The 116,836-nt window shown below is 47.5% G+C and overlaps 2 protein-coding genes, 1 non-coding gene and 1 pseudogene across 8 annotated transcripts; 2 read left to right on the forward strand and 2 right to left on the reverse strand.

Moving 5' to 3' along the window:
• Positions 1 to 266: 266 nt before the first annotated feature.
• On the forward strand, positions 267 to 111,499 carry CLTCL1 (clathrin heavy chain like 1). 5 transcript variants are annotated; one of them, XM_024239974.3, is made up of 33 exons: positions 267 to 394; positions 16,012 to 16,219; positions 37,474 to 37,742; positions 47,519 to 47,680; positions 51,039 to 51,152; positions 54,618 to 54,791; positions 55,775 to 55,972; positions 56,856 to 57,056; positions 57,159 to 57,311; positions 57,876 to 57,998; positions 60,506 to 60,643; positions 64,152 to 64,316; positions 64,899 to 65,079; positions 66,473 to 66,636; positions 67,742 to 67,867; positions 68,458 to 68,600; positions 68,937 to 69,171; positions 70,534 to 70,656; positions 74,235 to 74,380; positions 80,189 to 80,372; positions 81,582 to 81,774; positions 82,385 to 82,542; positions 89,104 to 89,268; positions 90,911 to 91,018; positions 94,087 to 94,254; positions 94,328 to 94,477; positions 99,337 to 99,468; positions 102,677 to 102,787; positions 103,042 to 103,212; positions 107,174 to 107,395; positions 109,977 to 110,052; positions 110,549 to 110,588; positions 110,818 to 111,025. In XM_024239974.3, the coding sequence occupies exons 1-32, from the start codon at positions 353 to 355 to the stop codon at positions 110,566 to 110,568; spliced, it is 4,923 nt and encodes a 1,640-aa protein (XP_024095742.3). In that variant the 5' UTR covers positions 267 to 352; the 3' UTR covers positions 110,569 to 110,588; positions 110,818 to 111,025. The 5 variants fall into 5 exon arrangements, with proteins under 5 accessions (XP_024095742.3, XP_054399077.2, XP_054399078.2 ...); XM_054543102.2 differs by lacking the exon at positions 110,549 to 110,588 and adding an exon at positions 34,048 to 34,110 and having other exon boundaries at positions 271 to 394; positions 110,818 to 111,499; XM_054543103.2 differs by lacking the exon at positions 110,549 to 110,588 and having other exon boundaries at positions 271 to 394; positions 110,818 to 111,499.
• On the reverse strand, positions 32,901 to 35,270 carry LOC129052543 (keratin, type I cytoskeletal 18-like; annotated as a pseudogene).
• LOC112130696 (small nucleolar RNA SNORA15) lies at positions 41,759 to 41,881 on the reverse strand. Its single transcript, XR_002912928.2, has one exon. It is a non-coding gene; the product is annotated as a small nucleolar RNA SNORA15 (small nucleolar RNA).
• A 499-nt stretch (positions 111,500 to 111,998) lies between the features above and the next one.
• SLC25A1 (solute carrier family 25 member 1) lies at positions 111,999 to 115,264 on the forward strand. Of its 2 annotated transcripts, none has more exons than XM_024239975.3 (9): positions 111,999 to 112,227; positions 112,565 to 112,672; positions 112,764 to 112,863; positions 112,940 to 113,078; positions 113,607 to 113,691; positions 113,861 to 113,965; positions 114,116 to 114,231; positions 114,315 to 114,388; positions 114,565 to 115,264. In XM_024239975.3, exons 1-9 carry the CDS (start codon positions 112,134 to 112,136, stop codon positions 114,677 to 114,679), a joined length of 936 nt encoding a protein of 311 aa, XP_024095743.1. In that variant the 5' UTR covers positions 111,999 to 112,133; the 3' UTR covers positions 114,680 to 115,264. The 2 variants fall into 2 exon arrangements, with proteins under 2 accessions (XP_024095743.1, XP_024095744.2); XM_024239976.3 differs by having other exon boundaries at positions 112,003 to 112,419.
• Positions 115,265 to 116,836: the final 1,572 nt, after the last annotated feature.

A 116,836-nucleotide genomic window follows, 5' to 3' on the forward strand; every position in this document is an offset into this window, starting at 1 on the left:
GTTAATCCCCCGAAAACCTTTCACTCGGGTAGCTGGCACACACCGCGTCAGGGCGGAGGGCGCGCAGGACTACTTTCCGCGGACCCTCGGAGCGGGCGGAGGGATCCGCGCAGGCAGGGACGGGGAAGGGGGAAGGGGGAAGGGGCGGGGGAGGAGGGAAGGGGCGGGGGAGGAGGGGTGCGGGCCGGGGCGCGGTCAGGGAGGAGGGCGGGGGCTGGGACCAGGGGGCCGGGACCAGGAGCCCGGGGCACTGCGCCTGCGCCGTCGCCAGCGGTTAGCCCGCGCGAGGGTCGGCGGTCATCGCCGCCGCCGCCGCCGCCGCCGCCGCCGCTGCCGCCGTCGCGCACCAGCCATGGCGCAAATCCTCCCTATTCGCTTTCAGGAGCACTTCCAGGTGAGGCCCGGCGGGCCGGGGGGCCGCCCTGTCAGCCGCGCCTCCACCGGGCCGGCCTCCCAGGCTTGACCCCGCGCCCCTAGCCCCGCTAAGCCGCTACCCAGCTGGCGGCGCCGATTTCCGACCTCCCACCTGGGCTGGGGCTGCGGGGTCCCGGGCGCGGCGGCCGCTCGTGAAGACCCGCTCGGGTGCCGTCGCCGAAGCCCGTTACCGGCGGGGCCGGCTGGGGAACGGTAGGGGTGGAAGCGAACGCCCCCTGGGACGCCCCGCTCCGTGCCCGCGAGGAGGCACACAGATTCCCGCTGCAGGCAGGGCAACCCGAGGGCCGCGCCGATCCCACAGCTCCACGCCCCACCTTGGCGTCCTGCGGTCCTTATTTGCCCCTGAGTTTGCCTGTGTGCTCGGTTTTCGTCCCCAGGGCGGCTTCGCCTGGGAGGACCGTGAACATGCGTGACTCAAGAGAAAAATTTCTCAGGGCTAAGCCTAAATAGGGCTTTTCAATGCAGTAACACCCCCAAAGCCTGCCTTTTTAATAAGGTCCCAGTTTGTTCTCCATTTGTTTGTGTTCAGAAATATAAGGACGGGCCCCCTGCTTTGAGCAAAGGCTCAGGTCCGGCGTCGTGCGGGCCGCTCGCGGGTCTGCCCGGGAGCGATGCTGGTCCCCACGTTTACCCGGGGAGGTGCGGCAGAGGAGGGATCGCCAGCGGCTCCTCCCTGAGTGCTCTGTGTTAAATCACGTTCCCATTCGTTGCAATTCGCTTACTCTTTTCTAAATGAGGAAACCGAGTCTCAAAAGTGTTAAAGAACTCATCTTCATTCAATAAGAACAGGATTCAGACTCAAGTCTTTTTAACTACAAAGTAGTACATCGAGGAACGTGCTTGCTTGAAAGTTCCTATTTTCACAGTGCAGAGCACTGTTAGCCCTAGATGCAGACGGGAAAGGCCTTGGGAACTGTGTAGTGCAGTCCAGTCCCCTCATTCTGCAGACTGGAAACTTGATATCCAGAGGATCCTGCCAGGGTCACTTGGTTAGTGACACAGTGGAAGTTGTATGGAGGTGGGAGTACCCTGACATCTGTCCGGGCTTCATTCTGCCACTAAGCTAAGCCAGTGCCAGTCATGTTGAGGTAGCAAAATACTGCTGCTGCTCATAGTAGTGATGATGATGTAGTTATCATTTACTGAGCCGTTTCTCTTGCCACTCACTAGACTATTGTATTTTATAAATGTCTTTAATTTAATCTTCATGATAACTGAGGCAGATAGTAATATCCTGTTTTCTACCATGGGTCACTGAGGTTAATATTATAATTCATTCAGCTAAAGTTACATAGCTAGTAAGTGACAAAGCTTGAGTTCTAACCCAGGTCTGACTCCAATGCCTGTTATTAAACACTATCTAAATATGTTCTTTTCAAAGGGCAAGAAAGCAACAAGGCATTTTAGGTGTCCATCAGAGTTTCTAATGTCCATCAGGATTTGTAATGTCCGTCAGAGCTGATATGTTCCATTATCTGGAAAATGCTTGTGGCTTGTGGTGGGCAGCCACGTGAATGAAAGTCTGGTTTGTGGTCTCCAACACTGACTGGGTCTTCGAGGCTCCTCTGCATTCTGTAGAGCACACACTGAGTCAGCACACACTGCCTTCACTACAGACATTTCAAAACTTCAGCCTGTTCCTTAAATCCCTGATCCTGCCACTCCTGCCTTGTAACCAGCAGATGACTTGGAGAAAACTGAAGCCATAACTGGGATGTTTCTCACCTTTATGGCTGCAGACTTAGATGTTTGTCTGCAGCCACCCTTTCCTGCCTTCCTGTTACCTCAAAAGTAGGTGTCCTTTCTTGTCTATGCTCTGGATCTGGTATCCTTCTTCCCTATAAGGGAGCCTTGTTCAGTCATAGCCTCCCTTTCCTGTATTTTCATCCTTTCCTGTTTGTGTTGGGCAATGCTCACCTGTCTTCCATGTGTACAACCAGCAAACTTCTTCCCCCACTCTTGTCACCACGAAGCTCTTGTCTCATAGCCGGATGTCATGAAAGAGCTGCTTTAGTGCTTCATTATTTTTATGTTCCCCAGTAACCTGCAGTCTGGCTTTTGTCCCCATTTTTTCCCCTGAATCTGTTTTTGCCAAGGTTACAAGTCATCCTGCAGGCTTTTTTTTGTAAGGGCCACATTCTGTCTCTGTCCCATATTCTTACATTTTTTAACCTTCTAAAAATATGAAAACGATTTTTAATTTAGCCATACAAAAGCAGGCTGCAGTTGGCTAATCTTTGCTGTAAAAAATAAAATCAGGCCGAGCATGGTGGCTCATACCTGTAATCCCACCACGCTGGGAGGCCGAGGCGGGTGGATCATCTGAGATCAGGAGTTCAAGACCAGCCTGGCCAACATGGTGAAACCTCGTCTCTACTAAAAATACAGTATTAGCCGGGCGTGTTGGTACGCACCTGTAGTCCTAGCTACTCAGGAGGCTGAGGGGGGAGAATCTCTTGAACCCAGGAGGCAGAGGTTGCAGTGAGCCAAAATCATGTCACTGCACTCCAGCCTGGGTAACAGACCGAGACTCTGTCTCAAAAAATAAGATGCGATGAGCTAGGTGAGATAAAGCCCATCACACCACACGCATCTTCTGTGATGTCCAGCCGCATTTGATGCTGCACTTTACTGCCTCCTGAGGGTCCTTTCTCTACTGTTTTTGGTCCCCCAGTTTCCCAGGGTTTCTCCTTCCTCTCTGCCCACACCCACTGCCCCATGGGCGGCTCTTGTGCATGGGCATGGAATCTGTCTTGAGCCCCTCTACTTTTTCATTCAGGACACGCTGCTGGTGATTTTATGTATTCCCGTAAGCTTGATGATCCCAAGCCATCCGAGTGTTTTCGTAGTTTCACTGCTGTGTGCGTGAGAGGCAGTAGCAGGTCCTGGTTAAGAGCACAAACAGGCCAAACTGAAGGCACTGAATGTGGACTCAGGTACTTACTGGCTGTGTGATTTAGGGCAATGTTTGTAGCTTTTTTGTGCTTCTATATCTTCATCTATAAAATAAGGATAAAAGGTATACTTCTTATCTGACAAGGTAGTTGTGAGGTTTTTGAGTTAATAAATGTAAAGCATTAAACAATAACTGGTACTTAATACAGTAGTCCCGATTTACCCATGGGGAATATGTTCTAAGACCCCCAGAGGATGCCTGAAACTGCAGATTGTTCTGAACCTTTTATACACTTTTTTTTTCCTATGCATACATATGTATGATAAAGCTGAATTTATATTAAGCACAGTAAGAGATTAACAATGATAACTAATAATAAAACAGAACAATAATAACAATATGCCAGCATCACTACTGTTGGACTTTGGGGTCATTATTAAGTAAATTAAGGGTTACTTGAACACAAACTCTGTGATGCTGCAACAGTCAACCTGGTAACTGACAGCTACTAAGTGACTAATGGGCTGGCAGTGTGTGCAGCGTGGATATGCTGGGCGGAGGGATAATTCACGTCCTGGGTGGGCTGGTGCAAGATTTCATCACTCTGCAGAATGGCATGCAATTTAAAACTTATGAATTATTTATTTCTGGGGTCTTACATTTAATATTTTCAGACTATAAGTAACAAAGTGTGAAAAAAACCACGGATAAGAGGGGACTATTGTAAAGCACTGTGTCCTTGTGAGCTGTTGCTGCCACTGTGACAGCTGCCTACTGAAGAAGGCCAGGGAATGGTCAGCAGGTTCCTCAAACACAGTGTTCAGAAATGGGGTTCCCTTTCTCCCCAGATATGTATCTTGTCCAGTGTCCAGCCAGGAGCCTGGGATGTGTTTTCCCCATCCTGTTGTCCCTTTCTCCGGTTTACTTTTGGCATCGTTCTGCCACTGTCATCATGACTACCATTTCCCTAAACTATGCCATCCTTCCCCACCTTGATGGTCATGCTAGCTTTGTCCTTCTACTTCTAGTCTTGCCCTCCTGCGATCCATTCTCCAGCACACAGGCAACATGATCTTCTCCAGGGATGAGCATCTGCTTCATGTCCTTCAGGGAGTGGTTTCATGTTTCCTCTGGCATGAAAAGACTGATCCCCACGTGCTCCTTCCTGTTCTTCCCAGCCCAACACCTGCTCAACTCTGCTGCCACTCCCTTTGTGTCCTTGCCAGAACACATTCTCCTCTCACCCCTCTTTACTCACTGACTCCTACTGAGCCTTCTGGTATCTGTGGAAATGACGCTGTCTCTGGAAGCTCTCCCTGATTTGTCAGTTAGGAGTTCTTCCTCTGTGCCTCTTTGGGGTTCCTCTTATAATGCCCTCTTCCCAGGGTACTGTAGCTGTTCATTTTCTCTACTGGATTGTGAGCTCAGGGAGCTACTATTTGAACTTTTTAGAAATATTCAAGTATCAGAGTTGGAAGGGTATTGCTGTTTGTAATATCTGAGGATGGGCTGAGAACTTAAGACATCTTGATTCAGAAGAGGAATGGCTGAATAGTTTGGTGACATAAAAATTTTCTTGAGCCCTAAGTAATTCCCCCCAGCTATATCAAAAAAGCAACTCCAAGTTTGTAAGCTGTGAAGTGTGTCATAGCTCAATACACAGAAAACGTAAACATGTTCCCTCAAGGTGTCTCTGAGGCGGTGTTGGAAACAGGTATAGAGACCTTGAGCATTAGGATTGTAGGAGAAAGAGGGTCAAGATCTTAATCAGTGCTTCTCCACCAGGCTGCATGTGAGAAGGGCCTGCAGCTTTAAACAGATTTCTGCTGGATGCTAAATCCAAAGCTCTGAGTGGTGGAGATGGAGCTTTGGTATTCCTTCCCAGGTGAGTCTCACACACAGCCCAGGTGAAACAGCCTTCTACATGTTAGTCAATATTAATCATTAAGGAAAGAAGGGGAAAGTAAAACTGTGAAGGTGTAGATTGAGCTTGAACTGAAAACAGTTCCCATCCGTGTGTGTCTGGAGAGGCTTCTGGGGGTCATGCTCCAAAAGGGGACACGTACCCATAGTAGTCCAGTCCATATTTGGTTTATGTTGCCATTATGTAGCTATCTCATTTTGTGAAGTGGTTTTTGAGGTACTAAGACAGCAGTTCGCTCATTGCGTCCTAAAATTATTGCATCCCAGTGTAAAATGTCATTTTAAGATACCATGTAAACTGTTAAATTTTGCCTATTGGCCTACCACTGCTCCTGGTATTGGAAATACATACTGGCCAGTTAGTTACTTTCTGACTTGTTTATTTACAAAGCAAGGAGAGTAACCTGCCTCAGCCAGGGTGTCTGGGAGGGTGAGCCGTGTGGGAGTGCCTACTGCTGTGGCATTGTGGGTGACCAAAGAGTAAATGAATTTGAATGGGGTCTCTTTGGAAAAACAGATCCTCACCATAGAACATTTAAATGTTCAGAATGCCTAAGCTGCACAAACCAGCACTTTTTCAGTTGGTTGGGTTGAAAGAGTTAAGTCCTAGGAGGATCTGAGTCAAGGTTCCTCTCCGCTCAGATATTTCTGTTGCAGGGGCAAGTCTGATGGGAATTAAAATCTTTCAGTTCAGCCTCTGGCTGTCTCTCCCCAGGGGAAACCACTATAAACGAAGCCACCATATCCTTCCAAAAATGTTCAAAAGAATCCTGCTTTAAATATGCTTCTGCCCTTTGCTTTTGTAACTTAACACACTGAAGATCCTCCCATAGGATCATAGACAGATCACTGCATCTATCTGACATGTTGTTTATCAGTATTCCCTAGGGTAGTAGTTGCTGGCACCCTGTCACCCCCTTCTCTAAGTGGGAATCTTTCTGCAATCTGTCTGATTTTTCCTTCCTTTGCTTCTTCACTGAGACTTTACTGAGTTTGCAGTCTCTTCTCCCACATTTTCTTCTGCTTCTCTTGAGGCCTGCTGCTGGCCTCCATGCCAGGGAGATGACCATTGCTCTTGGCAGGCTGAAGAAGGGTGCCACAAAGCTGGGATAGCAAAGTTCAGTGACGAAATTAGAATCGGATAGATCTTGACAGGCCGGAATCCAGCTAGTTGACATTTAACTGGGATAAATATAGAGTCTTGTGCACTGGTGTTAAAATAAAGAAAACCTGTAATAGTGTAATTTGAGAGAAGTTCTGTAAAGCATTATATAAATGTAGTTAACTATCCCTGAACTAACCTATTCCTAGAATGTAAGTTCTGGAAGAGACCTTAGTGTCAACATTCTTCATAGGCCTCATTTACAGAGCTCCCTCTTAAGGCTAGGAAAGGCTCTTTGGTAAGTTTCTTTTTTTTTTTTTGAGACGGAGTCTCGTTCTGTTGCCCAGGCTAGAGGGCAGCGGCACAATCTTGGCATTCTCCTGCCTCAGCCTCCCGAGTAGCTGGGACTACAGGCACCCACCACCATGCCCGGCTAATTTTTTATATTTTTAGGAGAGATCGGGTTTCACCATGTTAGCCAGGATGGTCTCGATCTCCTGACCTTGTGATCTGCCTGCCTCGGCCTCCCAAAGTGCTGGGATTACAGGCGTGAGCTACCGCGCCTGGCGTAAGTTGAAAATATAAAATATGTTTTTTATTTTATTTTCTTGATACAGAGTCTCGCTCTGTCCACCAGGCTGGAGTGCAGTGGCACGATCTCAGCTCACTGCAGCCTCCGCCTCCCCGGTTCGAGCGATTCTCCTGGCATCAGCCTCCCGAGTAGCTGGGACTACAGGTGCGTGCCACCATGCCTGGCTAATTTTTGTATTTTTAGTAGAGATGGGGTTTCACCATGTTGGCCAGGATGGTCTTGATCTCTTGACCTCATGATCCGCCCACCTCAGCCTCCCAAAGTGCTGGGATTACAGGTGTGAGCCACTGCACCCGGCCCATTTATTTTTTTGAAACAGAGTTTCACTCTTGTTGCCCAGGCTGGAATGCAATGGCGTGGTCTTGGCTCACTGCAGCCTCCGCCTCCTGTGTTCAAGAGATTCTCCTGTTTCATCCTCCCAAGTAGCTGGGATTATAGGTGCCCGCCACCACACCCGGCTGATTTTTGTAATTTTATAGAGATGGGGTTTCATTATGTTGGCCAGGCTGGTCTCCAACTCCTGACCTCAGGTGATCCACCCGCCTTGGCCTCCCAAAGTGCTGCGATTACAGGCATGAGCTGCCGTGCCTGGCCCTCAAAATATGTTTTAAAAACTGTAGATGGACTAAATTTTACTGCCCTGAAACAAGTAATTTGTTTTACTCCTTGTTTACCATCCATATGCTAGGCACAAGGATAAAGCAGCGAGTGACACCGGGAAGGAGACAGATACAGAAAGAAAAAATATTGGTGTCCAGAGAGGTGTGAAAACATGGGGATGTTCAGTGCAACTTAAGCATTCTGGCTTCACTGATGTAGGCAGTTGATGTTCTCACTAATACTCTTGTATGAACACAGCTGTAGTCCTCCCAGGTAGACATCTTCCTTAAGCCCCTTATACATAGAAACCACGGGACTATCGGATGAGTAATTTCTTTTTGCATATTCCCAGTGTCAGATTTTTTTTTTTTTTTTTTTTTTTTTTTTTTTGAGACAGGGTCTGTCTGTCACCCAGGCTGGAGTGCGGTGGCACAATCTTGGCTCACTCCAGCCTCTGCCTCCCGGGTTCAAGCGATTCTGGTTCCTCAGCCTCCTGAGTAGCTGGGACCACAGGCGTGTGCCACCATGCTCAGCTAAGTTTTGTATTTTTAGTAGAGACAGGGCTTCACCATGTTGACCAGGCTGGTCTCGAATTCCTGACCTCCAGTGATCTACCCACCTTGGCCTCCCAAAGTGCTGGGGTTACAGGCATGAGCCACCATCTCTGGCCCCCAGTGTCAGATTTGAATTTTGATTGATTTAATTGCGGGCTTTGAGAACTGAAAAGGATCATTAGACAGCATCTTCTTTACCTTTCTTTAGTTAGCTCTTATATATGCCATTTAAAATGTGTAGCTAAGGTCCAGTGCAGTGGTGCATGCCTGTAATCCCAGAACTTTGGGAGGCCGAGGAAGGTGGATCACTTGAGACCAGGAGTTCAAGACCAGCCTGGCCAACGTGGCAAAACCCTGTCTCTACTAAAAATACAAAAGTTAGCCAGGTGCAGTGGCGGACACCTGTGTTCCCAGCTACTAGGAAGGCTGAGGCATGAGAATCGCTTGAGTGTGGGAGGCAGACTTTGCAGTAAGCCAAGATTGCACCACTGCACTCCAGCCTTGGCGACAGAGCGAGACTCTGTCTCAAAAGAAAGAAAATTTTTAAAAAAATGTGTAGCTAGGTTACCTATCAGAATAATATACTAGGGATCAGGAATCCTTGATTATTTCTACTAACTAGTGAAAAAAAAAACAAAAAAACCTGGGCCAAGCGCTGTGGCTCACGCCTATAATCCCAACACTTTGGGAGGCCGAGGCGGGTGGATCACTTGAAGTCAGGAGTTTGAGACCAGTCTGGCCAATGTGGCAAAACCCCGTCTCTACTGAAAATATGAAAATTAGCCAGGCGTGGTAGCGGGCACCTGTAGTCCCAGCTACTTGGGAGGCTGAGGCTGGAGAATCACTTGAACCCGGGAGGCAGAGGTTGCAGTGAGCCGAGATATCGTGCCACTGCACTCCAGCCGGGTGACAGAGTGAGACTCTGTCTAAAAAAAAAAAGAAAGAAAGAAAGAAAAAACCTGGCTTTTCAGCACATCACTTTTCTGGGACTTAGTTCCTGCATATGGAGAAAAACTCACAGTAGTATCTGGCATCTTAGATGGAAAAGTTATTTTTGTGGGATTGTCCTGTATTGAGCATTCCTGGCTAAATGAGTAGAGAATGAGTTCCCCACTCATTGTACTATTAAAACTACCCTTGCCCATTTCTTTTTTTCTTTTTCTTCTTTTTTTTTTTTTTTGAGACAGAGTCTCGCTCTGTCGCCCAGGCTGGAGTGCAGTGGAGTGATCCTGGCTTGCTGCAGCCTCCACCTCCCGGGTTCTCCTGCCTCAGCCTCCTGAGTAGCTGGGATTACAGGCGCTTGCCACCAGGCCCAGCTAATTTTTGTATTTTTAGTGGAGACGGGGTTTCACCATGTTGGCCAGGCTGGTCTTGAACTCCTGATCTCAAGTGATCCACCTGCCTTGGCCTCCCAAAGTGCTGGGATTACAGGCGTGAGCCACTGCGCCCGAACCCGTTGCCTATTTCTTTTCTTTTTTTTTTGGACAGAGTCTTGGCTCTGTCGCCAGGCTGGAGTGCAGTGGCGCGATCTTGGCTTACTGCAGCCTCCGCCTCCTGGGTTGAAGCAATTCTCCTGCCTCAGCCTCCTGAGTAGCTGAGACTATAGGTGCACGCCACCATGCCTGGCTAATTTTTGTATTTTTAATAGAGACGGGGTTTCACCATATTGGCCAGGATGGTCTCCATCTCTTGACCTTATGATCTGCCCACCTTGACCTCCCAAAGTGCTAGGATTACAGGCATGAGCCACCGTGCCCAGCCGCCCCTTTCCCATTTCTGAAGAATGCAGAATAGCACTCCTGGTTGAGAACTACTGTCTTAATTTAATCTGATTCTAATAGTCTACCTTATTTTTGGATCCACTCTTCTCAGTTGTTAAAACACTGTCTTATTTGTGAGAGACTTTTACCTTTTTCAAATGCCATACATGTGTATGTATGCTCTTAGATAAGGAACTTGACTCAACTACTATTATTTAAGAACCCACTATGCTCAAGAGATTGGATACAAATTATTCAGGGTTACCAATTCTTGGTATTTGGAGTTGAAATCAGAATGTCACCGTATTAACCCAACATTGATCCCCAAACTGAGAACAAAATGACAATTTAGAAAACCCAGGCCCACTTAAGTGCACTGCTCTGTCTGGAGAGCATCCAGTCCTATTCTGCTAAAGCCGGAAAATCCGGATAGGTCGACAAGTCCAAGAATGATTGCTTACCAATGCGTGGCCAGCTTTGTTTTACTTACGTCTCCGAACACTGCCAAATTTTATTGAGGCCAATTCCAGACATCTTGTTTTATCCTTAAACACTTTAGGATGTGTCTCTAAGAGATAGCTCTTTGTTATTTTTTTCCAAGTTTTAAAATTGTGGTAAAATATACATAACATAAAATTTATCATCTTAACCATTTTTAGGTGTACACTTTAACGATATTAAGTACATTCAAATTGTTGTGCAGCCATCACCACCATCCATCTCCAAAACTCTTTTCTTTTTTTTTTTTTTTTGAGACGGGGTCTCGCTCTGTTGCCCAGGCTGGAGTGCAGTGGTGCAATCTTGGCTCACTGCAAGCTCCGCCTTCCGGGTTCACGCCATTCTCCTGCCTCAGCCTCCTGAGTAGCTGGGACTACAGGTGCCCGCCCCCATGCCTGGCTAATTTTTTTGTATTTCTTTTTAGTAGAGACGGGGTTTCACTGTGTTAGCCAGGATGGTCTCGATCTCCTGACCTCATGATCCACCCGCCTCGGCCTCCCAGAGTGCTGGGATTACAGGTGTGAGCCACCGTGCCCAGCCCAAAACTCTTTTCATCTTGTAAAATGGGTGCTCCATACCTGCTAAGAAATGACTCCCCATTCACACTCCTCCCCCCAACCCCGTCTACTTTTTGTCCCTATAGATTTGACTATTCTACATACTGGATATAAATGGAATCATACAATATTTGTCTTTTTGTGTGACTGTCTTTTTTTTTGAGATGGAGTCTCGCTCTGTTGCCCAGGCTGGAGTGCAGTGGCACAATCTCAGCACACTGCAACCTCCACCTCCTGGGTTCAGGTGATTCTCCTGCCTCCGCCTCCCAAGTAGCTGGGATTACAGGCGCCCGCCACTATGCCTGGCTAATTTTTGTATTTTTGGTAGAGACAGGGTTTCATCGTGTTGGCCAGGCTGGTCTCGATCTTCTGACGTCAAGCGACCCACCCACCTCAGCCTCCCAAAGTGCTGGGATTACAGGCATGAGCCACCTCACCAGACCTTGGGTTTTTTTTACTTAGCATAATGACCTCAAGGTTCATTCATGTTGTAGCATGTGTGAGAATTTCCTTCCTTTTTAAGGCTGAATAATAATCCTATTGCATGTGTATAACACATTTTGCTTATCTATTCGTCCATTGATATACACTAAGAATTCTTTATTTTTTAACTCTAATAACATCACACCTAAAAAAAAAAAGCAGTAGTTTCTCAGTATCATCCAGTATCTTGTCAGTGTTGTTTCTCTATTTGTCTCAAATGCTTTATACATTAGGTTTATTTGAATCAGCATGCAAAGAAGGCCTATGCATTGCATTTGGTTGACATTTTATGTATTAGAGCTGCTTTTTGAAGCAAGCTTTGATCTTATTTTTTTATACTTAACACAAATGTAGTATTTTATTTGTGTACATTTATCTTTTTAATTTCATAGTCCTTTCAAATCTGTTAAGATTCTGATTGTTACTCTAGAATATTGACAGTCTCAAAGCATACCCTTAGCCGATAAAACAGTCCCTGTATATGACTTTGGTTAGAGTCATTATTCAGAATATTGACTAGCAGATGATTAAGGTCAGAGCTCTGGGCCCTGGCAGCAGACAGACAGAGATCCATGTGTCAAGAGTCTTTTGTTTCATACATTGTTTGGGCTTTCATGTGCTAAATGTTTTGATGGATTCAAAATGAATTTGACTCTGAGAAGAAACAAGAGATTAAGTAAATATGAATAACTGACACAAAGCAAAGCTCTCTATTCTATAAGCATGCCACAGATAAAAGGCTTGGGGTAGGGGACTGATTATCCGTGAAAGTTACTTTGGCTACCTCAGCAGAGGTAAGCCAGATACTTTACTGAAAAGAAGATTTATTCTATCACATTTACTTGGCTTCAAGAAAATTAGATTGGTTTGGCATGATTTCTTAGTGAGCCCATATTGATTGCAGGTATTCATGTTTTTCTTTTCAAAGGGCTCACAAATCTGATGGCTAATGTTGTAGAATTTGGAGGGGGAACCTCAAATGCAGCAGTCTTATCTTCTGGAATCCCACTGTCCTCTGTTTTGTTAATAAATATTGTAAATCCTAGCACTTTGGGAGGCCGAGGCAGGCAAATTACTTGAGGTCAGGAGTTCAAGATCAGCCTAGCCAATATGGTGAAACACCGTCTCTACTAAAAATTACAAAAATTAGCCAAGTGTGGTGGTGCATGCCTGTAGTCCCAGCTACTCGGGAGGGTGAGGCAGGAGAATTGCTTGAACTCGGGAAGCGGAGGTTGCAGTGAACCAAGATTGTGCCATTGCACTCCAGCATGGGCATCGCAGCGAGACTGTCTGAAATAAATAAATAAATACATAAATACTGTAACTTCTAGGGCATTTGTATTATTCTATTTTTCAGGATTTTTCTATTAATTGCAGACAGAGTAAATAACACTAATCTGTCCAGTTGTGGTGGCTCAATCCTGTAATCCCAGCACTTTGGGAGGCCAAGGCAGGTGGATCACCACAGGTCAGGAGTTCAAGACCAGCCTGGCCAACATGGTGAAACCCCGTCTCTACTAAAAATACAAAAAATAGCTGGGCGTGGTGGTGAGTGCCTGTAATCCCAGCTACCCAGGAGGCTGAGGCTGGAGAATTGCTTGAACCCGGGAGGCGGATGTTGCAGTGAGCCAAGACCACGCCACTGCACTCCAGCCTGGGGGACAGAGCTAGACTCTGTCTCAAAAACAAAACAAAACAAAAACCCCACTAATCTGATCTATGTCCTCCAGGAATTTATGACCTTGGATGTTGTTGTATAAGCCAGCAGGGAACTAAACTAGGAGAGGATGATGGAATTTGAACATGGCTCATTTGTGAGAAAGGTGGTGAGACTGGGAGGTTTTCTTTGGTTGTGATAATGTGGTTTCCTGGTTTACTAAGTATCAGTGGTTGCGTCGTGGGGCTTCTGTTATCTTTTATTCTTGGTTTACTTAAATATGTTAACTTTACTTAAGTAAATTATGTCCATCTTCATGGGCTGCTCCTCTGCCTCCCTTCTAAGCCTTGGTGTGTCCTGAGGCTCTGTGCCCTGGGCTCCCAGGCCATTCTCTCACTTTTCACGGTCTCTCTTGGTGCTTCCATCCAGTCTCATGACTTCGCCTGCCACAAATGACCCCCATATTCTTATTTTGGGGCTTGAATTTTTTTTTAGACTTACAAAATGTTAAGCAATATAATACCTAAGAAAATTCCAAAAGTAACAAGTGCTGAGGACGGCAGGCCCTACCAGATGTTACAAAACCTCCATAAATAAAATAGTGTGATGCTGATGTGTAGATAGATGTCGGGAGCTCCATGATAGCTGAACACATGGAGGTCCCTGAAGAGCTGTGTGCTGGAAAAGGCAAGGACACCCCTCTCGCCTCTCTCTATGCGCCTCTTCCATCTGGCGGTTCGTCAGTATCCTTTGTAATATCCTTTGTAATAAATGAGAAACGTGTTTCTTTGAGTTCTGTTAGCCACTCCAACAAATTAGTCAAACCCAGGAAGAAGGTCATGGGAACCTTGCTTTATAGCTGGATGGTCAGAAGTACAGGCCACAGCCTGGGGCTTGCGATTAGTGTCTGAAGTGGAGTCAGTCTTATGGGACTGAGCCCTCAACCTGCGGGATCTGATACTATTTCCAGGTAGATATTGTCAGAATTGAATAAAATTGTGGGATATCTAGGTGGTGTCTGCTGGAGAAACCCCCCCCCACATCTGGCGTTGGCAGTCTTGTGTTGAGTGGTGTGTGAGAACAGGAAAAATGCTTTGGTTTTTCCTATGCTTAATAAACCACTCCTAGCATTATTTTCTTTGCTATAACCCAAGGTTGGAACATGAAGGGACTTTCTTGTAATAATGGCAATATCAATTGGCAAGTTCTATTTTTTAAAAAATTATTTCACTACAGTTATGAAGTAATGTTTTGGTTTTTTGCTGTTATATGTGTTTTTTGTTTGTTTTGGTGGACTCATTTGGGAACATAATCACCACTTAGTTTATCTTTTCTGTGTTAAAATGGAATATGAATTTCAAACAACTCAGTATTGTGGTCAGAACACAGGCTTTATTATACCTGGCTCCATCATTAATCAGCTTTGTAATTTCTGAAAGATTTCTTAACCCCAACACTTTGTTTTTCCCAAGTGTAAAGTGTGTGTGAGATGCTTGTCTTAGTGGGTTAACAGGAAGATGAGATGAGGTGACTTGTTGTCCTGTAGCCTGCTCCACTCAGCAGCTGGAACATCCAGTATGTGCTAGACTCTGCTACAAAAGACAAACAAGGCACCGTCCTGAATTATACTCTCAGTATGAACAGTCTCACTTGTGTTCCTTCCAAAGGGTAGTGTGGTTTTAACGCAGCGGTCCATGATCTTTGTTGCTAGTGTAAGCCTCTTCAAGGTTACACAAGGTAACAGATGTTAAATGGTCCAATCAGTAGCAATAGAATTGGGGCTGAACAGAACAGTGTTTAAAAATAAAGGTGTCGGCCAGATGCGGTGGCTCACGCCTGTAATCCCAGCACTTTGGGAGGCCGAGGCGGGCGGATCACGAGGTCAGGAGATCGAGACCATCCTGGCTAACACAGTGAAACCCCGTCTCTACTAAAAAAATACAAAAAATAGCCGGGCGTGGTGGCGGGTGCCTGTAGTCCCAGCTACTTGGGAGTCTGAGACAGGAGAATGGCGTGAACCCGGGAGGCGGAGCTTGCAGTGAGCCGAGATTGCACCACTGCACTCCAGCCTGGGCAACAGAGCGAGACTCCATCCCAAAAAATAAATAAATAAATAAATAAATAAATAAATAAAGATGTCTTGTAGGTAGGTCAGAGCAGAGAAATTTATAGAAATAAGCTTGGTGCTTTATGGGAGTGATAAACATTTATTGAGTATGTGTTTTCCCAGAGTTTTTCATTGAAGCTTATCCCATTAACAGGTCTTGATTTAGCCCAGGCACTGCGTATAAGATGGCCTTTGGAGAAAGGTGCTTGGTTTCAGTTTACACAGTAGTAGCAATCCATCGGCCCTGGAAGATGTGCCAAACCTGCTGACTTTCTTATTAACCCCAGACTCTCCAGGAAGTATTCACACTGACTTGGAAATTCATTCAAGTCAGATTTAGACAGATTTGATGATATCTAGGGAAATATTTAAGCAAAAACTTTTGGCCAGTTCTTTTTTCTTGCCTTTTGGAGAAATCAGGTTTTGTATTTCCTCCCTTTTTCACTTCCACTTCCCTCGCCTTCACCTCTCCAAGACCTCCTTCCTCCCAAAGCTCTCCTCAGTGGTGGGCTTATCTGTGACACCTTATCTGGTAGTTTTCTTTGGGAGTTCACCCCCAACTCATCTCCTCCTGTCTGTATCACTTGTGGCATCCTTGACACTGCCTAGTGTCATCCTGCACATGTCTTATCTCCACTGTGGGTTGGTAATCCCCTTGAGAGTTGATTCACAGGCTTGGGTGGATCTATTACAGGTGTAGAAAAGCAAGCTAATGTTTCCTTCAAGTGTTTACCTAATGTTAACTTTTTTCTAAATTTTATTTAACTTCTCCTCCTCTTTTGCTTTTGGCTAGAGTCAATCCATTTCAGAGGAAAAAAATTTAATCAAATGCTTTTTTTCTGTTTAGCTCCAAAACCTTGGAATTAATCCAGCTAACGTTGGATTCAGCACACTGACCATGGAATCTGACAAGTTCATATGTATCCGAGAGAAAGTTGGTGAGCAGGCACAGGTCACGATCATTGACATGAGTGACCCAATGGCTCCGATCCGACGGCCTATCTCTGCAGAGAGTGCCATCATGAATCCAGCCTCTAAGGTGATAGCTCTGAAAGGTAAACCCGATGGGATTGTTAGAAAGGAATCTTACCTCATTTTAACTGCTTTGTTACCTTAAATATTGAACAAGTGTCACTAAGCTCATGGCAAAGTGTTCATCAATAGTATTCAACTTAATTCCAAAAGTTTTAGCAAAAGTTATGTTTAGTGTGCCCTAGTAAGAGGCCCCTGAGCACCAGAGCTTCTTGGTAACATCACCCACAGCGCCAGACACACCGAGAGGAAGAAAATGCCCAGGCCTTTGTCTTCATGTGACGAGGAACGCACAACAGCACTGTGCATGTTTCCCAGGAAGGCTGTGTGGCCCCCTTGCCTGAGGGCCTGCTGCAGTGGTGCTTCCAGTCATCCGACGATACAGGCTCTGGGGTTTTCCTCCTGTGAAACACATCAATGATAGAGGAGCTGATAATTAATAGAATTTCACTTCCTTGAAATCAGGGAGTCTTGGGTGCTTAAAGCCTTCTAGTTATCTTGAAAAATATAGAATCTTCTTATATTTTCTTCATTTGGCAAATAAAAGGATTATGTATGCAGTAGACTTAATGATTTGTGTGAAATGCAGTGTCACTTACTTTGAAAAGCAAAAACTGGGCTGGGCGCAGTGGCTCATGTCTGTAATCCCAGCACTTTGGGAGGCCAAGGCAGGCAGATACCTGAGGTTGGGAGTTCGAAGACTAGCCTGACCAACATGGAGAAACTCCATCTCTATTAAAAATACAAAAAATTAGCCGGGCGTGGTGGCGCATGCCTGTAATCCCAGCTCCTCAGGAAGGCTGAGGCAGGAGAATCTCTTGAACCGGGGAGGTGGAGGTTGCGGTGAGCAGAGATCGTGCCATTGCACTCCAGCCTGGACAACAAGAGCAAAAATCGGTCTCAAAAAAAAAAAGAAAAGCAAAAACTGTTTCTGGACCTAAAATTTGTGAATGCCAAATATTAGCTTCGCCTAGGCTTCTATTTTGTTACAGAAATAGTGTCTACTTGGTCATTTCAGTAGGTAGAAGGACATCTGAAAGTTAAGACCTTTCTATTTGAAAAGAAATAACTGAAATTCTTTTATTTGAAAGGTTCTTTGTTCTATTACCAACCCTACCTTTTCCCTTGTAATCTTGTCAAAGTAATTATTTGAACATATAGTGTAAGCAGTATAAACTATTTGGTTAGAAATTATTACAATTATGGGATATTAATGATGCTTTTATCTTTCTGTTACTTTGTCACTTACCCCTTGGCTCTTTTTGATGGAATATTTGCCTTGTAGTGTCACCCTTTTCTGCATTTTATGTTGTTGTAGTACTTAAAAAAATATTTGTAGAGAAGGGGGTCTCACCATGTTGTTCAGGCTGGTCTTGAGCTCTTGGCCTCAAGTGATCCTCCTGCCTTGGCCTCTCAAAGTGCTTGGATTATAGGCATGAGCCACTGTACCCAGCCTTGTTATAGTACTTTTGAGAGGCCTTATTTAGCATGTTGTTGGTGGTTTTGTTTGCTGTTTAGTGTTCTCAGCAGGTCTCAGAAATGATCTGCATTTTAGTCTTCCTGGTTTTCTGGTACAGTTCTCTTTAACAATGTGCAGTGCGGAGCTCCTAGGGGGTGTGTGTGTGTGTTGTGGTGTGGAGTTGGGGAGTAAAGAGAATGCAATAGTTAGATATTGTCAATCCCTTCCAGCCAAAGACCACCAGGAACACACTTGCAGTTGAACAAGGTGGGTTTATTGTTGCAGTGGGAGAGAACACACGCTATGGGGAACTGGGGAGTGTCTCAGTTAGAGCCTTTCATAGGATTTGGGCTTTGGTTGGATGATTTAGGGGGTAGTCTAAGGAAGCAGGGGTTTGCTGTAGATTGGATGTTGGCAGCAAGTGGGGGTAATTTTTATGATTGCATATCTCAATAAATTTCATCTATTAGGGAGGGAAGACTAGAGTGAGATTAAAGCTATAATGGGTAAAGAAGTAGCAGTCACTCATTTTAGCTGAAAGAGAGGCATGTTGGTATTTTGTGAGTTGTGCAGTAACCTTATTTTTTCTGTGCTTGCTGTGTCTCACTTGATCGTGGTCTCAGAGGGCCCTTGCCTGAGGCTGGTGTTCTCCAAGGTGGTTTATGTCCATCAGGAGAGCAGCGTGGCTTTGCTGTGATTGCCAGGCCAGCTTCCGGGTGGCAGGGGCTGCTGCTTCTTATTTTCATTCTTAATGGTCATATAAATCACTTCAACTATAACATGTTGAGTCTTGTTTTCTTTTCTGTAGGGAAGTGTAAGACTCTGGAACCAAAAAGGGACATAATTTTAAGGCTTTATCTAATTTTTACTGCTAATTCTGTAGCAGTAAAATCTTGGATCATTGTAATACAAATCATTGACAAGTGGAGGATGTACAGTGTGTTTTCAGGGCCCTACACCAAAATGAGCAAACTGTCTTTGAAGAAAGAGTTGTTTGTATAGTGATTGGTTGATGGAGATGATTGATTTGTAAGTGAGCTCCGCAGAGTCCTCTGCCATATCACACACCTTGACTAGCTTCTAGGATCCAGTGCAGAAATACAGGGTGTGGGGGGGCCTCACCTTGTATCTCACAGATTTTTCCCATTTTGGCTGGTGAAGTTTTGTGATTGGAAAGGGGTTCCTGAAGCAGCTCTCAGACCTCCTTTTACAAAAAGGGATAGGCCAGGTGGCTCATGTCTGTAATCCCAGTGCTTTGGGAGGCCAAGGCTGGAGAATTACTTGATCCCAGGAGTTGGAATTTGTAGTGAGCTATTATCGCCCCACTGCATTCCAGCCTGGGTGACAGAGCAAGACCCTGTCCCTAAAAATAATATTAAATTAAATTAAGGCTGGGCGCAGTGGCTCACGCCTGTAATCCCAGCACTTTGGGAGGCCGAGGCAGGCAGATCACCTGGAGGTCAGAAGTTCAAGACCAGCCTGACCAACGTGGAGTAACCTCCTCTCTACTAAAAATACAAAAATTAGCTGGGCGTGGTGGCATGCACCTGTAATCTCAGTTACTTGGGAGGCTGAGGCGGGAGAATCACTTGAACCCGGGAGGCGGAGGTTGCAGTGAGCCAAGATCATGCCATTGCACTCTAGCCTGGGCAACAAGAGCGAAACTCTGTCTCAAACAAACAAACAAAAAAGAGTGAAACTCTGTCTCAAAAAAAAAATTAAAAGGGACACCATTGCAGCCTGTCCTCATGCCTGGCCGTGAACTCCCAAGGTGTTCAGAGATACTCAGCCCACGTCGTTGCCTGGCTTTCTGGAGAAACCTGGAGCAGATTCACTTACCCAGTACCCAGTCTCTGTTCATACTTTCTTTGCTGATGGATTTGTGGTGAATTCTTTAAAACCAGATACATTTTGCCTTTGACTTAAAGAGCATCAAGTGGTGGCAGAATTACTCATCTGTTGCTTATGATTTTAGTGGAACACCTTAACTGAGGGATTGGCCAGTGGTCTGCTTTTTGCTCCTGAACTAGGAATGTTTTTTATTTGTTTGTTTTAAGATCAGGTCTCTCTCTGTCACCCAGGCAGGAATGCAGTGATGTGATCATGGCTCACTGCAGCCTTGAACTCCTGGGCTCAAACGATCCTCCTGCCTCAGCCTCCGAAGTAGCTAGGACTACAGGCACGTGCCACCATGCCCAGCTAATGTTTAAACATTTTTTGTAGAGATGGTATCTGACTATGTTGCCCAGGCTGATCTCAAACTCCTGGCCTAAAATGATCCTCTCACCTCAGCCTTCCGAAGTCCTGAGACTACTGATGTGAGCCACCTCACTTGGCCAAGAATGGTTTTTATGAGGAGTTGTAAAAACAAAACAAAACAAAACAGACAGAGGTCTTTTATGTCCTTTTATAGGGAAAGTTGGCAGATACCTTGCATTACTGGCCCAGGTGTGATATTCTCAATTTTATTATGAAGCATTGTGTGTTAGTCCGTTCTCACACCGCTATAAAGAACTACCTGAGACAGGATAATTTATGAAGAAAAGAGGTTGAATTGACTCACAGTTCCATAGGCTATATAGGAAGCTTGGCTAGGAGGCCTTAGGAAACTTATAATCATGGCAGAAGGTGAAGGGGAAGCAAGCATGTCTTACTGTAGCGGAGCAGTAGAGAGAGAACAAAAGGGGGAGTGCCATACACACATACTTTTTTTTAACTGCTCCTTGCAGAGCAGGGCTAACCCATAGGCAGTGTGTCCAGAGTAGCCACACACACACTTATACCCATCAGATCTCATGAGAACTCACTCCCTATCACCAGAACAGCAAGGGAGAAATCTGCCTCCATGATCCAATCACCTCCCACCAGGTCCCTCTCCAACACTGGGAACTACAACTTGAGATGAGATTTGAGTGGGGACACAGAGCCAAACCATATCACATTACCTTTTCAGTATTTATATGTATCTCTTTTTACAAACTTTACCTTTTTTCTCTTAATTTTTAGAAGTAGATGGAGTATAGGCTAATCTAGTACCTGTGCGGCAGAGTTGGCACTGAGCTCAGTGGGGGATAGAAGAAGGGGAATGGCACCCCCTGGAGGCCCCCTCCTCACCTTGACTACTTAAGTCTGACCAAGTGTTTCCCAAAGAAGGCCGGTCCTTTTTTGGTCCTTTTAGTGATGCTGAATATTTTGTGCCTCATAAACACATGTTCATTTAAAACAGGCTAAGGACAACTTGACAAGTTTTCAAGCTAGAGGAAATTTCCTCTGTGATCTAAGGCTGCTTGACACTAAAAGGTACCCCCATCCTGACAGTGTACCACCAAGAATTTTTGGTCCAGATTTTTTTTTTTTATATCTTTCTTTGTCTGCTTTTTTCAAGTATAATTTACATACCATAACATTCACTTATTCTTTTTTTTTTTTTTTTTTTTTTTTGAGATGGAGTCTCGCTCTGTTGCCCAGGCTGGAGTGCAGTGGCGTGGTCTTGGCTCACTGCAACCTCTGCCTCCCAGGTTCACACCATTCTCCTGCCTCAGCCTCCCGAGTAGCTGGGACTACAGGCGCCCGCCATCACGCCCAGCTAATTTTTTGTATTTTTAGTAGAGACGGGGTTTTACCATGTTAGCCAGGATGGTCTTGATCTCCTGACCTCGTGATCCACCTGCCTCAGCCTCCCAAAGTGCTGGGATTACAGGCATGAGCCACTGTGCCCAACCAACATTCACTCCTTCTCGGTGATTTTTAGTGAATTCATAGAATTGTGGAATCATCTCTACAATATAGTTTTGGAACATGTCTGCAACCCCAGAAAGTTTCCTCATGCCTGTTTGGAACCATTCCCACTCCTACTCCCGGCCCGAGGCAGCAACTCATCTGCTTTCTTCCTCAACAGATTTTCTTGTAGACAATTCAAATAAATGGAATCATACAATATGTAGTCTTTTACATCTGGCTTCCTTTACCTAGCATAGTGTTTTTGAGGTCCATCCATGTTATAACATGTATCAGTAATTTGTTCCTTTTTATTGTCTAATAGTATTTCATTGTGTGGATATGCCACATTTTGTTTTTCCATTCACTAGTTGATGGACATTTGGATTGTTTCCAGTTTTTAGCTATTAAGAATATTGCTGCTATCAACGCTCACTGAGAAGTCTTTGTGTGGACATATTTTCTTTGTTGTTGTTGTTCTGCAATTTCTTTTTTTTATTTTATTTTACTTTAAGTTCCAGGATACATGTGCAGAACATGCAGGTTTATTACATAGGTATACATGTGCCATGGTGGTTTGCTTCCCCTATCAACCCATCCTCTAGGTTTTAAGCCCTGCATGCATTAACTTTGTCCTGGTGCTCTCCCTTTCCTTGCCCCCCACTCCCCTGACAGGCCTGGTGTGTGTTGTTCCCCTCGCTGTGTCCATGTGTTCCTTGTTCAACTCCCACTTATGAGTGAGAACATGCAGTGTTTGGTTTTCTGTTCCTGTGTTAGTTTGCTGAGGATGATGGCTTCCAGCTTCATCTATGTCCCTGCAAAGGACATGATCTCATTTCTTTTTGTGGCTGCATAGTATTCCATGGTGTATATGTACCACATTTTCCAGTCCATCACTGATGGGCATTTGGGTTGGTTCCATGTCTTTGCTATTGTAAATAGTGCTGCAATAAACATATGTGTGCATGTGGACATATATTTTCATTTCTCTTGGGTGGAGTAGAATTGCTGGATCATATGGTAAATTTGTTTAGCTTTTTTTTTTTTTTTTTTTTTTTTTTTTTGAGATGGAGTCTCACTCTATCGCCCATCCAGGCTGGCGTGCAGTGGCGTGATCTTGGCTCACTGTAACCTCTGCTGCCCAAGTTCAAGTGATTCTCCTGCCTCAGCCTCCCAAGCAACTGGGATTACAGGCACCTGCTGTTGCGCCTGGCTAATTTTTGTGTTTTTTGTAGAGACGGGGTTTCACCATCTCAGCCATGCTGGTCTTGAAGTCCTGACCTCATGATCCATCCACTTGGCCTCCCAAAGTGCTGGGATTACAGGCGTGAGCCACCACTACCGGCCTGTTTAGCTTTTTTTTTTTGAGGAGTCTTGATCTGTCACCTAGGCTGGAGTGCGGTGGCGCTATTGCGGCTCACTGCAGCCTCCACCTCCCGGGTTCAAGCAATTCTCCTGCCTCAGCCTCCTGAGTAGCTGGGACTACAGGTATGTGCCGCCACGCCCGGCTAATTTTTGTATTTTTAGTAGAGATGAGGTTTCACCATGTTGGCCAGGATGGTCTTGATCTCCTGACCTTGTGATCCGCCCGCGTTGGCCTCCCAAAGTGCTGGAATTACCGGCGTGAGCCACTGCGCCTGGCCCTGTTTAGCTTTTTAAGAAACTGCCCAACGGTTTTCCAAAGTGACTGTCTCATTTTATGTACCCATCAGCAATGTGTGAGGATGCCAGTTTCTCCACACATCCATGCCAACACTTGATACTATCTTATTATAGCAATTCCAGTGGTTGTGTACTAGCATTTTGCAGTTTTAATTTGTATTTCTCTAATGCCTAATTATGTTAAATATCTTTTATTTTTAAATATGATTATTAACCATTTATATATATTTTCTGAGAAATGTCTATTTAAATCTTTTGCCCAGTTCTTAAATGGGTTGTCCATCTTATTATTGAATTATAAGAAGTTCTTTATATATTCTGGACATACATAATTTATCAGCTATGTGATTTACATGTATTTTCTCCCAGTCTGTTCCTTGCCTTTTCATTCTCCTAATGACATCTTGTCTTAGTCTGTTTGTGCTGCTATAATGAAATGGCTGACACTGGGAAATCTATAAAGAATAGAAATTTATTTCTTATAGTTCTGGAGGCTGGGAGGTCCAAGATTAAGGTGCTACCAGATAGTGTGTCTGTTAAGGGCTCACTCTCCACTTCCAAGATGGCCCCTGTTGCTGCATCCTCTGGAGGGGAGGAACACTGTGACAGAAGGGCAAAAAGAAACCTAACTCCCTCCATCAAGCTCTTTTGTGAGAACATGAGGGCTTGCCTCCCAAAAGGCTCCATCTCCCAACACTTGGGGATTAAGTTTCAGCATGCATTTTGGAGAGAACAAAAGACATTCAAACCATAGGATATGTTTTGAAGGGCAAAACTTACTAATTTTGATGAAGCCCAACTTACCTATTTTTTTTTCTTTAATGGATCATGCTTTTGGAGTCATAGCTAAGAGTGCTTAGCCTATGGTTTTGTACTTTTAGTTCTTTTTTTTTTTTTGAGACAGAGTCTTGCTCTTCTCACCCAGCCTGGAGTGCAGGGGTGCAATCTTGGCTCACTGCAACCTCTGCCTCCTGGGTTCAAGCGATTCTCCTGCCTCAGCCTCCCAAGTAGCTGGGATTACAGGTGCCTGCCACCACGCCTGGCTAGTTTTTTGTATGCTTAGTAGAGATGGGGTTTCTCCACGTTGGCCAGGCTGGTCTTGAACTCCTGACCTCAGGTAATCCACCTGCCTCAGCCTCCCAAAGGTTGGGATTATAGGTGTGAGCCACTGTGCCTGGCCCAGATCTATGCCCATTCTTGTACTGATTACTTGATAGTTGTAGCTTTATGGTAAGTTGGAAGTCAGGTAGCGTTGGTACTCCAACTTAGTGTTTTTCAAAATAGTTTTGAAACTCTTTGAAACGAGATCCTTTGAAAATTGCCACATAAATTTTGGGTTTAGTTTGTGAATTCCTACAAAAATCCTTCTGGGGCTTTGATAGAGATTACATTGAATTTATCAATTTGGTAAGAATTGCTGTCTTGACAATATTAAGTCTTCTAGTCATTTTAATGTCTCTGTTTATTTAGATCTTTAATTTCTTTCAGTGATGTTTGCATATTCAGTGAGCAAATCCTATACTTCTTTGTTAAATTTGTTCCCAAGTATTTTATTCTTTTTTTTATGTTATTATATACAGACTTATTTTCTTAGTTTTATTTTTGGATTGTTTCTTGCTAGCATATAGAAATAAAATAATTTTTGTATATTTTTCTGTATCCTATATACTTATTAAACTTATTCTTGTAGTTTTTAGTGGATTCCTTGGCATTTTCTACATACCGTATCATGTTATCTGTGAATAGACAGTTTTACATCTTCCTTTCTAATCCAGATTCTGTTTGTTTCAACATTTTCTCAGCTAGAATACCCAGTGCAGTATTAAACAGAAGTGACAAGAACAGAAATTGTTGAATTATTTCTGACCTTAGGGGGGAATTTTTAGCCTTTTACAATTAAATATGATGTTGGCTGTGGATTTGGGGTAGATAAATCCTTTATCAAGTTGGAGAAGTTCCCTTCTATTTTCTGTGTCTACTGAGATGATCACATGGTTTGTGTCCTTTATTAGTGTGGTGTATTACATAAATTAATTATTGGGTATTAAGCCAACCTTGCATTCCTGTGGTAACTCTCTTTTGGTCATGGTGTATGGTGGTTTTTTTATGTTGTTGGATTTTGTTCACTAATATTCTAAGGGTTTTCTGTTATTTTTATAATTGGTCTATAGTTTTCTTTTCTTGTGATGTCCTTTTGTGACTTTGTAATTAGGCAAATGTTGGCCTTAGAGAATGAGGTCCTTCTTCCTCTATATTCTGAAAGAATCTGTGAAGGACTTATTTCTGTCTTCTTTGAGTATTTGATAGAATTCAACAGTGAAAGCCTTCTGGTCCTGGGGTTTTCTTTGTGGGAAGATTTTAAATTTCGAATTCAACTTCCTTACTTGCTGTGAATCTGTTCAGATTTTCTGTTTTCTTGTGTCAGTTTTGGTAATGTGTGTCTTTCTAGGAATTTATCCAGGTTATCTAAGTCTTCTAGTATGTTGACATAAAATTGTTCATAATATTCCCTTTTTTAAATTTCTTTGGAGTTGGCAGTGATGCCCTCTTTCATTCTTAATTTTGATAATTTGTGCCTTCTCTTTTTTTCTTGATCATTAACTAAGGTTTGGGTCGGGCCTGGTGGCTCATACCTGTAATCCCAGCACTTTGGGAGGCTGAGGTGACAGGATCACTTGAGACCAGAAGTTCAAGACCAGCCTGGGCAACATAGGAGACTCCATCTCTACAAATTAAAAAAAAAAAAACAAAAAAAAAACTACCCAGTGTGGTAGTACATGTCTGTGGTTCCAGCCACTCAGAAGTCTGAGGCTGGAGGATCATCCTGAGCGCATTATGTCAAGGCTACAGTGAGCTGGGATAGTGCCATTGCACTCTAGCCTAGGTAACAGAGTGAGACCCTGTCTGTAAAAATAAATAAATAAGATTTGTTAGTTTTCTTGATTGTTTTGAAAAACCCTACTTCTGGCAAGGTGTATATAGGCTGCTCCAGGAACATGTGCACAGCTGCCTACCCTGTGCCTTTCTTGTTAAAATGTAGCATACCATTTTAATTCTTCTGAATTTTTCTTTTTACTATTTTGTGTGTGTGTGTGTGTGTGTGTGTGTATGTTTATAGTGGTTGCTGTAGGGTTTATAAAATGCATCCTAACTTATCACAAATGATTTCAGATTATTAATATTAACTTCTATTAAAATGAAGAAATTTCACTCCAGCATAGCTTCATTTCCTATTCCCTCTGTTGTGCTATTTTTATCATTCATATATATGAATATATAAAATATATTAAAAAAGAGAAAATAAGATGCATATATGCATCTATATATGTTATAAACCCAACAACCTATAGTTTTATTGTGGTTTTAAATGATATTATTTAATGAAATTAAAAGAAATCTTTATACTAACCAACATATTTATCATATCCAGTGCTCTTTATTTCTTTTTGTGGATTTGCACTCCCATGTTAGTTCAGTCTGATTAGAAGTCATTTACCATAAGCTGTTAGTGCCTGAAGACAGTGAGGGTTTAACATTTACCATTTTGACTAGACAGCAAAACTACATCACACCTAAATTATGTCCAAAAGCAGTTGTTTTATAAATTTATATAGTTTAAACTTAAGTTGATAATATAGTTATAGCTAACTTTAGAACTGTTTTAAGGCAGCAAGCCTTTATCTTACTGATCATGTGTTTTGGATATAAATTGCATCAAATTTCGGCCGGGCACGGTGGCTCACACCTGTAATCCCAGCACTTTGGGAGCATAAGGCAGGTGGATCACCTGAGGTCAGGAGTTTGAGACAAGCCTGGCCAACATGGTGAAACCCTGTCTCTACTAAAAATACAAAAATGTGCTGGGCATGTTGGTGTATGCCTATAATCCCAGCTACTTGGGACGCTGAAGGAGGAGAATCTCTTGAACCCAGGAGGCGGAGGTTGCAGTGAGCCTAGATCGCCCCATTGCACTCCAGCTTGGGCCCCAAAAGCGAAACTCCGTCTCAAAAAAAAAAAATTGCATGAAATTTCACCATTGAGTTGCCCCTTTTCGTGAATTCGAGAAGTCATGTTAATTATTGCCCAGGTATATCATGACATCATTAAAGACTTTCTGTTAGCAACAGCAGCCTTATTTCTCAAATTGTGGTTAAAAACCAGTTTTGCTAATTGATGATAATATTGTAATAATATGAGTTGTTGCGTAGCTTGGCTGACTAACTGGATAGTCAGATTAACTCATTTTTTCTAGCTGTGTAGCTCACAGATAGTACCTCAAAAAAAGCTAGATCTGTGAATAATTCCGCTATTAACATGAGTGTACAGATGTCTTTTTGGGAACCTGTTTTTAATCCTTTTGATTCTATACCCACAAGTAATTGACTGGATCATATCATTATTCATTTTTAATTTTTTTGAGGAACTGCCATCTCTTTTCTATAGTGGTTGCACTATTTTACATTCTCAGTAGTGCACAGGGTTCCAATTTTTTCACATTATTGCTAACACTTGTTATTTGTATTATTTTCTTTTTAATGGTAGCCATTCTTTTTTTTTCTTTTTTTTTTTTTTTAAGAGACTGTAACTTCAAACTCCTGGACTCAAGCTATCCTCCTACCTCAGCTTCCCAAGTAGCTAGGACTGTAGGCATGCACCACCACAACCAGCTAATTAAAAACATTTTTTCTTTGTAGAGACAGGGTCTTGCCATGTTGCCCAGGCTATCTTAAACTCCTGACCTCACATGATCATCCTGTCTCAGCTTCCCAAAGTGCTAGGATTACAGGCGTGAACCACTCCACGCGGGTCATTTTTTAATTGGACTATTTGTGTTTTTTGTTGTTGAGTTGTAGGCATTCTTTATATATTCTGGATATTAACCCCTTGTCAGATATATGATTTCCATATACAGGCATACCTTGAAGATATTTTGGGTTCAATTCCAAACTACCACAATAAAAAGAATATTACAATAGTGAGTCACATGAATTTTTTGGTTTCCCAGTGCATATAAAATTATGTTTATACTATGCTGTAATCTATTAAGTGTAAAATAGCATTATGTCTAAAAAAATGGATTATCTTAATTAAAAAATAATTTGTCTCGGTGCGGTGGCTCATGCCTGTAATCCCAGCACTTTGGGAGGCTGAGGCGGGCGAATCACAAGGTCAGGAGATCAAGACCGTCCTGGCTAACACAGTGAAACTCCGTCTCTACCAAAAATACAAAAACCAAAAATTAGCAGGCCGTGGTGGCGGGTGCCTGTAGTCCCAGCCAGTCAAGAGGCTGAGGCGGAGACTGGCGTGAACCCGGGAGGCGGAGATTGCAGTGAGCCAAGATTGTGCCACTGCACTCCAGCCTAGGTGACAGAGCAAGACTCCATCTCAAAAAATAAAAATAAAAATAAAAATAAATAATTATTTATGGCCAGGCATGGTGGCACATACCTCTAATCCTAGCACTTTCAGAGGCCAAGGTGGGAAGATAACTTGAGCCTAAGAGTTCAAGAGCAGCATGGCAAAGAATACAGTGAGACCTTAGCTCAAAAAAAAAAAAAAAAAAAAAATTCTGGGTGTGGTGGCGCACGCCTGTAGTCTCACCTACTCAAGGAGGCTGAGATGGGAGAATAGCTTGAGCCCAGGAGTCTGATGACTGCATGTCAGCCTGGGTGACAGAGAGAGACTCTGTCTCAAAATAAATAAATAAATAAATGAATAATCTATTTATTTATTCCTAAAAATTGCTTACCATTATCAGCCTTCAGTGAGTTGTAATCTTTTTTTTTTTTTTAAAGATGGAGTCTCTCTCTGTCACCCAGGCTGGAGTGCAGTGGCGTTATCTCAACTCTCTGCAACTTCTGTCTACCAGGTTTAAGGGATCCTCCTGCCTCATCCTCCCGAGTAGGTGAGATTACAAGCACATGCCACCATGCCCAGCTAATTTTTGTATTTTTAGTAGAGATGGGGTTTCACCATGTTGGCCAGGCTGATCTCGAACTCGTGACCTCAAGTGATCTGCCGGCCGCAGCCTCCCAAAGTGCTGGGATTACAGGCATGAGCCACTGTACCCAGCTGTGAGTTGTAATCTTTTTACTGGTGCAGGGTCTTGCCTTGATGCCAATGGCTGCTGATTGATCACAGTGGTGGTTGCTGAAGGCCGGAGTGGCTGTGGCAATTTTTTTTTTTTTTTTTGAGATGGAGTCTTGCCCTGTTGCCCAGGTTGGAGTGCAGTGGCGCGATCGTGGCTCCCTGTAAGCTCCGCCTCCCGGGTTCACGCCATTCTCCTGCCTCAGCCTCCCAAGTATGTGGGACCACAGGCACCCGCTACCACACCCGGCCAATTTTTTGTATTTTTAGTAGAGATGGGGTTTCACCACATTAGCCAGGATGGTCTCGATCTCCTGACCTCGTGATCCACCTGCCTCAGCCTCACAAAGTGCTGGGACTACAGGCATGAGCCACCGCGCCTGGCTGGCAATTTCTTAAAATAATACATCAGGCTGGGTGCAGTGGCTTATGCCTGTAATCCCAGCACTTTGGGAGGCTGAGGCAGGCAGATCATGAGGTCAAGAGATCGAGACCATCCTGGCCAACATGGTGAAACCCCGTCTCTACTAAAAATACAAAAAAATTAGCTGGGCCTGGTGGCACGCTCCTGTAGTCCCAGCTACTTGGGAGGCTGAGGCAGGAGAATCGCTTGAATCCGGGAGGTGGAGGTTGCAGTGAGCCAAGATTGCGTCACTGCACTCCAGCCTGGCAACAGAGTGAGACTCCATCTCAAAAAATAAATAAATAAATAAATAATAATTTTAAAAAAAGACATCAATGAGATTTCCGCAGGGATTGACTCTTCCTTTAATGAAAGATTGCTCTGTAGCGTGCAATGCTGTTTGCTAACATTTTACTCACAGTAGACTTCTTCCAGAATTGGAGTCAGTCTTTTTAAAGTCTGGTGCTGCTTTATGTTTATGTACTATTCTAAATTTATGTACTAAGTTTATGTACTATTCTAAATTCTTGTAGTCATTTCAACAGTGTTCACAGCATCTTCACTGGGAGTAGATTCCATCGGAAGAAACCACTTTCTTTGGTCATCCCTAAGAAGCAGCTCCTCATCTGTTCAAGTTTGATCCTGAGATTGCAACAATTCAGTCCCATCTTCAGGCTCCACTTCTAATTCTCTTGCTGTTTCTACCACATCTGCAATGACTTCCTCCACTGAAGTCCTGAACCTCACAAAGTCATTCATGAGGGTTGGAATACACTTCTTCCACATTCCTGTTAATATTGATATTTTCACCTCATCTCGTGAATCACAAATGTTCTTAGTTGCATCTAGAATGGTGAATCCTTTCCAGGAGGTTATCAATTTACTTCGCCTAGATCCATCAAAGGAGACATATTTATGGCAGCTGTAGCCTTTAAAAATGTATTTCTTAGGCTGGGCACAGTGGCTTACGCCTGTAATCCCAGCACTGTGGGAGGCTGAAGCGGGCGGATCACAAGGTCAGGAGATCGAGGCCATCCTGGCTAACATGGTGAAACCCCATTTCTATTAAAAATACAAAACATTAGCTGGGCATGGTGGTGGGCGCCTGTAGTCCCAGCTACTGGGGAGGCTGAGGCAGGAGAATGGCGTGAACCCGGGAGGCAGAGCTTGCAGTGAGCCGAGATCACACCACTGCACTCCAGCCTGGGCAACAGAGCGAGACTGCGTCTCCAAAAAAAAAAAAAAATGTATTTCTTAAATAATAAGACTTGAAAGCTGAAATTACTCTTTGAGCCATGGATTGCAGAATTGATGTTAGCAGGCATGAAAACAGCTTTCATCTCCTTGTATATCTCCATCAGAGCTCTTAGGTGACCAGGTGCCTTGTCAATGAGCAGTAATCTTTTGAAAGGAACCTTTTTTTTTTCCTGATCAGTAGATCTGAACAGTGAGTTTTAAATATTCAGTAAACCATGCTGTAAACAGATGTACTATCATCCCGACTCTTGTTTTTCCATTCATAGAACACAGGCAGAGGAGATTTAGCATAATTCTTTTTTTTTTTTTTTTTGAGACAGAGTTTCACTCTTGTTGCCCAGGCTGGAGTGCAATGGCACGATATTGGCTCACCGCAACCTCCAGCTCCCGAGTTCAAGGGATTCTCCTGCCTCAGCCTCCCAAGTAGCTGGAATTACAGGCATGCACCACCATGCCCAGCTAATTTTTTGTATTTTTAGTAGAGATGGGGTTTCTCTCCACGTTGGTCAGGCTGATCTTGAACTCCTGACCTCAAGTGATCTGCCCGCCTCAGCCTCCCAAAGTGCTGGGATTACAGGTGTGAGCCTCTGCGCCCGGCCGATTTAGCATAATTCTTAAGGGCCTTAGGATTTTTGGAGTGGTCGGTGAGCATTCCTTCGGATTTTTGGAGTGGTCGGTGAGCATTCCTTCCATTTAAAGTTACCAGCTGCATTATCCCCTAACAAGAGAGTTAACCTGTCTTCTGAAGCTTTGAAGCCAGGCATTGACTTCTCTCTCGCTTGAGTCCTAAATGGCATCTTTTTCCAGTAGGAGGTTGTTTCTTCTCCATTGAAAATTTGTTCATCTATGATCTTAGCTAGGTCTTCTGGAGAACTTGACACAGCTTCTGCATCAGAACTTGCTGCTTCACCTTGCCGTTTTATGCTATGGAGATGGCTTCTTTCATTAAACCTCATGAATCAACCTCTGCTAGCTTCAGACTTCTGCAACTTCTTCACCTCTCTCAGCCTTCACGGAATTGCAGAGAGTTAGGGCCTTGCTGTGGATTAGTCTTTGGCTTAAGGGATCGTTTGGCTGCTTAGATCTTCTATCCAGGCCACTACAACTTTCTCCATATTAGCAATAAGGCTGTTTGTTTTCTTATCATCAATGTGTTCACTGAAATAGCACTTTTAATTTCCTTAAATAACTTTTCCTTTGTGTTCACAAGTTGGCTAACTGGTGCAAGAGACCTAACCTTCAGTCTGCCTTGGCTTTTGACATGCCTTCCTCACCAAGCCTAATCATTCCTAACTTTTGACTTAAAGTGAGAGACGTGGGACTCTTCCTTTCACTTTCACTTTCCTTTAGCAAGGAAGGTTGTTAAGGTTGTTAAATGGCCTAATTTCAATATTGTTGTGTCTCAGAGAATAAGGAGGCCTGAAGAGAGGAAGAGGGACTAGGGCATGGCCAGTCAGTGGAGCAGTTAGAACGCACACATTTATTAAGTCCACTATCTTATATGTGTGTGGTTCATGTTGCCACAAAACAATTACTGTAATAACATGAAAGATCACTGATCACAGAGCAGCATAACAAATATAATAATGAAAAAGTTTGAAATATCATGAGAATTACCAAATTGTGACCCAGAGACAGGAAGTGAGCACATGCTGTTGGAAAAATGATACCAATAGACTTGCTTGATGGAAGATTGCCACAAACCTTTGATTTTTTTTTGTTGTTGTTCACAAAACAAAAAAAAAAACGCCTGTAATCCCAGCACTTTGGGAGGCCAAGGCGGGCAGATCACCTGAGGTCAGGAGTTCGAGACCAGCCTGGCCAACATGGTGAAACCCCGTCTCTACTAAAAATACAAAAATTAGTTGGGCATGGTGGTGGGTGCCTGTAATCCCAACTACTACGGAGGCTGAGGCAGGAGAATCTCTTGAACCTGAGAGGCAGAGGTGGCAGTGAGCCGAGATCATGCCATTGCACTCCAGCCTAGGCAACAAGAGTGAAACGCTGTCTCAAACAAAACAAAACAACAAAACAAATGCAATATCTTCAAGACACAATAAAACAAAGTGTAATAAGGTGAGGTATGCCTATATTTTCTCTTATTCTGTGGATTGCCTTTTCTCTCTTTTGTGACCTCTGATGCTGTCCAATTCATTTTTTTTCTTTTATTATCATATCCAAAAAAATCATTGCAAGATCCAGTGTCATCAAGCTTTCCCCTATGTTTGCTCTAAACATTTTATGATTTTAATTGTTGGGTTTTTTTTTTAACCTGTGAACTTTTTACTGGCCTCCTGCTCCTCAAGGGGTACCCTGCTTCTGCTGGCTCAATTCCTCAGAACTTTGGTGTCGTTGGTCTCAAACACCACTTTGCCGTCCACTGTCCTGCAGGTGGTGGTCTTTTGGATGGTTTGTATGGAGTTGCTGCTGTCTAGGGCCTCACCAAGATTGAAGTCCTCCCCATCTTCCAGCACGCGGTGGTAGGTGGTGATCTCAGCCTCCAGATTGACCTGGATGTTCCAGGCTTCATACTTCTGGGCCTGGCGCTGTCTCTCTGCCCAGGTCTGTGCCAGCTCCGACTCCAGGTACAGTAGGACCCTGCTGAGCTGCTCCATCTGCATGGTATAGCAGGCTTCCACCTTCCTCAGGCTGTTCTCCAAGCTGGTCTTCAGATTTCTCATCAAGTCCAGGCCAATCTCCAAGGACTGGACTGGACATCTCAGCTCCATGAGTGTCATCTCAGCAGCTCTGATCTCGGTGGACTGCGTGGTGACCACTGTGGTGCTCTCCTCAATCTGCCGGGACCAGTACCTGTCCAGCTTCTCTAGGTTCTTCTGAGCCAGCTTGTCATATTGGGCCCAGATATCTGCCATGATCTTGCCAAGATCCTGATATTTGGACATCTGCCTCCACAGTCAACCCAAAGCTAGCAATACGGGCTTGTAGGCCTTTTACTCCCTCTTCATGGTTCTTCATGAAGAGCAGCTCCTCCTTGAGAGTCTCAATCTTTGTCTTCAGCTACAACCCAGTGACATTGGTGTCATCAGTGACCTTGCAGAGCCCATGGATGTCGCTCCTCACAGACTGGCGCATGGCCAGCTCTGTCTTATACTTGACTCTAAAGTCAGCAGCAGCAAGATGGGCATTGTCAGTGTGCAGAACGATGAAGACATTGTCCACAGAATTTGCAAAGATCTGAGCCATCAGCTTCTCAGTGGTCTTGAAGTAATGGCCCAGTCTCTGACCTGGGGTCCCTTCTTCTCCAGGTGCTCCCGGTTTTTGCTCTCCAGCCTCTGATTCTCAGTCTCCAGGCTCCTCACTCTGTCCAGGTAGGAGGCCAGGTGGTCGTTCAGGCTTCGCATGGTCTCCATCTCATTTTAGATGCCCCCTATTCCCGCCAGACCCCTGGCCATCCCAGTGGCCAGGACCCTGGACCCCAAGCCACCCTGGAAACTGGTGGAGCAGGACACAGAGATCTGGGAGCCCAAACCCCTTACGTCTGCATAGATGCCAGCTGGACTGCTGATCGGCCGGGTACTGTAGCTGGGCGGCTGGATAGATCCCAGGGACTGGTAGTTAGTAGAGAAGGTAGTGGAGCGAGTGGTGAAACTCATGCTGTCTGGGGAGGAAAGTGAGAGAACAGGACTCAGGTTCTGTCTGTGATTTTAGTTTTTATGTTTAGGTCTTTAATCCATTTTGAGTTACTTTTCGTATATGGTATAAGGTAAGGGTCCAATTTTATTCTTTTGTAGACCCAGTTTTCCCAGTATTATTTGTTGAAAAGAGTATTCTTTTTTCTCATTGAATGGTCTTAGTACCCTTGTCAAAGATCATTTGATCATATACGTGAAGGTTCATTTTTGGGTTCTCTCTTATATTCCATTGGTGTCTATGTTTCTATGCTGTTACCATACATTTGCTTACTTTAACTTTGTAATGAGGTTTAAATTCAGGAAGTGTGAGATCATCCAACCTTGTTCATCTTTATCGAGATTATTTTGGCTATTTGAGGTCCTTTGAGATTCCATATACATTTTAGGATGGATTTTTCTATTTTTATAAAAAATGTGTTTGGGCCTATTGAGTTTTTTGAGGCACTTTTATCAAATCAGTGCATGCAGCTGTTTCTAGACTTTCTTCTGTTTCATTGATCTATGTGTCTTATGACAATAACATAGGTTTTATTAATAGCTTTATAGTATGTCTCAACATTAGGTATTGTAAGTCTTCCAGCTTTGCTCTTTTCCAAATTTGTTATGTCTATTCTTTGTCCTCAGCATTTCGATATTCATTATAGCATCATTTTATTTTCCACCAAACAAACAAAAGATGCTGGGCCAGGGTGGTGGCTCACACCTGTTATCCCAGCACTTCGACAGGCTGAGTTGGAAGGATTGCATGAGGCCAGGAATTTGAGATCAGCCTGGGCAGCATAGCAAGACCTAGTCTCTAAAAAAAAAAAAAAAAAAAAAAAAAATTTAAAAATTAAACTGGGCATGGTGGCTCACGCCTGTAATCCCAGCACTTTGGGAGGCTGAGGCAGGTGAATCACTTGAGGTCAAGAGTTTGAGACCAGCATGGCCAACATGGTGAAACCCCATCTCTACAAAAAAATACAAAAATTAGGTGGGTGTGATGTGATGGCATGTGCCTGTAATCCCAGATACTTGGGGGCCTAAGGCAGGTGAATCATTTGAACCTGGGAGGTGGAGGCTGCATTGAGCTGAGATCATGCCACTGCACTCCAGCCTGGGCAACAGAGAGAAACTGTGTCTCAAAAAAAAAAAGAAAAAGAAAAAAAAAGAAAAATTAGCTGAGTGTGGCAGTGCATGCCTATAGTCCCAACTACTTGGGAGGCTGAGGCAGGAGGATCACTTGGGCCCAGGAATTTGAGGTTGCAATGAGCTATGATTGCTCCACTGTACTCCAGCCTGGGTGACAAAGTGAGGCCCTGTATCTATAAAAAAGAAAGAAAGAAAGAAGGAAAAGGATGCTGGGATTTTGATTGGGATCGCATTGAACCTGTAGATAATTTATGGGGAAATGACATCTTGGCAATTTTAAGTGTTCTGATCCATGAACATGGTATGCCCCTTCTTTTATTTAAGCCTTTACTTTCTTTCAGGAATATTTTATTGTGTAGAGACTTTGCTTACCCTTTGTTAAATTTACTCCAAAATACTATGTTTTGGGTGGTGGTAGGAATTTTTTTTTTTTTTTTTTTTTTGAGACAGAGTCTTACTCTGTCAGTCAGGCTAGAGTGCAGTGGCACAATCTTGGCTCACTGCAACCTCCGCCTCCGAGGCTCAACCAATTCAGGTAATCTGCATGCCTCGGATTACAGGCGTGAGCCACCATGCTCGTCCTGAATTCTTTTTTATATTTCCAAATTGTTTGCTGCTAGTATCTCAAAATTCGGTTGATTTTTTTTGAGACCTGTTTTCACTTTGTCACCCAGGCTGGAGTGCAGTGGCGTCATCTTGGCCTCCTGGGTTCAAGCAATTCTCCTGCCTCAGCCTCTCAAGTAGCTGGAATTACAGGCGCCTGCCACCAAGTCCAGCTAATTTTTGTATTTTTAGTAGAGATGGGGTTTCACCATGTTAACCCGACTGGTCTCAAACTCCTGACCTCAAGAGATCCACCCGCCTCAGCCTCCCAAAGTGCTGAGAATACAGGTGTGAGCCACTGTGCCCAGCCCAATTGAAATTTTTGTAGGTTGTCTTTGCATCTTGCTGCACTCCTGTAGTCACTTATTAATTCTAATAGTTGTTTTGTAGATTTGTAGATTCTGCAGGATTTTCTTTGTAAATAATTATGTTGTCTGTGAGTTAAGACAGGTTAACTTCCTTTTTTGATCTTTATGCCTTTTATTTTTCTTGCCTTATCACACTAGCTATGTTATTCTCAGTGTCAAAACAAGTGGTCAGAGAAATAATCCTTGCCTTGTTCCCAATCTTTGTGGGAAGCAATATTTTAACATTTTATGTTAGCTCTAAATTTTGTATAGATTCCAAAATCAAAATTTAGTTCATTGCTACACGTAGAAACAATATGGATCTCTTGCCAGAGAATGGATGCCAAATATTTTGTCTAGAACTGTACTGCCCTATTGGACATTAGCTGCATGGGGCTGTTTAACATTTAAATTAATTAAAGTTAAATAAAAGTATAAATTCAGTTCCTGAAATATCTTGCTAGATACATCTTAAGTGCTTAGTAGCCACATATAACTATTATCTGCTGTGATGGATGCAAATATAGAATATATCCAACATTGTAGAAAATTCCATTTGTCAGCATTGGTCTAGAATTTAAGACAAATTTGGAGAAGTTGGTTTAATGTGAAGGGATAGTTGTAGTCTTTCTTGAAAATTGGAGACCACACAGAGAAGAGGTGACTTATGTTTTTGCTGACTTATCCAGAAAAGTATTTTAAAACTAGAAGAAACCAATCTAAAAGAGAGGCTTGCTTCAGTAGAACTAATTTCTCATTGTTATTCACATATTTCTGTGAATAGTTACACACTTTTATATTCCTCTGAAGAAGAATTTAATGCATACAGGCTCTTCTCAATATTTAGACATTAAGATATGGTTAATTACTACTCTGGCAGCATCTTTCAGACCCTGTTAATCAGATTAATCAGATTTTTAATTTGTCTTTCTCTAATCTCTATTATATCAAATACTAGCTGGGAAGACACTTCAGATCTTTAATATTGAGATGAAGAGTAAAATGAAGGCTCATACTATGGCAGAAGAGGTGATTTTCTGGAAATGGGTTTCTGTGAACACTGTTGCCTTGGTGACCGAGACCGCGGTCTACCACTGGAGCATGGAAGGTGACTCCCAGCCCATGAAGATGTTTGACAGACATACCAGTCTGGCGGGCTGCCAGGTGATTCACTACCGGACTGATGAGTACCAGAAGTGGCTGCTCCTCGTAGGCATCTTGGCTCAGGTAAGCCTTGAGCTGCCTTTGGGGTCTGGTCTGATGTAACTTCAAAGCCCAATATTAGAATGGAGTGGTTAAATCATTAGAAGTTGGTTATAGGGCCAGGTGTGGTGGCTCATGTCTGTAATCTCAGCACTTTGGGAGGCCGAGGCGGGCAGATCTCTTGAGGTCAGGGGTTTGAGGTTGCAGTGAGCCGAGATTGCGCCACTGCACTCTAGCCTGGGCAACAGAGCAAGACCCTGTCTCGAAAAAAAAAAAAAGAAGTTGGTTATAGGTGTAAGGCAAAAGTAGGCCTGGAACTGAAAGAAATAGAGATTACAAAGAAATCTGAACTTGGATCAAATAATCTTAATTTACCTTTGGCCTATTAACTACTACTGCATTCCATCAGGTTACTGATGTTCATTGTATAAACTATTTCTACCACTGTTTTGAGAGGTTGTTGAGGAATTTTGTAGAGTAATTTGGAACCCATAGATTTATAAGAAGTAGTCCTTCAGGAAGACGAGAGAGGGCTAGACATCCTGCCCACTGCGTCCCAGCCAGAGCAGGGAGGGACCATGGCCCATGGGGTCAAGGGGCCCCGATGTGCACAGCTGCCGCAGGGAGGGAGGTCTTGGGGAAATGGGCGGTCAGCTGGCCTGTCCTTGGTGAGTGCACACACTGTCTGCACACACCACGGCCCACACACAGCGTGGCCTTCCTGGCGTCTCTGGCCCCCGGCATGTCTGCACTGTAGATATTGTATCAAAGTCCCAGCATCTAGATGGTTAACATAGAGCTACTTCTGTGTAAATGCTGCTTATTTTAAACACTAAAAAGCGTTTAATTGTTTAATTTTATGGGGAAAAAAAAGAAGTAGTTCTTAGACTGTATTTTAAGGACTTACTGGAATGTTACTAACTCATATTCTGTTATACTGAAAGCAGTATCTTTCTGTCCTCCTTTTTTTTTTTTTTTTTTTTTTTTTGAGATGGAGTCTCACTCTGTCACCCAGGCTGGAGTGCAGTGGTGCGATCTCGGCTCACTGCAAGCTCCGCCTCCCGGGTTCACGCCATTCTCCTGCCTCAGCCTCCCAAGTAGCTGGGACTACAGGCACCCGCCACCACGCCTGGCTAATTTTTTGTATTTTTAGTAGAGACGGGGTTTCTCCGTGTTAGCCAGGATGGTCTCGATCTCCTGACCTCATGATCCGCCTGCCACGGCCTCCCAAAGTGCTGAGATTACAGGCGTGAGCCACTGCGCCTAGCCCCTTTTTTCATTCCTGGTGGCTAATTCAGTCACCAGATACTTGAGGACTACAGGATGTTTGCGCTTGGGACATAGATCTTAATCATTCAGTCCTGATGACCAGTGACTGTTTTGTCTATAGCCTAGTGGGGAAGATGTATCTGCACAATTCTAGTAATTAAGGAACTGTCACGTGTTTGGAGAGAATACTGTGGGAGCTATGAGAGAGCAGCTTAAGTTAAGACAGCCCACAACACAGGGGATCTAAGCTGCATTTTGCTAGCTGTTAAAGTGCACTTTGGAAGGACTCAGTGTATGCAAAAGCACAGAATGGAGGAGAATGGCTTTTTCTGGGAGTCTGAGGTCATCCACCATGGATGATACCCATAGGTAAGCATATTAGGTAGCTAGAGGGGCAAGACTTAGAGAGATGAGTGGGGGCCAGACTGCAGGCAATGGGAATTATGTAGCAGGTTTTGAGTGAGAGCGATGTAATTAATTTTCCTTCTCAGCAGCATAGTGGAATTGAAAAAATGCTCTCATTGATGTTGGAGATGGACCACCATGAAGACTGGAGGCCAGGAGACTAGTTGAAAGGTAGATACAGGAACAAAACCATGTAGTCTGTTCTGGAGTAGAGACACATATGAGAAAGGTTAAGAATACGCAAAGAGGGAAGGAGTACTTCCATTTCTGGAACCCTCTCTTCCATTTCTGCAACCCCCAGAAGAAATGAAGCATGTGTGACTAGATGAAGACAGTGGCATTGCAGATATACAGGGGAGGCAAGACCTAAGACTTTGGCTTACTCACCCTGATAAAGGGCATCTACAACAAATACAACTAACATCTTACTTCATGTTGAAAAACTGAAAGCTTTCCCCCAAGGATCAGAAACAAGACAAGGATGTCTTCTCTTGCTATTTCTGTTCAGCTTTGGACTAGAGATTCTAGCCAGGGCAATTAGGTGAGAAAAACATAAAAGGCATCTAGATTTAGGCTGGGCACGGTGGCTCACGCCTGTAATCCCAGCACTTTGGGAGGCCGAGGCGGACGGATCACGAGGTCAGGAGACCGAGACCATCCTGGCTAACACGGTGAAACCCCGTCTCTAACTAAAAATACAAAAAATTAGCCGGGCACGGTGGTGGACGCCTGTAGTCCCAGCTACTCGGGAGGCGGAGGCAGGAGAATGGCTTGAACCCCGGAGGCAGAGCTTGCAGTGACCGAGATAGCGCCACTGCAGCCCGGCCTGGGCGAAAGAGCAAGACTCCATCTCAAAAAAAAAAAAAAAAAAAAAGGGCATCTAGATTTGAATGGAAGAATTAAAGCTGTCTCTATTTGCAGATGACATAAGCTTGTATATGGAAATCCTAAGGAATCTAGTAAAAAACTATTAGAACTAATAAACAAATTGAGCAAGGTTACAGAATACAATATCAGTATGCAAACATCAATTGTGTTCCTAAACATTTGCAATGAACAATCCAAAAATGAAATCAGGAAAGCAATCTCATTCATAATAACATCAAAAAGAATAAAATACTTTGAAGTAAATTTAATTTAAAAAGTGCAAAAGTTACATTCTGAAAACTACAAAACATGGTTGGAAGTAATTAAAGAAGATCTAAATCGAAAAATATCCCATGTTCATGGACTCGAAGATTTAATACTTTTAGGATGGAAGTACTTCTCAAATTGGTCTACAAATTCAACATAATCTCTACTGGAATACCAGCTAGCTTCTTTGTAGAAATTGACAAGATGAGCCTAAAATTTATGTGGAACTGCAAGGAACCCAGAATAGCCAAAACAACTATAAAACAAATAAACAAAAAATTGGAGTACTTATACTTCCCAATTTTAAAACTTGCCACAAACCTACAGTGATCAAGAATGTGGTACTGGCTGGGCTCAGTGACTCATGCCTGTAATCCCAGCACTTTGGGAGGTTGAGGAAGGTGGATAACCTGAGCCCAGGAGTTCGAGACCAGCCTAGGCAACATGGCAAAACCCATTTTTTACAAAAAATGCAAAAACTAGCCAGGCATGATGACATGCACCTGTAGTTCCAGCTACTCTGGAGGCTGAGGTGGGAGAATTGCTTGAGCCTGGGAGGTGGAGGTTGCAGTGAACTGAGATTGCACCACTACACTCCAGCCTGGGTGACAGAGTGAGACCTTGTCTAAAAAAATAAAGTAAAAAAAATAGAATGTGGTACTAACTTAAGAATAGATGACAAACAAATTAGCTTGGTGTGGTGGCATGCACCTGTAGTCCTGGCTACCTGGGAGGCTCAGGCAGGAGAATTGCTTGAGCCCAGGAGTTCAAGGTTACAGTGAGCCATGATCATGTCTTTGCATTCCAGCCTGGGCAATAGAACAAGACCCTGTCTCTAAAATTAAAAAAAAAAAAAAAAAAAAAAAGAATAGATGAGTCCCAGAAAAGTGATGTGCCCAAAAGCCAGGTTTTCTTTTCCTTTCTTTTCTTTTTTTTTTTTTTTCTGACACGAAGTCTTGCTCTGTCACCCAGGCTGGAGTGCAGTGGCGCGAATTCAGCTCACTGCAACCTCCACCTTCCAGATTCAAGTGATTCTCCTGCCTCAGCCTCCCGAGTAGCTGGGATTACAGGTGTGTGCCACTATGCCCAGCTAATTTTTGCGTTTTTAGTAGAGACAGTGTTTCACCATGTTGGCCAGGCTGGTCTCGAACTCCTGACTTCAAGTGATCTGCCCACCTCAGCCTCCCAAAGTTCTGGGATTACAGGTGTAAGCCACCGCGCCTGGCCCATTTATTTGTATTCACCTTTAATAATAATATGCCATGAAAAACGTTAGCATACCATCAGTCATTCTAAAGGGAAGATTGCTTTTGCATGGTACCTGGTGATTTTTTTTTTTAAGTTTCAAAATCGGCTTTAATGGTTTGTGAACAGGATTTGAAAGTTAATTTTATGATTAAAGGGAAGGGAAACCAAATAAAAATTATCAAAACCTATCCATACCATCAACTTAGAAATCAATTTAAATTTACTCAAGGTTATTTCTTTTTTTTTTCTTTTCTTTTGAGACAGAGCCTTGCTCTGTTGCCCAGGCTGGTGTGCAATGGCGCGATCTTGGCTCACTGCAACCTCCACCTCCTGGGTTCAAGTAATTCTCCTGTCTCAGCCTCCCGAGTAGCTGGGATTATAGCTGTGCACCACCATGCCTGGCTAATTTTTTGTGTGTTTTTAGTAGAGACAGGGTTTCACCATGTTGGCCAGGCTGGTCTCAAACTACTCAAGGTTATTTCTAATAAGTTATGAACATATTTCTCTGAATCAAAATAATATCAGTAGAGTGCAAATATATCTTTTAAAAATTCATTAATTTTAATTTCTTAATTTTAATTTAATTTTTTTTTTTTTTTTTTTTTTGAGACAGGGTCTTGCTCTGTCGCCGAGGCTGGAGTGCAGTGGCACAATCTCGGCTCACTGCAACCTCTACCTCCCGGGTTCAAGCAATCCTCCTGCCTCAGCTTCCTGAGTAGCTGGGATTATAGGCACATGCCACCACGCCCTGCTAATTTTTGTATTTTTAGTAGAGACGGGCTTTCACCGTGTTAGCCAGGATGGTCTCAAACTCCTGACCTCGAGTGATCCGCCCACTTTGGCCTCCCAAAGTGCTGGGATTATAGGCGTGATCATTTGAACTTATTCCTCCAGTCTAATCAAAATGTTGTATCCCTTATGGTCAACTGATTTTTGACAAAGATGCCAAGACAGTTCAGTGAAAGAAAGAGGAGTTGTTCAATACAAGGTTTTTGGACGCTGGACATTTATATGTAGAAGCATTAAATGGGACCTCTGTCTCATAATACTAAAAAACTCAAAATCAATCAGACCTAAATGTAAGAACTGAACCTATAAAACTCTTAGAAGGGCCAGGCACAGTGGCTCATACCTGTAATCCCAGCACTTTGGGAGGCTTAGGCAGGCAGATCACCCTGAGGTCAGGATTTCAAGACCAGCCTGGCCAACATGGCGAAACCCCACCTCTACTAAAAATACATCATGAATGAAACTTGGAAATATTAAGCTAAGTGAAAGATGCCAGTCACAAAAGACCACATATTATATGATTCCATTTATTTGAAATGTTCAGGATAGTCTGACCTATAGACACAGAAAATAGACAAGTAGTTGCCTATGACTGGAGGTGGAGTGTGGGAGATAGGAATGAGGATTGAATGCTAATAGGGTTTCTTTCAAAGGATGAAAGTGTTCTAAAACTACATTGTAGTGATGATTGCACAACCCTCTGAGTATACGAAGAAACATTGGATGGTATGCTTTAAACCAGGGGTGTCCGATCTTTTGGCTCCCCTGGGCCACACTGGAAGAAGAATTGTCTTGGGTCACACATAAAATACACTAGCAATAGCTGATGAGCTAAAAACAAAAATTGCAAAAAAATTCATAATTTTTTTTTTTTTTTTGAGACCGAGTTTTGCTCTTGTTGCCCAGGCTGGAGTGCAGTGGCACGATCTTGGCTCACCGCAACCTCCGCCTCCCGGGTTCAAGCGATTCTACTGCCTCAGCCTTCCTGAATAACTGGGACTACAGGCATGCACCACCACACCTGGCTAATTTTGTATTTTTAGTAGACACGGGGTTTCTCCATGTTGGTCAGGCTGGTCTCGAACTGCTGACCTCAGGTGATCTGCCCTCCTCGGCCTCCCAAAGTGCTGGGATTACAGGCGTGAGCCACCACGCCCAGCCAAAAGTTCATAATGCTTTAAGAAAGTTTATGAATTTGTGTTTGGGCCACATACAAGGCTGTACTGGGCCACATGTTGGACAAGCTTGCTTTAAATAGATAAGTTCTATGGTATGTGAATTATATCTCAATTAAGCTTTTAAAAATACCCTTGGGGGCCAGGCACAGTGGCTCACGCCTTTAATCCCAGCACTTTGGGAGGCCAAGGCAGGAGGATCACCTGAAGTCAGGAGTTCGAGACCAGCGTGGCCAATGTGGCGAAACCCCGTCTTTACTAAAAATGCAAAAATTAGCCGAGAGTGGTGGAATTGGAACCCTCCTACATTAGTGGTAGGAATATAAAAATGTTCAGATGCTGTGGAAAGCAGTTTGGTGGTTCCTCAAAAAGTTAAACATAAGGCTGGGCGTGGTGGCTCACACCTGTAATCACAGCACTTTGGGAGGCTGAGGCGGGCAGATCACGAGCTCAGGAGATTGAGACCATCCTGGCTAACACAGTGAAACCCTGTCTCTACTTAAAATACAAAAAATTAGCCAGGCGTGGTGGCAGGCACCTGTAGTCCCAGCTACTTGGGAGGCTGAGGCAGAAGAATTGCGTGAACCCGGGAGGCAGAGCTTGCAGTGAGCCAAGATCACACCGCTGCACTCCAGCCTGAGTGACAGAGCGAGATTCCATCTCAAAAAAAAAAAAAAAGTTAAACATAGAATTACCGTTTGACCCAGCAGTTCCACTGTTAGGTGTCTACCTAAGAGAAATGAAAATGTATCCACACAAAAACTTTTACACAGATATTCGTAATAGCATTTTTTATAATAACCAAAAGGTAGAAACAGCCCAAATGTTCACCAGCAACTGAGTGGATAAACAAGTTGTGGTGTATCCATACAGTGGGATATTATTTAACCCTAAAAATGAAGTACTGATACATGCTATACATAGGTAGACCTCAAAAACCTTACTAAATGAAAAAAGTGAGGCACAAAAGTCCTCATATTTTATTATTATTCCATTTATATGAAATATTTAGAATCAGTAAATCTATGGAGCTAGAAAGCAGGATTGGTGGCTGCTAGGGGACTTGGGTCAGGGGACTGGGGACTGACTAATGGGCACAGGAATTTCTTTTGGGTGATGAAAATGTTTTGGAACTATGCTGAGGTTTTGGTTCCACACATTGCGAATGTCCTAAATGCCATTCAATCATATACTTTAAAATGGTTCATTTTATATTTTGTGAATGTCACCTCAACATAAAAAGGGGAGGGGAGGCCAGGTGCGGTGGCTCACGCCTGTAATCCCAGCACTTTGGGAAGCCAAGGTGGACGGATGGTGAGGTCAGGAGTTTGAGATCAGCCTGGCCAACATACTGAAACCCCCTCTCTATTAAAAATACAAAAATTAGCCAGGCATGCTGGCATGCGCCTGTGGTCCCAGTTACCCAGGAGGCTGAGGCAGGAGAATTGTTTGAACCCAGGAGGTGGAGGTTGTGGTGAGCTGAGGTCACGCCACTGCACTCCATCCTGGGTGAGAGAGAGCCACACTCTTTCTCAAAAAAAAAAAAAAAAAAAAAAGGAGGGGGAGAGGGGAACATGGGGCCATAGTTTGCCAACCCTGTCTAAGCATTTGCAAATACAAATGCCTGTTTCTGTTTGAAACAACTTCTGTTCCTGTCACCCAGTTAGCTCTTACTCCAGCTTAGGTGTCACTCTGGGAAGCCTCCCTGACTTACTGATCTTGGTGAGCTGATAAGGCATCTTGTTCTCTCCCGTGCCATAGCAATCAGCACTCTGTATTGCAGTTGCTTGCATACTTGCCGGAAACTCTTACCATCTGTTCTTGAGATAAGGACCTGTGTCATATTTTACTTATCCCTGGCCCCTAGCATGGTGCCTGGCACAATGAATGCATTTGCTCATTGAATCCTTGCCTGCTACAGTCCTTAACATGCCTTTACCCAAATTTGACACACTTAACACTCAGCAGCCGCATGAGGTGGGAAGGTAAGCCTGGCAGGTGCCTAAACTTAGAAGCAGGCCATCGGCCCAAGGCCACACACGTAGCCTCAGGTCTGGTCTCTCACCTTCACCTTGGCTGTTCTGTCTTCTCTGTCTCTTCATCTTGGCTTCAGTTTAGGCTTCGTTTAGGTATCTGTACCTTTAGGACTCAAATGTGCTATCATGATGTTGCTGGAAGTCTTCCCACAGTCTCTTGGGGAGGGTGAGTTTTGTCCTGTCTTTGGATTCTCATTTTTACCTTTCCATGCTCATTTTTCTGTTAAAACACAGACCACTTATCTGCTGGTTACTCCTTATTTCTCCCTATTACCAGCCTTTGGCAACGACTAATCTATTTTCTGTCTCAATAAATTTTCCTATTCTGGATATTTTATAGGTGGAATCAGACAATATGCAGCCTTTCATGCCTGGCTTCTTTCCTTAGCATGTTTTCAAGGTTCATCCATGTTGTAGCATGTGTCAGTACTTTGCTTAATAACATTAACAGAAATCTGTGCAATAGAAAATATTTTTAAAGACAAAGTTGAAGCCTTTGTTATCCCATTTTAAGGAGTTGTGAGTGAGTGGGGAATAGACTGAGGATTTTACCCATGACTACATGTGAGCTCACTCAGCAGAGAGGACTGAATGTTTAATTACAGGAGCTTGAACTGGGACCCTTTTGTATTCCATTCATTTAGCTTTTTGAGCATTTGACATTGGATATAAATGTACTGAAATTCTTCAGTAGAAAATATAAGTTCTGGCCGGGCATGGTGGCTCACGCCTGTAATCCCAGCACTTCGGGAGGCTGAGGAGGGCAGATCACGAGGTCAGGATATCGAGACCATCCTGGCCAACATGGTGAAACCCCGTCTCTACTAAAAATACAAAAAATTAGCCAGGCGTGGTGGCGGGCGCCTATAGTCCCAGCTACTCAGGAGGCTGAGGCAGGAGAATGGCGTGAACCCAGGAGGCGAAGCTTGCAGTGAGCCGAGATCGCACTACTGCACTCCAGCCTGGGTGACAGAGCAAGACTCTGTCACCAAAAAAAAAAAAAAGAAAGAAAATACAAGTTCTAAGTTTTATAAAAGATATTAGTCTTACTGGTTTGGGGGTTTTGGTTTTTTTGGAGACAAAGTCTTGCTCTGCCACCCAGGCTGCAGTGCAGTGCTGCAGTCATAGCTCACTGCAACCTCGAACTTCTTGGCCCAAGCAATCCCCCTGCCTTGGCCTCCCGAGTAGCTAAGACAACAGGCGCATGCCACCATGACCAGCTAATTTTCTTATTTTTTTGTAGAGATGGCGTCAGACTAGTCTTGAAGTCTCGGCCTCAAGTGATTCTCCCAAGGTGCTAGGATTGCAGGTGTGAGCCACTGTGCTGGCCTTATTGGTTTTTATTAAATACAATTTTTGCTACTTAGAAATTTCAGAAAACACAATTTTCAAAATTACCTGTGATTGCATCCCCCTGATTTAACTACTATTAATGCTTTAAGGTTTTTCCTCCAAAGTGCACGAGTTACTTTCCATGAAAAAATGCTCTCACACTTACTATATTTAACAAATTAGGATCGTCCATCTTACTTTTTTGTGGTCTTATTTTTTTCCATAGTGTTTGCCATCTTTCCACATCAAATTCAGAGTGATATCATGCCTTTAATAGCTAATACATTTAATTTTTATTAGAGGAAATATACCTCTAATGTATGAGACTTTCATTTTAGAAATATATTTTAAGAATTGTTTCTTTATATTCCTCTCTTTTCTCTCCCTTTCATTGCATAATATCTTTTCTTAGCAAAACCGTGTGGTTGGAGCAATGCAGCTCTACTCTGTGGATAGGAAGGTTTCACAACCCATAGAAGGCCATGCCGCGGCTTTTGCAGAGTTCAAGATGGAGGGGAATGCCAAGCCTGCCACCCTTTTCTGCTTTGCTGTACGTAATCCCACAGGAGGCAAGGTAAGATCCACTCTACTGTCTTCTCCCTGAGAAGTGTCATCAGCTGGTGTTGGGGTGTGCGTGTGTGTGGCTGGGCATGGCCTGCAGATGTCTGTGTGAGAAAAGGTTCATGGTGGTGTTGAGAACTGTGCACTGTGATGCACATGATTAAGTGGCCCCATTCCCCTAAAAAATCCTCAGGTTGGGTGCGGTGGCTCACGCCTGTAATCCCAACACTTTGGGAGGCCGAGGAGGGTGGATCACGAGGTCAGGAGTTCAAGAACAGCCTGGCCAACATGGTGAAACCCCGTCTCTACTAAAAATACAAACATTAGCTGGGCATGGTGGCACATTCTTGTAAACCCAGCTACTTGGGAGGCTGAGGCAGGAGAATTGCTTGAACTGGGACCTGCAAGGCAGAGGTTGCAGTGAGCCGAGATCACACCACTGCACTCCTGCTTGGGCTACACAGCGAGACTCCATCTCAAAAGAAAAAAAAAAATCCTTCCACACAGACTAGACTGAAATGCACTATAAAGGTAAGTGAGGCGGCCAGGTGCGGTAGCTCACACCTGTAATCCTAGCAGTTTGGGAGGCCGAAGTGGGTGGATTGCCTGAGCTCAGGAGTTCTACACCAGCCTGGGCAACACAGCGAAACCCCATCTCTATTAAAATACAAAAAATTAGCCGGGCGTGGCTGTGTGTGCTTCTAGTCCCAGCTACTCGGGAGGCTGAGGCAGAATTGCTTGAACCTGGGAGGCGGAGGTTGCAGTGAGCCGAGATCGCGCCACTGCACTCCAGCCTGGGCGACAGAGCGAGACTCCATCTCCAAAAAAAAAAAAAAAAAGGTAGATGAGGCACAGTTTCTGCTCTTGGGGAGATGACTGTGAACTCACCAGTGTGGTGCCATCCTTGCCATTAGCATGGTTCTTCCCAAGTGGTTGGGAGGAGCCTCAGGGAGGCTCCAGAGAGATTGGGACTGTGCCCAGGAGCCAGTGGGTTTTAATAGGCCCCGGGACGTGGCCAGCAGCTGCTCGGCAGGGCTGTCATGGGCAGAGGTGAGGAGACGGAAGAGCTTGTGGTGTCAGGGAGACCTTGGGTTCCACCAGCGTGGTCTCAGCCACTTGGAGAGCTGCTTCAAGACAGTCATCTTGTGAAAAACACTTTCTCAAACCATAATTTTGGGTTGTTCGTTAGCCCTGAAATATTCCCCAAGGCAGAGGAGTTCTCAGTTAGAATGTGGCTTTACAAACTTCCTCATGTGAAATACACTCAATACTTTGGCCTCCTGTTGAGTAACATACTTCATGCCCTCCTCATTTGAGAGCCAGAAGGAAAAGGAGTCGGGTCACATGTTAGCCTTGTTGCTGATGAAGGACACTGACTTTAGTTATGTGGCTCAAAGAGCTTGCTCCCGTATTCCATCAGAGTGAGGCACACCTCTCCTTCACAGATGCAGCAGGGCAGCGACAGGCCTCCCTCTGAGGAGCAGAGCCTGCCTCACAGAGTGCCCTGTGGAGAAGAGCGCTTCCTAGAGCAGGGCTCTGTACACAGACGGCAGCTCCAAGAAGAGAAAGGGCTGAGGGTTCTCTCTACACCCAGCTCTCTGGTGGGCATGCCCCTCCAGCCGAGCTGGAGATGGACCAGGAGGTCTTCTGTGACCCAGAGAGCCTGGGAAACACGGTTTCCTGACAGTACCTGTCCTGGAGCGGCCCTGTGTCTTGTGGCAGACCTGGTCCTCCCAGCTACAGGGCGGGTGTGGGGTCCTGGGAGGGTGCCCGCCCTGCCTGTGCCCAGGCATGCACCTTCCTTTCAGGACTCACCTGTCCTTTTGGGACTGGCCAGCTGTCTCCACATGTGGGGCGGAGCTTGCCTGGACACAGTTCTTTTCTGCTGACCTCCTCCTGCTGCCGCCCTGAGAGCCTGGTGTCCTTTCTGTACCTCTGCTCCTGCTGGCAGTGTCACCCTTCTCAGCTCCCGAGCAAGAACCCATAGCGGTCAAGCCCCATTCCATTCTCTCATCACTGTCTGACCTTTAACAAGTCCCACATCTGACTTACCCTTTTGTGGTACCCTAAGCCTTTCTCACCTCACATTTGGGCTACAGAATAGCCATTTATTAGGTCCTCAGACCTGCTTCACGCCTTCTTACCAATAGGCCTTGCCAAATAATTTTCCTAAACTACCTTTTATCTGCTTTAAAGCTCCCAGTGCAAGACTTCTATTCCCCACCCACAGACTTCTGCACCCACAGGAGCACCCACATGCTTGCCGCTCAGCCTCCGCCTTTGGCCCGGCTCTCAGTGCTGCTCCCCTCCTTATCTGAGCCCCTTTGGTGTTTCCCTCCTCTCTCTGCCCAGCCAAACCCAGACCGCAAACCCAGACTGCCCCTCCATAGACACCCTCATCTGTGTCCTCTAAGCTCAGCCTCCCGCCCTTGTTTCGTGTCTCTTACCCTTCATTTTGGATTTTGTTGTGGACTTGTGTTAGTTATAATATTTTTTCTTTAGATGAAAGTTATGGGGGCTGGGCATGGTGGCTCATGCCTGTAATCCCAGCATTTTGGGAGGCCGAGGTGGGGGTGGATTACCCGAGGTGGGGTCGGGAGTTTCAGACCAGATTGGCCAACATAGCGAAACCCCATCTCTACTAAAAATACAAAGTTTAGCCAGGTGTGGTGGCACGCATCTGTAATCTCAGCTACTTGGGAGGCTGAGGCACAAGAATCGCTTGAACCTGGGAGACAGAAGTTTCAATGAGCTGAGATCGATCCACTGCACTCCAGCCTGAGTGATGGAGCGAGACTCCATCTTAAAAAAGAAAAAAAAGAAAGTTATAGGGAAGGCACTGGCATAGGTCAGGAACTTGGAGCTGTTCTCATAAGGCAGGGATGGGCTCCGTCATCAGATTCTTACCCCCGCCCAGCACAACCTTGAAAACCTCAGGCCTGTGCCATGGTGAGGGTGTCTCGTGAGTTTGGCCTCCAGTGATGAGATCTTGCACTAACAGGCTTGTGTGAGTCTGGGCCATACCCAGGAAGGCAGAGAGCAGAGGTGGAAGGGACAGCAGATTCTGACTGGAGCCCTTTGTTTCATCGGCATCCAGGCCCAAGGAAGGGAAGTGACTCTGCCACTGTGCTGGAACTGAGGCTCCAGGCCGCCTGGCATTGGCCTTTTGTGCCATGCTTGGTGGTGGGCAGCAGGTTATTGGATAATCACAGGCACTCCGACAAGGGGATTGTTCTGCTTTGGTTGAATGTGACTTTTAGCGTTAATCATCCCGTGTGTGGAGCTGAGGCTCCACTTGCCTCTGTGCCTTGACTAGCACTTGTCTACCACCACAGGCGGTCCCCTTGGTTGACCTAAAATCTCTCTTCTAGTTGCACATCATTGAAGTTGGACAGCCTGCAGCGGGAAACCAACCTTTTGTAAGGAAAGCAGTAGGTGTGTTTTTTCCTCCAGAGGCACAGAATGATTTTCCAGTGGCTATGCAGGTATGAATGTGCTGCTCTCTAAACATCTTCATGTCCTAAAATCTACTCTAGCACCACCCAAGATACAGGAGGCTGCCATTTTTAGTCTGCTTCTGCTGTCTCCTACCACTGTGATGCTTTCAAACCCATTTAGAGGCCTAAGACTTTGGTTTGTGAGCTGGGAAAGCCCTGTTCATAGAAAGGAATGCCCTGCATGATGGTGAGTTAGGGCAGCAGGAAGACGTTGCCAAGTCACGCATCAAAGTCCTCAGCTCTTTCCTTCTTATTATAAAAGATTAGATGTTCACTATGGTATGAGAATATTTAAAGAATAAAATACCTAATGTAGGTGATGGGTTAATGGGTGCAACAAACCACCAGGGCACGTGTATACCTGTGTAACAAAACTGCACGTTCTGCACGTGTAACCCAGAACTTATAATAATAATTTAAAAAAAGAATAAAACACTTAGTTCCTTTACAGTTGGCTGCCATTGAGGGAGCCTAGAGCTCCCAGGGACAGTCCTTTGAGCTGGCATTCAGAATGGCCCAGCCTTTGACATGCAGCCTCTAGTGAAACTAGGTAGTCCCAAGCCCCTGGTGGGAGAATTGTTCACCTTTACATCAAGAAGGTTGGGAAAACACCTGAACCTGCATGTGGCATGTGCCCAGCCAGACTTCGAGGAGTTCGTGCTATGAGACCTGAAGTTCTTATGAGGTTCCCTAAAACAGAAACACATGTCAGCAGGGCCTGTGGTAGTTCCGTGTGTGCTAAGTGTGTTCGTGACAGGATCAAGTGTGCTTTCCTTATTGAGGAGCAGAATATTGTTGTGGAAGTGTGAAAGGCACAGAGTCAGAAAGCTAAATTAAAAATGGAGCTTTTTTGAGTAATAAAAATTAAAAGATTTTTTTAAAAAGAAAACATTCCTCTGTAGATGAACCAGTTGGATGTAAAATATATAAGAAATCTTGGCCGGGCGCGTTGGCTCACACCTGTCATCTTAGCACTTTGGGAGGCCGAGGCGGGCGGATTGCCTGAACTCAGGCGTTCGACACCAGCCTGGGCAACGTGGTAAAACCCCGTCTCTACTAAAATACAAAAAATTAGCTGGGCGTGGTGGTATGAACCTATAATCCCAGCTACATGGGATGCTGAGGCAGGAGAATTTCTAGAACCCGGGAGGCAGAGATTGCAGTGAGGCAAGATCACACCACTGCATGCCACTGCACCCCAGCCTGGAGCAAGACTTCATTTCCAAAAAATAAATAGATAAATAAATAAAAATAAAAAATCTTACAATTTGTTTTATAAAAAATTTACATCTATACCTTTTCTGAACAAAATTGGCATCACATTATATATGTAAGATTATATAATCTACTCTCCTTTCTACTCTTTTGTTCTCATAAAATATATGTTATCTATACATTTCTAATAGTATCAATAAATGTAACAGCAGAATTAAATATCACCTGAAATCCTAGCACTGATGATAATTTGGCTACCCCTTTGGAAGTAACTTAACATGCATACATTTATGCGGATTTATACAGATAGACTCTTATGAAAATGGCTCTACACTAGCCTTGCTGCTGTATAAACTCTTCTAGCTATGTTGTAGATCATTCTGTGCCAATAACATAATGTATGTATTTTATTGTCTGTGTCGTCTGTTCTGTGGATTTGCTACAACTCATTTAAACAATCGCCTGTTGATTGGTATTTACATCTACAAGAAACACTATAAGGAACATTGTGCTCCATACATCTTTGTGTGTTAGTCTAAAAGTCCAAGGATAAATTCCTAGAAATTAAACTGCTGGGTCAGGGGCACATTCTCATCACAGACTCTCCTGACCATGCTGGCCAGTTCACATTCCTACTGATGCTGCCGGTGGTAGCTGGACAGCATCCCATGTTGTGATGTCTTTCCCTTGGTTACCATCAAGGCAGAATTGATGTATCAGCCACTCATATGTATCCGGTTAATTGCCTTTTCCTAATCTTTGCATTTTTTTTCTATCGGGATCTGTTTTTAAAAAGTAGAGATGGGGTCTTGCTATGTTGCCTAGGCCGGTCTTGAACTCCTGGACTTGAGCGATCTTCCTGCCTCAGCCTCCCAAGCAGCTAGGGTTACAGGTGTGTGTCACTGTGCCCAACTCCAGGATTTTTACCTTATTCGTAAGAGCTTTTTGTACTTATAGAATACTAAGTGTCTGATGTATTTTGAATATTTTTCCCAGTCATAATTTGTGATATGTGCCACCTTATGGAAGTGTTGCATTTTTGTATGGCAATGGTATCATGTTTTGAGACTAATTCTGCACCTGAAGATGGTCACAACATTTACCTATATTTTCTTTCATTCCTCTCCTAATTGTCCTTGTTTTCTATTTAAAATCTTTGACCCATCTGGAATTTACTTTGATCTAAAGAGTAAGATAGAAATTCAGTTCTTTACTCTTACCTCCATCTCCAGATAGCTAGCTAACTATATTAATAATATATGTTATATATTGATTAAAGTGCTATTTTCCACTAATATGTTACCTACTAATTATTTATTTTTCTAGAGCTGGAGTCTTGCTACATTGCCCAGGTTAGACTGAAACTCCTGGGCTCAAGTAATCCTCCGGCCTTGGCTTCCCAAGTAGCTGGGACTGTAGTCATTAGCCAGCAGCCAGCACACACTCATTCTCAATAAATTCTCCTACATGATTCATTCTCTTTCAGGGCTCTTAATTATTCTCTCTCTCTCCTCCAATGGTAAAATCATACTTCAGAAGTTACTGTCTGTTCTAATATATACGTCTAATAATCCGGTTGGGCAAATGCATCTGTTTTTTCTCCCCAGCCCCTTCAGGTTTTCTTGTGTGTTAAATATTTTTCTGTAAAAGTTAATAGCATTTGGCAAAACTCAAAGGTTAATAAGTGGTGGTAGAAGGCATGCTGGAACATCATCCTGGCATTTGAGGTCTTTGTCCAGAACTTTCCCCTTCTCTTATGAACTCACAGCTTGCTTAAAGGGGTTTGATAAACTGTGAAAGGATCGCTCTACCTGAAAGATAAATGGAGTAGCCTGAGTTTATTGGACCTTTATTTGAGAGTGGTTGGACAAAATATTGTCTTTAAAACTAATTCTCAATCAGGTACAACTTAGAATGCATGTCTCAGGGAAGCATTGCTCCCACTAGCAATCTCTTGGCCTGAGAAACTGAAGAATCCTTGTATAGCTAGGGGTGGCATCTCACACTTGTAGTCCCAGCTACATTGGAGGCTGAGATGGGAGGATCACCTGAGCCCAGAGGTCAGAAGTTGCAGTGAGCTATGGTGGCACCACTACACTCCAGCCTGGGTGACAGAGCAAGACCCTATCTCAACAAACAAACAAACAAAAAGACTCCTCTTTATCATTTGTGAGCTCTTTTTATCCACATGGCTTCTCCTCCTTACTTCCCAACCTCTTGCTCTCTGTCTTCTTACAGATTGGAGCTAAACATGGTGTTATTTACTTGATCACAAAGTATGGCTATCTTCATCTGTATGACCTAGAGTCTGGCGTGTGCATCTACATGAACCGTATTAGTGCTGACACAATATTTGTCACTGCTCCACACAAACCAACCTCTGGAATTATTGGTGTCAACAAAAAGGGACAGGTGTGTAACTGACATTTTGTTTTCTACCTTTTCCATTCATTAGGGACTGGCGTTCAAACTTTCCCCCTTCTCTAGGAAAGCAGCGGGGTGTAGCTATTAATAGTTCCTGTTATTAAACTTAAACCCATGTCTCCTCCTTCATATTGACACTTCCTCTCTTCAGACAGCACCATTCCTAACACAGGATTGATTCCAGGAGGAGAGCAGCTCCTTCCTGCATATGGAACAGCAGTTCTGATGCACATCATCTTTATACCACGCACACCCTAACTGGGGAGGGTTGAAAAAGCAGATACTATGGTATTTAAGTAACTTTTCTCAACCATAGTTGAAAAAGATAGTTAAAAGAAGAAACTATTGGCTGGGCACAATAGTTTATGCCTGTAATCCCAGCTGCATGGGAAGTTGAGGCACGAGGATGGCTTGAGCCCAGGAGTTTGAGGCTGCAGTGAGCTGTGATCACGCCATTGCACTCCAGCCTGGGTGACATAGTGAGAGCCTGTCTCGGGGAAAAAAAAAAAGTCAGGAACAGTGGCTGATTCCTATAATCCCAGCACTTTGGAAGGCTGAGGCAGGAGGATTGCTTGAGGCTAGGAGTTTGAATCCAGCCTGGGCGACATAGTAAGACCTGTCTCTATAAAAATATTTTTTAAAAAAGAAAGAAACTCTGTGCTTTAAAAATAAAAAGTTTAAGAAGAAAAATTGTGAGTTCCATCCACATAGGTCATTTCGCTGTCACGCAGAATGCCTCACACTTATCTGTGTGACTTTAATAACTACATAGACTCCTGTGCTGTTCTGTTTTGTTACCATTTGGCTTTCGGCTTGCTTTGCATCCTTTCACTATGAGGGCCACCATCACAGGTGTGCTCAACACTCGCCTGAGAATGTGGCTACCACTCCAGCATCGGGAGGGAACATGGCAGAGGGATGGTGGAGCACTCTTCTAGGCCGGGCCGCTCTCACTTGTTGGGTCCTTACAGGTGCTGTCAGTTTGTGTTGAGGAAGATAACATTGTGAATTATGCAACCAACGTGCTTCAGAATCCAGACCTTGGTCTGCGTTTGGCCGTTCGTAGTAACCTGGCTGGGGCAGAGAAGTTGTTTGTGAGAAAATTCAATACCCTCTTTGCACAGGGCAGCTATGCTGAAGCCGCCAAAGTTGCAGCGTCTGCACCAAAGGTGATAAACCTTGAATACTGTTCAGGTGTTCTGAGTGTTAAGAACCAACCTTGAGAGGAAAATAAGTCATAAAAGCATTTCACTAGTGATATTGCAGTCTATTAGTGTTATGTTAGGAGTTTTTAGTTTAAAATTTTTGCACCAGTGGCATAACAGTGAAGGAAGTAAACAAAAAGCACACTCTTGCTGCATGGGCACTTCATGCCTCCCACTTTGTGTGCATATAAACCTCTCACCCAACAGCTTAGATACAGTTTCACATTTCTGTAACTTAGCATTTTCCACTCTTGCTACCTGGTTGTCAAATATGCAACTGTACAATACATCAAGTGGTTGTTCCCTGTTTTATCTAGCGATAGTCCTACCCTGGACTTTCTCCACTCTTTTAGAATACAGCATTTCGGCATATGGCTTTTTCTTTGGTTTATTTCGTTTGGATAAATTGTTCAGAGACTGGATCTGCTCCTGAGTAGATAAAGACTTTCAAGTTGCTTGTCCTTGAAAGAATTTGTCTTGTCTTTCAAGGGGTAGTTATGAACAAACCATTTCTAGCCTTCATCTGTGAATTTGAGTATTTCCAATTAGAATATAATGATGGCAGAACTTCACTACTACAAGACTGATTGAGAGGCCGAATTCTTAGTGCAGCATGCTGGGGGAGAAGTAAGACCCTAAGTGTGAAGCCACCTGGAGGACCTAGATTCCCCTATACTTATGGTTATTGTTGAAGATAGAAGCAGTTGCCTTGGTAGGGGACTTTTTGTCTATGACAGAGCAGTGTGGAATTTCCACTGGCAGATTTTTGTTTTTACATACAAGCAAGTTGAGTGAAGGGATCCCCTGTGATTACAACACAATGACCTATTTTTCCATTTATTATTAGGGAATCCTGCGTACCAGAGAGACGGTCCAGAAATTCCAGAGTATACCCGCTCAGTCTGGCCAGGCTTCTCCATTGCTGCAGTACTTTGGAATCCTGCTCGACCAGGGTCAGCTCAATAAACTTGAATCCTTAGAACTTTGCCACCTGGTTCTTCAGCAGGGGCGTAAGCAACTCCTAGAGAAGTGGCTGAAAGAAGATAAGGTAGAAACACTTGTGAGCTCATAGCCCCCCGCACAGCTTGAAAACTTGGTCCAGGCTCCTTACCTGCCTCCTAACTTTGCCTTGTCCCTTGGCATACCACAGCTGGAGTGCTCAGAGGAGCTCGGAGACTTGGTCAAAACCACTGACCCCATGCTCGCTCTGAGTGTGTACCTTCGGGCAAACGTGCCAAGCAAAGTGATCCAGTGTTTTGCAGAAACAGGCCAATTCCAGAAAATTGTGCTCTATGCCAAAAAGGTAATGTGTATTGAACCAGTGGCATCTCACAGATTACTCACGTGTGGTTGAGTGGTTGCTGATTTTAAAGTTTATAAAATTCCCTTCTTTGTAAGTCCTCTGGTGTGAGAGTTGGCAATGTTGCTGTTAGGATCTTTATTCATAATGATCATATTTTATTCTCTTCAGTTTTTTATTATCCTTAGTTTTCCAGTCCTTCCATCTTTTTATTTGGGAGCTTTATCTTGTTTTTTCTCTCCCTCTCTTCCTTCTGTATGTTAATTTGATATTTTGGCAGACTCCCAGATCTTATCCCTGTGTGCTCACTGGCAGGCTGTGTTTGCACACAGATTGAGGAACTTCTTTGTGGTCTGGGCTGTTTTTATAGTTAATTGTGCCTTCCATGTACATGAAATCAATTCATTTAATTGGATATTGTGTTTGGCAGAAGGTGGTACCTACACATGATAATGTTGCTGCTCATTTCTTTGTTAACACAAGTTTAAAACAAAGGATGGATAACTTCCTTTTCTAATGCCCAGGGTTTTTCATTGATTTTCCTGATTCGTGCTCTCTTGCTTCTAGGTTGGGTACACCCCAGACTGGATCTTTCTGCTGAGGGATGTAATGAAGATCAGTCCGGAACAGGGCCTGCAGTTTTCTCAAATGCTAGTGCAGGACGAGGAGCCGCTGGCCAACATTAGCCAGGTGAGCGTAGGCATTTTTGGACAACTTTTTGTGGCTTTTTAGAGCCATCTAGAAGATTTCTTTGATTCGTTTCCTGTTAACTTGTGTCAATGCTTTTCTTCATCTGCTATGAATCTTCCAGTTTTAAAAAATCTAGTGTACTTGGGGAGTTTGTCTTCTAGTCTTTACTATGTGAGTACTCATTGCCTCCTTTGTTTTGAAGTACTTTAGAGAATGTTTGTTTGGGTTTGTGTCTTTGGGTGGTGATGGTGTAAGGTATGAGGATATCATTTAGGTTCCAGCCCTCCATCCCTTGGCCCACCCCAGTTACTACGTCATGGTCTCTCCCTGACCATTGGCCTGAGCACCAGGAGCTAGTGCTGTGGCGTCCCCCAGATGTTCATCCTGTGGGTGTCTGACTGACCTGGATTACGTGAGCATCAGCCTGTTTTTTAGTGTAACCTACTTAAAATTTAGATGTAAACACATGACAAGTCACTTTCAGTAAATTGGTACAAGGAGCTTTGATGATATATAGATGTGTAACAAAGCTTGAAGCAAGGCATCAGAGCCAACAACTGTTTAGAAATAATAAGTGCAGTTATATGTGTTTGTACATCTGGGAATCTGCAGATATTTTGGAGAACATGAATAAGAGATTTGAGACAAATTTACTTAGCTTTCAATAGGAGAGAAATTTCCAGTTCACATCTTGTTTACAGTTCATATTTTAAAGTTGTTCAAAATATAAACTTCTCATACTTTATGAGAAGTTCCACAATTAGTAAGTTCTTTTTTATTTTACTGTAAAGCTGTCCTTCAAAAACAATTACTAAATTTATTCCTATAGTTCACATCTTACTGAGGCATATTAATTATTTAAATTAACATCAATTTAACTTTAATAATTGTCTAAGTAAATATTTGCATTTTCCCAGTTGTGCCCCAATAATATAATGATATATATGAGTCAGATATCAAGTATCAACTGCTTTGTTAGTCAAGATTCTGCAGAGAGACAGAATCAATAGCGTAGCTATAGCTATATGAAAGGGAGCCTGGGCAACATAGTGAGACCTCCATCTCTACAAAAAATTTTTTAAAAGTTAGCCAGGCATGGTGGTGCACACCTGTGGTCCTAGCTACTCAGGAGGCTGAGATGGGAGGATCGCTTGAGCCCTGAAGGTAGAGGCTGCAGTGAGTGGTGACCTTGTCACTGCTTCAGCCTAGGCAATGGAGTGAGACCCTATCTCAGATATATGAGAGGGAGTTTATTAGGAGAATTGGCTCGTGATTATGGAGGCTGAGAAGTCCTGTGATAGACTGTCTGCAAGCTAGAGGAGACCTTGGATACTGGTAGCATGGCTCAATCTAAGTTTGAAAGCCTCAGAACCAGGGAAGCTGAAGGCGTAACTCTCGTCTGAGGCCAATGGCTGAGAACCCTGGGGGGCCTTTGGTGTAAGTCCTGGAGTCCAAAGGCTGGGGAGCCTGGAGTTTTGATGTCCAAAGGTAGGAGGAGGAGGAAAATGTCCCAGCTCCAGGACAGAGAAGAAATCTATTCTTTCCTTTTTTGTGCCCCCAGCCGATTGGATGGTGTTCCCCGACATTGAGAGTGGATCATTCTACTTGTTCCCCCAACTCACATGCCAGTCTCCTCTGGGAATGCCCTCACAAACATACCCAGAAGGAATGCTTTACCTGGTCTCTATGTGTTCCTTAATCCAGTCAAGCTGACACCTAAAGTTAAGCATCACAGCTGCCTCTAGGATGTAATTAAGTAACGTATGATTACTGCTTGGGGGTTCATATGTTATAAAAGTTACTCCCTTTCATATACTTCAGTAAAATACCTCACTGATAAGTATGATGTAGGTGATATGATTTTGCAAGATTATTAATAAATTAATGGCCATAAATTACGTGAATTGTGTTGTTGTTGTTGAGATGAGGTCTCTGTGTTACCCACAGTGGTCTCAACTCCTGGGCTCAAGGAATGCATCCACCTCAGCCTCCTGAGTAGCTGGGACTATAGGCACATGCCACCACACCTGGCTCTATGTGAATTGTGATGACATAAGAAAATGGAAAGGGGCAGGGCGCAGTGGCTCATGCCTGTAGTCCCAGCACTTTGGGAGGCCGAGGCGGGCGGATCGCCTGAAGTCAGGAGTTCGAGACCAGCCTGACCAACATGGTGAGACCCTGTCTCTACTAAAAATACAAAAATTAGCTGGGTGTGGTGACAGGTGCCTGTAATCTCAGCCACTTGGGAGGCTAAGGCAGGAGAATCGCTTGAACCCAGGAGGTGGAGGACAGAGATTGGAGTGAGCTGAGATTGTGCCTTTGCACTCTAGCCTGGGTGACAGAGCGAGATTCCATCTCAAAAAAAAAAAAAAAAAAAAAAAAATACAAAGGAAGGAACTAATTGTTGAATTTCTAAATGAGATAATATTTCAGGAACTATTTCAATAGGAAAATGAAACACTGAATGAAAACATACTGAGTGAAAATGTGGCTTGGATATGTTTCAGATTGTGGACATTTTCATGGAAAACAGTTTAATTCAGCAGTGTACTTCCTTCTTATTGGATGCCTTGAAGAATAATCGCCCAACTGAGGGACTCCTCCAGACATGGCTGTTGGAGATGAACCTTGTTCATGCACCCCAGGTCAGTGACTTGTAGGCTAACACCGAGAGACAGAGCACCTGTGGCACCTCTCTGTGGGTTTGCAGACTTGAGCACAATGGCTTTGGACTGGGCTGGGCTTGTGCCAGATGTTTGTCTTGTACTTCTTAGTGGACATTCTCCATGACTTTCCTTAAAAGGATTTTCCAGAAATCATGATACAGGACTTTCATGGAAACAGTTCTAATTGGGGCAGCATTTCTTCCTTTCTTCTTTTTTTGATTGTGGTAAAATATACGTAACCAAATTTACCATTTTAACAACTTTTAAGTGTCTGATACAGTGGCATTAAGGACATTCACAATGCTATGCAGCCATTACCACTACATAGTTGCAGAACTTTTATTATCCCAGAGTAACTATGTAACTGTTAAGCAGTGACTCCTCATTTCCTAGCCCCTAACAACTGCCATTCTAATCTGTCTCTATTAATTTGGCTTTTCAAGATATTTCATATACATGGAACCACAAAATATTTGTCCTTTTACCTGGCTTTTTTCACTTAGCATATTATTTTTAAGGTTCATCCATATTGTAGCATGTGTTAGAAACACCTTCATTTTTAAAACTGAGTAATAGTCCACAATGTGTATATATGACATGTGTTTATCCATTCCTCCATTGATGAACATTTGGGTTGCTTCTACCTTTAGGCTATTGTGAATAATGCTGCTGTTAACATGGGTGTACAAAGATTTCTTTGAGACCCTGCTTTAATTCTTTTGGGCATATACCCAGAAGTAGAATTGCTGGATCATATCGTACAGTAATTCTATGTTTACCTTTTTGAGGAACCACCATACTGTATTCCAGGAGGCTGCACCATTTTATATTCTTCCCAGCAATGCTCAGCAGTTCCAATTTCTGTATATCCTTGCCAACACATTTTCCCTGTCTAAAATAATAATAACGGTAATCACCATCTTAATGGGTGTGCAGTGGTATCTCATTGTGGTGAGGCATCATTTGTTGGCCTGAAACTTGTGGGAGGCAGGTATAATCAAATTATTGTTGGCCTGAAACTTGTGGGAGGCAGGTATAATCAAATCACATGTCTGTGCTATTTTGGGTTAAATTTAGATATATATACAAGAAAGGGATTTAGAGGAGTTTATATCAAGCTGTTCACCACGGTACTAAGTGGATAAGATTGTACAAGTTCACTTTGTTCTTTACTTATCTCTTCTGATTTTTCTTTAATAATCACTTACTGTTTTTATAATTAGGAAACAACATATTAAGTATATTGTTCTGTTACCTCAATTTATTCAAATCCACAAGTTAGCTGCTAAGAAGTGGGTCATATTCCAACTTTAGGAAATAAAAGTTCTGTTAATTTGTTGCTTGTGGTCTATTGGACTCTCATGACTTTGTGAGTGTATGTAACAGTTTTTGGTGAATGAGATTTGAAACACACCAAGCGCCACTCAGAAACTTGGCAGACAGACCCTAAGGAATGCCCAGACCCTAAAGGACAAACAAGTAGTTGGGTGAGGTGCCAGCAGGCTCTGGCTTAGTGCCTCAGGATGCTGGCAGTCTTCTCTGGGCAGTGGGACTGCGTGATGGTTTCTACGTTCTCTAAAATACACTGTTGCTATGAGGAGAAAATGTTTGAAAACAAGAAATAAAGATAAACCTGAAGGAAACAAAGGATAGGAGACTCAGGTAAGTGCTAGATATTCTAAAGCCCTACTCTTAGTACTGGGTTTGGATCGTCAACTGTGTAGGGAACCAGGAGTGTGCATCACTCTGAAGTGGTCTGGTGTGTGACAGTGGCTGTGGTCACTCTATGGCCATACCTGGTTGGTGATGCAGATTCTAGAAGGAATAAGAAAGAGTGTGCTGGGTGGCAGGGGAAGGCACCCAGGAGTGCAGCTTGTCAAGACCAGCATTAGATACTGAGGGAGCACTCACTCAGCCATGCTGCAAGGCTGCTGTGTTGACCTATCCAGTCTTAGCCCAAAAATTACTTACTTAAAGAGAATATTTAGTGGCTGGGTGCAGTGGCTCGCGCCTGTAACCCCAGCATTTTTGGAGGCCAAGGTGAGCAGAGCCTAGGAGTTTGAGACCAGCATGGACAACACGGCCAAACCCCATCTCTACAAAAAAAATAAAAATTAGCCAGGTGGGCCAGACGCAGTGGCTCACACCTGTAATCCCAGCACTTTGGGAGGCCAAGGCGAGTGGATCACGTGGTCAAGAGATCGAGACCAGCCTGGCCAACATGGTGAAACCCTGTCTCTACTAAAAATACAAAAATTAGCTGGGTATGGTGGTGCATGCCTGTAGTCCCAGCTACTTGGGAGGCTGAGGCAGGAGAATCACTTGAACCCATGAGGTGGAGGTTGCAGTGAGCAGGGTGGGATCATGCCACTGCACTCCAGCCTGGCAACAGAGCGAGACTCCGTCTCAAAAAAAAAAAAAAAAAAAAAGTAGCCAGGTGTGGCGGCATGTGCCTGTAATCCCAGCTGCTTGGGAGGCTGAAGTGAGAGGGTTGCTTGAGCCTGGGAGGTCAAAGCAGCAGTGAGCTGAGATTGCACCACTGTACTCCATTAGCCTGGGCAACAGAGTGAGACCCTGTCTCAAAAAAAAAAAAAAAAAGATTTTATGCCTCATCAAAATTGTTTCCAGGGATGTTCATTGTTTTTTAAATTCAATCCCCAACTCCTAATTCTGTATTTAGCCTAGTAGAGAAGTCTAGTAAGCAGAAATGGGATTTGTTTTGTTCAGGTCTCCTTCTGGCCATTGCTAGCTGAGGCTTGAGCTCATTCAAGGAGAATCGGTAGACTTGAGCCCTCACATTGATCTTGCCATAGAAACCCTATAAGAATGTGATTGCTGGCTGGGCACAGTGGCTCACGGCTATAATCTCAGCACTTTAGGAGGCCAGGGTGGGTAGATCATTTGAGGTCAGGAGTTTGAGACCAGCCTGGCCAACGTGACGAAACTCTGTCTCTACTAAAAATACAAAAATTAGCCGGGCATGGTGGTGTGCATCTGTAACCCCAGCTACTTGGGAGGCTGAGACATGAGAATCGCTTGAACCTGGGAGATGGAGGTTGCAGTGAGCCGAGATTGTGCCACTGCACTCCAGCCTGAATGATGGAGTGAGACTCTGTCTCAAAAAAAGAAAAAAAAAAAAAGAATGTGATTGCTTAAAAGCTGCAACAGTGACTTGGACTCATCCCAGTAATAGGGCTTTATGGAGCCTCAGCCTTTCTCACAGGCCCAACTCTGTGACCACATGGGCTGGGTCCAGCTGTAACATGGGAGGATGAAGCCTTGTGCAAAGGGCCTAAGATGGCTTGAAGGACAGCCAGGGATCTTGGGACCAACAAGCACTGCTGCTACTACAGAGGTATGGATGTGGACAGGGGCCTGTGAGTTCTGGTTGCCAGGCTATACCCTACCCTGGGGCAAGGTTGAGCAGCTGGTCTTAAAAAGTTATGGCCATTGATCAGGCCTTCTCACCGAACTCCCTGTTTCATAGGTTGCAGATGCCATCCTTGGAAATAAAATGTTTACTCATTACGACCGGGCCCACATTGCCCAGCTCTGTGAGAAGGCAGGCCTCCTGCAGCAAGCACTGGAGCACTACACTGACCTCTATGACATCAAGAGGGCTGTGGTCCACACTCACCTCCTCAATCCCGAGGTACTGTGTACCCCTGGGCACTCCTATTATGGCTGTTGTCTATGCAATTAATGTCACATGCTCCCCAATGTTCACATGTTGATGATTGTGGAACCGTGGCCTGAGCCTGTCACTGCCCTAACCTACCATACTTTACTACCAAAAGCAGTTCTAGTTCAGCCCACACACAAAGTTTATCTGCTCAGCAGCATGTCTGCGCCCTGTAGCACCTTTCTTTCTGATGTCCACCTTCGACTTAGTCTAATAGCAGGAGTATACTGTCACCTTTTAACACTGACAACCTAACAGGACTGTCTGAAACCATTAGCAAAGCTAAACTAGCTATTGTGTTCCAATTTATGGAATAAGTTTTAGCATCATCTGTGGAATATTCCAGGTGAACAGTTTAGAGCAGTGTCTTTTCCCAGCTTTACTCCTTGCTCCTACTTTTTCCCATGATGGATAGTTGCTTTTCAATCTCTTTATGTGGAAATTCTCTGTATTTTTGACACTCGGGAACAGGAGAATGACCTAGTTATTTTCCAAGTGTTAGCAATCTTTACAGTGGTGCATCGTTGTGGACAGACTCTTCCTTGTTCCCAGTGGCTTGTCAATTTCTTTGGCTCCTTATCGGTGGAGGATTCTGTGGAGTGTCTGCATGCCATGCTGTCTGCTAACATCAGACAGAACCTTCAGCTGTGTGTGCAGGTGGCCTCTAAGTACCATGAGCAGCTGGGCACGCAGGCCCTGGTGGAGCTCTTTGAATCCTTCAAGAGTTATGAAGGTAAACCATGCAGCCTCTCGCCAACCCCACCATGTGACTACACCTCCTTTCTCAGGTGTTGCTGCCTACCTGCCCGCATTAAGACAGCCTTCCTGCAAAGCCAGGCAGGATGCAGCACTGGCTGCCTTGGGTGCTCAGTCAGTGGCAGAATGCTACTGCCATCTCATGTGCACCCTCAGCTTCAGTAACCTTTTTGGTATTTCCAAAGGAAGAAATCAGGTTGGTTGGTGATGGGATGGAGAAGCTTATGGAGCCCGGTGTGTCTACGCAGCACAGTCTGGCAAGAATTCATCTAAAAGCCTGTGCCATGGGTACAGTGAAAGGGCCTGATGTCTGGTCTTCACAGCCCCAGGAGGGAGGCTCTTTGGGCCTCTCCTAAATGAGAGCCCACGATACAGGGTGCATTGCTTTGTGGTGTCTGCTACCCAGTTGATTGCGGGGGCTGACAAGGGAACCTGGTTGTCTTCCTTTCCCCTTCTTGGACATCACACCAAATAAGTGTTCTAGGGCAGTTGGGGTGGGATTGGCTTTGTTAGGGACAGATGGGGGCTGTCTGGCCCACCCAGGATAGAGACTAAGCATTTGTCTAGGCATCAAGCCACTGCCATGTGTCCAGTGAGGTTGGGGCATTGGTGGAGGGTGGGACAGGACCCCTGCCCTCAGGGAACTGGCCTTCTCTTTAGAAGACACCCCTGTAAGAAAGACCATGGCAGATGATTGAGTGGAGCTGGGCTGGGAGAGGGCAGTAGGGTAGGTTGGTGGAGAACCGTTGGCCTAGGGGCTGCCCATTCCCTTCCTAGCATCAGAGTCTCACAGTTACAGTGAAAGACCTCGACAGGGAGAGGCCTTCTCGGATGTGTCCTACCCTGTTGTTACTGGTGCCTCCTGGCTGGCCTCTGTAATGAGGAACATCGTTAGCCTCTGTGAATGCTGTCCTCTGGGGCTCACCCTGGGGCTCAGCATGTGGTGCCCATGTCACTGTCAGCTCTGTGTTGAGTCGCAGGCCTCCTCCTGGAGGCCATGGCTTATTTCTCTGTCCCTTGCTATGTCTTTTTAGAGAAGCAGTCCCACAACCCTCTCAGATTACCTCAGTGGGAATTACTCTTGATAACAACTATCTAGATATACCTGGGCCCCCAAAAGGAATTTCACTCGTACCAAATATCTAGTATTTTACATCAAAACATGCCAGGTATACCTGCCAAATATGATGGAAATCTGACTAGCTATTTTTGGGAGCTGCCAAAACAAACAAGTGGCATATTGATTATGAGTTCTGAGTGTGCTGTGGGTCCCTGGAGAGTGGAGCAGGGTCATCGAGGGAAGGTGGGCAGCAGCTACGGAGGAGATAGGCGGGTGTTACAAGGACAAAAATGGAACGGTCTCTTCATAGGTCTCTTCTACTTCCTGGGCTCAATTGTGAACTTCAGCCAAGACCCAGATGTGCATCTGAAATACATTCAGGCTGCCTGTAAGACAGGGCAGATCAAGGAGGTGGAGAGGATATGCCGAGAGAGCAGCTGCTACAACCCAGAGCGTGTGAAGAACTTCCTGAAGGTGTGTTCCAGCGTTGCCTCCTTCCATGAGCTGCCCTTGCTGATGGCAGGTGGGGCAGACCATCCGCAGGACGTCCCAGGGGCGGGAAGCTGGATCTGTCTCGCCAGGGACCCCTTAGTCCCAGGGACAGAGCTCCACTTTATGGCTTAAAGTTCTAAAGTAACCCTTCTATTGTTTTAAGAGCGTGTAAAGCAGCTTGAGGCTGTGTTCTAAGTATCTGGCACGTGAGTGGAGGGAGTTAGTTTATTGCTGCATTGTAATTCATCAACATCCCATTAGTGCCGTTGTCAATTAGGCAGGCAAAGCTGCAGAAACAAGTGGACCACTCAGCACTAGTGTCATAAAGAACAGGAAGCCTACTTCCTTATGTGGCAGTCCTGGGTGGGCTGGGGGTCAGTGGGGTGACTTTCCTTCCCACTGTCCTTCAAGGACCAGGCTCATGACTGCTTTGCCGTGTTCAGCACCTCACCTGGATGTCGTCTTCCCAGTCAGCTAGAAGAAGGGAAGAGCACAGAGGAACCAGCATAGGTGGTTTTTATGGGCGAGGCCTGCAAGTGGCAGATGACACTTGGATTCACGTTCCATTGGAGGAAACGAGGTCATGTGGCCACACTTAAAACTTCAAAATGTGATCTAGGCACGGGACCACACGAGGGGAGGCATGATTGTGGTGGCCTGTGGCTGTCCTACCCAAGTGCCATCATCATCTGGGAATGGTGGCCAGGTGTGTTTCCATGGCCTGCGGCTGCGTGTCTGAAAAGGCAGCCCTTACTGCAGGTGTGCTGTTCTTGAGAATGGCCTGGTTTCTGTTGGGTTTGCACATAATGAGCTGCTTGTCTTAAATCAAAAGATATTTTCATCCAGATTTGGAATGTTAATGCCAAATGTAGCAGTCTTTAACCAAATACTATTATCTTTCTCTCACTTATTTCCCAAAGCAAACGCCATACCACAAAACGACAGCCTATCTAGAGCAGTCTCATTCTGAGTCTCCTGTGTTTCACTCTGCTGCAGAGACAGTGCCATCCCATGTGTGCAATGAGTCTGAGGTCTGGCTGTCTGGTTTCTCCTCTCCCTGACTTGTTCTGTGCATTCTAATCCTCAGGAGGCCAAGCTCACAGACCAGCTTCCCCTCATCATCGTGTGTGATCGTTTTGGCTTTGTCCATGACCTTGTCCTGTATTTATACCGCAACAACCTGCAGAGGTACATTGAGATCTACGTACAGAAGGTACTGCTGGCTCCCTGGAGTGACATCCAGCTGCCTCTGGGCCCCAGTCAGTGGCAGTCTTCCCCTCAGAGGCTGCCTGTAACACCTGACATTTCAGAGACTATCATTTTGAAGGGTGGTGGGTTCGTGTGCTCAGACTGCCAGAGTAGAAGACCACAGTCCAGGCAGCTGAAACAACACACATTTATTTCTCACAGTTTTGGAAGCTGGAAGTCCATGATCAGGGTGCCAGGAGGGCTGGTTTCTGGTGAAGGCTGTCTCCCAGGCTTGCAGACAGCCTCCTGGCTGTGCCCTCACAGGGCCTTTCCTCTGTGCATGTGCACTCCTGGTGTCTCTTCCTCTTCTTAGAAGGACACTAGTCCCATTACATTAGGGCCCCACCCTTGACATTGATTACCTTGTTAAACATCCTCTTTCCAAACAGAATCCCACTAGGGGTTAGGACATCAGCAGGTGAATTTTGGTGGGACACAGCACAGTGCTAAACAGGAGCCCTTTCAGGGTTTTGCCCAAACTGTCCACATCGTAGGAGGCTTCTAACAATAACTTGTGTCTGCAACACTGAAGTTACTTGACCTTGACTACCCTAGGTCAACCCTAGCCGGACCCCAGCTGTGATTGGAGGGCTGCTTGATGTGGATTGCTCTGAGGAAGTGATTAAACACTTAATCATGGCAGTGAGAGGACAGTTCTCTACTGATGAGTTGGTGGCTGAAGTAGAAAAAAGAAATAGGTAAGGTGTCCTTACTTGGTGTTTTCTCTTACCCCTGGATTCTAGTGTCTGTTGTTTCTGTCTAATTCTCCAGGACTGTCTCTGTAGCTGGTCGTTCATGTACACATCTTAGATGTAGCAATGAGTTACTTGCTATTGGTACTGTGAAGACCTTGGGGGAAAACCTAACAGTAGAAATCAGTTTGGAAACCAGGTCCATATTGGTCCCTAGAGCAACCTGAAGTTAATGGACTCCGAGATTTTTTGTTTCAGGAAACATCTGTCAGAGCCCTGGAGTTGCCCTCAAGACTTCCAATGGTAGCCTTGAGACTTTACAGCACCTTCCTTCTTTCAAAGGCTCAAGCTGCTGCTTCCCTGGCTGGAGTCCCGGATTCAGGAAGGCTGTGAGGAGCCTGCCACTCATAATGCACTGGCTAAAATCTACATCGACAGCAACAACAGCCCCGAGTGCTTCCTGAGACAGAATGCCTACTATGACAGCAGCGTGGTGGGCCGCTACTGTGAGAAACGAGACCCCCATCTGGCCTGTGTCGCCTATGAGCGGGGGCAGTGTGACCTTGAGCTCCTCAAGGTGGGTAGCAGATGTGCTGAGCTGCCCATGTAACCCTGGCCTCCCAGAGAAGCTTTCAAAGGTGTGCCTGTGGGGAGCTGATCAGGGCTTTCTGTGCACCTGGAGATGGCAGGTCATGAGATTATTTCCTTGTGATCCTCACAGCTTTTGGGAACTTGCTCGTGCGATTTGTACGCGTTGTACCTGCAGACCAGTTGGCCCTGAACCTGACTTATCCCGCTGCTTACAGTCCTTACTGTTGCCTGGTAATTTGAGGGCAGAATTGAACTCCTTGGCCTGACTCATGAGCTCCTCTGTGGACTGCCACCTTCCCCAACTCCCCACCTTGATCAGCCACCCATCTTGCCACCCCACCTGGAGAGGCCTGCAGTTCCCTGGGTGCCTCATGTCCCGAGTGCCCTTGTACTTCATGCCCCCTTTTTGGGGTAACCCTCTACACAAGCCCTTCCCCATCATCTGACCGATGACCTCTTGCTGGCCCCTCCTTGAGACATCTGCCCAGGTCTTTTGCCTGCGTCTGCCCAGGCTTGGATTCACATATAATTACATGTTTAGGTTGAATTGTATGAACTGTTCCTACCTAATCATTTGATCTAAAAATCCAGACATGAACAGGGCACCTATGAGGTTGGTGCCACACCAGCCTGCTCGTGCTTTTCCCGTGATACACAGGCAGACTGCGCTGCATCTGCAAACGTGTGCACACCGCTCAGCCTTGTGCCTGGCATCTGGCACTCAACAGATCCGATCCTCACCAGGATTTAGCAAGTGCTGCACACGCTAGAACATTCCAGTGGACTGTTGGTGTTTTGGAGATCTGTTATAACATTCAGAAAAAGGTCTCCAGATCTGCCAGTGAAAGCACAGTTTACAGTTTTTAGGTCTTGAAACACTGCAGTGTTTGTGCTGTTTTATGCCAGTTCTAGGCTGTTCTGATAACATTTTACAGATGGTTTAAAGCTAGCTACATATGAGTACTTAAATTTAACTAAATTAAAAATTACCAGTTTAGTTCCTGTCACGCACCACATTTCAAGGGCTCAGTAGCCTCCTATGGCTAGTGGCTGTATCAGACAGAATGGGAGACAGAGCATGTCCCTGAATGCAGGAAGTCCTACTGGCCAGAGATGTGGCACATCCCCAGGAGTTGTTGTAAACTTGGAAAGGGCATTTTGAGGTAGTTCGAGTCCATTGTTAACCCTGTAGGATGCTGCTCATCCCATATCAAAGCATAGCATCTTGCCTGGGCCCTGACTGTTCACCAAACCAGTATCAGGCGCACAGGGAATGAATTGGGGTGTCCTCCCAAGCAGCTTCCGCTGGTTGGCTGCTGTGTTACACACACGAGTGTGCTCATTTCAGGTGTGCAATGAGAATTCTCTGTTCAAAAGCGAGGCCCGCTACCTGGTACGCAGAAAGGATCCGGAGCTCTGGGCTTACGTCCTTGAGGAGACCAACCCATCTAGGAGACAGCTAATTGACCAGGTGAGGCACAGAGTTGGGTATGTCTGCGCACCTGCGTTTTGCCGTCTAATCATCGTTGTGGCTCAAGTGACTGGTTTTATTTTTAATTTAAAACATCTTGGCCGAGTGCAGTGGCTCACACCTGTAATCCCAGCAATTTGGGAGGCGGAGGTGGGTGGATCTCTTGAGATCTCAGGAGTTCAAGACCAGCCTGGTCAACATGGTGAAACCCCATCTCTACTAAAAATACAAAAATTAGCCAGGCATGGTGGCACACGCCTGTAATCCCAGCTACTCGGGAGGCTGAGACAGGAGAATCGCTTGAACCCAGGAGATGCAGATTGCAGTGAGCCAACATCGTGCCACTGCACTCCAGCCTGGGTGACAGAGAGAAACTCCGTCTCAGAAAAATAAATAAATAGGCCAGGTGTGGTGGTTTACACCTGTAATCCTAGCACTTTGGGAGGCCGAGGTGGGTGGATCACTTGAGGTCAGGAGTTCAAGACCAGCCTGGCCAACATAGTGAAACCCCATCTCTACTAAAAATACAAAAACACACTGTGTGGCGCATGCCTGTAATCCCAGCTACTCAGGAGGCTGAGGCAGGACAATCGCTTGAACCCAGGAGGTGAAGGTTTCAGGAAGCCGAGAACGCACGCCACTGCAACTGGGTGAGACTCTATCTCAAAAAAAATAAAATAAATAAATAAATAAATAAAACATCTTAGCCCTTATGAACCTTCTCCCCTGCAGAAATAGCTTGCCTAAAAATAGCTTGATTCCACAGGGTGAGCTGACTTGGAACTGTTTACTGGCCAAGGGCATAGAGTTGGCCCTTGGATCCAAAGCAGGGATATGCAGCCCAGGAAGAGAGTACCTGGTGGCACGCCTGCATGCTGGGCCCAGCTCAGCCCCCGTGGACAGAGGTGAAGTAGCTTTCAAGGTTGTCTCAGCTGACTTCCCTTTGTTGAGGAACTCTTTATGCCCCTGTGACAATCCAGCACCTCCTTGGAGACAGGGCAGGGTGCTGGGGCCAGGGGTCATTATTGGGTGTGGCCTGGCAGGTGGGAGTCCGCCTCGGCCTCTGGGAGGGCTTCCCACAGCCCTATGGAAGAGCCTCCCCTCCAGTCACAGCCTCACAGACATTCGCAGATAGTGCCTCTGCTGCCCTCAGCACTGTCCCTAGGTGCTGGGCAGACTGTTTAGGGGCGGGGCAAGACCAATGTTGGAACAAAACCCTCGTCCAACAAGTGGCTTCAGCCCTGAGAATAGGAAACTCCCACCTCCCTCGTACACATTGCCAACCTGCTGGACCGGTGCTTTCGAAAGGCTTGAGAGCTGGATTTGACCTTTATCTCTACTGAATTTTATCCTCTCGTTTTCTCTCCACTGTTTCCTCAAGCCTGTGCCACTACTTTTTTAAATAAACTTTTTATTTTGAAATACTTTGAGATTTATGGAAGGTCATGTTTTGAATCTCTGTTTCAACTTTGGACTTACCATCCAAATCTAATAAAAATATTAAACACCACAATATTCTACTAGGGATCTACATCCAGGTTCCCAGACATCAGACATTTCTCCAGGTATAGTCCAGCCACCTGGTACACTTTGAAGGTGACTTCATATTGGCACTGGGGAAGGGTCACTTTAACACTGCACCATACCAGAGCCAGCGGGGACCTCTTGTCTTCCTGTTTCTGGGTAGAGCTGCTGGTCTTTCATTATCTCTGCTGTAATTGGATATCTGTAGCCACCTCCTGGTGGGAAATTCAACTGCAATGCTCCCAATCCAGAGCACATAATAACAGAGGGAGGCTGCTTTTAGTGTCTGGAGTGGAACTTCATTATGAAAAGTTTACTGAGAGCAGTGTCCTGAGGCAACCTTAGGTGGGGCATCCTATATTGACTCAAACAGATAGTAGAAATTTATTTTTGCCCTTAAAACAACCTGTGTGTATTTACTTAAGTTGCTCCAAGGTTTTCCTTCTTTCTATTTTTTTTTTTTGAGATGGAGTTTTGCTCTTCACCAGGCTGGAGTGCAATGGCGTGATCTCAGCTCACTGCAACCTCTGCCTCCTAGGTTCAAGTGATTCTCCTGCCTCAGCCTCCTGAGTAGCTGGGATTACAGGCGCCTGCCACCACGCCCAGCTAATTTTTGTATTTTTAGTAGAGATGGGGTTTCACCATGTTGGCCAGGCTGGTCTCGAACTCTTTTTTTTTTTTTTTTTTTTTTGAGACAGAGTCTCGCTCTGTTGCCCAGGCTGGAGTGCAGTGGTGCAGTCTTGGCTCACTGCAAGCTCTGCCACCCGGGTTCACGCCATTCTCCCGCCTCAGCCTCCTGAGTAGCTGGGACTACAGGTGCCCACCACCACACCCGGCTAATTTTTTGTATTTTTAGTAGAGCTGGGGTTTCACTGTGTTAGCCAGGATGGTCTCGATCTCCTGACCTCGTGATCCGCCCGTCTTGGCCTCCCAAAGTGCTGGGATTACAGGCCTGAGCCACTGAGGCTGGCCTCCAAGGTTTTCAAGAATTGACAGTTAGATGTCACTGTAGGAAGTGTACCTTCTCCTTTGGATGGACTTGTGCTGTGTCCTGGTGCCCCTTTCCTTCAGGCATACCCTTTTGGTTCCTCAGCTGCTGGGAGAGCTCCTGTTCTCAAACTCTTCAGCCTCCTTGTTGTGGTTATTACAAACTCCACAGAGGTAGAACTTTTGCATCTTATGGTACCAGTGAGTTCACAAAGACTAGCAGAAAGGTGGACTGGACTGATCTTGACCCTAGGTTCCTTTAAGGCCCCTCAAGATTGCTAGGTGAAAATTCATGGTCAGAGGGCTGTGTTAGCCATGAAAGACCTTCCAGAGCTGTCTCTTCCCTCTCGTTGATACACGGCTGTTGCCCACCCCTGAGGAGAACCAGAAACTTGGCCAAAATATTAGATCCTCGAAGTTCACTGAAGGTGCCTGGTCCAAAGTGCAAAAAGAACAGTGCTGGCATTCCAAACTGCTGTCGCACGGGAAATGTACTTTTTGGAAAACTGTCTTTCCACCCTATTTGTAAGTGTTTTTGTATGTGAGACACCTATAATTGGAGGAAGGGTGGCACAGCTGGTCTTCTGTTGGTCTTTCCCTTCAGATTGTGGTTCTGAGTGGCATCCGGTGTGAAGGCACGTGGCTCCGCAGCTCTGGCTGTGGACTGTGCCACAGCAGTGGCAGCGCTCTCTGCTAGTAAGAGGCTGCTGGAAGCCCCTGCAGTGTCTTCATTAGAGAAGTGGAGCCATATTTGCTATTAGTGGCTTTAAGAGACAAATCTAAAAGGAGACATTCATTTCAAAATGCCTAGTGCACTGGTCATTGGAGCAGAGTAAGAGTCTGTAGCACATTTGATATGAGAGAAAAACTAATTGTCAAAATAGAGCAAACTGAGAATTTCCTGAAATTAACTTTGAAAACCCTTCCTTTGTTACATTAAGAAGTCTCCCATTTTCTCTGTGTCTGTTCCAGACCACCTTGGAGGCATCCTTCCCTTCTGTTTAGCTTCAAAGATACAGTCTTGAATTGACTTTAATCAAGTTCTTTCAAATGCTTTTTAAAACCAGGTGGTACAGACAGCATTGTCAGAAACACGAGATCCTGAAGAGATTTCGGTCACTGTCAAAGCCTTTATGACAGCCGACCTGCCTAATGAACTGATTGAACTGCTGGAGAAGATAGTTCTGGATAACTCTGTCTTCAGCGAGCACAGGTGAGGCTATGCCGGGGGTAGCTGTGGACACAGGCAGATTCAAACATCTGCTTGATACTCATTTTCTGTTACAATCTCGTACTGCTTCACCCATCCAGCCTGCCCATTGGCTGCTCCCCAGACATGCCAATCTTCTTACCACCTCCTCTATCTCAATCTAGCCCTTGCCTTATTAGCTCCTGCCTGTCTCAGAGCCCAGCCTCAGTTTCACATTTTTCCAGGAGCCTGCGCTCCTCTTACTGCTCTGGCCCACACTGTCCTTTAACACAATGCTCAGAGAAGGGGAGCTGGCATTTTATGAAGGCCTCGTGTGGCCTAAGGATGTGTTGAACTCTTCAAATCATGGTGAACAAAGCTTGGAGAAAGGTGGCAGGAGAACCAGATCTGGGTATGTATCAGGGAAGACTTGCCAGAAGTATACTGTAGAAGCCAGATGAGCAGGAGCTATGGCAGGGGCAGCAGCACAGGCCCGGCATCGTAGAGGTGGGAGTCCGTGCTTCCGCATGGCCCGGCATCGTAGAGGTGGGAGTCCGTGCTTCCGCATGGACCGGCACCGTAGAGGTGGGAGTCCGTGCTTCCGCATGGCCCGGCACCGTAGAGGTGGGACTCCGTGCTTCCGCATGGCCCGGCACCGTAGGGGTGGGAGTCCGTGCTTCCGCATGGCCCGGCACCGTAGGGGTGGGAGTCCGTGCTTCCGCATGGCCCGGCACCGTAGGGGTGGGAGTCCGTGCTACCGTAGGGGTGGGAGTCCGTGCTTCCGCATGGCCCGGCACCGTAGGGGTGGGAGTCCGTGCTTCCGCATGGCCCGGCACCGTAGGGGTGGGAGTCCGTGCTTCCGCATGGACCGGCACCGTAGGGGTGGGAGTCCGTGCTTCCGCATGGACCGGCACCGTAGGGGTGGGAGTGCATGCTGCTTTTGCATGGGCAGGCACCATAGAGGCAAGAGTGTGTGCTTCCGTATGGGCCAGCCACCTAGGGCTCCTCTCCACTTCAAAATTCACCATCGGAGAGTCTGTGTCAGATTTTAATCAGCTCACATCATAAGTGCAGCTGTAAAGATTTAATTATGAGATTTATTTTGTAGGCCAGAAAGGCTATCAAGGGCTGTAGTATTATAGAGAGGAATTTGTGTGTTTTTAAACTTGGAGATGCTATATGGTAATGGTTTATGGAATGTGAAATTATATTTTAATGGAATCATAAACCCTGACTAATGACAGGATGCCAGGATTAAGGTGCCTGAGGTGGCTAGGATATTCTGTCTTGCTGTCTGATGAACCTCCTTTGATAGTTGTTAGTTTGTGGGTACTTCCAGGCACTTACAGGTGGCTGTAGCTCCGCTGTCTTCTTAAACGCTTCTGAAACATGCAGGTAACCTCAAGTTTGTGCTCTTCTTTCTGTGATGATTTCACCATGCAGTTTTATATGTAGGTAAAAATAGCCTTGGCTGGGCGTAGTGGCTCATGCCTGTAATCCCAGCACTTTGGGAGGCCAGGAGTTTGAGACCAGCTTGGCCAGCATGGGTGAAACCCTGTCTCTACTAAAAATAAAAATTTAGCCCAGCATGATGGCAGGTGCCTGTAATCCCAGCTACTCGGGAGGCTGAGGCAGGAGAATTGCTTGAGCCTGGGAGGTGGAGGTTGCAGTGAGCCGAGATGGCACCACTATACTCTAGCCTGGGCGACAGAGCGAGACTCCGTCTCAAAAAAAAAAAAAAAAAAAGCAAAGTATATTATTTTTAGAGTATATACTTGGAAGAATATATTTATGACCTAATAAATTTTTAAGCCAGTCACAGAAACCATAAATAAACCTTTAGTGAAAAACCAATAAGACTGTATTAAACTTAAGCACTTTATCATAAAGAAGATGGACAAATGAGAAGCTACAAATGGGGAGAAGATATTTGCAACACAACCAACAAAAATTAGTAGGGAAAAGTTGTAATAAAAGAAAAACACAAGCAACCCAATGAGAAACCAAGCAGAGCGCTTGAGCAGGCCCTCCGGTCAGAGGAAGGGCGGCTTGTGAACCTAAGGCAAGAATTCAGCCTCATCAGCCACCAAGGAGGCACAAAGTGAGGCCACAGTTCATCATCCGATGCTTTGTTACTCCTGCCAGAGCAGCAGGAACCCCACTCTCCTAATCAGTGCTGATGAGGATGTTGGGCAGCTGGACCTCTTATGTGCCCCTGCTGGGAATACGCGTTACATTTGGAAACAGTTTGGTGAAAAAAGACGCACACAGCCAGCAATTTCCTCTCTTCCTTATGAGCCCTAAAGGAACTCAGCTCATTTGTATGAGATGTGCAGGCATACTCAAGGCAAAGCTCTAAGAGCGATCCAGATAACCATCAATAAGTAGGTTGTAGTACAGTCATACAGTGAAACACCAGATAGCAGTAGAAATGAACACTGTACAGCTGCATGGATGACTCTTAGCACCTAACTTTAAAATTCTTTTTTATAAAACCACCATACAGTAAAAATGACCTTCTGGAAGGGGATGGGGAAAGCAGTGCTAGGAATTTTAACACAAGTGTAGATCTGTAGAATCACCACAGTCGGGATACAAACCATTCCATCACCCTTTAACACTCCCTTGTGCTAGCTACCGTGTATATTATACATTCCCCCAAACCTCAACCCCCAACCCTGGCTACCACCCGCCACACTAGTTTTGCATTTTCAAGAATGTCATGTAAATGGAATCACGTGGTATAAGACTCCTTTGTGACAGGCTTCTTTCACCCAGCGTGATGATGCCTTTGAGATTCATCCAAGTTGGTAAGTGCATCGCATCAGCCTTACATTCTTTTTTGTCACTGAATGATATTCTGTTGTACGAATGTACCACAGTATCTCTTCACCCATCAAAGTACGTTTGGGTGGTTTTCAGTTTGAGGTGATTATGAATACATCTGCTGTGAACATGTGTGTCCAGATTTTTGTTTAAACATACCCAATCACATGGTATATGTACTGTTTAAGAGACTGCCTCACTATTGTTTTCCAGAATGGCTGTGTCATTTTGCATTCCCACCAGCAATATGTGAGAGTTCCAGTCACTCTTCATCTTTAGCAGCACTTGGTATATTGGTATTTTTTATCTTAGCCAGTCTCATAAATGTATAGCAGTATGCCATTGTGGTTTCAATTTGCATTGCCCTAGTGGCTAATGATGATGAACAACTTTTTATGTGCTCAGTTACCATCCGTAGATCCTCTTTGGTGAAGTGTCTCTTGAAATCTGTTGCCTGTTTTTTAATTGGGTTGTTTGGTTTTTTGTTGAGTTTTCAGAGTTCTTTGTATATTCTGGGTACAAGTCCTTTGTTGGATATGTGATTTCCATATATTTTCTCATTCTGTAGATTTTCTTTTATTTTCTTAATAGTGTCATTAACAGAACAAAAGTTATAATTTTGATAAAGTCCAATTCATAAACTTTTATGGACTGTGCTTTGGTGTTAAATCAAGAACTCTGTTAATACTCCTAGGTCACAGAGATTTTCTGTTATTTCCTTCTAAAAGTTTCATATTTTTTTCATTTTATATTTAGATTCATTATCCAATCAAGTGTGAAGTTTACGGTGAGGTTCAGCTTTTTGCATATGTATGTCCAGTTTATTCCAGCGTTATTTGTTAAACATACTCTTTCTCCATGGAATTACTTTTGCATCTCTGTCAAAAATCAATTGGCCAGATAGTGTAATCCTCCCACCTTTGTTCCTTTTTTCTTTCTTTCTTTCTTTCTTTTTTTAAAATAGGGTCTCCCTCTGTCACCCAGGCTGGAGTGCTGTGGCATGAACACGGCTCACTGCAGCCCCAACCTCCTAGGCTGAAGCAGTCCTCCCATCTCAGCCTCCTGAGTAGCTGCAGGTGTGCACCACCAGGCCTGGCTAATTCTTTTTTTTTTTTTTTGGTAGACACAGGGTCTTGTTGTATTGCCCAGGCTAGTCTCAAACCCTTAGGCTCAAGCACTCCTCCCACCTTGGCCTGCCAAAGTGCTGGGATTACAGGTGTCAGCCACTATGCCTGGGCGCAACTTTATTCTTTTTCAAAATTGCTTTAGCTATTGTAGTTCCTTTGCCTATCTATATAAATTTCAGAATTAGCTTGTCTATACGTACAAGAAAATCCGCTGGAACTGGAACTGCATGAAATCTATGGACCAATTTAGGGAGAATTGATACCTTTACTATGTTGATTCTATGAAAGTGATATGTCTCTCCATTTATTTAGATCTTTGATTTCTTTCATCAGCAGTTTATAGTTTTTGGCATATAGGTCATATGTAGATTTTATTAGATTTATACTTTTTCATATTTTTGGAAGTATTTGAAATAGATTTTTTGTTTACAGTTCATTGAAAAACATTGTCAGTATATAGAAATACAGTTGATTTTTGTATATTGACCTTTTATTCTACAACCTTGCTAAACTCATTTATTAGTTTTTTTTGTTGTTGTAGATTTCTTCAGTTTTTTTAATCAATCCTGTTGGCTGCAAATTGGGACAGTTTTTTTTTTGTTTGTTTGTTTGTTTTTTTAAGACGAAGTCTCGCTCTGTCGCCCAGGCTGGAGTGCAGTGGCGCAATCTCGGCTCACTGCAACCTCTGCCTCCTGGGTTCATGCCATTCTCCTGCCTCAGCCTCCCCAGTAGCTGGGACTACAGGCACCTGCCACCACGCCCAGCTAATTTTTTACATTTTTAGTAGAGACGGGGTTTCACCGTGTTAGCCAGGATGGTCTTGATCTCCTGACCTCGTGATCCGCCCGCCTCAACCTCCCAAAGTGCTGGGATTATAGGCGTGAGCCACTGGGGACAGTTTTGTTTCTTCCTAATCTAGTGCTGCCTGTGCTTTCTTTGCGATTCATTATAGAAAAGAAACTTTTTGTTTCTTTTGTTGCCTAAATGCCTTAACCAGAACCTCCAGCACAAATAGAAGTGTGGAGAGTGGACATCCCTGCCTTGTTCCTGATCCTCCGGGAAAGTGTCCAGACTCTGTTACTTATGATGTTAGCAGTGGGCTTTTTGTAGATGTACTTTCTCAGATTGAGGAAGTTTCCTTCTATTTCTAGTTGAGAGTTTTTCTCATTAATAGGTGTTAGATTTTGTCAGATGCTTTTTCTGAATCATTTGATAATGATATAGTATTTGTTTTTTAGATTCTTGATATGTGGTGTGTTACACTGATTTTTTTCCCACAGTTTTGAACTGTATAAAAGTTTTGCAAGAATGCGTCTATTGTAATGAAAGCAAAGGAAAGTTCAAGAAATGCAAAGTGACCTGGTGTGGTGGCTCACACCTGTAATCCCAGCACTTTGTGGGGGCAAAGTGGGAGGATCACTTGAGGCCAGGAGTTTGAGACCAGCTGGGCAACACAGCAAGACCCCGTCTCAAAATTTGTTAAAAGTTAAAAAAAAATGCAAAGCTGCCTATATTGCTTAGAAATACAGTAGATGTGATAAAGCTATAATGAATCGCAAAGAAAGCACAGGTAGGAAAATAGGTACCTCTACAGCAGGATCCAGAGGCTGGGCTCTAAAAAGCCACAGCAAGCCCTCCCAGTGATTTGATTGGCACATTCTGATTCTCTTACCTGTGCTTTCCCAAGACTTTGCTATACGGTTTCTTTTTAGATCCCAAATACTTCACAAATACTCTGTTGTATTTACTTATCAGTTATGTATGTGTGTATTAATTACTTTTTTAAAAAAACTGGGGGTCTGGGGATGCCTGACCTGCCAAAAATGGTTTGTGCAGCCTTCGTTCCTGGGATGCCGTGCTGACCACCCTCTCTCCTCAGGAATCTACAGAATCTGTTGATCCTGACTGCCATCAAGGCAGACTGCACACGGGTCATGGAGTACATCAGCCGCCTGGACAACTATGACGCACTGGACATCGCGAGCATCGCTGTCAGCAGCACGCTGTATGAGGAGGCCTTCACCGTCTTCCACAAGTTTGATATGAATGCCTCAGCAATCCAGGTGGGCTGCTGAATGCAAGCATGTTGGACGTAGCACCTCCTGCCACATCATGAGTGCGCCCTGCAAGCCCTTGTCCTCTCCAGGGGTGTCAGACCCTCTGGTTGTCCAGTGCATCTCTTCATGCTCTTCTCTGCTCCTCACCAGCAACCCATCTTCCCAGCCCGCTGGCCCCTTGTCTTGACCTTCTCTGCGGGTGCTCCTTCCATTGGCTGTTAGTCTGACCCTTCCCTATCATTCCCCAGCACTCCCTTGGACTTGGGTACCTGACCCAGTGTCATCGGTCAGCCCTGGTGACACAAACATTTGATTTTCAGAGGCACTCACATCTTACCCTTAGTGACAACCATTCCAGCCCTCTGCACCATACTACTCACCCCCTATACTCCCCATTCCCCCATCTCCTCAGCAGGAGCTTTTCAGGATCCAAGGTCAGGTTCCCAGAGCAGGCCCTCCAGCCCTCCCTGCCTGCTCCTCTGCCTCCCCAAGAACTCTTCTTCTTTAAACTGCATCCCTTTCTTTCCAGTCTATGAGCCTTTTCTGGTTTTATTTCCAAATCAGTTGTAAACCACAGGACATCTCACCTGAACTGCTGTCCTACCAATTATCTTTATGTCCTTGCCTCCTCCTTTACCTTATTTCTATACCTGCTGTGAAACCCCCAATCCAGGAGCCCTTCTTTTGTGCCCCCTCGTGGGCTCTGGCCTTGCTTTGAGACAGACCAGCTCGTCATATTGGGGGCAGCTGATGCTGCCACCACCTCCACTACTATATAGTGGTGGCCCTCACTGTCACGCAATCTGCCAGGCTGCTCAGCAAGCCTGTTTCTGCCTGGTGAGCAATCTTATTCCCCACAGCAATTCTTGTGAACTCTTTTACAGTTTCTATGCTCTGTTGCACTGTCTTTCCTCCCAAGGTCAGGAGCAAGTCCCATGTCCTCCCCCCGGCCCAGAAAGCTTAACCTGGCTACCTCCATCTCTGTGCCTCTTTGTTGGAGTGTCTCTTCTTTGTTCAGCATCCCCTTTCTCATGTAATAGCTCTTGTCTCTTCCCTCAACCTGTCCATCTGAGAAATACTTAGTACCTGATTGCTTCTGACTGAATTGAAATGGCCATACAGCTTTAGGCAGAACAGGGAACCAAACAAAAATGTGTCTGTTTTTTGGAGCTGACTAGGTGTTGCAGAGAATGGAAGTCCTCTCATAACCCCTAGGTCCTGATCGAGCACATTGGAAACCTGGACCGGGCATATGAGTTTGCGGAGAGATGCAATGAGCCTGCTGTGTGGAGTCAGCTGGCCCAAGCCCAGCTCCAGAAAGATTTGGTGAAGGAAGCCATCGACTCCTATGTCAGAGGGGACGACCCTTCCTCTTACCTGGAAGTTGTTCAGGCAGCCAGCAGGAGCAGTAAGTGAATCCCCTCTCCCTATGGCTCTGCATCTCACTGATGCAAAACCTGGCTGAAGCAAGAAGTTGAAGAGATTCTCACAAATCTCTACGTATGATGTATCCAGAGATATCAGAGGGCACATCTACATGAAAGTTTCCCACAAGAGTCTGAGATAAACATTATTCTGTTATTGACACTGGCTCTTTAGTTGATTATTGCCCTCCTTTACAAGATGAGGTTATTTAAGCACACTAGATATCTCAATATCGCCACTGTAGTAATTTTAAAGTCAGTGACAGGCCCACAATTCCCAGGGATCTTCTGGTGTTTCAAATTGACTGTGGCACCGACCTCTCTGATGCCCAGAACAAGCATTCTGTCTCCTGGCAAAGTCTTTTCTAAGGGAGGTGGCCTGAGTGTGGCTCTGCCCCTCCCCTCCTCTCTTCTGAGCTACGGATCTGCTTAGCGAGCATAATCAAGACCTCCTAGACATTATCTGGAGTCTGAGTTCCCAGTGAGACATAACGGGAGGGTAAATGTGTCTGGCTGAGGACAGAATGGGAGGAATTGAGCCCTTGTTTAAAACTATCAGCTCTGGGTTAACCTATCTTTGTTTTCTGTCTTTAGACAACTGGGAGGATCTAGTTAAATTTCTGCAGATGGCCAGGAAAAAGGGCCGTGAGTCCTATATAGAGACTGAACTTATTTTTGCCTTGGCTAAAACCAGCCGTCTTTCTGAGCTAGAAGATTTTATTAATGGACCCAACAATGCCCACATCCAGCAGGTAGGCCATGCCCCCTGGGGGCTGTGCACTGCCAGTCAGATTTAGGTCCAGGGACGTTCCTCAGAGCAGCAGTCCCAAGCAGTTTTGGCACCAGGGACTGGTTTCGTCAAAGACAGTTTTTCCACAGACAGGTCGGGGGTGGTTTGGGGATGATTGAAGTGCATTACATTTATTGTCCACTTTATTTCTACTGTTATCGTATTGTAATATATAATGAAATAATTCTACAACTAACCATAATGTAGACTCAGTGGGAGCCCTGAGTTTATTTTCCTGCAACTAGGTGGTCCCATCTGGGGATGATGGAGACAGTGACAGATCAGCAGGCATTAGGTTTTCATAAGAAGCACGCAACGTAGATCCCTTGCATGTGCTGTTCACAATAGGGTTTGTGTTCTGTGACAATCTAATGCCGCTGCTGATCTAACAGGAGGCGGAGCTCAGGCGGTAATGCAAGCAATGAGGAGCAGCTGTAAATACAGATGAAGCTTCACTCGCTTGCCCGCTGCTCACCTCCTGCTATGGGGCCTGATTCCTAACAGGCCACAGACCAGCAGCGGTCCGTGGCGTGGGGGTTGGGGACCGCTGCCTTAGTGTGATGCAGATAAAGATCGTGAGAAGCAAGCCACACGAGGAAGTAAGTAACCTGTTGCTATTATTGGTATGGAAATTGAGACCCATGGAATTTTGACATGCCCTTGGCTATACACATCAGAATAATTCTCCTAGAAGAGATGTGAAGACTTACATCCAGGTATTCTGTTTACTACAAGAAAACAAAATTAATTGAGTCAGAGTTAATAATCTGGATGCATAAAATATATATTGAAAATTAATAGGCCGGGCATGGTGGCTCATGCCTGTAATCCCAGCACTTTGGGAGGATGAGGCGGGTGGATCACCTGAGGTCAGGAATTTGCGACCAACCTGGTCAACATGGCAAAACCCGTCTCTACTAAAAATACCAAAATTATCCAGGCCTGGTGGCACATGCCTGTAGTCCCAGTTACTTAGAAGGCTGAGGCAGGAGAATCGCTTGAATCCGGGAGGTGGAGGTTGCAGTGAGCTGAGATAGCACCACTACACTCCAGCCTGGGTGACAGAGTGAGACTCTGTCTCAAAAAAAAAAAAAAAAAAAAAAAATTAGTAGCTTATATCACCAAAAATCAGATAACATAATGGGGAAGAAAACATTCCTTTTTAAATAGGAATAAAGCCAAAATGTTTAAATAAACCTTAACGATAAATAAAAGATCTAAATAATTGTGGAGTCCGCCATGTAGATAAAATGTTACCCTTGGAAAATGTGATGCAGAGACATGAAGAGATAATGGAATGTATTATAACTCTATATTAGTTACAAGTGCACTCTTCTTGGAGGAACGCATACAATTTATTGAAATGAACAACAAAGTGGGCCGGGTGCAGTGGCTCATGCCTGTAATCCCAGCACTTTGGGAAGCCGAGGTGGGAGAGTGGCTTGGGCACAGGAGTTCAAGACCAGCCTGGGCAACATAATGAGACCCCCATCTCTAAAAAGGAAAAAGGAAAAAAAATAACAAAATGAACTTTGAGCTTTTTATTTCAAAATAAGTTCCAAGTAGTTGTTGGGGCTGGGCACGGTGGCTCACACCTCTAATCCCAACTCTGGGAGATAGAGGTGGAAAGATCACTTGAGCCCAGGAGTTCAAGACCAGCCTGGACAACATAGTGAGACCCCCATCTCTATCAAAAAACTAAAAAATATTAGCCGAGTGTGTGGCATGCACTTGTAATCACAGCTACTTGGAAGGCTGAAGTGGGAAGATCACTTGAGCCCAGGAGGTCAAGACTGCAGTGAGCTGTGATCGGGGTACTGCACTCCAGCCTAAGCAACAGAGCGAGACCCTGTCTTTAAAAAACAAACAAACAACAAAAAGAAAACAAAGGGGTGAAAGGCCTGTAATCCCAGCACTTTGGGAGGCCAAGGCAGGTGAATCACTTGAGGTCAGGAGTTCAAGACCAGCCCAGGCAAGATAGAGAAACCCCATCTCTACCAAAAATACAAAAATTAACCAGGCATTGTGACATATCCTGTAGTCTCAGCTATTTGGGAGGCTGAGGTGGGAGAATCACTGGAGCCTGGGTAGTCAAGACTGTAATGAGCTGTGATCATGCCACTATACTCCAACCTGGGTGACAGAGTGAGAACCCTGTGTCAAAAAAAAAAAAACAATGGTTGGAAATTAGGTTAAAGTTTTGAAAGGTGTTAAAACTTCATCATGTAATTCTGTAACCAAGTAAAATTCCAGATGGAAGAATTAAAGGTAAAAATTGAGCTTTTCCTTAAAAATTTTTTTTAAATATGTATTTGAATTTTTGCATGAGAAAGGAATTTTTAAACATGTAAGCAGTGGAAGAAAGCATAAAGGAAAATATCAGTTCAGCTAATACATAAATATTTGAAATATACCTGTAGAGTTTTATTATTTCTAAACATAGACCTCTAAGTCTAGATGTAAAAATCTATCCCAAGAAAGTAGAAAAGATCCACATAGCTTTACCTATAAATATTTAATCATTGCAGCATGATTATGCAAATGAAAATCAAAAGCCACTGTCTGGCAGAAGGAAATAGTACTTTTGTTTTGTTTTGAAACAGGGTCTCCTCTGTCACCCAGGCTACAGTGCAGTGGCACGATCTCAGCTCACTGCATCCTCGACCTCCTGAGCTCAAGCCATCTTCCCACCTCAGCCTGCCGAGTAGCTGGGACCACAGGTGCACGCCACCACTCCCAGCTAATTTTTGTATTTTTGGTAGAGACGGGGTTTCACCATGTTGCCCAGGCTGCTCTCGAACTCCTGTGTTCAAGCCATCCGCCCGCCTCAGCCTCCCAAAGTGCTGGGATTACAGGGGTGAGCCACTGTGCCCGGCCAAGAAATAGTTAAATAACAACATCCATCAATGGAGTATAATACTGATGAGGACAGTGAACAACTCTGGGATTTGGAATTGGCAATATCATATTGCTTTTCTTTTACTTACCTGTGTTTGCAAAGTTTTTTTTTTTTTTAATCAGTGATCATGTAACTTTAGAAATTGCTCCTATAATCCAAAAAGTAGTTAAAATAATAGAAAACAAAGCCTTGCCCCCAGTCCCCCTCTGCATTAGTAACAGGGTTCTCCTGAGTCAGAGGCGCTGTGGGCCAAAGCAGAAGCTCCCTCACATAGGGCCGGCTGGGTGGGGCAGAGGCACACCTGGCTCTTTACCTGTGTTCATAGTGATCCCAGGCCTGGCAAGCTCTCTGCCTTCTGCTGTCACCCCCGAGACGGGCCAGTAACCTTCAGCCTGGGGGCCAGATCCCAGCCCATCGCCTGGTTTGTGTACATTTCCCACAGTCTGGCATCTGCTGACTGCAACTCCACAATGTCATTTAACTCATTTTCCCTGTGTTTCCTGTAAATTGGCAGTAACAAGTCTTACATGGTTACCCCTTTGATAGAATACTTCATTTATGCATTCATCACCTTTTATTAAGCATCAGCTGTGTGCCAGAGTAGGCGCTATGGATGTAGCAGGGAAAATAGTAATCAGATTTCTGCCCCGTGAATCATAAGATTCTTAAAAATACTGTGATCTATTAAATGGTGAGTATAAGGAGCTAAGTGAAGCGGGGCAGGGATAGGAAGTGTTGGAACAGTGTGGGTGTGACAGTGGACATTCTGGTTTTAGAAAGGGCCCCTGGGTAAGTGCTGAATCTGTACACCTCTGGGAAGGAGCCCTTAGAACAAGACAGCGGGTCAAGTGCAAGGATCCTGTGAGGAGCATTGTGGGGTGCAGGAGCCCCTGGCTGGAGCACAGCCATCCAGCGAGAGAGACTTAGGGAGCAGTAGGAAGAGGCAGCTGGCCTCTGCGGGTCAGGACTTCAGGGGTCATTGTCAGGACTCTGGCTTTTCTGGCTTCTGCTCTGGGTGAGACTGGACATTTTGAGCAGAGGAGGAAAATGATCTGGTCTAGGGGTCAGCGGAACCCCTCTGGCTGCTATGCTACAAACAGAGCAAAGGACAAGGGTGGAGCAGGGAGTGCATAGAGGAGGATGGTGCAGTGATGTCACAAGGGGCAGCGACAGCAGATAAAGTGGGCAAGGCAAGTGCAAAGCGTAGTCAGCTTCTGGATGTGTGTTGAAGGCAGAGCTGGTAGGGTGTGCTTCCAAATGGGGTGTGAGGAGAAGCAGGGAGGGTGGGTCAAGTTTGGGGGTGTGGGGGTCATGCTTACCAATGTGGGGACAGTGTGTGAGGACTGCCTGGGGGCATCAGGACTCATATTCAGACAAGTCGGACCTCTAGTAGATGCCATGTGGATCTGTCCAGCTAGAAGTAGGAGTTAGGTTTTAGAGGAGATGCCCAGACTAGAGATGTGCATGGACAGCCTCCAGGGACAGGCAGCACCCACAGCCGCTACCTGTGTGGGAGAGCATGGCAGTGGGGGTGTGGGGCTGGGGGGGAATGGGCCAAAGAAGCCAGAGCACCCCAAAGCCCCACAGCAGGGAGAGGGGGAGATGGAGACTGGCCAGTGAGGTGGGAGAAAAGCAGGCAGGGGTGTCCAGAAAACCATGTCTGCGTCTGTCTGGAGGAGCAGTGACCCTGGCAGAGAGGCTGGCAGAAGCTTGATTGGAGTGGATTGCAGAGAGAATAGGAAGACAGGGGACAACTGTTACAGATACGCCTGAGAACTGTGCTCTGATGAGAAGCGTGGAAACAGGCTGACAGCCCCCAGGTAAATTGAGGGCAGAGCAAGTTGGATTAGTTTTATTTTAAAATTTTTGAGACAGAGTTTCGCTCTTGTCTCCCAAGCTAGAGTGCAGTGGTGCGATCTCAGCTCACTGCAACCTCTGCCTCCCAGGTTCAAGCCATTCTCCTGCCTCAGCCTCCTGAGTAGCTGGGATTACAGGCGCCCGCCACCACGCTCAGCTAATTTTTCTATTTGTAGTAGAGACAGGGTTTCACCATATTGGCCAGGCTGGTCTCGAACTCTGACCTCAGGTGATCCACCCGTCTCAGCCTCTCAAAATGCTGGGATTACAGGTGTGAGCCACTGTGCCTGGCCAGTTTTGTTTTGTTTTAAACTAGAGAAAAGAACAGTGGTTCTTTAAGCTTGTCAGAGTGGATGAGTGCAGAAGGTGATGCTGATGCAGGGATTTGCTGAAACCCTGACATGGAGCATGTGGAGAGGGGGTCAGGAACATCCATGGAGCAGGCCTTGGTGGCATAGGAAGGACATCCATGGACACTGTGCTGTGAAAGGCTCTCCTGATAGTTTGTTTGCTCAGGAAAAGGGAAGCCAAATACTCAGCTTGAGGAATCCTTAGAGCTTTGAGAAGAGAAGGAGATATGAAAGAGTTAACATGAGAGATGCCATGGATGATGGAAGGAGGGGTGGCAGGAGAGGTGCTATGGATGACAGGCATGTAGGGGTGGTACAAGAGGTGCCATGGATGACGGAAGTAGGGTAGTGCAGGAGATGCCATGGATGACGGAAGGAGGGGAGGTGCCGTGGATGACGGAAGGAGGGGTGGTGGGGGAGGTGCCGTGGATGGCGGAAGGAGGGGTGGTGGGGGAGGTGCCGTGGATGGTGGAAGGAGGGGTGGTGGGGGAGGTGCCGTGGATGACGGAAGGAGGGGTGGTGGGGGAGGTGCCGTGGATGGCGGAAGTAGGATGGGTAGTGTTGCCAATGCATTTGATGTTAGCCTTCATGAATTTAGAGAGACCCATCAGCACTTTGGGGTTCTGCTGTCTGTGTTTAGCTCTGCAGCCACAGGTATGGAATGGGCAGAGAACTAGCTCTGAGCAGGACTGAGAACAATCAGGAGAGTCAAGGGTGAATGCCAGGAGCTGTCCAGCATGATCTGGGGCCACCAGCTGGGGCAAGTGCAAGTTGGGCATGGACAGGGCTGCAGGAAGTCAGTCCAGTCACTGGACTGATGGAGTTGAGGCGCTCAGGTTGGCGAGCTGGGCAGTGCTAGGCAGAGTAGGTACTTGTGGCAGGTTCCCAGGGCTGGCATCTCTCTTCTGAGGTATAAGGTATGGCTATGGCAGTGACTTGTTCTTGTGAGCAGAACAAGGTCCCCAGCTCATAGGAAGTCAAATAAATTGTCAGAGAATGAGAAAGATTTGTAAATGGCATCAGGAACGAGGGCTGGTGAATGATACCTGACACAAGATTGGTTGTAAACGGTTTTTATTGAGGAGGAAGGGGAACGGCTTGGAAGCAGCAAGGAGCACACCTCCTCAGCCCAAGCCCAGTGGGGGTGCAGATGTGGTAGGTGACAGCCGGGGCCTGAGAGGTGCCAGAACGCAGGGTTATATAGGAGCAGGCAGGTAGAAGCGCCCCCTGAGGTGGAGGAGGGTGTCCAGGGACTAGAAAGCCAAGGCCAACTTCATCTGGTCACTGGTGCGATCAGAAAGATGCTTACCACCCTAGCAAACAGAAAAATACCTCTGCCATCTAGGAACTTAAAAGCAACTCTAGAGAAATCTTCCCATTGAAGAGTGTCTCAGTCGAGCCACCCTATTATCCGTAGGTTGGAGACCGCTGTTACGAGGAGGGAATGTACGAGGCTGCCAAGCTGCTCTATAGCAATGTTTCTAACTTTGCCCGCCTGGCTTCCACCTTGGTTCACCTCGGTGAGTATCAGGCAGCAGTGGACAACAGCCGCAAGGCCAGCAGCACCCGGACGTGGAAGGAGGTGAGCTGCGGGCAACTGCAGACGGCAGAGTGTGCTCTGGACAGGCGCGCTCTCCGTGTCCTTTGCGTTCTGCTCGGTACTCTTCTGGGTGCCAGTCTCTTGCCCAGGCAGGGGTCTGAACCCTTGGGATTCTCAGAGCCTCTAGGCTAGTGTTTGTAGTTGGAACAGAGGCCCCAGAGAATCTGTTGTCAAACCAGTTGGCCCCCAGAGGTAGCCTTAATAGCATGGAATTACCAGTATTATAAGTATTTTCATAACACTTTTTAATCATGTCACCTTATTTGCATAATCAGTGTAAATTTACATTATTGGTCCTTTGTGGCAAATTGGTAAATTGTCTGGAGGCTCTCTGATAATATCAGAATCATCTTTAAGTAGAAAAAACTGTGAAGAAGTATCCAAAACAGCATCGTTTAATGAAAGATTAAAATTAGCCTGAAGGTCCAATGTCAAGGCCTTTTGTTTGTTTGTTTGTTTTGTTTTTGTTTTTGAGATGGAGCCTAGCTCTGTTGCCCACGCTGGAGTACAGTGGCACAATTTCAGCTCACTGCAAGCTCTGCCTCCCGGGTTCACACAATTCTCCTGCCTCAGCCCCCCAAGTAGCTGGGACTACAGGTGCCCGCTACCACGCCTGGCTAATTTTTTTGTATTTTTTAGTAGAGTCGGGGTTTCACCATGTTAGCCAGGATGGTCTCTATCTCCTGACTTCATGATCCACCCACCTCGGCCTCCCAAAGTGCTGGGATTACAGGCATGAGCCACTGCGCCCGGCCAAGGCCTTTGTTAATGTATGAATTACAACTCTACCCTGCTGTTTAAGATGAATAGGCAGAGTTGCAAGAAAAGATGTTGCCAATATTATGCAAAGAATATATCATCATGCAGAATGTATGATGTAATTCCACTGTGTTTATGTGGAAGATTTGTCAGGGTGCTGGTGTACGCATCACACATAGGAAACAGTGGGCCAAAGATTATATCTCAAGTTAATGACACTGGCTTATGTGATTATTTTTGTTTATCTTCATGTTCTGCTTTCTCTACCTTGGGAACCTGTGCTGTGTATAGAAGGTGGGAGAAGTAGGGAAATTGCACGGCACACTCAGCTCTGTGGTGCAGGGTTGGTCCTGTCAGCCCTCTCAGGAAGCGCAGCTGAAGGGCCTCTCTGTACAGGGGAATTCTGCACTTCTCAAGGCTTGTTATCATTAAGTATGCATGCTGTACAGTGCAGAAAACAAAAGTAGTCTAAAAAATTATTAAAGCAAGCTCCCCCGTGAAAACAACATTCAGATGAGATGCACTCTGATGGTCATTATTTTTTAGCCTTCCTTTTCAAACCCCAAACCTGAAATTCCAGTATGACTTTCCCGCCACCTGAACAAAACTCAGGGCCTAAGAAGTAATGCACAAACTTCCTTCTTTCCATGGTCTCAAGCACCCCTTGGCCTGCAGATTACAAATGTCATATTTTTTCCTCCCAGTCTTGTACAATTCATCCTAGAGTTAGCTACTTGTTCAGAATCCAACTTAAAACACCCCACTGGCTGGTATTTCTGCATTTGCAACTGTGTCCCTTGTAAGTCAGCTGCTGTGGTGCTGTGTCAAGTCTTGGGGACCCTCACGCTTGCCCTCCATCCCCTAGGTGTGCTTTGCCTGCGTGGATGGACAGGAGTTCCGCTTTGCACAGCTGTGTGGTCTTCACATCGTCATTCATGCAGATGAGCTGGAGGAGCTGATGTGCTATTACCAGGTGACCAGATGATCTCTGCTGGTAATGCAGATGACAAGTGATGCCTAAACACTCCACAGAGAGGCACGGTCATCCCCTTAGCTCATGACCATCACAGTGTTGCATCTGCAGATATGAAGCATGGCCCTGAGGGGAAGATTCATGTGTTAGACGGTCATTTATAAACTAAATTCAATTGCCTTGTTAGCTATCCTCGACCTCATGGCTGGCTGGAATTTTGTGTTTTTAAGTTCTCTCCATCCTCTTGTGTTATTGGGACTTCAGAAGCCCAGTCAGTGGCTTGCATGATGGGAACAACCCTTGGAGGGTTGCTGAGAATACTGGGCTGGTGGTGGCAGAGCTCTAGTCCATAGCCTAGTTACCCACAGTGTGCAGCCCCAGGAGTCTGTTTATCAAGTGCCTTAGGGACAAAGCACAGGCAAGAGAGGGAACCTCACCTGGACCCTTTGGAAGGGTGGGGCTCTGCGTGTTCATGCTGTAGGTAGGCTCTCTCGAGTGGTTGGTAGACAGTGATTTGTGTGTTTAGGGACCTGGGCTTCCACCTGTGGGATTCCTAGAGCCACATGACAACTCCAGGTATGGTTAGTCAAGGCAGACGAAGATGGGATATGACTCTGCTCAGCAGTGTCACCATGGCCATGGAACTTGAGCCCCAAACCCCTCACTACGTGAGACGTCGTCTGGAGGGGCTCGCACCAGCGCCAGAGTGTCCAGATATTAGCTGGGTGTGATGGCTTTTCAATGAGAAATGCTTTCCCACCCCCAGAGAGGCACTGAGAAATGAACTGGAAAGCCAACAGGGAGGGTAATCAAGCAGTACAGGGCTGACAAAAGAACAATTTAGTCAGCAAATCTTTGAGTACCTACTGTGTGCTAGGCATTATTCTCAATAATTGTGTCAGCGAACAAAACAGAAAAGCCTCTATTTAATTGAATTGGCATTCAGCAAGGTTGGCAGGCAAGCAGCAAACCTAATGAATAATCATATAGTGTGTTTGAAGGTGATCAGTTACAGAGGAAAATGGAGCCGGTTTGAGGGCATGGGAGTGCCTTGATGGAGTTTCATAAAGGGGCAGTCAAGGTAGCAGCAATTGAGGGGGTGACATTTGAGCAAAGACCTGAAGAAATGGAAGGATTTGGTCATGGGAGCATTTGAGGGAAGGGTCAGTGGCAAAGTCCTGAGGCAGGAGTGTGCTGTGCATTCAAGGAAGGGGCTGGAGCCAGAGATGGGGCAGAGAGGCTGACGGAGGGCCAGATCTCAGGCCATTAGGAAGGTCACGGGCTGTACTTGGGATGTGTGCAGGGCTGTCGGGGGTAAAAGAATCATGGTGGCTCATGTGCTGAGACCACATACTTGAGGAGTAGGGACAAGAGCCAGGAGAGCAGCTAGAGGCTGTTGCAGTGGTCTAGGCGAGAAGGGACAGTGACTGACTAGGGTGGTGGTGACAGGGTGAGAGGTGATCAGGCCATCAGGATTGGGTGTGTGCTTTGAATGAGCAGCCACCTTGATATGCTAATGCACTGATGTGGAGTGAGAGAGAAAAGCCAAGGATAACTCCGTTTGGTTTTGGCTTGAACAAGTAGAAAGAACGGAGTTATCACCAGTGGATGAGGGGAAGACTGAAGGTGCAGCGTGGGAGGGAAGGACAAGAATTACTTTTTGGACACATGGTGCTAAGTCTTGAGCTGCCCGCTGGATGTTCAGGTGGGAGCATCATGTAGGCAGCTGGAGACAGATCTGGAGCTCCACAGAGGAGGAGCCTAGCTAGAGCAGTGAACCTGGAGTTGCTGACATATAGGTGATCCACATCCATCTGTGTTTGCCTGCAGTCCCCTGGGAATGAGTGTAGGTGAAAAGACCAGACTGCCCAACGGGTGGGCTGAGGAGGACAGCAGGAGCAGCCAGTACAGTGGGAAGAAAACCCACAGAGCGTGCTGGCTCCTGGATGCACCGGAGAGGAGGGGCCGGTCAGCAGGGCCAGGGCCTGCTGCTGAGCAGACAGCAGGATGGCAGGGCCAGGGGGCTGCTTGCGACCTGGAGCTTGGGAGGGACTCAGCCTGATGGTGGCTGGAGAGAACAGGGATAAGAATGGGAACAGTTGTTGTGAGGACTTTTTGCTGCAAAAGGAAGTAGAAAAAATGGGATGGTAGCTAGCAGGGACATTGGGTCAAGAGGGTGTTTAGGATGGGAGGATTAGCGGGATGCTTGCTGAACCCAGCTGTGGAGAGTGAAGATAAGGCAGAAGAGAAATGAGGAGTCATCAGAGCGGTGGCCTTGGCAGGCAAGCAGGTGGGATGGAGCTGCAGGCTGGGCAGGTTCCAGACAGGAGCACAGGCGGCGTGTCTGTAGCTGATTGGGGGGTGCAGATGCTGCCAGCAGACAAGTGTGCCACTGGGAAATGAGGTTAGTCTGAGAGTGGAGGGGGCACAGAAGGGTGTCCTCCTTGGGAAAACAAGAGGTGTGAGGCAGTCCTCTAGGTTGGACCCTCCCAGGGCTGTGGTCGTTAGAGTAAAGGGAAAGGGTCACATGGCTGGGTGTTTCTCCAGGGTTTCTGCATGCTGAGCAGGCTGTAACCAGACATCTGGTCTTGTCCAGGGAGAGTGTCACAGGCGTGTGGGGCTGAATGCAAGGGGCTGGCCATCATAATTAGGGACACAGTGAAACAACAGCCGCATGGCATCATAAGTGGAGTTGAAGGCTTGTTGGAGCCAGGATCTCAGTAATGAGCTGTAGCAAGGGATTAAAACAAATCATTCCCAGACCTGTTACCACACACTTCCTATTTTTTTTTTCTAATTCCTTAAATAAAATTGGCAATACTAATTTGCACTTACTAAACTTGAAAATTGTAGTGCAGTGTGCCACTGGTAATTGTCAGATGATCCAATAAGTTGCTAAGTAAATGGCATGATCTGTAGCACAGTATGTATACACGTTTTCTTCACACGTGCCTCCTCGGGATCATTCCCAGTCACAAGCACAGTCCCTGTGGCGTGGGCATGAGCTGGAGGGTGGCTGCAGGAGGCATGCAATCACTTTGCCCCGTGTGTGGCTGTTGGTCTGCTAGGATCGTGGCTACTTTGAGGAGCTGATCTCGCTGTTGGAGGTGACCCTGGGCCTGGAGCGGGCCCATATGGGCATGTTCACAGAGCTGGCCATCCTCTACTCCAAATTCAAGCCACAGAAGATGCTGGAGCATCTGGAGCTTTTCTGGTCCCGTGTCAACATCCCAAAGGTACCGTGTGCTCCTTGCAGTCTGGCAGCTGTGGCCACGTGCAGCACAAGCCGACCCTGGCCTCTTTTTCCAGGTGCTGAGGGCTGCAGAGCAGGCACACCTGTGGGCTGAGCTGGTGTTCCTCTATGACAAGTACGAGGAGTACGACAATGCTGTGCTCACCATGATGAGCCACCCCACTGAGGCTTGGAAGGAGGGTCAGTTCAAGGACATCATTACCAAGGTAAGAGGGGATACAGAGCGCTGGCTCCTGCCAGCCTCTGCCAGGCCCTATTCTGGGTGCGAGGGAATGGGCAGGTGGGATTGGAATGAGTGCCAGCATGCCCCCATGCTGTGTGTGCGTTCACTTGTATGAGTCCACCACCCTCTGGGCAGATGGTAGTAATTCCATCTTTGAAGGGAGCTGACACTTAAGAAGGGCAGGTGACCCGTCTAGCAATGCACAGCTGAGCCGTGGGCGGGGTCAGGCCAGCATGCAGCCGTGTCCCTGCGGCCCTGTGGCCCTACCTGCCCGCCCCTCCCACCATACCACACCCTTGTGGCCAGGCCTCAATTCGTTCTTCCTTCTGCCCTATCAGTTCAGGGCTCCCACCCCCACTTCCTGTGGTTATTTTTCACCATCGGACCTTTTTTTTTTTTTCAGTTCATGTCTCTCCCCAGCACCAGCAGCCTTACCTGTCTGGGAGTGGGCCTCCATCCTATAGCCTCACTGGACTAAACTGGGACCCGAGTTCCTCTGCCAGCAGCCACACTGTTGGGTGGTGTCAAGTTGGGTGCCATGGTCAAGTGAGCCTTTGTTGTTTTGTTTCTGGTCTTTTAGAGAGTTCAACCTCAGGACCCACCCCTCTCCAGCCCTGTATGTGAGTCTGGTGAAGGGGCTGGAATTCTTTATCCTCAGCCCCCATCCCTTTGCATTGGGTATCTGCGCCTTGTGCCATGGTCTTTGGGTAACTAACTTGTCACAGTCCACTTGTGACTGGAGTGGCACGGCAGTGAGCTGTGGCCTCGCTCATGCACCTTCTTTTCCACATGTGGTACTGAGGGTGGGCGTGAGTGGCACGTGTGCTGCCGGGTGAGGCCTTCAGCCTCTGCCTTTCCTGGAAACTATTTTGAAGGACCCCAGTATTGAGCACCAGGCCACAAGCCCGAGCTTCTTGTTGGAGGACATCCACGTTACTGGGCATGGTGGTATGTGAAGGTGGGGGCCTTTGATGGGGTGTCCCACCCTCAGCAGAGTCTGCAGGTTGCTGGAGGGAGTATTGCCAGCATACTTTACTGTGGCCTGGCACACATGGCTGCTGCCTTGTAGATTTGTCTGTGTGCTGGAAAATCCATACTTGATCAATCCTGTGTGTATTTTATTCACATTGTAACTCTTCTGATATAAGGGTGTTTTTAAAAATTGCTGAGCTGTGGTAGAAGTGGCCATGCTTTTGTTTCTTAGTGGCATATAAAATAATAGTGGGACAGCTGAGACTCGCTGTGTGGGAGAGCAGCACCTGGTGCCTGCAGGGCTGATGGCCGAGTCCAGTTCCTTGTGTGACTCATGATGCTTCTACTACACCCTGCCGTGTGGGAGACAGACACTGTCAGCTCAGGTGTGAAGGAGGCAGGAGGATACTCGCCATTGCAGGGGTCCAATCAGGTGGAAAACATCCAGTCTGTATTTGGGGCACACAATAGCAGGAATCCACTTAGCCATAGGGCTGGGCCAGCAGCAGCCTGAGCAGGGGGGCTTGCTAACTCAGGGGGCACCCCAGCTCAGCCATTCACTGTCTCTCTCCATGTGGGCTAGGGGTGTCACCGCTGTGAACCTCGTTATCCCATCCATACAATGGACATCAGGTTTCCTCCTGACCAAGTGGTCCATGGCAGGTGCCTGGCATCCGGTGGGCGCTTCTTTCAGGTTGTGCAGCACAGCACGCCAGCCAGCTACCCTGGAGCTTGTGACGGAGTCTCAGCTTCAGTTTTCTCTTCTTTTTTTGTTTTATTATTAATTTTTTTGAAACAGAGTCTCACTCTGTCACTCAGGCTGGAGTGCAGTGGCGCGATCTCGGCTCACTGCAACCTCCGCCTCCCAGCCTCAAGTGATTCTCCTGCCTCAGCCTCCAGAGTAGCTGGGATTACAGGTGCCCACCACCACGCCTGGCTCATTTTTGTATTTTTAATAGATACAGGGTTTCACCATGTTGGGCAGGCTGGTCTCAAACTCCTGACCTCAGGTGATCTTGAGAGGTGAAGCCAGCTGGACTTCTGGGTAGGGTGGGGACTTGGAGAACTTTTGTGTCTAGCTAAAGGATTGTAAGTGCACCAATCAGCACTCTGCATGTAGCTAAAGGATTGTAAACGCACCAATCAGCACTCTGTAAAAATATACCAATCAGCACTCTGTAAAATGGACCAATTAGCGCTCTGTAAAATGGACCAATCAGCAGGATGTGGGCGGGGCCAAATAAGGGAATAAAAGCTGGCCACCCGAGCTAGCAGTGGCAACCTGCTCTGGTCGTTTTCCACCCTTTAGAAGCTTTGTTCTTTTGCTCTTCACAATCAATCTTGCTGCTGCTCACTCATTGAGTCCGCACTACATTTAAGAGCTGTAACACTGCGAAGGTCTGGGGCTTCACTTGTGGAGTCAGCCAGATCACGAACCCACCAGAAGGAAGTAACTCACACCTCTGAACATCTGAAGGAACAAACTCTGGACACAACATCTTTAAGAGCTGTAACACTCATCGCGAGGGTCTGCGGCTTCATTCTTGAAGTCAGTGAGACCAAGAACCCGCCAGAAGGAATAAATTCCAGACAAAATCCGCCCGCCTTGGCCTCCCAAAGTGCTGGGATTACAGGCGTGAGCCACCACGCCCAGCCTTCAGTTTTCCCTTCTATAAAACAGGGATACTACCATGTCTTCTCGGGTGCTGGCTGTCCTTGCTGACCATGCTAGTGGGCACGGGCCTGCCAGTGCTCCATGTCCTGGCACGTGGTTGGTGGACTCACCCCATCCTGTCTTTGAGCTTGGATCTGGAGGACGCTCCACAGGGGCCCCCCACTCCATTACTCCTGTAGTGCAGAGGGCTCCAGATCCCAGCAGCTTAGCCCAACAGAGATGTGTGTCCCTGCAGGCCTCAGCACCAGAGGAGCTGGGTGGGAACATCGCAGTTGTGCTCCACCTTAAACGGCATTCCGGCCATGCTGCATGGACCTGTTGAAAGGGCCAAGAGTGCACATGGTACCAGGTGTCTGGCAAGGGAAGCTAGGACTGCTGGTGCCCCACTTCAAGTCTGTCCACTCGCGTGATGCCTGCAAGAGCCTCAGTGAAATGGGCTTGTCCTTGGATGGTTCCTCTCCTTCACAGGAGGCCTGCGGAGCCTTGTGGTTGGCGGGGAAGCAGGTGGGGCTTTGAGGAGGTGATTCGCCACAGAAGATGAACTTGAGTCCCTACCCTTCTTTTCAGCCCCACATCACATCGTGACTGCCCTCTGCTTCTTCAATGTCTAGTTGAGGCCCCCATGTCCTGGCCCTGCTGCTGCTGAGTAAAGGGCCAGCCTGGAAGGCTGACAGGTCCTAGAGCTCCAATACGAGCGGACCCACAGTGGCCTGTGGCAGAGTCTGGGGGCCCACCAGTGCCGTAGGTGAAGCTTTGTGATGGGGCCAGGTCACCGTTCTGCTCTGCATCCATGGTGGTGGGTACTAGGGACCCTGTTGCCTGTCTGGGTCAGAATCTCTGGTGACAGTGAGTGCTCTAGCACAAAAGGGAAAGAGAAGGAGAAAGAAGACAGCCTGAAGTGGTCAGTAAGCCATAGTGGGACCATTAGACCCCTTTCAGTCAGAAGATCCCATCGGGCCCCACATTTTTGCCAGGTCACCCAAACCCAGCAGTGCAGGATGCTCCAATGGTGATCACCCTGGGATCCCAGCATGGCTTTAGCTCCAGCTGTGCCCTGTGCACACCCCGGGACCCCCACACTCATGCAGACACATTCATCACCACTGGCTTGGTTCATGCCTATCTGGCTTGCATGCTCCCTGAACAGAGCTGTGTCCAGGCCCTGGACATCGATGCCACAGTCAGCAAGCCACCAAGTGACATCACCAGGGCCGGGCGTGGTGGCTCACACCTGTAATCCCAGCACTTTCGGAGGCCGAGGCGGGTGGATCCCAGGCGCGGTGGCTCACTCCTGTAATCCCAGCCCTTTGGGAAGCCGAGGTGGGCAGATCACAGGGTCAGGAGATCGAGACCATCCTGGCTAACACGGTGAAACCCCGTCTCTACTAAAAATACAAAAAATTAGCCAGGCATGGTGGCAGGCGCCTGTAGTCCCAGCTACTCAGGAGGCTGAGGCAGGAGAATGGCATGAACCTGGGAGGCGGACCTTGCAGTGAGCCGAGATCGCGCCACTGCACTCCAGCCTGGGTGACAGAATGAGACTCCGTCTCAAAAAAAAAAAAAGATGACATCGCCCAGCAAGAGAATGGTAGCAGACCAGTGGGGAAAGTGCTAAGAGACACAGCAGCCTGGCCAAATCTCAAGACCCAGGAGCACAGGCACAGGGTCTACCCAGAGTGGTCCACTCTCTGCGTGGGCTGGCCTTCGGGTCTCACCCAGGGTCTGAGCACCACAGTGTTTCAGCTCAAAAGCTCTGGTGATGTCACAGGATGTGCTGTCCACTTGGTTATGGTTCAGGCTGAGGCTTCAAAGGAAGGCTGGGGTAATCTTGCTTGGATGGAAACATACTGTGTTGTTTGGTTTTGCTGTGGGGCTTTATTCTGGCTGATTATACTTCATTCATTCATTCAGCAGATACTGGGTGATCATGGACCCTGCATCAGATACTGGTGTAGGTGCTGGGTTGAGGCAGGAAACCCTGAGGCTGGCCTCTTAAGAAAAATGCTCGGTGTGTCAGTGCTGGGGGACAAAATACCTCAGGGATGAGAGGAGGCACCTTCACAGGCCATTGAGTCTTATAGGGGGTAGTCGTGGCAGGCCTCAGTAGTAAAGTGCCATTTGAGCAAAAACTGGAAGGAGCCCTGGGGTATCTGGAGACAGGGGCAAGGACTGACCCTCAGCTTTGCTCACCACAGGTTGCCAACGTCGAGCTCTGTTACAGAGCCCTGCAGTTCTATTTGGATTACAAACCACTGCTCATCAATGACCTGCTGCTGGTGCTGTCACCCCGGCTGGACCACACCCGGACAGTCAGTTTCTTTTCAAAGGTGAGTCAACCAAAACCCCAGGTAGAAGAGTGTATTGGGCTAGCTCTAACAAAGTCATCTGAATGATAGCACCTTTATAGTTTTTGAAATGACGCCCAGCTGACTTGAATATTCACCAGTGTATCAAACTGTTTTAGGTTTCAGATACAGGAATACCTCCCGTATCATGCTTCATTTTACTGTGCTTCTCAAATTCTGTGTTTTTTAAAAGATTAGAGGTTTGTGGCCGGGTGTGGTGGCTCACGCCTGTAATCCCAGCACTTTGGGAGGCCGAGGCAGGCGGATCACGAGGTCAGGAAGGAGATCGAGACCACCCTGGCTAACACAGTGAAACCTCGTCTCTACTAAAACTACAAAAATTAGCTGGGCGTGGTGGCGGGCACCTGTAGTCCCAGCTACTTGGGAGGCTGAGGCAGGAGGATGGCGTGAACTCGGGAGGCAGAACTAGCAGTGAGCCAAGATTGTGCCACTGCACTCCAGCCTGGGCGACAATGTGAGACTCTGTCTCAAAAGAAAAAAAAAAAAAAAGATTGGAGGTTTGTAACCCTGCATTGAGAAAGTCGATCAGCACCATTTTTCCAACAGCATGTGCTCACTTCGTGTCTCTGTGTCACATTTTAGGATTTCTCACAATATTTCAAATTTTGTCATTATATATGTTATGGTGATCTGTGATCAGTGATCTTTTTTTTTTTTTGAGACAGTCTTGCTCTGTTGCCCAGGTGGGAGTGCAGTGGCATGGTCATAGCTCACTGCATCCTTGAAGTCCTGGCCTCAAGCAATCTTCCCGCCTTGGCCTCCTCCCATGCTGGGATTATAGGCTTGAGCCAGTGCACACAACCAGCAATCTTTGATGTTACTATTGTAATTGTTTTGGGATGCCACAAACCATGCCCCTATAAGAAGGGAAACTTAATGGATAAATGTTGTATGTGTTCTGACTGCTCCGCTGACTGGCCGTGCCCTGGTCCCTCTTCCTTTCCTTGGGCCTCCCTATTCCCTGAGACACAACAACATTGAAATTAGGCTAATTAATGGTCGGGAATGGTGGCTTATGCCTGTAATCCCAACACTTTGGGAGGCCAAGGTGGGTGGATGACCAAGGCAGGCAGATCACCCGAGGTCAGGAGTTCGAGACTAGCCTGGCCAACATGGTGAAACCCCGTCTCTACTAAAAATACAAAAATTAGCCAGATGTGGTGACAGGCACCTGTAGTCCCAGCTACTTGGGAGGCTGAGGCAGGAGAATCGCCTGAACCCAGGAGGTTGCAGTCAGCTGAGATCGCACCACAGCACTCCAGCCTGGGTAACAGAGAGACTCCATCTCAAAAAAAATAATAAATTATTGTGCATTTCAAAATAGCTAAAGGAGAAGATTTGAAATGTTCCCAACACAAAGAAATGATAAATGCTTGAGGTGATGGACATCCTAATTACCCTGATTTGATCATTCTACATGTGTATATGTATCAAAATATTACATATGCCCAATTAATATGCACAACTATCGTGTATCAGTAAGAAGCTGGAAACAAATAAGTAAAGACACTGGTATATAAGGAAAATATCCATATATTAACAGGAATTTGGAAGAAGTGGATTCCAACCCTCATGGATGACTTTGGGGGTTCAGGACTTCAGTGGAGAAAGTCACTGCAGAAGTGGGGGAAACAGCAGGAGAACTAGAATTAGAAGTGGAGCCTGAAGAAGGGGCTGAATTGCTGCAATTTTAGGATCCAACTTGAACAGATGAGGAGCTGCTTCTTAGGGATGAGCAAAGAAAGTGGTTTCTTAAGATAGAATCTACTCCTGGGGCGGATGCTGTGAACATTGTTGAAATGACTACAGGGGATTTAGAATAGTGCATAAACCTAGTTGATAAAGCGGCAGCAAAGTTGGAGAGGACTGAGACCAATTTTGAAAAATGTTCTCCTGTGAGTACAGTGCTATCAAAGAGCATTGCATGCTGCACAGCAGTCTTTTTGTTTGTTTAGTTGATCTTGTTTTATGCAACACAAGTCCAGAGTGGTCTTACATAAAGGGAAGAGTCAGTCAGTGAGGCAAACCTCATTGATGTCTTATTTTAAGAAATTGCCAGCCGAGCGCAGTGGCTCACGCCTGTAATCCCAGCACTTTGGGAGGCCGAGGCGTGTGGATCATGAGGTCAGGAGGTCGAGACCAGCCTGACCAACGTGGTGAAACTCTGTCTCTACTAAAAATACAAAAATTAGCCAGGCGTGGTGGGCGCGCACCTGTAATCCCAGATACTCAGGAGGCTGAGGCAGGAAAATCGCTTGAACCCAGGAGGCAGAGATTGCAGTGAGCCAAGATTGCACCACTGCACTCCGTCTCCCCCACAAAAAAAGGAAGGAAAGAAAGAAATTGCCGGCTGGGCGAAGTGGCTCATGCCTGTAATCCTAGCACTTTGGCAGGCAGAGGTGGGCAGATCACCTGAGTTCAGGAGTTCGAGACCAGCCTGGTCAATATGGTGAAACCCCGTCTCTACTAAAAATACAAAAATTAGCCGGGCGTGGTGGCAGGCACCTGGTCCCAGCTACTCGGGAGGCTGAGTCAGGAGACTTGATTGCTTGAAACTGGGAGGCAGAGGATGCAGTGAGCCGAGATCATGGCACTGCACTCCAGTGTGGGCGACAGAGCAAGACTCCATCTCAAAAAAAAAAAAAGAAAAAGAAATTGCCACAGTCTCTCCAGCCTTCAACAGCCACCACTTGGATGAATCAGCAGCCATCAACATTGAGGCAAGACCCTCCCCAGCAAAAAGATTCCGACTCACTGAAGGCTCAGATGATTGTTAGCATTCTTTAGCACTACAATATTTTTAATTAAGGTGTGTACTCTGTTTTTGTAGACATAATGCTGTTACACACTTAACAGGCTACAATATAGTATAAACATGAATTAATACGACTCACTTTATTGCAATATTCACTTTATAGTGGTGGTCTGGAACCAAACCCTGGTGTCTCTAAGGTGTGAATGTCTGTGGTGACACTGGCATCCACTGAATCGCCCAGACAGTCCTCTTTGTGTGAGTATAGGTCTTTTGGTTCTAGGTGTCCAGAAGGTGCCCTTGGCTCCAGAGCTGGACCATTCAAGTGGATGGCACACACATGCCCACCTGTGCCCCTGCCTAGTGTCCCCATAACACGCTTGGCCAAGTGCCTTGACGGTTCCCTCAACTTGTCAGGCAGGTCAGCTGCCCCTGGTGAAGCCTTACCTGCGGTCAGTCCAGAGCCACAACAACAGGAGTGTGAATGAGGCACTCAACCGCCTGCTGACAGAGGAGGAGGACTATCAGGTGGGTGTGCAGGAGGGAGCCCTGTCCTGGGTGGGCTGGGCTCCTCCCCTACAACTGCCATTCTGTTCTCAAAGCAGGCTGCCTTTGCACAGGAGGGTGTGCAGGCCCCACAGGACACCAGTGGATATATGGGTAGGGGCCTTTCTAAGGCTGTGCTGATAGCAACAGCCATCAAGTAACACAAGGTGCCTGCTCCATGTGTAGGCAGCCCATGTCACAGTGTCCCATCCCTCACAGAAAGGCTGTCTTCCTAGGGCTTAAGGGCATCTATCGATGCCTATGACAACTTTGACAACATCAGCCTGGCTCAGCGGCTGGAGAAGCATCAGCTGATGGAGTTCAGGCGCATTGCGGCCTATTTGTACAAGGGCAATAACTGGTGGGCCCAGAGCGTGGAGCTCTGCAAGAAGGATCATCTCTACAAGGTTGGTGGCCCGGGCCCCTGTTTCCTCCCGCCTTCCTGCCTTGGTGTGCTTCCTGATGGCTTTGGGGGTCACACCCCTTCCCTCTTGTTCCTGAGACCTGGCTCTGAGCTTCACCAGGGGATCTTCATGGTGGGTGGGGGGATTAGTATTAATGGGAGACCATATTTACAACATAAAGTAAGAATTGGGAGTAAGCTAGCACCCCTTAAAAACTGTTCGGATTGAAAGACTTGTAGAGTTTTATGGAGTTGATTCTTTTCGCAGCAGTTACGTGTGGGTTTCACTCTACCAAAACACAGTGTGGCAAGATTCACTTCTTGGCACCTACTTTACTTCCTATCAAGATTTGGGAACTTACCTGTAATCTCAGCGCTTTGGGAGGTTGAGGTGGGCGGAGTGCTTGAGCCCAGGAGTTTGAGACCAGCCTGGGCGACATGGCAAGACCCCATCTTTACAAAAAATTAGCCAGGTGTAATGATGGACATCTGTGGTACCAGCCACTCGGGAGGCTGAGAAGGGAGGATCACTTGAGCTCAGGAGTCAGAGGCTGCAGTGAGCTATGATCACACCACTGCTGTAGGCAACAGAGTGAGACCCTGTCTCAAAAAAAAAAAAAAAAAAAAAAAAAGATTTGAGGAACTTAAAAACCTAAATTAAAATCACATTCAAAGGCTGGATGTGGTGGCTCACGCCTGTAATCCCAGCACTTTGGGAGGCCGAGGTGGGCAGATCATTTGAGGTCAGGAGTTCAAGACCAGCCTGGCCAATATGGTGAAACCCTATCTCTACTGAAAATACAACAGTTAGCCGGGTGTAGTGGTGCACTCCTGCAATCCCAGCTACTTGGGAGGCTGAGGCAGGAGAATCGCTTGAACCCAGGAGGTGGAGGTTGCAGTGAGCAGAGATCGCGCCACTCCACTCCATCCTGGGTGACAGAGTGAGACTCTGTCTCGGAAAAAAGAAAGGAAGAAAATAAATCACACTCAAAATATTTGTTTCAAAGCTGGATACGGTCCTGTGCACCTGTAATCCCAGCTACTTTAGAGGCTGAGGTGGGAGGATCATTTGAGAGGAAAAAGAAACAGTGTTTTTTTTCTGCTGGTGAGAGGTTTCTTAGTATCATTCTCAGACCGGGATCTGGGCATCTGCTAGACAGGTTGGGCTGCCTGGAGGGACCCCCAAGACCCTGAAGGCATTAACATCCTCTGCTTGACCTGAACATCTCCCCGCAGGGGTGAGGTGGAGTTGTATAAGAGGGCCCTTGTCGGTGCTGTGTGACGCAGCTGAGCCAATTCCCAAGGGCTCCTTGTGCCCAGAGACTCTGGACTTGACCTGAGGGTGTTACTTATGGAGTTGGCCTTAGGCGTTCCTGAGTATCTTCACAGGACACATGGATACTTGCCACTTCCTGTCCAGTACAGGGGTCTCATTCTCATGGCTCCTGGGCTGTGGCTGTTGGCTCAGACTCCGTGGAGGCCTGTGATCCCTGCATCAGTGTTGCATTGAGTTTCACCCTAAGTTGTCACCTCCAGTGTTTTGGACTGTTCTGTGACATCTCCTAGCCCTTGGTGACAGTGCTTGTGGTTCTTCCTGAGGTGCCCACAGGGCCCCTGCAGAGGGAATGGAGAGGAAAAGCTGCTGAGGCTCTGAGACCACACCTGGAGGTCTCTGGACCTGGCTGCTGGGAGGAGACAGCTGGGCTCAGACGCACCTGAGGGAAGGCTGCCCTCAGCTGGCTGATCACAGCCACTCTGTCCTACCCATGTGGTCCCTGTCAGGGGCTTAAACACACAGCCTCCTCAACACTCAGGCAGTAATGAGTGAGCAGGGCCATCAGTGCTGCCAGAGGCCTACTGGCCTTGCCAGCCACCCACTCCGAGCCACGTGGGCCCAGAAGAGAGTCCAGAGGACAGAGCCACAGATAGAAAGTGGCTGAGCACAGGGTCGGGCGCAGTGGCTCACGCCTGTAATCCCAGCACTTTGGGAGGCTGAGGCGGGCAGATCACAGGGTCAGGAGATCGAGACCATCCTGGCTAACATGGTGAAACCCCATCTCTACTAAAAATACAAAAAATTAGCCGGGCGTGGTGGCAGGAGCCTGTAGTCCCAGCCACTCAGGAGGCTGAGGCAGGAGAATGGCGTGAACCCAGGAGGCAGAGCTTGCAGTGAGCAGAGATCACGCCACTGCACTCCAGCCTGGGCGACAGAACGAGACTCCGTCTCAAGAAAAACAAACAAAAAAAAGAAAGTGGCCGCGCACGCTTCCCCCAGAACAGTGGCTGTCAGCCAGGAGTGACTGTGGCCCCAGGGAATGTTTGGTTGTCACAGCTTAGGGTGTGGTGCTATGTATAGGAGGTAGAGGCAGGGATGGGGCCCACAAGCCCCAATGCACAGGAAGCTCCCCAGACCTCCCAAGGTCAGCACTGCCACTGGAGGAGCCTGCCCTGAGGCCAGAGCTGAAGCCTCCCGGAGTCTTCCTGGAGGGGTGGCCAGGTCACAGCGTGTCCAGTCAGGGCGAAGCCAGCTAGCAACAGAAAAATGTATTTCCAGATGACAGAAGTAGCATTTAAATGAAAGCTCGGTCAGTGGGGCCCTTCCACACCCACCAGTGAAGAGCAGGGGCCTGCAGAAGTACAGGTGTAGACTGGAGAGCTGGACACAGGGACGGCGACCAGGATCAAGCCGCCCTGAGAGTGGCATGGGCCAGGGAGGCGATGAGAGAGGAGGGCGTGGGAGAGCCTGACTCGAGCTGGGCTCCAGGCCGCAGGAGCAGGACACTGACTGGGAGCTTCCTGGGGGCTGCTTCTACTGGAAGTCCTCTGGGAAGCCAGTGAAACAGTCCCCAAGGCCCACAGAGGAGGAACAGAGCGGGGCCAACTTTAGGCACATGTGGAAGACAAGTCAGCAAGGGTAGGCTGGGCCGGTGGAGGGCACGGCAGGGAGACAGATGAGCGGGCATCACAGGTCCTCAAAGCGGAGACCCAAAGGCACCTGGAGCTCTCACCCGAGGGTCAGAATCCTGGTGCCTTTGTAGGAACAGTGTGGGACAGGAGGCAGCGCTTGGTGAGCAGCATGCCGGCGGGAGAGACTTCTTTCCAGAGCCGGCTCAGCACATCGGGTCCATGCAGATGTGGGCACTGGGCGTCCTCAGGGGTCTCCCAAACGGAACTCAGAGGTGTGTGCTGCAGGCGATGGCAGGCATGCGGAGCTGGGACCGCCACAGGGTATCCCTGGAGAGCACACGTCACAGTCAGTGGGTCATGGCCAACTCCAGGTGGAGTGGCCCTGGGCAAGTGACTACATCTGGGTCTCAGGTTCCTGGTCTCTGAAAGGGGTACTAATAGCCCCTGCCATAGAGGGAATCAGGTGATCCAGTGCCTGCTGTGGAGCTAGAAAATAGAGAATGGCCACAGAAAGTGCAGGCTTCCTCAGGACTGGTCAGGTGCAGGTGTTATTTTGTCAATGATATTGTCTTAGATAAATACATTTGCAAGGATGAAAATAGCAGTTTAGGGGTTTTTGAGCCACTTGAAAAGCACATTGTTGTTTCTAGAGCAGTAGCTGTACCCCTCCTAACTGCTCCCCTGGTGTCACACACTCCATGGACTTGAGTGCAGCACCTCTGCAGCAGCGCTGCCCCGCAACACCCAAACCCCCATCAGTGCCTTCCTCAGAGCAGCCTGTGCACACCCTCTGCCCTCGGGGCTAGAGTTCCTGTCTCCTAGGGCACCTGTGCCTCCGTGAGCCACCTGTCCCCTCCAGAGCCTCCGGAGGTGGCATCTCCGTTTCACCAGTGGGCAGCAGGGCATAGGGAATGGCTCAGCCATGGGTCCAGGCTTGCTCCACAGCGCAGGAAGGCCTTGGTGGAGCCTAGTGCCGCTCCCTGCCCTCTAGCCCAGCTGCTGCAGGCACAAGGCCTCTGCCTGCAGGGTGCCCAAGCAAGCATTTGCCTTGGCTGCAGGATGCCATGCAGCATGCCGCAGAGTCGCGGGATGCCGAGCTGGCCCAGAAGTTGCTGCAGTGGTTCCTGGAGGAAGGCAAGAGGGAGTGCTTCGCAGCCTGTCTCTTCACCTGCTATGACCTGCTTCGCCCAGACATGGTGCTTGAGCTGGCTTGGAGGCACAACCTCGTGGACTTGGCCATGCCCTACTTCATTCAGGTGATGAGGGAGTACCTGAGCAAGGTAGGTGCCTGGCCGGCTGCAGCTCCCTGGCCCCTGTGTGGCACGACCCAACCCTGGCAGTGACTCTGGCCTCAGGTCTTAAGGGTGGGCCCCTTTGAGGCCAACCCAGATTCCCCAGCCAGCCCTGGCTGCCTTCAGGAGTGGCTGCTTTCCTTCATGCTCAAGTGGTTTTCTGCCCAACATTAAGCCCCTCCAGAAAATCATCATGGGGAGTGCCCACTGGCAGCAGCCCTCCTGCAGACTCCGGCTGGGCAGCTGTCCCAGTGTGCGCACTGCTGGGAGCACAACAGGCGTGCTCGTCCCCAGCCCTGGACTTCATCAGGGTGACAGTGAGGTGGCTGGCAATCCCAGCTCCCTGAGGAGGAGCTCCCAGTGGCATCTGGGGGTGCAGCTGTTAGCATACGGTTGGTGGTAGCTGCCTTTTGCTGAACACATAGTAGGAGTATTCACAGATGCACTGAATCCTTCTAACAGCTATAGGGAGGATTACTCTCTGCCTCATCAAAGTGACAGTACCTGATTGTAAAACTCTCCCTGGGTGTTGAAGTCCTAGGAGTCCCTGCTGGGATCTAGCTTTAGCCACTGTCCAGAGACCTGTGTCAGCAGTGTCATCTGGTACAGTTTGTTGTATCTAACACTGGAAAAGCCACTTCCAGTAGCATCTACTTGCCTATCTAACCTCCTTCAAGCCAGATGGAGACCCTCGGAAAGCACTCATGCTGAAGCATCACTCAGTGGAGCAAGGGAAGGGAGGGGCCTCCCAGGTGAGTGGGAGGTAGGAAGGAAACAGGAAGGCGGGCTCATGCTGCCAGCTTTAGCCTGGAGGGCTGCCTGCCGCCTGCAGAGCCTTCAGGGGGCTGCCCAGCCCCTGATAAAGGCCATCCCAGAGGCCATTCAAGGCCATTGCCCTCCTGTAGGATAGTGTGACCCCATCCCATCTGCATAGCATGCCTGAGTGACACTCCCTGATGACTCTCAAGGGGTGGGGAGGAAGGGACAGCTCTGGTTACGTGGCCTGAGATTCGTGGGCTGCCGGGGAACATGGACTGGTTGGACTGACAAGGGCCCTGGTTCCCCCACCACAGTGGATGGCAGCTCCCTACAGGCGGCATGTGTGGTATGTGGTTTGTGGTATGCAGTGTGTGGTGTGCAGAGTCTGGTGCGTGCCTGTGGAAGCTGCTGTCAGCATGATGAGTGGGTTTTCCCATCCCTCGGGTGTCTTTCCTGAAAGTAGTCTGTGTTCTGAGAACCAGCAAAAGGAAAGAAAGTGCTTGAATCTCTTCCTGGCAGTAGAGGCCCATGGGTTAGTGTCAGAGGAACTCAGGCTCACCAGGCCCTAGGGATGTCATTGCTGTGGGGGTCAAAGTGCTTGTGGGGATCCCCCAGGACTTTGAGGCGCACATTCCCTTTCTGTTGTGGATGATGGAGTTAGCAGCCACTATCACGTTGGTCCACACTGTGGCTGCACAGCCTTGGCCCAGGGTTCCCAGACTCCACTGGCCCTGGGAAGTGGTGGCTGCTGCAGCACCTTCTCTGCTGCCACCCACCTATTCCTGCTGGGGCAGATGAGACACCTGTCATGGGGAGAGTTCAAGGAGAGGAGGGGGCTGGCAAGGGGTTTCCCAGTCAGTGGCATGGGGGTGTGAGCTGATTGTCAGCTTGAGCTGGCACCCAGCTGACTCCACACAGCAGTGCTGGGAGAATGAGGGCGCGGACAAGAAGCACAGTCCCTTCCTGGTGGACAGCTGGGCCCGGGGCCTCGTGGCTCATCTGGGAAGCTTCAGGGCCATCCCTCTGAGATGCCCCCAGTGCTCTCCCAGTGTAGGGAGGGTACAGGCCTAGCTCAGCCCTCACCCTAGGTGTCAGCAAGTGTGCCCCTTGCTCCCGCCTCATTTCTCAGCCCCCCAGACCCCAGCTCATGGGGGCACATTCTTACTTCTCTTTCTTACTCAGTGTGTTTGTGAGGGGATCCTAGCTGCACAGTTGCTGCCGCTCCTCTAGTGCACTGCTGCCGCCTCACTCTCTGGCAGTGGGTGGGGTCAGTGCCTGGTGAAGCCTCAGGGAAGAGCGAGGAGGCAGTTTGTCCTCAGTGCTTCTCAGGTGAAGTGTCTAGGTGCCAGGTGACTTGTCTCTGAGAGCCACATGATCTCTCGCTGGTTTGGAGGGGCAGGCAAACTAGACTGGCTGGAGTCAGAAGCAGGCAGTGTTCCCTGCACATGGCCCCAGCCCTGCAGGTCAGTAAATGGCAGTGTCCCTGTATCCAGAGGAGGACTTGGCCCCCCATGAGCAGGCCACACCCACAGCCTGTAACAACTGACTGCCCCAGTGCCCACTGGGAAGCTCTGGGGGCCCCACCTGGCGCTCCGTCTCAGCCCAGCTACTGAGGCTTCACCTTTCCATGCCTTGCTGCATTCTAAAGGTGCACGGGGTGTGGGCTGAGCCACTCCACATCTGCCCATGTGCCCCTCCTCCACTGTCATTCTCCTGGAGGCCCTGTGTCCTGACCTTCCACTCCACTTTCACCTAGAGGCCGGACTGCACTCTGTCAAGCGGGTGCTCACATGCTTTCGCCTCCTTGCAGGTGGACAAACTGGATGCCTTGGAGAGTCTGCGCAAGCAAGAGGAGCATGTGACAGAGCCTGCCCCTCTCATGTTTGGTAGGTGGCACCTGTAGCCCCCAGCCCCCTGGGGAGGGAGCAGGGAGGGAGTCAAAGTCCCACTGCCCTTTCCTGGCTGGGCTTTGGATGGGGATGGGAACAGATGGGTGGGGGCTGGAAGGATCCCAGTGGCTGCTGGGTGTGGAGAAGTGTACGTCCAGGAATGTTGGCACGGCCACTGTCCTCTCTGCTGTAAGGGTGCCTGCCTTCTGATAGGGGTGCCTGCCTAGCTGTGAACTACTGCTGTGTCCTGCTGGGCCTGGCCCCTGGGCAGCAAGGCTGCTGCTGATGTGTGCTGGGAGGGGCTTTGCACCTGAGAACCTGCCCAGGGCAGCCTGGCTGTCGAGCAGACTGGACGGACAGGCTGTGGGGTGCTTGGACACTGCGGGGCCAACACAGGCCTGAGGGTGTGGTGTGAGTGTGCAGCACGCCGGCGGGTCTCCAGCGTCCTGCTGAGTGTGTCCTTCCACCATTAATGCCATTCTGGTTTTTTTAGATTTTGATGGGCATGAATGAGACCCAGCTGATTGCACTAAGTAAGTGTCCCATTTGGAGACTAGCTTATCCTCTAATCAGGCCAGCTTCTCTGGCTGACCCCACGCTCCTTGCCTCTGGGCGCCTGCTCTCTTGGTGCCTCTGTGTCTGGGTGCTAAGGGCTGGTCCTACAGACCCTGCTATCTGGGCCCCGGGCTATTCAGGGGCAGCCAGAAGAGGACCCCCATGGGCAGGAAGAGCTCTGCTCATTGTGGGCTTCCCCCTCTGCAGGCCAGCAGCTGATGCTGACAGCAGGCCCTGCCATCGGCCCAGCCCCTGCCAGCTTCCCCTATGGATATGCCTCTGCTCCCAACTTCGCCAGCCTCCAATGTACAACTTCCGCGTGTAGTGGGCGCTGTCACCACCCACCCTACCTGCAGAGTTACTAACTTCTCCAAGGAGCGTGTCACTCCAGCAGCCCAGGGGATGCAGTGGGAGGCAGGGACACCTGGACAATATTTATTTTTGCTGAAACCCAATGATGGCAACCTCTGAGCCATCCCAGAGCCTGGGGAGGCCAGGGTAGAGGCTGACGGCGCAAGACCAGCTTTAGCAGACAACAGGGACTGGACTGTGGGCCCTCCTGCTGGAGCCAGGCATTCCTCCTGGGCGCCCCCGACTGGCTGGAGCTGCCCCCTCCAGGCCAGTTTGAAGACTACATGAACACATCTTGTTTGGAGGTACCGGACCTCATAACAGGACTCTGAGCCTCTTGGCAATCACAAATATTAAAGTCGGTTTATCCAGGCAAAAGTGCTCTGCTTGGTGCTGGTGTGGGTAGGAGGGACAGGGGCCAGTTTCCTAGGCCCCGCAGTCCATTAAAGATTTGCTGGGTCCTCTTTGGGGGTGTGGGACCTCCGTTGCCCAGAGAAGCTGCCTAGGAGAATACAGCCGCTTGCATTTGTGCTCTTTCCTGACCTTGTTCGCTGAGCGCAGAAACTCTACATCCGGGAAAGGTGTGGGTGGGAACCCGTAGGTGAGGCCCTCCCTGCGGGAGGGGGGCCCGGCGGCGTAGCCCTTTCTCACCGGCCACCCGCCTCCCCCTTCCAGATTCGAAACGTTAGAGTTCCTCTGGTACTGGGCTAGCCCCACGTGTTTTCGGGGAGGATGTGCCCCTGGCCTCCGGGATCCCCGGGGATCCCGCCGCTCTCGGCAGTCGCGCAGACCCAAGGCCCGCTATCCCGCGGAGCGGCACACCGTGCACCTTGACCCACTGCGCGGGGCTGGGCCACGGCTCCGCCTCCCGCAGCCCCGCCCCCGCCTCGCCGCTCGCGGTAGCCCAGGGACTCGGCCTCGGCCATTGGCTGCGGTTTGGCCCCGCCCCTACGCCTGCCACGGCGCGCCCCGCCCAGGCCTCAGTTTCCCGGCCCGCACGGGGCGGGTTGGGGGCGGGGCCCGGCTCGGACCACGCGGGGCGGGACCTGGAGCTGACGCGGCCGCCCCGCCCCCGGGACCATAACCGGCCGCCGCCGCCCCCGCGGACCGAGCGCGGAGTTCAGGAGGCTCGGACCCGAAGCCGCCACAGGGCGCCCCGCCTCCCGCCCGCCATGCCCGCGCCCCGCGCCCCGCGCGCTCTGGCGGCCGCCGCGCCCGCGTCCGGGAAGGCCAAGCTGACGCACCCGGGGAAGGCGATCCTGGCAGGTGGGCCCCTCCGGGACGCGGACCCTTCTCCCGCCGCGCTTCCGGGTGGGCCCGGGACGCTGAGGCCCCGCCCCACTTCCGGGTTGGGCCGTGGGTTGGGGAGTCGTGGGGGCGCGGTCCTGGTCCCCACCCGGCGCGCTGGGACTCGCCCGCCTGCTGTCTGTCACCCCTGCGCCTCGCCGGGACAACGGGGTGAGGGCATGGGGGCGTGGGGCCCCAGCCCAGGTTCCCCGCGCACTGGCGCGGCGGCCGCGCCGAGCAAAGTCCGGGACGGGGGAGGGGCCCGAGCGCCAGCGGCCGGGCGGGGGTCTCAGGAGCGGGTTCCCGGTCCCTGCAGGCGGCCTGGCGGGTGGCATCGAGATCTGCATCACCTTCCCCACCGAGTATGTGAAGACGCAGCTGCAGCTGGACGAGCGCTCGCACCCGCCCCGGTACCGGGGCATCGGTGAGGAGGGGGAGGCCGCGGCGCCGCGAGGGGCGGGTACCCAGGGCTGCGGCACCGAGGGCCGTGGGGTCCTGACCGCCCCCTCCCCCAGGGGACTGCGTGCGGCAGACGGTCCGTAACCATGGCGTCCTGGGCCTGTACCGCGGCCTTAGCTCCCTGCTCTACGGCTCCATCCCCAAGGCGGCCGTCAGGTGAGGCCCGGCCCGGGGCTGCTGCGGGAGGGGGGCTCGGCCGCGGCAGCCCCTCTCATCCGCCTCCCGCCTCCAGGTTTGGAATGTTCGAGTTCCTCAGCAACCACATGCGGGATGCCCAGGGACGGCTGGACAGCACGCGTGGGCTGCTGTGCGGCCTGGGCGCCGGCGTGGCCGAGGCCGTGGTGGTCGTGTGCCCCATGGAGACCATCAAGGTGGGGAAGGTCCTGGCGAGGACCCCGGACACGCAGGGAGTACGGAGACGGGCGGCCCCGCTGGCCCGGTGCTCCCGGGGCAACCGGCAAGCTGGGGAGGGTCTCCTGGACGCCAGGGAAGGCCGGCGGGGTGACCGCGGGGCCCTGGGGCAGGACGCCTGCCACGAAGGGCCACCCGTGGAGGCTGAGTCTGTGCTAAAGGCAGCCTTAAAGTCTTTAAAAAAATACTTTTATAAAGTAGAAAACAAAATGACACGTTCACTGCCAAAACTGGAAAAGAGCAGCAAACATAAAGGGAGAGGCTGCTCACAGGGCTGCCCTGTGTCCCAGAGCATGGTCCGTGTGGGCTGCCCTGTGTCCCGGGACATGGTCCGTGTGGGCGGCCCAGGGCGGTCTTGGCTGCACTGCTTCCTGGGGAAGAGCTGCAGCCCCAGTTCCCTCCACCCTGGATGGGCCTTGGGCCTGCCAGCTAGCCAGGACCCACCCAGGTGGCAGCCGAGAACCTGCGCCTTTGCTTCTCTCTCTCAGGTGAAGTTCATCCACGACCAGACCTCTCCACACCCCAAGTACAAAGGATTCTTCCACGGGGTTAGGGAGATTGTGCGGGAACAAGGTGAGCCACTCGACCTTCCTGATAGGGCTCAGGGACCTGGGCCGGGGTGGGAAGGGCCTGCACCTCCCATCCTGCCTTGGGCTTTGTGCAACACCCACCCCATACACACCCCAATTCCCAACCGGGACCTGAGAGGCTGCAGGGTAACCCCGTGCCTGCCTTCCCCCAGGGCTGAAGGGGACGTACCAGGGCCTCACAGCCACCGTCCTGAAGCAGGGCTCGAACCAGGCCATCCGCTTCTTTGTCATGACCTCCCTGCGCAACTGGTACCGAGGTGTGTCTGCACCACAGGGCCCCGTCTCTGCACACGACCAGCTCCTCTCCTCTCTTTGGGGCCACCCCTGGGCGGCGGGCACCCACCTTTTGAGGTGCTGATCCAGGCTCCCAGCACCCTCTGACCACACCTCACCCCTCCTATATCCAGGGGACAACCCCAACAAGCCCATGAACCCTCTGATCACTGGGGTCTTCGGAGCTATTGCAGGCGCAGCCAGTGTCTTTGGAAACACTCCTCTGGATGTGATTAAGACCCGGATGCAGGTGGAGAGGCCGGGAAGTGGGGGGGAAGGGGGGACTGGGCCAGAGCTAGCTGCTGAGCCCCTGCCTGCTGATGTCCCCCGCAGGGCCTGGAGGCGCACAAATACCGGAACACGTGGGACTGCGGCTTGCAGATCCTGAGGAAGGAGGGGCTCAAGGCGTGAGTGGGGAAGGGGCAGGGCTATTGTCCCCACCTCAGACCTTTCCCGGCCTACCTGGCCTGCCCACTCCGTCCCCTTCAGGCCTCTGTGCCTCTCACTTCAGTATCTGGGGATTGCCCTGTGCAGGGACACTGTGCTGACCTGGCTTCCTCTTCCCACTCCTCCTCCCACCCAGATTCTACAAGGGCACTGTCCCCCGCCTGGGCCGGGTCTGCCTGGATGTGGCCATAGTGTTTATCATCTATGATGAAGTGGTGAAGCTGCTCAATAAAGTGTGGAAGACGGACTAAGCCTAGAGAGGCCACAAGGGGACCGCCCCAGGCACCTCCAGAGTGCCCTGCTACCCTTGTCTCACATGATTCCAGTGCAGTAGTGCCAAAAGGCCCCTTCCCACGTCCCTCGAGCTCTGTAGCCTGGTCTGTGCATTGTGGCTGTCAAATCCATGTGTCCCCGCTGTGGTCTGTGTGTGACACCACCACTGTGTCCCAGTGTCTGGCCCAGCCATGGCTGGGTGTGTATCTGGCCTATGACCCTGTGCCCACTTGTCCATGTGCTTACTGTGAGCCCTGTGCCTGTGTTTCATGTTCTGTGTCATGTGACCCTGTGCCCCGCCTCCCGGGGTGCCCGTGTGGCCTGGGTCCTCGGCCCTGTAGCCCTGGCCCGGTCCCAGTCCGGTGCCTTCCACCCTGCCCTGGCCTACCACAGCTGCCTCCGGGCCTCGGCCTGGCTTCACCGCATTCCAGGGGCTGCAGCCCCCTGCTTCTCCCGCCATTGGCCTTAACTGGCCCTCGGGCCCTCCCTCCGCCCGGGACAGGGTGGCACCCACCACTCTCAGGACCACCCTGCCAAGGCAGAATAAACCGGATCCTGTTGCAGCCTCCTGTGCTGTGTTCGTCCCTGTATGGACCCATCTGTGCATGGGCATTGGTGGCATGCCTCTGCAGGGGACCAGGCTACCCCCATCTGAGGACACTGCAGTAGAGGGACAGGGAAAGCCTAGTGTCCACCCAGGGCAGAGCAGCTGTGGCCACAGTGTTGGCTCCCTGAGAAGCCCAGTGCCAGGCCAAGAAGGATCTGGGCTGCACCCTGGCCGTCCCTGTGGCCTGTGGGCAAGATCCCATGGCATGGGTAAAAGGGTGTGTTGACAAGGCCTCGGGGTGGCCTGGCAGGGAGTGTTCAAAGCAGGGGGCTGGGCCCAGGAGATGCAGCCCCCAGGATGACTGCCTGCCCCTCACCCACGGGGAAGCTTAGGGAAGGGTTGGGTTGCCCAGGGCCCCTCTGGGGCATGCCCAGCTCCTCAGTGAGTGAAATGGGCTGCTCATGGGGAGGAGGAGGAGATGGGGGCATGTTGAGGCCTCTGAACTCCAGGTGGGGGTGGGTGTCTGGCATCTGCTACCCAAAGGCTCTGGACAGGGGCCCTTCCTTGTTCACCTGGGCTGGGAGGCAGCTGCCCTGGAGCAGCAGGAGGTGGGGCTGCCTGACCAGGGCTCTCTGGGCACCTCATGCCACAGCCATGAGCCTCAGAAGAAGGTGTCCCTCTGGCTGGAGGCCAGAGCTCTGAACTGGCATGTCCCCATGGGGCCAAGCCCCTCTTTCCACAGCCTGTGAGCCACGTGGAGGACACTCAGGCAGGATGGGATCACTCAGTGCCCCTGGCTGTGCAGAGAAGCCAGCTTCCTGTCCAAGTGCCTCCGTGGGGGAAGAGTCATGCAAGCATTTGGCTCAGACTGGAGAATAAGCTTTTGCCAGCCAGAAACTCCATGTGAACAGGTCCCGTCCCTGGGGAGACTGCCCTGTCCTAGTGACCTCACACAGCACCAGATCCCTGGAATTCTGGGAATGTGCAGCTGGGGAGGAGTCTGGGGTGCAAAGGGCCCAAAGTGGATCTGAGAGCCAAGCATGGGCTTGGGGGTACAAAGGGAGCACGGGGTTTTGAAGCCTCCTTGGGGAGAGCCGCTGGGCTGGGGAGGGCTGGAGGTGGCTCAGCACTCAACCTGTGCTGTGATGGGATGGCCATGCATTTACTCTATCCTCATGGCAGACTTCCCAATCTGTTGCCACAGAGAAAGGGCCCAGGCAACAGAGCCTCCCCTCCCGCCCCTGTGCACTAGGGCATGCAAGTGCCACCACGAGAAGCCCACACCAAGATGCTTCCTGTCCCTGGAGCTCAGGCCACTGGTTCTGCACCTCTGAAGCTTTGTTGTGGGGTGGCAAGCAGACAGTGGGCCACACTGGTCCACAGTGCCAGCCATGAAACCTGGAGGGGCACTCAGCTCTCTGGGGCCTGCCCTCCAGGCCTCAGCATCCACTTGCTGTACTCCCTGCCGGTGCTCAGAATCACGCTTAGCGCGGAGCAAGCCCTCACACATGGCAGCTTTTTTCTTGGGGTTGCAGGAGGTTGTTTACAGTCTCTCCAGGTTCCAGGCAGTTCTGGGAGCAGCCAAGCC

This window comes from Pongo abelii, chromosome 23, assembly GCF_028885655.2.
Source record: "Pongo abelii isolate AG06213 chromosome 23, NHGRI_mPonAbe1-v2.0_pri, whole genome shotgun sequence".
Lineage (NCBI taxonomy): Eukaryota > Metazoa > Chordata > Mammalia > Primates > Hominidae > Pongo > Pongo abelii.

Bases quoted from the DNA above. Each gene is read 5' to 3' on its own strand.
- CLTCL1 (XM_054543102.2), top strand. From the start codon at position 353: ATGGCGCAAATCCTCCCTATTCGCTTTCAGGAGCACTTCCAG. The intron at 55,973-56,855 runs GTGATAAACCTT...ATTTATTATTAG, and splicing joins TTGCAGCGTCTGCACCAAAG to GGAATCCTGCGTACCAGAGA. The intron at 94,255-94,327 runs GTACCGTGTGCT...CTCTTTTTCCAG, and splicing joins CCCGTGTCAACATCCCAAAG to GTGCTGAGGGCTGCAGAGCA.
- SLC25A1 (XM_024239976.3), top strand. From the start codon at position 112,134: ATGCCCGCGCCCCGCGCCCCGCGCGCTCTGGCGGCCGCCGCGCCCGCG. The intron at 112,673-112,763 runs GTGAGGAGGGGG...CCCCTCCCCCAG, and splicing joins GCCCCGGTACCGGGGCATCG to GGGACTGCGTGCGGCAGACG. The intron at 114,232-114,314 runs GTGGAGAGGCCG...TGTCCCCCGCAG, and splicing joins TGATTAAGACCCGGATGCAG to GGCCTGGAGGCGCACAAATA.